The sequence below is a fragment of the Cupressus sempervirens genome, chromosome 3, assembly GCF_028749045.1.
Source record: "Cupressus sempervirens isolate cs-2001-9-10 chromosome 3, ASM2874904v1, whole genome shotgun sequence".
In the NCBI taxonomy this organism is placed as follows: domain Eukaryota; kingdom Viridiplantae; phylum Streptophyta; class Pinopsida; order Cupressales; family Cupressaceae; genus Cupressus; species Cupressus sempervirens.
Genome location: NC_143120.1, coordinates 39439418 through 39583596, shown reverse-complemented (window position 1 = coordinate 39583596; position 144179 = coordinate 39439418). Strand labels below are relative to the sequence as shown.

Below are 144179 nucleotides of genomic sequence, written 5' to 3'. Positions count from 1 at the left end.
ATCATTGCTTTGCAAGACAAGATCATTCCATGTGTCCTTTTTTTATGACATTACTTCTACACTCAAATTCCATGTGTCATTTTTTGGTTCATCGACATTGCTACCTCATCAACCACCTAAATGCCACGTCATCCAACTTCTTGTTAGGTTCCTGCACTTACCACCCCATGTGTCATCATCTCATTTCATCGATATGCTCTATCATCAATCTCATGATGAAGTAATATTGAGCCACATGGAACCTCTATCTTTGTCACTACCACAGGTCATCTTTGCACTTTATCTTACTTCTTACACCAAGCTATTGCGAACAAGTACAATTTTGCCTCCTACCCAACTTATCCAATTGGTCTCCTCAAAATTTGTGTCAGGTGTCAATTCATCATTTTCTATTAAAATTTTGTCACATTGACATTATTTTGGGCCCACATTCAAATCATGCATCTTGTCATAAAGAATGGGCCAATTGCTTGAGGCTCATAGGAAACATGAGGAAGATCGAAGGAATGAGGTGCTATAGAAGGAAGAAGTTGACGGTGTATATGAGCAATGTTAGTATGCTAATAGAAACCAAATTTAAATAAAGCTTCTACAAACTAAACAAAATTCATAAACTTAAAGATAGACTAAGATGAACTCTCAATTGAGAATATGAGCCATTAATGGACTCTCTCAATGAGAAGCTCTCTTGTTGAGTGGCTTTGTCTAAATAGATAGGATGTATGCTCAAGCTTATGCTTCAAAAAGGGCTTCAAATGGAGTTGGAATTTGGATGTGAGTGTATGGTTTTGATGTAAAATGGCTTCTCAAAATGGCATTATGACTTTACTTCATGGATTGTGTTATTTTGCAAAGGGGAAGGATCCAATTTATAGGCAAGAGGCTTGAGGGATTGAGGGCTAAGATACAAGGATGGGAAAAAGCTTATGGAGGGCTCAGATTGCATGAGAGGAGAGCACATGGATTGTGCTTCCTTATAGCGAATAAAGGAGTGACACGTGTCACATGAGGATGGAGGAAAGGGGAAGGATGAGTCAACAAAGGAGGCTCAAGGGATAAAATCTTCATAAAGACCCTCATAATGACTTGTAAGAGCAATAAAAGGGCTTGTAAGAGTCATTTATGACCTAGTGGACTTCATAAAGTTTTATGGTTGAGATATTTTGAGGGTGATGAGAGAAATTTTGAATTGGACTTGATTAGGAAGGTTTTAAGCTTGTTTAGGCTTGTGCAAATGATTAGAGGATGGATTAGGATGGCTTAGGATTAGCTTAGGGATAGGCAAGTGGATGGCATTTAATGAGGGTGGGTGAAGGAGGAGATATTTGTTAACTTTGGCTTGGGTTAGTAAGTCTTAACCCATGTTTAGGGAATGTGACATGGTTAGGAGGGGATTAGGATTAGGTTTAAAGACATCTTCTAGAAGAGTCTAGACTTTGGATGAGGATAAAGACTTTCTAGAATAGTCTAGAATTTCCTAGGGTGAGGATGAAGACTTTCTAGAAGAGTCTAGAACTTCTTAGGATGAGGATAAATTAGATTTTTAAGAAATAAATAAATTTTTATTTATTTCAAGGGTTTGGGTTGAGGAGATATTTATTAAAACTTTTTTAATAAACATGAGGATTAATATTTAATTTTAATTAAATATTTTGAGTTGGGGTTAGGGGTAGGAAATGATGAGATTAGCCTTTAATCGAAATTAAAGAAGGATTAGAAGATTTTGGAAGAGGTTATTGGTCATAAGAAAATTGGCCAAGTTTTGGGCAAAAAATAAATTTTTTATTTATTTTAGGATTTTTGGTCAATTTATTAATTAAAAAATTAATAAATAAGGAAATAATGTTTAAATAAGATTTAAACATTTTTGGGAGGGATTCCTTAATTAAATATTTTTAATTAAGATAAAGGGATTTAATGGCATAAAAATTAATTAATTAATAAATGATGATGTCATCAGGACTTTTTCAGAAAATAAAAATACCTTATTTTCTAAAGGTTTTTAGGTGTCTACAGACGGTATGCTAGCTAGATTAGTTCAGGATAGGATCCAAATCACAAAAGATCTCAGTAAGGACCTCAAGAAGTTCACACCTCCTACCTTTAATGGTAAGACTTTAGGAGAGGAGGTGGAAGCTTGGATAGCTACTATGGAAAAGTATTTTCATGTTTGTAAAATCTAGAGCAGTATGGGCTACTTTTCAACTAGTTGGTGAAGCGGCAACATGGTGGGAAAATCTTATGGCTGAGAAGAAGTTACAACATAGTGAGATATCATGGGAGGATTTCCTACATCTTTTCCATAAGCAATGGTTTCCTCAGCTTTTTTATGACAAGGAGGCATCTTAGTTCTATAAGTTAATTCAGGGAATGATGTCAATCACGTAGTATCATGAACAATTTTTCCATCTAGTTAAGTATGTTCCTCAATATCAAAATGATAAAAATTTTAAGGACTCACAAGTTTTCATAGGGTTGTGTCTTGAGATTTATAATAAGGTAGAAATGCATGAACTAGAGTCTATGGACTATGCACTTAGGAAGGCTCTAAAATAGGAATAGAGGTTGAAAGATTCAGCTCTAATAAAAGGTTTCAATAATCAAACTTTCAAGAGGAAATCAGGGTAACAAGTAGCAATTTGGTCAATAGAAGATGAATAACATGAAGGGAAAGGGCCAAGAGGAATCACAAAAGATACATAATAGGAATTTCCAAGAACAAAATAGGGGAAGAGGTGGAAATAACAACAAGAACAACAATGGTAACAATAATAGGAATGATAAATCAGTAGCACAAACAGGACCTCATGATGGTTATCTTATATGTGGAGGTGATCATTATGTGGCTAGATGTCCTCAATGAACTACATCTAGAAATGGACTGAAAGTATAACATCAAATTCATGCAACTGTGGACCATAGGCAAGCAGAGTTTCAGGCAGCTCCTTTGTAGTTGACAAGGTAAGATTTACAATTGTGAAGTTTATATTTTGATTGATACTAGTGCTACAAAGTCTTTTCTAGATCCTAGTGTAGTATCTAGACTTCCAATTAGAGTTGGTTATATGGATAACCCTTGGTTAGTTGAGTATGGAAACTAGGTAGAGCGATGAGTAGAGCAATGTATATCATGTAGTGAGTTAGAACTTCTAACTTTTCACACACAATTCAATTTATATGTACCTCCACTTGGGTCATACGATGTTATTCCTAGAATTAATTGGCTCACTGAACATAAGGCAGTAGTAAATTGCAAGGATAAGTTTGTAGAATTCTTGGATGACTTTTGGAATCTAGTAGTGGCGAACAGGGTTAAGAGGTCAATAGTATTAAGGCATATTTCAGCTATGTAGTTGAAGAAGGCTAAGAGGAAAGGATGTCAACTTTATGTTGCACATGTGAAGGATCTTGAAGATCCTATACCTTACATAGATGATTACCCAATATTGCAGGAATTTCAAGATGTTTTTGTTGAGGATTTACCCAAGCTACCTCTTAAGAGAGAGTTTGATTTCTCTATAGACATCAAGCCAAGTGTAGAGCCTCAATCCAAGGCACACTACAAGATGACCACCATCAAGATGTACAAGCTTAAGGTACATTTGCAAGAATTACTAGACAATGGATTTATACGTCTAAGTGTGTCACCATGGGGAGAACTTGTGATTTTTGAAAAGAATAATGTTGGCACCTTGCACCTATGTATTGATTATAGGATATTCAACAAAGTAACCATAAAGAATAGATAATTGCTACCTTAAATAGATGAGCTTTTTGGTCAAATGAAGGGAGCAAAGGTGTTTTCTAAGATTGACCTATGGTTTGGATATCATCAACTCTAGATTAAGGATGAAGACACAGCTAAGACTACTTTCAAGACATGGTATGTGCACTATGAATTTGTTTTGTTTCCCTTTGGTCTTAAAAATGCACCTACAACATTCATGAACTTAATGAACATCATGTTTCATGATTGTTTGGATAAGTTTGTTGAAAAATTCATTGATGGTATTCTAATTTATTCAGAGACTATGGAGGAGCATGCAGAACACTTGTGCATTTTTTTTAGCATCTTTGAGATAGGAAGTTGTATGCAAAGCTAACCAAGTGCACTTTTTATTAGGTAAAAGCACAAACCTATGTCACCCTTTTGTAAAGGAAAAGGCTAACAAAAGTATAACTGTTCACCTTCAATGATATAAAATTAGTATTATTATTTGGATTTTGTAAATGAAGTAAACTAATGAAGTGCGTAGAAATTGAAAAACTTTTGGATTATAATTTTTAATAATTATTTGGAATAAGAATTGATATATTTTCATAATTTTTATAGATAATTTTTTTAGTTGATTTTGGATAGAAATACTCAAATTTAGTTGTTCTGATAAGTCAGCCTGAAAGGTGACACATATTTTTACTTTTACCCTATTAGAAATAAATTCACTATCTTGGACACAACATCACCACTAATTGATTTTCAATAGATCCTTCCAAGATTATGGCTATTCTTGAATGGTCGGTTCCATAGAATGTGAGTGAAATTAGGAGCTTCATGGGTTTGGCAATCTACTATTAGAAATTCGTAGAAGGATTTTCAAAAATTGAAACACCTCTTACCTCATGATAAGGGAAGGGAAAGAGATATGTATGAACTAATGAATGTGAGAGGGCTTTTCAATTATTGAAATGAAAACTCACCTCTACTCCTATTCTAGTGATTCCCAATCATAACAAATATTTCACCATGATTATTGATGCTTTTGGTGATGGTTTAGGTGGAGTTTTAATGCAAGAAGGTAGAGTTGTAGCTTATGAGTCTTGAAAGCTAAAGCAACATGAGGTTAATTATGTGCCTCATGATCTTGAGTTGGCTATAATTGTTCGTGCTTTAAATACATGGAGGCATTATTTGATTGGTAAACCTATTAAGATGAAAATGGATCACATGAGTTTGAGATATATCTTTACTCAATCGAATTTGAATGCCAGATCGATGTGTTGGCTTGAATTCTTTAGTGAGTATGATTTCAGTATTGAGTACATAAAGGGTAAATAAAATAAGGTAGTTGATGCTCTCAGTAGGAGAAGGCATATCTTTTCTATATCTACTTCCAGAACATGACTGAGAGAGCATATTATAGAGAGTCTTGCAAATGATGACCATTATGAGATGGTTAAAACAACATTGCACACTGATCCATCTAATCACCATTTTGACAAATACAATTTTGACATAGAGGGTCTTTCGAGATATCAGGGACCTATGTATATTCTGAACCATACAGGTTTGAGGAAAATTGTGATGGAGGAAATGCATAGTACTCATTATTTGGGTCATCTTGGAGTAACTAAGATGGTTGTCAATATGAGGCCACTTTACTTTTGGCCAAGGCTAAAGCTTAATGTGACCGCTTTTGTTGCCTAGTGTTTAGAATGCCAGTGAATCAAGGTTGAGCATATTCATTTGATAGGATTGTTGTATCCCCATGGCATACTGAAATACAAATGGAAAGTTATTTCCATGGATTTTATATAGGGTCTACCTATGACTAGGTGGAGATATGATGTTATCTTAGTTGTGGTCAATAAGTTCACCAAAGTTGGACATTTTATGCCTAGAAGTTTGAAGGATGGATCATTAGCTTTGGCCAAGAAGTTTGTGCAAGAGGCATTCAAGTTACATGGTGTACCTAAGACTATCATTTCTGATAGGGATACAAGAATGACATCAAGGTTTTTGAAGACCTTGAATGCTTCATTTGGGGATACAATTAAATTTCAGCACTTCTTATCATCCACAAACTGATGGTTAGATGGAGATGGTAAATCAAGTTGTAGAGGATTTACTCTATGTGTATTGCATGGATCATCAATATAAATGGGAGGAAAACCATCCTTTGGTTGAGTTTGTGTAAAATAATTATTTTCATGCATCTCTTGGAATGGATCCTTTTGAGGAACTTTATGGGCATAAATGTCGCACGCCTATTAATTGGGATAGAGTGGAGGAAGAATTGTGATTGGTCCTGAGATGCTCAAAGAGATGGAAGAATGTATGATTATGATTTGTGCTTGCCTGAAAGAAGTTTTAGATAGGCAGAAGAGCTATGTGGATAGGAAATGTACTTTTAGGCGGTTTCAGGTGGGGGACAAGGTGTTCTTGCATGTGCATCAGCACAAGAGTTCAATCTCTTTCGAAAAGTCTTATAAGCTTGCATCGAGATGTTTTGGACTATTTGGTGTTTTGGAGGTCATAAATCATGTGGCTTATTGGCTTTCTCTACCACCAACTTTGGCCCATATCTGTAATGTATTTCAACTTTCTTTGTTGAAGTCATATTATCTTGATGTGTCTCATATTCTTGATTGGCGTGCCTTGCAGGCTCAAGATCCAAGGGTAGTATAGGCACTACCTACCCACCTCATGGATGAGTGCACTATTTGAGTGTGTGACATGGATTTTTTCTAGCATAAGGTCCAATGGGGCCAATTCTTTGTTGACATTGTTATGTGGGAGGATGTTGATGGTATGTATTAGTCCTTTCCACATCTTTTTGCATAGATTAGAACTTGTATCTGCTATTGTATTTTATTTCATGTTATGATGATCTTTTGGATATTGATGGACATTGAGTTGATGTCTCTTCCTAGTGGAGAGAAATGTGATAACTCAATTTTGGACTTATTGTCTTTTAGGATTTAGTATGTGTTCGACTCTTTTGACTTAGACTATATCTGACTATGTTATGACTCGACTTAAGTCAGATACATTTTACACTTTGATCAGACCTTATTAGTTAATGTTATTAGATGGATGATTTTAACTTATTAATTATTATCATGATGTAGTTTTATATTCAATTATATGAGTCACTGACATGATGGTTATTGGATTGGTTATATTTGCATGCTTATTTCTTTTGGTAGATTATGTAATGATTGATTTTAAATCAAGTTCAGATTTATGTTTATATAAATGATGAATGTTCAAATTCATGTTATTAAATGTTGTTGAAATCATGAATTTTGATAAGAGATACACTATTTAATGATGTTATTTTTTCTATCCTAAAGATGACAATATTGACTCAATGGGTGATGTTAATTTTGTGAGTGTGCATGTATTGAAGGCAGAAGAGTGGCTGAGGTAGAGATGTTTAGCCCCTAGTAGGGTTGGTATGGGATTGACTGGTGTATGCACAAACACACACCTAATTTTTTTTTTTTTGATTAAAGTCATTTGTTTTAATTTTACATCTATTTTGATTATATGATTTGTTACATGTATAGAGTAATGGACAAAATAAGTAGATTTGAAAAATTGTCTTTTTGAAACATTATAATTTATATTTTAAAATAATAATAATTCTTTACTTTTCTATTAGTAATTAACATGGTCAAATTTGAATTTATAGTTGTTAGTTGAGGAATTTATTGGTATTTAATAGAACTAAGAATGAGTAATTTCTACATAAACCAAACTGGAGTCACATTCCTTCATCAATGTCAATTGAATTTAATGATAAAGACTTTTTATTTGCTCTCCATAACATCAGTTACAAAAGGAGGGAACCAAAAGGAATGAGGAACAAGTTCTTAAAGAGAAGAAGAACTTACTAATCGACAGAGGAAAAAAGAGGAGTTTAGAATTAAAAGAAAATTTGATTGAAAATAGGATTTGAGAGGAATAGTGAGTATTCCAGGGGAGAGTTTGTAGAAATTTTACTAGTTGTTGGGAGAATCCAAAGACTTCACAGAGAAAATCAATGAACTTGTTTCCATTGGAGTGTCTTATATGATTGTTTGCATAAATAATTTCTATATGATGTTTACTTAATATACCTCAAAACAAACTATGCCTATAAGAGCAGCAGAAGAGTTTGTTATCAGATACCATGTGGGAATATTAAATAGTAGTTATTTAGGATGTGATGGTGCTTTGTATAAATTTTCATTTTAGAGAAATACATGTCTGTTAAAGCCAGTTTGGAGAACAATTTCATGTGGTTGTAGCTATCAAATTTACCCACTTTTATAGTTTTAATCTTGTTATTTTTCCATGTTGGACTAACCTAGGATAACCATATGACCCAAATCCTATGCTATTGAATGTGGTTTTATCTTTTTATTGGTAGGAAGCTAAGGTTTGGAAAGGAAATCAATCCAAGAAAATGTAGTCTTCTTCTGAAAACATCTCCAATATGTATTTCATGTAGAGCTGAGGAATGCATGCCATGAATCACTAGTTTTAGGTAGCAACTTCTAATTTGGAAATCACTTATTTTTAGGATGAGCCCTTTAACCAGCATATGCGATGTGTAAACAAGTTTCAAAATTCATAGTTTATCCATCATTTCTAGATTGAGTGAGAAAATAATATAAAATATTCAACGTTTTCCTCATTTTCATATAGCATCAAACATATTATTAAAAAGGTTAAATTCAAAATTACCTACATAGATGTGTCTCTATTAAAACTTTTTCAGCTGAGGAAAAACTAGTGGATATACTCTAGAAACCAATTCTTTTGCAAAATCCAATTAAACTTGAAATCGTTGCCTATTTGTTGATCAAAACTGCATATAAATCATTAGTCCTTAAATAAATAAATAAATTAGTGTCTCACAACTAATATTTGTTCTAGTTTAGTTTTCTCTATTTGCATTATAGTCTGTGGATCATTCCATGGCTTAGGTCTGCGATAAGCCAAAATGGGGATGAAATACATTACATTAAAAAAAAATTGTAGTTTTTGAGTGACTCTGATTTGTAAATGATTAGTGAGTCTTGTGGTTTCAGCGATGCCAGTCTCTTTTTAGTAAATTAATTAACTTTTATTTTATTATAAAAATTCAAACTAAACTTGACATTCTTTGTCTGTCCCAATCAATGGAGATACTCTGTGTTGGTAGATTTTATCAACTAGAAATTACTCTGAGTTTTCTTAAAAGTTTAGTCCTTACTCTTCCAAATCTCACCATGTGTCCACTATGAGGTACATTTCTTCTTGAATCAAGCCTTTGGGAAAAGTGCTTTGGTGAATAAGACCATATTTTGAAATGTTGGCATTAGATTCATTATTGCCATTTTTTAATAATTAAAAATTGGTTAACAAAATAAGGTTAGATTAAAAAAACTATAAAATATTTATAATGTGGCCATTGCAAAAAATCTCTTTAAAAAAAAAATAGTCAAAGTAAGAGACTCTAATAATATCTATTTACAATTTATCAATTTCCAATTCAGATGACAAAAGAGTGAGATGAGAACCTAGGTAATTTTGCTAATAAATCTTCTTTAATTGAAACTTAACTCTGGATGATTTAAAATATAAGGATAGTGATGTTTTAAATTTTTACTTCTTATCCTTAGAATTGTGTTGAAATGGAGGGTGTTTAATTTGGGTTAAAAGGGGATGGTAGTTGAAAAGGAAAGCTTATAATGTTTCTTCTCTTTACTACTTGCCAATCTTTCACAATTATGTCGGTTCATGAAGCTTGGCCAAGCTTGGTAAAACAATTATGCATATGTTTGAAATGAAAGGTTAATTATCTATTATCCCTCTTCCACATCCTTGTGTATTTTTTCTACTAGGTAAATGTGTAACTAAAATTAGGGACAGTTTGGTTGCACCAGATCTGTCTGATTCAATTGTGTTGAGTTGCTAGCCTTTTTGTGCTAGGGTAGGATATTTCTTATTAATCGAAGATATTTCTTATTAATCAAAGAACCTCATGGAGCTAACTACTCCATGGTTGGGCAATAAAAGTGTCTGGACCACTAGTCTGTCTCATGATAGAAGATGGAAAGTGTTTTGATGGCTTGGAGAAAGGACTACATGTGGATGGACTCATAGGTCCAATGGCATGATTTATCAATGGTTTATATGTTGATTTATATTTTGCATTTTATTGACATATTCATGTTATTTTATGTTCGGTGTGTAGGTCAACATGTGTTTGATGTGTTTTATTATGTCTTTAGTTTAATAGGGATTCTGATATGTGGTCGGCAATGTATCAACTTTTGATTAGCAACATCTTGTGTGCATTTATGTAATGTTGACATGATGATCTTGTATGATCCTAGTTTTTTATTCGACTTAATGTCATTATGTATGTTTCCAATGATTTTTTGAATCTTTTTGCAAATGTATCATTGTCTTGACTTTTCGTGTTTATTGGTAAGTTTTTCTTAGGTGGCATTGTTGAGAGAATTTGGTTCTTATAATATGCAAGCTCTCTACTTCATACATAGGCTTTCTATATTCTCTCCTCACAAACACCCATGCATCTACATAAAATTATATGTCACCACTTTGGCATGTTACCCCTACTCAAAATGATGTTTTTCTTACTTGTATATGCATCAGGATGAGGAGATTCATCTGATATTTGTAATGAAAGTTATTTCAAAATCATTTTTGGTCTATGGGTTTTCATGTGCATTGTAACTCTGAAGATACCAACACCATGTCTAATCAAAATAATTGTGCTTTATACCACTTTGCATTGATTTCCCTTGGATTATATATTGGAGGAAAAATGAAACAACTGACTTGATTTTTGGTGAATCCTTCAACCATTGGTGACTCATAACACATTATCTCATGATGCGAGTTCACATTTGTAGTTTGTTAGAGAAACTAATATTGAAGCAAATTCCACAAGTTGAGTCTTGCAATCTGTGTTCAAGACCATCCTTTATTATTCACTATGTATCTATTGTCACAAAAGTTTGCACCCTTGTCCAAAGTTTGTGAAACATGGAAACAACCTCCAAGCTGTGGGACTTGAACTATGAGGTTGAGTCTCTGGAGAAGGTCGGCTTCCTTCACTATCAAGATGCACCTAACTACTCTTGGAGAGGAAAAGGGATAGGGAATGCATGAAAGAAAATCTTCCTATTCTAACCTAAGGGGGTGATGCACCAAAATAGAGTGGTCAAACCAATCTCTGCCCATACATGCACACTTGAACCATCATGACACCAAAAGATATACACATCCAAACTTATTTTGATCTAACAATCACATGTAGATAAGAAAACCCAAATAAATGACACAAGGAAGAAGAGAATTCACTTACATATCATTCATAGGTCAAATAGATATGGTCATGCAAAATTGCAGATATTCACAATAAACCAATGAGAGGAAAATAGGTCTTGCACAATACATCAATGGCTAGAGGAGATAGGGTAGAATTTCATATAGGTTCAAAGGCAAAGGGAATTTATAGTGAATTTGCAAACCAATATCAGAGAAAATAGAGAAGATCAAGCTTAGCTCTCTCATCCTAATGATGGATCATGTAGTATGATCTAAAACATTGATGCTAATAAACTTACACACAAGCTCACCAAAAGCATAAATAAGAAAAAATAGAGAAGAGTCAACCCCTACAAAGATTACAAAAGCTACCTTTTATAGCTCAGGCATAACTGAGATATTTTTTCCCTAAACTAAACTCAACAAGTACTATTTAAGATTGTGGAGGAGAATCATGAAGATTAGGAGAAAATTTGATCTTGGCATGGATTCAAATACAATAAAATCTAATCTTTTATCAAAACAAAGCCCTAAGAAGATGGAATGATGCTATTTAAGTCACTTTGACCAAGTAGATGGATAAATTAGAGGTGATGGAGTGTTTTCCTTCATTCATTAGGCATGGTATTAATTGGAAAGTGGTTGGAAATGATCATGAAGATTGGATTGTGTAGAAAACCATCTCTTTTTCCCCATTTCTAGCTTATGAATAAACAAAATCAGCAGGTCAACCCAGTCATGCAATTAGAATATGCTACGTGGGTCAATATTCTTTTATTTTTCTGCCACCTCGTGAAGTTTGCATGTGTTTGACCATAAAACTTACTAACTGTGCCAACTTCCAACTTAACTGCAATGTCACATAATGGTCAACTTTAACTGTGACTACCTTACTAGGCCTTTTGAGACAAATCACAAGATCTTACTATGTTGCTATGATTAAAGGTCTATTATTTTCCCATAGTGACAAAGTGAGAGACATTGATCTTCCTCTATCTGATGGCCTCAAAGGTTCACCCAACCTATCAGTGCGCTAACCAATAGAAACATGACCCTTTACCAACCTATCTAACACTGACCAACCACCCCACATCCCACAAAAGGAATGGACCCACCTGCCACATGGAAAATCACCACTTGGTTTCTATAACTAAAGATCGAGCAACTTTTCAAAGCGACAAAAGTGACCACCCTTGATCTATTTGCATCAAACGATAGAAGGTAGAACACAGAACACATGGCCCATGACCTTGGCATGTAAGAGGCTCAACTAATGAAGATCCCACCATATGCCAATGTACTCTGATAGCTCATCCACCCTATTTGCAGTGACTTACTAAAGAACCTATACCCACGTGCCACGCATCACTCAAGCATAAGATCAGAACCAAGCAAATTTCCCTTTACAATCTCACAGAATCTAACAACTTCATAATATCTTATGTCTTCACTTTTGGCCTTATAATCCTACTATATCCTCAATCTTATGATACCCTAATCTTACAATTTTGGCATAGCATCTTTAAACCTTTTCTTTCACTTTGTGATCTCTCGACCACATCATAGCATCATAAACCTTTCTTTCTCCTCTCTCGATCTTACGACTTTAGCAATCTTACGACTTCTTAGTTCTACAATATTGGCATAACATCACAAACCTTCTATTTTTCATCTCTGACTCTATTCCATATCATAACATTGGAGGACCTTACCTTTCACTTTACGATATTATGATGTCCTTTGATATCATTATGATCTCACAATGAACCCCCTTGTCGTAGCATCTTACCTTTACAATTCAGGCTCCCTGATCTTATGACCATCATAACATCATAGGCCATTGACTTTTGGCTCCTAACCTTATGATATTATATTCCATGATATTTAAATATAAAAAGTATGGGAAGTGGTCATTTATCTTTTGACTTCAAATGTGGTGAATTTGGCAAGAAGGCAAATTTGGCCAACAATTCTGGTGAATCAGAGGCGATGCAATCTGACTATGCATAGACCAGTGACCTGAAGCATCCATTCAACCATAAAGTCATAAAAATGCAAAAATCTACCTAGAAAAACCCTAAAAATTGCAGAAAACATACCCAGGAAATCTCAAAACTACCTCTCTATGACTAGAACCAGGAACCAAAAATCTTCTGCAACCTGTGCAAAACATATGTGCTCGTGCACTTCTTGGAAAGGAAGAAAACTATTCTAATATGTACAAAAAAACCTTTAACCTACCCTAAAGGCAAGGTTTAAGGTGAATCCCATTGATTGGAATTTGGAGAACTTCACCATCAAGCCTGGATAGCTGAAAAGTGTTGGCCTCTTTGTAGTTGGTGATAACATATGGGCCACTCCACATAGCATCAAATTTGGAGTGCTTCACCAATTTTTTCCTATCTGCATCCCATTTTAATACCAAATCACCTTCTCTAAAGATTCTTACCCTAGCCTTCCTATCAAAACTCTTTTTTGCCTGTTGCTAATGTTTTTTTAGGGTTTGCATGGCCTATTTCCTTTTCTCTTCTAGTTCCATTAGTTTTACTATTCTTACTATCATGGAATCATTTTCCATTAGCTCCAACTGATGAGCTAGTTCTAGGGATGGAAACTCTAATGAAATTGGAAGCCTTACTTCCCTGCCATATGCTAACATAAAGGGTATTTCTTATGGCCCTCTTAGGTGTTATCCTATCAGCCCATAGTGTTGTCCTCAACCTTTGATTCCAATGTCTCTGATTGTCCTCTATTGTCCTTTTCATAATCCTAATTAGGTTTTTGTTGGAAGACTCAACCAATCCATTGCCTTGAGGGTAGTAGTTTGAGAATGTGCTCAAGTAGATATTATGATCCACTACCCATGCACAAATCTAAGCTCATACAAAATATTCTACATTATCTAAAATAATGGTTGAAGGGGCACCAAACTTGGTCATGATTCCATCAAGGAATCCAATAACAGAAGATTCAGTGGCATCCTTTAATGTTATTTATTCTTTCCATCTGGTAAAGTAATATGTTGAAACAAGCTTGGTTCAAAACCTTTTAAATCATCATATGTCCAAGAAAATATATCATTAAATTCTTGACATAGATGAATGAAATTTTCTTGCTCAATTTTAGAACATACCTTTCCCATGTTTAAGGATTTTCCATCAATAACCACCACCGGTGTATAATCATCTTTGTCAGCAACTAGGTTCATGCTTCTATCTCTTACTTGGTCATTAGGATTGAAGACACTCTCTAAGGTAATGAGACCCTTAGGCAATTTGTTGGAACTGAGATTAATGAGCTGATCACCATACTGATTGTGCAACCTAGATTGGTTCCTCTCTGAGAATTCTACCTCATTCTACAAGAAACTTACAATTTGTGCATCAAATTCAAATACTTGCCAATTGGTATTTGTTAGGGATAGCAAGCCTTACTACCATTTTAATCTATTGATTCTTTTTAGCTTCAAGGTTCTTGGAGATATCACAAGATTCACCTATTGTTGCAAGTCTATCAGCATGTCTATTTTCTTTTCTAGGAATGCTCTGAATATTAAATGCATTGAAACTTTCAAGAAATTCCCATACTCTATGTTTATAAGACTTGAGCAAGTCATTCTTAGTGATATTCTGGTTTCTCACTTGATTAACCACCAAATCACTATCTCCATATACACTCAAAGTTTGAATTTCTCTTTTTTGAGCAAGTAGGAGGCCCTGAATCAAGGATTCATACTCAACCACATTATTGGTACAACTAAACTGGAGTCTAAAAGAGAAGTAGTACCTTACTTGTGCAAGAGAAATCAACATCACACCCACCCCTGATTCATTCTTATTTCTTGATCCATCAAAATACATACTCCATATCCCACTCATATCTTTGGTTTTCATAAGGTTAGGGACAAGAGCATCCTTTTTTGACACACAGTATGTACCTATATGCCTAAAATGTGGGCACACTACTATGGGTCATTATATCCAAGATTTCTCAAAAGTGAGGTCTCGAATGGTGACTCATAGCTCTCTATTCATGGAGTGCAAGGGTTTGCAATGGAGGCCCTTAGTTTGACCCAGTTCATGCCCATGCAAATACACCATGAAATGAGAGATTCAAAGAGGAAAAGCAAGAGTGCTAGTCTCCATGATCATCAAATATTTATGAAAATGAAGATGCAAGCTAATCTAAATGATAACAATGCAAAACAAAGCAAGATCTAATCTATGAAAGCAAATATGACTCTAAAATAATATGCAAATGCAATGATAAAAGCCCATAATGAAAGCCATGGGTGCAAGAGAGAATGAGACAAGAAGATAGAAGTTCCCCGCAAAAGCTTTAGCATTCAAAACTCCTTCAAAATTTGCTCTCCAATCCTACAGCATAACAATAGCATAATCATGGTTATCCAAATGAGGAGGGGGCTCTCCCTTATAAAGAAGATTGGACGATCTAGATTGAGAGGAAAAAGAATTAATCAAGGGTGGAGAAATAATGATCCATGTGAAATAAGGATCCACCAATGAGAAAAGAGGAGTGGTTGAGAAGAAAGTGGAAAGATAAGTCCCACTTAGAAATATGTGCATTGAAGTGTAGCAAAATTAAATAAAAGAATTTATTTTATTTCCTTTTTCATCAAAAGAGATATTTAAGTGGGATTTTCATTTAATTAAAAGGGAGCAAGTTCTTTTAATTAAATAGGAGATATTTAATTAAATTAAAAGAGGGGTTTTTCTCTTAATTAATTAAATGTGGATGAATTATTTAATTAAAAGAGAGGTTTTCTTTTAATTAAATGGGGACTTATTTTATTTAATTAAAAGAGGAGATTTTCTTTTAATTAAATAAAACTTAGGATAAAATGATCAACCTTAGAAAAATAGAATAATTGAATTTGATCAAGAAAATTGATTTGAATTGTTTTAATAAAATATTTCAAACCATTGATTCAAGAAATTTGATAAATTGATAAATTGAATAATGGGGGCCCATAGTCTAGGCGACCATTTTAGGGTGCATACATTACCAAAACCTAGCTCAAGGGTTTCTGATATTGGATCAAATTGATATGCATTAGCCCATTCATCTAAGAGAAAATTAGGTATCTCTGCTAGAGAAGTGGCAAGCTCATTCACTATGTCATTCTCATTCATTTCTAGGATAGTACAATTCATATTGATGAGATTAGGGGTGTAGGGTTCAATATGATGGAGGGCTAGAGGCTCTACTCTAATTGAAGCCTTGGCCCCATATCTTGTTCTAAAAAACATATATGACCAATTATATTATATGTAACCACCTATTTGGGCAGTGCAATCTCTTGATAGACAAATCAAAAAATGTGGCTTGACTTTAGCAATGGATATATCTTGAGTCATAGTACAACCAGGGCATGCATGTAGGGCCATTTCCACATTCCTAAGGATCCCTATAGTCTTGAAAGCACTACCATCCAACTGTAGTACATCCCTAACAATGGGTTCATATGTTATTTCTAAAGCATCAACAATACACCTAGGCATCACTGAACTACTAGCCTCTGAATCAATCATGCAATTATGGACTAGCTTATCCCTTATAATTAGAAAAATATAAAATGGAGGAGCTATAACATTTTTACTTATTTCTACCTCCTTTGATTGTTGTACTAGGCTTGCAGCACTTTCCATGCTAGGTGGTTGATCCTTTGGTTCAATACTTTCCAACTCTTGTTGCAGCAACTTCTTTTGCATGGGTATAGTAGCAACAATATCCCACATGGAGATATTCACATTTTTCTTCTTCATCTATTATACCACAATAAATGAGGTATTAGGTACTTTGGTAGAAACCTTGGGAACTGCATGTGTAGGAGGTTGAGTTGGAATGATTTGGGGGTCATTTACATCTATTTTGCTATTATTTTGTGTTTGTTGATGAGGAGCATTAGCTCAATCATCTATTGCAAATACAATTTGGTTTATTTGTCATATTTTTAAAAAGTCATGAGGCTTAGCAAGCTATTATTAAAAAGAAATTTTGGATGGTTGGTTCTTCTTCCTTATGTGCCCTAACCTAGACTCCAGAAGCCATTCATGATGAAATTCTTGCTCTTTCAGCCCTTGTTGGATTATTGTAAAAAATGTCCCTTCCTTTCTTGGAGATTCCTACTCCCTCTTCTTGAACCTTTAGGGAAGCTCATAAGAATGGATGACACCACTAGGTTGGTTCCTCACATGAATGCTAGAGCCTTGATTGCACTCCAGTTGGGCACAGAAATCTCTGCTTCTTTGGAAATAACCTTGGTGATGATCTCTTTTCCTGTCTTGTCGAGGTTTTGGGAGGGTTCAATGCTTGCTTCCTCTGTAAAAATGAAGGGCATCTCAGGAAGGGCTACCTGATTCTTTCTAGGAAGGCTCCTCCTAGAACTCAAACTAATTCCCCCCTACATCTTCATCCCTTCCCAAAGCTCCCCTTCCTCCTCTGTCCATAAACTTGTCATCTAATGATTCTACTATTCTTGTTGATTCGCAAGCCCTCCCAACAATTATTTTCTTCTCAACTTATCTTAAATCTTGACCCTCTAGATGGCTTCCAAACTATGGCTAAGAAAAAGTGTCAAAAGAAGAATGATCTTCAATCCTAAAACCCTGATCTTAGGGCTTCTCTTGTGTCTACTCCATTGGCCATTATGCTGGCTCTGGACTCCACTCCCTGACTACCAAAGATTAAACCATTTGAAAGTATAAAGGATATGGCTTCACCCCACAGCTTCACCTAGAAAGTTTTTAGAGAAATTGATGATGACTACACCTTTGAAATTATACCTACCGCCTCCTCCACTCGACATCATGTCTTCAACGTGACTCCCACTATCTCGCCATCTTGCACTGAAAACCCTCTATCCAAAACTGATGACATGGAAGTCCTAATGTAATATGGGTCTAATAATGAAGGCTTGGATGAAAAATCTACTCTCTCCCTCTCAAAAAAAAGCCCATGGCTATACAGCCACGAAAATGCACTTCCTTTACATTGCTTTTTCTAACTTTTTAAAAAATTAAATAAGTCCTCTCCTTCGTATGGAAGTGCATTTTTGTGGCTATATAGACGTTGCCTCAAAAAAAGGGGTTGACCCCTAGGCTCCAAAAATTAAAATACTAATGGCAAGAATGACAATTCTTTTGCTAACTCAATTATCAAGTTCATCATGAACTACATCTCTTGGAATGTGAGGGGTCTTGAATCCATGGATAGGAAGCATGTTGTTAAGTGTTTCTTACTCTTTTAATCATATGGATTTTCTTATGTTGTAAGAGCTAAAAGCCACTGATTTTATTCTTGAAAGTAACCTGAACTTTATTTGGAAGGATGCAATTAAGCTCCACTCCAACTACAATAGAGGCAAAGGGGGTGTGGGCCTCCTTATTGGACCTAAATGGGCTCCTTACATTTTGGACAAAGGGGTATCTCCCTACAATAGGGCAATCTGGGCTACCCTATCTCTTTTGGTATCTGTTCCATGTATGCTTCCAATGACTACAAAGAGCGGTTGAACCTCTAGGACTAGCTCTCTGAGCTTCCCAATATCTCCTAGATCCTTGGGGGGGATTTTAACATGATTGAAGATCAAGAAGATAAAGTTTTTGGTCTCCCTTTCACCTAGAAGGATATAGAGAAACTTCTTTGGAATAGTTTGAAGTTTTCTAAGACCTTATTTGACCCCCTATCTGGAAACTTTGATAATCATAGTGACATTTGGCATACTTGGTATAATTTTCAATAAAACCCCTCTAGAATTTATGCCAAAATTAATAGATTCTATGCCAATAAAAACTCTTATTTCCTCCCTAATGATTATGGGAATATGGTCATAGTTTCACCTACCTCTCTTTACAACCACTATCTCATATCTACTCGTATTAGGTTTAATGATGCCCCTATTATTCATAAGGCTGCTAACCCAAGATTTATTCTTAATAATTCTCTCTTGTTGGATGAAGATGTTCTTGTTTCCATTCAACTTATTTGAATAATTAACCAAAAAAATCATCTCTCTCTTTCTCCTATTGACCTTTAGAATCATAATATATCTGCCTAGCGTAACCTCCTTAAGACCATTGGTCAAAAGAAAGCCTTCTACTAAAACTAATGTCCAATCTCATCCCCAAGATATCAATTATTATTCTCAAGTTGCTTAGGCTAGGAACAACCTCAGGCACCATCAAAAAAACAAGATCAAGGGAGCCAAGATCAGATCTTGGGCTCATTGGATCCAAAATGGTGACAGAGGCACTAAATTCTTTTTTAATCTTCTTAAAAAAAAATAAGTCAATGAATCTATCAATAGAATCCTTGTGGACAACCAAGAAATCACCTAGGAGGAAGGGATAAAACATGCTTTTGTCAACTTTTATAGTACGATATTTGCTTCAGAAGACTTTATTGATATTAAAACACTCTGACATGGATATAAAAGGCTTATCTCTAACATTATATCCAACCAAGCTAGTAATCTTCTTAACCAACATATCTCTCTTGATGAAATTGAAAAGGCTATTAAAACTATGAAGAATGACAAGGCCCCTGGCCTTGATGGTCTTTATAGCAAATTTTATAAATATAACTTGGACTTGATTTGTAAACATCTTTATGATTTATACTCTGATGCATATGACAAAGGCACTCTTGGTTGGCTCATTAATAGAGGTATTATTAAACTTATCCCCAAGGAGGGAGATAAGGCCCTCCTAAAAAATTGGAGATCTATCACCCTCCTTAATGTCTCCTAGAAAAGCTTTGCTAAGATTATGGCTTTGAGGCTTGAATAAATTTTGCCCAAATTTATCAATTCTACTCAAACCAGCTTCATCAAAGGTAGATATATCCTTGAAAACCTGACTACTAGCTAGGAAGCCATGGAATGGTCCAAACTCTCAAATCAAAACTCTTCTATGTTGCTCCTTGATTTTGAAAAGGCTTATGATTGTATGGGACTTCATCCACATGATGCTTGAAGCCTTTGGCTCTCCCCCCCACCTCCTATTCTATAACTTTATTAAAATCCTTCTCAAAGATGCCTCAACTCAGGTTGACATCAATGGGTCCATTTTTGCCCCCTTTTCCTCTTGGTATATCTATTAGAAAAGGCTATCCCCTAGCCCCTTCCCTCTTTTTCATAGCTTCTAATGCCCTTTTGTACATTCTTAAGGATAATTCCCTCTTCCCTACCATTAAAGGCATAACCCTACCCAATAACGTTGATCTTATTAACTGCTAGTTTGCTAATGATACTTCTTTATTCTTTGATATCAATGAGGCTAATTTTGATGCCCTCCAAACTAAGCTAGATGCCTTTTGCTCCATCTCTAGTTCCTATATCTCTCAAACTAAGTCCATCTGCCTCAACTGGTTCGATCAACCCCCTCACTGGTTTGTTAAGTTTTTCTTGGGGAGGACCTCAAAAAATTGTGTGTTACCTTGGTATCCCCTTTTCATTTGAGCATTACCTTAAAGATATGTGGAGATGGGTTAAGAATAAGATCTTTAAGAAGCTTTATAAGTGGCACAACAAATCCCTCTCCCTTGTTGGCAGAGTCCAAGTTTTTCAAAAAATTCTTTCCTCCTACAATGTCTACTATTCTTCTACCTGGATGTTCAATAATTATCAAGTTTATGAAAGTCAAAAGACCATTAGAAACTTTCTTTGGTTTGATGGTGAAGGTACCAAAAAACATCATTATGTTAAGTGGGATTGGTGCCAAATCGACAAGCTCCTTAGGGGGTTGGGAATAAAAGATCTTTAAGAAGCTTGATAAGTGGCACAACAAATCCCTCTCCCTTGTTGGCAGAGTCCAACTTTTTCAAAAAATTCTCTCCTCCTACAGTGTCTACTATTTTTCTGCCTGGATGTTCAATAATTATCAAGTTTATGAGAGTCAAAAGACCATTAGAAACTTTCTTTGGTCTGATGGTAAAGGTACCAAAAAATATCATTATGTTAAGTGGGATTGGTGCCAAACTGACAAGCTCCTTAGGGGGTTGGGCCTAAAAGATCTTAGAACCCAAAGGGCTACCTTAGCCACCAAATGGATTTTTCACTCTTTAGAGGATGAAGAACCTTGGAAGGTCTTTGTTAGATGCAATATTGAAAGAGGGATCCCTAAAAAAGCTAGATCTTGGAAGAACATACCCTTCTGTGATATCATTGAGGGTGACTTCCATGTTCTTTTTCAAGGGTCCTCGGTCTTTAAGACTATTTGGAAAAGCTTGGGAGCATACCAAAAAAATTATAACCAAAAGAACCTTCTTTGATCAAAATCTCCTCTATGGTGAAAGATCCATTTGGTGGAATTTGCATCTTGTTGGGAAACCCCTCGCCCTCTCCCAAGGCTGCTCTGCCAAACACTGGAATAGTTTGGGAATTTCTCATTTCATCTCTCTTTGAGAATGACAAACTCATCAGTTGGGAGGATATTAGCTCTAAATATAATATCCCTTCTTCTCAAAAGAAAGCTTGTAACATGATTGTCAAAGCTAGTAAAAAGATTTCTCAAAATGAAATGGTTGAATGGTACCATTGTGGAAAAACGTAAAGCTAAAAATATTTATAACATTATTGTTGATAACTCTAGTATTATTAATCATCTCAATAGAATCCAGTACTCTAACCTTGATGGAAACATTTGGAAAAAGCATCTTGATGGACTTTGGAAGCCTTCTATCAAGACAAAAATTAAGTGTTTTAAATGGTTGTTGCTTCTCGACAGACTACCTATAAAAAAGGATCATAACAATAATTCTATATGCATTTTTTGTGGGAGACTGGAAACCAACAGGCACATTTTCTTTGATTTTACTTTTGCCAAAAGCATCTACCGCATGTTTGGTATTTATTACCCTATGGTTGTTACTACTTTTAAAATTGTTACTAGTTTCATTGATAATGTTAAGAAGGATAATGAATGTTTTTTGGCATATGCTTTCCTCTAACATTCTTTGGCAAATCTTTTAAAGAAAGAATGAAGAAAGGTATCAAGACTCCCTTAGATCTCTTTCTAATTTTTTTTTGAAAACTCACATACTTTAAAATCTCCTCCTAGGTGAACGTGAACATGACCTTGGATTTGAATGAACTTAGAAGGTTCCTTCAAGCTGGGCATGCTACCATGTTTGTGTATGAGCTAAAAGATGGTTATGATTGGAGGAAGCATATTGATAACTTCGCTAACATTGAAGAAACTCTGAAAAAGCTCACCAAAGAGATCAATATTAGTAAGAATAACACTGACCAACAAATTGCTATTCTGCGACAAATCCATGATAAGAAAAACATTGTTTGGATGGAAGGCCCTAGGGGCTAGACGGCTTGGCTTGATGACAATAATGATGCTCTTGCTTACGATTTTACTTTCTATGCTATCTAATTAACTCTCAAACTCTTTGTGGTCTCATGAGGATGAGGTTGGGCCTCTCCCACTTGAACTCTTACTACTCATTTTTTTGATTTGTGATATCCTTATAGTTTTTATATATATATATATATATATATATATATATATATATATATATATATATATATATATATATATATATATATATATATATATATATATATATATATATATATATATATATATATATATATATATATATATATATATATATATATATATATATATATAGTAAAAATCATATGAAATAAAAAATAATAGAAAATATTGTAGATATCAAAAAATTATCAATATTTTAATGGACATAATTATATAAAACATATATGAGTTAGTATCTAATAAATCACTTCTTTCAACTTATATAAGTTACTATATAATAAATCACTTCCTTCAAATTTTACCACTTTACTCATGTTAACTAATTTAAAAAAAATTAAATGAAAGTAAATGATAAATTCTAAAATGGACTATTTTAACTAATTAAAAATGTAAAATGTTTTTACTTGAATCTATGCAATATTTACTTCTTTTTCTTGTTGATAACTATTTAAATTGTTCATAACATAATTAGGTTTATAATCTACAATTATTATTAACATTACAATATCACTTTTCAACTTTGAATAATGACAATATCATTCATCTTAAATTACTTCTTATTGTATTTGGCATAGGCTATACTATTAGATCCAAAAAAATTACTTTTACCATTACTTTTCACTTTTAAAAAATATACATGTGAGTTTATTAAATTTTTTAATCATTTAAATTAATTTATTACAATTTGAGTGACTAATACATTTGGGTCTTATAGGAGCAGATTTCTAGGAAACATTGCCCTATTGTGAGCCAATTCTCTAGGATGCATTATTATAAGATTTTCTTTTCTTCTAAAACTATATAGTTTTTCTTACATGAATTATGCATTACTAGTAATATTGACACACTAACAATATAGACTTTTAGATAGTTATGTTCTATAACTAAATCTTTCAATATTTCATGTGTAAATACGTGTATTGCAACCATTCTTTAAAAATTGTGTTTAAAATATTCTACCACTTGTGGTTTGTAATGTGGGGTCTTGGATATTTAATAATGATATAGCATATGAAATATTTAAGAAAGATACAACCTCTATAACCATCATAAAAAAAGATAGGTATATACCTATATGCATGTATAGACACATGCACATTCACATACATATCAACTTGTATCAAACTCTATCTTAATTTATATTTTTATATTTAAATTTTCATCCTATTTACACGTAAATTTTTTTTTTTTTTAATCAAAATATATTCCACTCACTAAAGTACATAAATAATTTGAATACTATTATACATTACATCTATATTAATTATTATTTGAATAATTATCTATGATTTTTAAATTCTATTATTTACATTATTGATATTTTTGAAAATCTAATTTCCTATCGACACATCGTTGCATGCACAAAAGCATGTGATGCTAGTTATTTATATATATTGAAGGTATTGTGGGGACTTATGTCATATGGTGAAAACAAATATTCATTTATAACTTATGTCAAATGAATTTTTTGTAAGAAATGTAACATAACAAGAGTGATTGGTGAATATGTGATCTATGAAGAAAAACTTGTAAGTTTGACCTGGAGAAGAGGCAAGGGCTATTAAACATGTATGATTGTTTTGATATTTGAAAAATATTTAGAATAGAAAAAAATTTATTAATACATATGCCAATCACTTATATCACACATGTCAATAACTTATATCACACAAATAACAATGTTGATAAATATAAAAACTAAGAATTAATTAGATATAAATGGCATTTCAACTTTTTAATTAGAATAAATAGAAAGTTTTAAAAATATAATTAAAAGCGAAAAAGAATATAAAATATTTTTAATAAATCAAAATATGTAACTTATATAATCACACATATTCCCAATAAACATATATGTATATTTGATAACTATAAATACATTCTTATTAAATAATATTTTTTTTAGAAAAATTCTAATCACCTATAAATATTTAAGTGAAAACTATATAATAAAATTATTGTCTAACCTTGGAGGGCATGTAATGTGTGATCGTATAGGCAGTCCAACCTATCAACTAGAAGTTTGGTTTTACAAAGCGAAGGTAGTAGTAATCCTCCATATCATACTCATCATGGTCCTACTATTTTAAGTCCTAGTGACCCCATCTCTCACAACCTATAAATGTTGGCCAATAAAAAATGATAATATCTTCAAGTCTAAACAATAATCCTAGCAAGTTATGAAGTTAAATACCACCAACCCTCAAATATCAAGAAAGGAAGAATAAGTCCAAATAAACTAAGGAAAGTTTTATATTTACCAATTCAAGTCAACAAGTGAAGGACAAGTTTGTAACCATGGATACACCTTAGTATCTTGACTTAATAATGTATTGAAAAGAAAAGTTTGAAAATTGTAAGGAAAATAATAAATTTAAATTCTTTTATTCATATCACAAAGCATATTAGATTCAAATCTACATTATCTATTTATTTGTAGTAAAACTAAATGCTATTATTTTCAATATATTGTCCATATTTAATTGTTACAAATATTTAACAAATACCCTTAATTTATATTTATTAAATCTAAATTAATTATATGGTTATATATTTTATATGCTTTGATTAGCTAAGATTCAGTCTTAAGAAACTTTATTATTTATATATATTGAAGGTATTGTGGGGACTTACGTCATATTGGTGAAAACAAGTATTCATTAATAACTTATGTCAAATGTATTTTTTGTAAGAAATGTACCATAACAAGAGTAATTGGTGAATATGAGACTATAAAGAAAAACTTGTAAGTTTGACCTCGAGAAGAGGCAAGGACTATTAAACATGTATGATTATTTTGATTTTTAAAAATATATTTAGAATACAAAAAATATATGAATACATATGCCAATCACTTATATCACACATGTCAATAACTTATATCACACAAATAACAATGTTAACAAATATAAAAACTAAGAATTAATTATAAATAAATAACATTTCAACTTTTTTAATTAGCATAAATAGAGAGTTTTAAAAATATAATTAAAAGCAAAAAAGAATATAAATATTTTTGATAGATATATAATTATACATATTCCCAATAAACATACATGTATATTTGATAACTATAATTACATTCTTATTAAAAAATATTTATATTAAACCTATAAATATTTAATTTGGAACTATATAATAAAATTGGTAGTGCTCTCAAGCTCACAAGATTCATTCCAAAAACAAAACGATTTGTATAGTCTAATCACCGATGCTTTGGCATTGAATGACTCACTACTATAGGATAGGGTAAAGTTAAGTCACGTCATCCTTTGCCCTCCAATAAACTCTAATTTGTAAAAGTTTAAGCTTTTCCCTCTTCCTTTTGTAAATAAAGTATTGGACGACTTGCTTTCAAGCATTGATAATACCTAATAGTGGTGGTCGCCATCATTAAGTGTTGAAGTTCGGTAGTAATTTGCTTAAGTTTGATTCTCATATGTATTACGGACTATGGAGTTTAATTTGTGGCCGACAAGAATGCATTAAGGTCAATATATTCCCTCACAAGTTCCTTAGTGGACATACGCGGAATAAAGAGTCTCCCTCAATCATGCCTTTAAAATGCCCCTCCAAAATTAATTAATAGATTTAAAAAAGTTTAATACAAATCATAGATCAAATCAAAAAATCTAAAATCAATACAAATCATAAATCAAATCAAAAAATTTAAAATCAATACAAATCATAAATCAAATCAAAATTAATTTTAATCATGAAAATAAATTGTTAGTTCTTACTTTATCTATAAAAGAGGGAACTTATATTCCCTGTTGCACTTAATTAATTTTTTTATAACCATAGTTATGCATTTCTAAAGTTCAAAAATAGATTTATTTTTAAATTATTTTGTATATATTATTTCTATTTTTTAATTGGGTCTTTTTAATTTTATGAGGGGTTAAATTAATTTTTCAACTCAAAAATAAGAATAAAAATATCTAGAAGATTATAATTGAATTTTCTTCTTTTTGTAAGACTGGTGAACTTTCCTTCTTTCTAGAAGACTATTAATAAATTTCCATAAATATTTCCAAGTTTTATTGTCCTTTTGTTTTTTGTCACTTGACATTCTAGGAGGTTTAAGTTTGTTTCATAACTTTGAATCTATGTTATATGAAAGCTTTGAATCTATGTTATTTGAAACATGCAAAGAACAATGAACCTTATACACGAAGCCATGGGTTAACTGCGGACCGAAAAATAGCAAATTTGTCAGGGAACAATTCAGAAAGTTCTTAATATAGGCAACTTGGAGCGCACCACTTTTTGGAAGGCACCACAACAGAGGTAAAGGGGGGTGGTGGCTTCCACTAAATTGCCCACCCGTGCCAAGTGTGCAAGGGTGTATTCATTCGATAGGTTGTCAACTGCCTCTTACAACAAGTGCTCCCCTTTTTTCTATTAAATTTCAGATATGAGGACAAATTTGACTCTAAAATTTCCTTTTAAACTACTCTGTTACATCGTTGTCCCTTTCAAAATGTGCTACAACAACTCAAATTTGGGAAATTTATGAGAGAAATATTTTTATTATGAAATTGGCAATTGTTGTGAATTCCTATTCTCATTATTTCACTCGTGACAATTTTTTTTCTTATTTGAATTGTCAGATAAATCTCTTGAATTTTTTTTAAAATTTTTTTTTTAGCAAAAGTGGATGAACCACTAAATATGTTAATTTTAAATAAAATCTTATTCAAAAGAGCTCAACCGGGAAAGAATCTGTAAGAAAACCTAGCATCATCACTCATAATAAATATTATCAACATTTGTAACTTTTTATATCGACAATTAACTGTTCAATCTTACAATTCGATGAATTTCTTTCCTCTCAAATTTTTAAAATATGAACAATTATAGATACCTTCATCACATTTCAACAACTTTTTAAGCATATTTCAAAACTTCAAAAAATTATAACGAATCCATTATTACTCCTAAAAAACTTTGCATTCATCCCCATGTGAAGTCACCCTATCTTCTATCAAACTCAACCCACACACTGGAGATTGTGAAGTTGTTTCCTCCCCAGACCTACATACCAAATCTACGGAGACCCCAAGCATCCAACGTTGATTATTCACACCCGAATGTAGCAATTTCTAGTCTATTCCAACAGCCACCTTGCCAGTTGATGTCAAAGCCTCGTGATCATTAACACCATAATTTTCTTGTAGTCCTTGCATAAAAACTTGAGTATCTGTATGCATCCAAGGAGAGACCCCTGCCACCACCTTGAGTTTTAGTTATTAGTTGTAGTGAAACTTCATATACATAGGAAGAAAGTGTTAATGTTTCATTATTAATGCATAGAACTAAAAATCAAAATATACTCATACCTAGAATATAAAGAAAAAACCCTTATGAGTTGGTTTATGGTCATGTGAAGAGCAACAAAGAGATAATAGAGGAATGTTCTCATTAGGTGGACTAAATATTAGCATAAGTGGTCAAAATTAGTAGATAAAATATCCAAATAAGCTCATCCAACCCTCAAGACCCTTCCACGGTGGTGGTAGAGACAAAGCTAGGTGGCTTTCTAAAAAAAAAAAGTCTATACTAAACAATCCAGTCGGCTTTCCATTTCCAACATGAGAATCATCACCATCCTATCTAGTAAATCGATCCAAATCTATGAACTAATTGTATGGTCAATCAAATGGAAGTCTCGAGACTCTACAAGTTGAAACCAATTTATATTTATTAAAAGATTTGATAGTCTTCCGAGATATGCTTTATGAAAACACCCTTCACCTCTAGATGCATCAAGTGCTTAGGGAGTTTCAAATGGCTCTGCCACCGACAAATACACTTCTCAAAACTCAAATTCTCTTATTTTTCTTTATAAGGCATTTCTTAAGATATTTTTTTTATTGGTTTAAAATTATTCAAATCTATTTCATTTGAAAATGTTATATTTATGCTTTCCATATTTTTTCTTTTTGAAATTTAAAGAATATTTATTACATGTTATATTTAATTAAAATATATATAACTTAATAATCAATCATACTATTTGAAGCTCTGCTAGGGTTTGTACGGTCTGTATCTGAGCCCTTTCTGCATTACTACTTGTCATTCTGCATTTAGTGCAGGATTTTATTTTAGCTTATAATGGCCTTGGCCCTTTCCGGCCCAGAAGTTACTATTGGTGTTGGAGTTCGTATTGCATGCGATAATGGCCTCGCTGAGCAAACACCTATGCAAATTTGTGCCCAAGGTATTTCACGAGGTAATTCCTCTCTTGACTTGGTTTTGAATATTTTTGCTTTTGAATCTGCTTGCCAATGGCTAGAAACCCAAACCCTTATTGGGTATTTTGTGGGTCGCACTCCATCTAAAAGCACGTTGCATGAATGGGTATCCATATCCTGGTCTCCCCAGGGGGTTCGTCTTGAAGGGATTCAAAACCTCACCAAGGGTTTTTTCTTGTTTCGTTTTGGTAACCCCTCCTAGGATGAGAGTATTTTTAGCCATGGGTTGTGGATAGTTCGCTCGTCTCTACTCATTTTCCAGAGATGGTCTCAAGACTTCTACATCTCAGATGACTACAAACTTAGGGTTCCAATTTGGGTAGAGTTCCCTGGGTTGCCCATCCCTTGCTAGTCTTTTCTCACTAAAATTGCCCAAACTGTGGGCAAAGTCATTTGCGTGGAATCAGACAAATTTTTTAATGCCAGTCCTCAGGAGAGGGTCTATGTTGAGGTCAACCTTTCTAGGGACCTTAAAGAGACTATGAAAATTCAGATTGGTGCTACCACCTTTTCTCAAAAGGTTCTTTACTTGAATCTCTTGAATACTTATTTTTGTTGTCAATCTGCGAGTCACATGATTAAGGATTGTCCTCTTCTTGAGCACAATCACTCTCCAGTGCAGGAACCAAAGCCAGTTTTGGCTATTAAAAAAGATGAGTGGACAATGGTTGTCAAGAAAGGCAAGGGCACTGCTAAGCCAAACCTTGTTTCTCAAGAACCTAGCCGACCCAGTTCCAGTGTGGCGCCTCTTGTGCCCTTGGCACCAGAGGCTCCTCTAGGTGTGTCACCACCACCCATTTTAAACCCTGCATCGTAGGGGACAACTAAGCCAGAGGTATGAGCTACCTGGGTTTGAGCGGCTTAAGCAACTTCTATGATTTTTTCTTCATTTCCCCGTCGCTAGAAAGTATTATGTTCGTGATACCAAGAATAGGCTTGGCAATATATATGTTCTGTGTTTGCAAGAAGTTAAAGTCTTTGGGTTCCTTCTCAACTCAGCTATGGTGTTAGTTTTGTAGGAGTTGATGAAATCCAACTCCGCAGTCGCCAAGATCACCTACATGCAAATAGCTTGCTGAAGAGAAACCGAAAGAGCAAGAGCATGAAGCAAACAATGCAAGAGGAAATATTTCACACTAGGAAAATGAGCTTGCTATGTGAATCGAATTATTTACAATGAGAGAGAGACCGTTTAAAAGGCCTCATGGAAGCTTGTAGAACAAGCTGGAAGGAGGTAGAGGACAAAAATGACAACTCAGCACATATCCTCAAAAGGTGGAATATGCTAAAAAAGGAGAAAACTCCCGAGTTGTCAACAACAACCACTACATGCATTAAATACTAAATATGCATTAACCTAAGTAAGCTTAAGTAATAGAATAAATAATTAATAATTAATTATTTACTCTAACACCCCCCCTTAAGTGCAACTTAGGGAAATGCCTTAAGCTCACAAAACTAAGATGAAATGCAAAATGGGTCCCGGCAACGAGGCCATGTTAGGTACCCATGTACAATGCAACCTCTGTAAAACGGAGAAAGAGGGAAAACCCTGTGGGAAAAACCCTCCTCCAAAAAGAGGTAAAAACAACATGCTAAAAAAAACATGAAGTGAAGGAAGGAAGGCCTCAACCAATCCCCCCAAGGACAACTTCCGCCAGAAATGTTTCAAGAGACTCTCTCAAAACCATAAGTACAACCAGCCCCCCCATGAGAATAGACACTAAGCCCCCCCCATAATGATGGAGCTCCTGTAGAAATGATCGAACCAATGAAATTCCAATTCGGAAGGAACAAAGGCACGTAACAAGGAAATCCCTGCGCGAGAGGAGCAATTGGAAAGCCTAGCTGATGTCCAGAAGAGAATGTATGAGGAACCGAAACGGGAATTCCCAAGGCAGGTGTGATGACATTGTCATGAATGTCCATTGAAGTATCTGCAACAAGTGTACCTGGAGTCTCAATAAATGAAGCTGGAAGATCAGGTAGATCGGAAGGAGAATCTTGTAGAGAGGAAAAGCCCTCATCTGGTTGTGGTGTGGCAGTCAAAATAGGGATCTCAAGAACAATACAAAGGTTCAAGTGTCCTGACTGCACCACACGATGCTCCTGCGAAGGAGATGGTGGACCAAAGTGTGAGAAGGTATAGAGATGAGTGGAAGGATCAACTGCCCCTGTAGCAATAAGATCTCCTGTAGCACGATCTCGAATGAAGACTGAATCAGCAGTGAACTCAACTGTCTTCCCTGATCCACTGCGTGTAATCTGAGAAATTGAGAGAAGGTTGGCAGACAAAGATGGAACATACAATACATCATTGAATATACCATCTTGGATGTGAACTGAACCTTTCCCACAGACTGGTAATGCAGTGTTATTCCCCATGAGAATGTGAGGAATAGGAGAATCCTCAAGAGTGGAGAAGACACCTTGAGAAGATGTCATATGGTGAGAAGCACCTGAATCCAGTATCCAAGGAACCTGTGAAGAAGATGCAATAGAAGCCTGTAATGCATGACCCTTTCCAAGATCTGATGTAGATGTTGAAGAGGTGGAAGAAGCCTGAAAAGAAGACCCTTGTGAGGTAGAAGAGGATGGAGAGGAAATAGTGCTCTTCTAAAGGAGAGCGTGCAAATCAGGAATCTGTTTCTCATAGCCATCACATCTCTTCTGAAAACAACGTGCCTCATCATGAGATCCTTTCCCACAATAGGAACAGGTAGGAGTTGCGGTCTTCTTTTTCTCCTTCTTGTTAGAAGATGATGAACTAGTAGAAGAGGGATCTGATAGCTGCTTCAACTTTTGTTCCTGTGTAACCTTGGAAAGCAATACCTGTGACTGAGAACTTGAAAGTGAATCCATTTGAGTAATCTTCGATTGTTCACGGGTTAACCGATTACAAAATATCTCAAATGAAGGCATCCTATGTCTATCACCCAAGGCATCCATAGTGGAGTAGAAAGTGGAAGAGAAGATCTGATACTGTCCCTTTAACTTTGAGAGTACCAAAAAGATACACTCATCATCTGTTTTGTTCTTCCCACATCCCTGCAAAAGTGTACGTAGAGATTTGAACTTCATCAAGAAGTCCTCAATGGTGGGAAAGTGATCAGGTGTCAAAGAAGTCAATTCTGCATCTAGCTGAAGTGCCCGAAACTCATTTACTTGTCCAAACAAAGTCTGAAATTTTAGCCAATAAGCCCGTGGAGTAGTCAAACCATCCAAGTGAAACAACAAGCTGTCTGAAATGTTGAGTGCAATAAGCCCCATGGCTTCATCCATCTTGTTCCTGTGTTGTAGAATCTCAAAAGGTCGTTGGAGATTAGGCTGATGCTCATCCAAACAAGACCATAGACCTCTTGACATTAGAAGTCTAGTCATTTGTGCCTTCCATGTGTGGTAGTTGTGTGGTGTGAGATGGGATATAGATGGATCCGCCATTGGAAGTAGAAGGGTCTTAACTGAAGTAAATTACAGAAAAGAAAGATACCCCCCCGCAAACGTACGAAAATATCTCCCAAATACCACAAAAAAAACAACTAAGGAAAGCAAAAAATTGGAAAGGAACCTGGATTTGTTGATGCAGAAAAAGCCTCTACTTTGACACAAACAATGGAAGCTCAAACGAACTCAAAATCATGCGAAACTAGCACCAATGTGTCCGTCTCTGAGTCAGCTTTCCGACGCTTCTTTTGGATCGGAAAAAGACCTCTGTATGCTCAAGTTATAGCCAAAAAACCGACTGCTGCTCCAAAAATACACTTGCAGGAAAATTACAGACACCTGCATAAATTTGACGGCCGTATGCCCGTCACAGACCTGTCGCCGGAAAAAAAATCCGATACCGGCAAGGTGATGTCATATGCCTGAAAAGTGACGTTAGCCCACCGGGATATGACGTCAGCAGAAGCCACGTGGCGGTCGGTGGTTGGAGAGGCCGCAGGGCGGCGGAGCAGTGGAAACCGCCGGTGGCGGTGGCGCCCGGGAGGAAAACCCGGCGGCGCCGCTGTCTGCGGTGGTGGAGGCGCTGCGCCCGGGCGGCGGACAGGAGGAGGCCGGGCAGCGGCGGAGCCGGGAGGAGCCGCGGCAGAGCGCGGGTGGCGCTGCCTGCTGCGGCCGCTGCGGGCGGTGCGCGGGTGGCGCTGCGGCGGCCCCGCGGTGGCGCGGCGGCGGCGCCCGAAAAATATTTTTTTAAAAAAAAATTCGCGTTGCGTCCGTACGATCCGTACGGCAGCGAACCCGGGATCCTCAAAAAATTGCCAAAATTGCCCTGTCTCCAAAAACGAAAAGCTTTATATGAATCCTGACTGCAAACGGCCTTCCGGATCCAATGGTGATGCCCGTTTGGGCTGAAAGTGCTCCAAAAATTTGCTCTAGCCCTGATTTGAAGAAAAAATGCACAAACAGACTAGGGTTTGTGACTTCGAATCACGGCTTCACAAATCCGTCAAACAAGAAGCAGCAGGGAGGCTCTGATACCATGTAGGAGTTGATGAAATCCAACTCCGCAGTCGCCAAGATCACCTACATGCAAATAGCTTGCTGAAGAGAAACCGAAAGAGCAAGAGCATGAAGCAAACAATGCAAGAGGAAATATTTCACACTAGGAAAATGAGCTTGCTATGTGAATCGAATTATTTACAATGAGAGAGAGACCGTTTAAAAGGCCTCATGGAAGCTTGTAGAACAAGCTGGAAGGAGGTAGAGGACAAAAATGACAACTCAGCACATATCCTCAAAAGGTGGAATATGCTAAAAAAGGAGAAAACTCCCGAGTTGTCAACAACAACCACTACATGCATTAAATACTAAATATGCATTAACCTAAGTAAGCTTAAGTAATAGAATAAATAATTAATAATTAATTATTTACTCTAACAAGTTTTTCTTCTCAACATGAAGTTGGTCAAGGTGGTGTAGTCACTCTCCTCTCCCCTTGGCTTTCTCCTTTTGTTATTTCTCATGGTTCTAACCCCATGCAGAGAGTAGTTTGGATTTTTTTGTCTTTTCAAAATCATTATTTTGGCATTGTCAATATCTATTCTTCTAATGATGCGATTGAGCGCTCACACTTGTGGAGGTGGCTAGTTGATTCTTTGCCACCTACCACCTAGTTATTTTGTGGGAATTTTAATATGGTTGAGCTAGTTGTTGATAAAGTGGGCCTTCTACCTTTTTGATGGTCAGTTGGTGAGCGAGAAGCCTAGTTCTACATGCGAAACAAGTTGGGTCTTTTTAATCCCAATGTTCATCATCAGACTAATGGCATCTAGTACACATCGTCCAACTTTTGAGAGGGAGCTAACAAGGTCCTTAAAAGGTTGGACCATGCTATGGTTTTTGCTCAGTCCTTTTTTTTCTTTTTCTCAATGAGTCTGCTACCTATCACTCCACTCCCTAACGTGACTCTTTCGGACCATTTTCCCATCCACTTCTCCATTACCTGGCATTCTACCCCTCCTCATAATTGTAAAACTCAATTTTACCTTAATACTTTTGTGTTGTCCCATCCGCCCACCATCACCCATATTTTAAAAACTTGGAACCTTGAACCTAGGCCCTGCTCATCCTCTAGGTGGATACAGTGGTGGAATGTCACCATCACCCATACTACGAGATTTCTTCACATTTATGGGAGGTAATTGGCTACGTACTACAAGAGATCCTATGAGGCCACTATAAAAGATCTTTGTGCGGCCACTGAAGCTCTTGCCATGAATCTATTTGATACGGATCTCTAGGTTTAGCTTGCCAACCTTCACCATTAGAAACAAGTTGCAGACAATTATGTTCCCTAGGGATCTCAACTCAAAGCTCGTCTTCACTGGCTAGAGTTTGGTGATCAAGCTTCCAAGGAATTTTTTAATGTGTCGAGGGCACGCCACTCTGTGGTGTGGACCAAGAGCATTCAAGAGGGTCAACATACCCTTTGTGATCTTCCTAATATTCTTCAAGCCTTTTTTCACCACTATGAAAAAATTTTCACAGCTCAAGGTCCCTCGACGGCCAGGGACCAAGCCTTGCAAGCTTGTTTGGCTATCACACCTAAAAAACTCGCTCTAGAACAATATGCATTATGTGAGCAGAAGCTCACTCTGGAGGACCTCAAGGAAGCTATCTTCTCCATGGCAGATGATAAGGTCCCTGGTTGTGATGGCTTCCCTTGTGAATTTTACAAAGCATTTTGGGATGAGATTGGTCCAGACTTGCATAAGGTTTATATCGAGGCATACAATTCCTGTCCTCTAGGTAATCTTATTAATAAAGGGAATACTAAGCTCATACCTAAGGTGGGGGACCCTGAAGACATCTACAATTGGAGGCCCATCACATTGTTGAATGTTTCCTATAAGATCATTGCCAAGGCTCTCTCACTCAAAATCTATCATCTTCTTCCTCAAATCATTCGCCCTGAACAAACTAGTTTTACCAAGTCCCATTATATCTTGGATAATATAATTGATGTGTTGGAATTGATGGAATGGGCTTGTCATTCCAAGCAATAGGCCATCTTTCTCAAAATTGATTTTACTAAAGTTTATGATAGGATTGAGTGGCCTTTCATTCTGGCCATGCTTTAGGCTCTTGGGTTTGGCCTTACTTTTTTGTAGTCAATCCAAATGCTCTTTGGAGATGCCTCTGCTTTCATGTCCATTAATGGCCATCAGTCTCAAGCATTTGTGCTTTATCATTCAATTCACCAAGGCTTCCCATTGGCGCCCTCATTATATGTCTTGGCAACAGAAGGTTTTGGGTATTTGCTCGCAAATGCCATCTCCTAAAGAAGGGTCTGAGGTATTTCCCTTCCAAATTCCCCTGACTAGCTTGTGAATGGTCATTTTGCAAATGACTCTTTCCTCACTCTCATTGAGGATGAAGAGAATGTTGCCTCTCTTTTGCAATGTCTTGACACATTCTGTCTTGCTTCAAGGTTTGCCATTTAGTGGCACAAAACCCTTTGTTACAGACAGTCTTACCTTCCTCGTCCTACTTGGCTTGAGCAATACCAATGGAAATGGGTTCAAAATGGGGAAGTTTTTTGTTTTTTGGGTATCCCCTTTGCATTCCAAGTCTCAGTTGTTGAGCTCCGAGATTTGGTTCTTGCCAGAATAGAGAAGAAGCTGGAGTATTGGATCACCAAACCTCTCTCACTTGCAAAAAAATTCTAGATTTGTTCCAAAGTGCTAGCTGCCACTGATGTTTATTATTCTTCCTATTGGGCTCTGTCAAAGGTCTCGTACCTCAAACTTGAAGGCCTTTTACATGACTTCCTTTGGGTGTCAGATGCTTCTCACCAGGGCTTTAATAGAGTTGCCTAGGATTTCTATTGTCTTCCCAAGGAGTCTGGTGGTCTTGGCTTATTGTCCACCCAAAAGCAAGATACTACTTTATGTGCCAAATGGGTGATTCAAGCTCTTTCTAGCAATGAAGCCTAGAAGATTATGTTAAGGCATTGCATTTCTTCAAGCTTTCTAGTTCATCGGCTAGCCTGGAAGGGGATTAGGTTTCAAACCCATATGATTACCCCTGAACCTATTCAAATTCAGGGTACTTTTGTTGCCAAGAGTATTTGGAAAGCCTAGGAAGCAATTAAGCCCTAGCTTTGCTAGGTTGGCAATGGATTCAGAGATGGGCTCTCCTTGAACCAACATAATCTCTAGTGGTCACCTTTATTTTCTATACAAGGTGTTCCCCTAGCTAAGGTGCATGGGGCTAGAGCTTTGCATTTTTTAAAATGTTGCATAAGGACCCCTAAAGATCTTTTCTCCAAAGTTACTATGAGCTTGTGGTCATGGGAAGACATGCGAGTACAATTATGTCTCACTCGTCTAGATCAAAAAAACTTTTGATCTTCTAGTTTCTACGGTGCCTTCACATTTGTTACACAAAGTGGGCATTCTATCTTCTCACCCTTGGTGGAAAGATTGGAAGTGGTATCCAGACACTCTGGTAACTAGCTATAAACCTAGGCAGGGTTACTGATGGTCGGTTCCTCACCTGCCCACGGTTGATGTTCTCAACCAACATTGGCATTTGCAATCTTTGCATCACACTTGGAGCCATAGGTTCTCCACTATGTGGCATGCCATTACTGAATCCAAAATTGTGCACTTTGCCTAGTGTATTCTTTTGTAGGGCTTGCCTTTGGGCTCCTGGTTGCGACATCTAGGATTTCCTGACCCTCGTTGCCCTTTTTATGGTCAAACAAAGTCCCTTTTGCACATTTTTTGGTTCTGTAGATGGGCTCAGTGTTGCTAGCAATGGATCCATGATCTCTTTTGCCCCTTATGCCCGTAACCTTTTTCTTAGCATATGGTTCTTCTAGGTGATAATATGTTGATTCCCTTCAAATATGCCCCAGATATGGCATGCTTTTAGATTGGAGATCTTATTTACCATTTGGAAAGATCGCAATGCAATCTTTTATGCTCACAACACACTTGAATTAATGTAGCTATGTACTCTAAAGCATATATTTATAATAATGTCATGTTGTAGATTCAAGTATAGACGAATAAAGTGGCTCTAGAGGTGACACACTTATAGGAGCTTTTGGCTCATTGGGGAAATGCCACCTGTACAGTTGCTTGTATTCGAGAATCGTACTCCTCCTCGTGGTCACTGTCGATGACATAGCAGTTTTGCTCATCGCTCGCACATGCCTCGCTCTCAATAGTAATACTCTCCTAGCGGTGGTGCTTTTGGTCGGTGCCACATATCTAGAGGTTCCAGTGGGGTGGACCCACAATAATGGGTTACACTTTTTTGCCTAAACTGACACTGAACTATGAATTTTCAAGAAAACTTTCACATTCAGATGCAAATTGCCATTTAACGGTAAGGAATTTGAAGATGAAGTAAACTAGAGTCCTTTAGGATTTTCTATGTAGATTCTAAATATTTTTTTAAATATTTTTTTTAATTGATTTGATTGAATTAATTTTTCTCCCAAGAAAATTGCTATGTTATCAAAAATCTGATTTTTAAAAAGCGACATTGTTTTTGACACACATAACTTTTTTTCTACAATAGATATCAATATAATTCTTTCAAATTTAGTTTTTTAACATCCATACCAAAACCGCAAAGGTGATTTGATGTCTTTATCATTAGTATTTCATATTTTATCAGAGTTTAAAGTTGACCTAACACTAATTTGGACATACATGGCTTTTGACACATGTAACTTATTATATATTTATCCAATTTCAAATTTATTTTTTTTGATTGAAAGAGGACTCAAATACAAAGACCGTAGTTATTTTTTCAGAATTTTTATTCTCTTATTTACTATTTTTCCATGAGCATTCAATATATAGGTTTATTTTTTATAATGAACCTCTGTTCAATTAATGTAAAAAAATGTATACTAAAAAAATTCAAAATTTATCAAATCCATATTCATTAGAAAGCTCATTCTAAGTACTTGAGTCATGGAAAATGACATGTCTTTAGTGCTCCATCTGAACCTAGAAATTGAGCCTAGAAGCCATGAAAACAACTAAGAATGTTATAGGCTTTGTAAAAGCCATCTACTTTACTAGTTTCGATAGAAACTAACTTTCTATCGAAACTTTTTTAATACTTTCGATAGAAACTATTTTTAGTTAGTTTCTATCGAAACTAATAAGGCCGAGTTTTCATGTAAAAAATAGTTTCGATAGAAACTAAATAGTTTCTATAGAAACTATTTTTTAGTTTCTATAGAAACTAAATAGTTTCTATATAAATTAAAAAATAGTTTCTATAGAAACTATTTAGTTTCTATCGAAACTATTTAGGTTAAATTTTTTTTGCATAGTTAGTTTCGATCAAAACTACCATCAAAAGTAGTTTCGATAGAAACTTTTATAGTTTCTATCGAAACTAGATGATTACATTCTATCAAAAGTTTTTCGGCAAAAAATCTGAATTTCGCGATTTTGGAGGAATTTCTTCCTCCAAAAAAGTGTAACCCACTATTGTGGGTTCACCCAGTGATTGACACTGCTCGGCCTTGCCTCCTTGGAGGTCTAGTTTAGGGTGGTCCCTAATGGCTCCTCCTGCTGCTCCTACTACTGGTTGGCCCTCTACTCACCCAGACCCCAAGTGGGTGTTTCCCCAACTAGATTTAGCCATCTCTCCTCCTAGGCCTGAGGGAGAGAAAGATGAAGATAATGTTGTTGCTACGGATGATGGTTGGGCTCCCCCTGAGCCATCTACTCTCCCCACTTTTGGGTGGGGTTCTAATGAAAAGGATCCTCCCTTCTTGGCTGGCATTGCATTGGGAGCTTGAGGATTTCTTTCTTTTTTATTATTTTCTACAATTTTTTTGATCAATAGCTAATTTCTGGCTAGTGGCCATATGAACTCGCAGGGTGATCCTATATCCCCCGGCCTCTTTTTTGTGAATATGTAACTTTATTGTATTTTTTTTTATATAATGAAGGGACCATTCATAAAAAAAAAATCATACTATTTTAAATTGTAACCATGTTATTTTTCATTTATCATGTGTGTAATCTATATGCTTTTTAAAATATTATTCCACAGAAAAAATCTAAAATTTTGTCTTGATCTCTTTTCTTTTAAAAATTCAAAATATTATCTTGTATATTTTATGTTTTTCAACTTTGAAAGCTATTTTAATCATTTATAAAAATTTGCATTGGCTGAAGAATTATTGATCAAATGGTTTGATATTTGTGACATTTTTTTAGTAAATTACTAGGGGGTGGTGCCCTTATATTGATTCAGAAAAAAAATTTACACACATAGATACATCAACAGTAAGAGAGGAGCCAAAGCCTCATAAGTCCCAAATAGAAGAGACCATAAAGACAAACAATCATGGACCATCAACCAACCTATGGAAAAAAGAAATGTGCAGCCTCTATGAGAACACAAAGAAAAAAAATCCAACCAACCCAACTAGTGCATAGAATAGAGACCTCCAGAGCCAAGTAGAACAAGGAAATAGAAGAGGGAGACCACAATCAAAGGATCCACCACAAAAGATAGGGACTTCCCAGTGCATCACAAGTAAGGGAGCAACTTGAGCCAACCAAAGGAAATCGTCAAAGAATGATCCAAGAAACAAGCATCAAAAGAGAACACATGTAAGATGCACCAAATAAACACCTAGATGCATCGAGTCTTAGGGGCCCTTAGGCCCCTAACTAAGAGATTCATAAGCTAGTGAGGGAGTGGGGGTTGGATCCCCTTTGATCTTGTGTGGTGGGATAGATGGAGACTAGATCCATAGCTTGGGCATCCTCAATGTGTTTCTTCTTGTTGGCCTTCCTATTAGTTCGTTTATGAATGGGATATATTCTTTAAAAAAGAGCACCATACTATGAAATTATTTGAGGTTCAATAATGCAAAGCTCATCCACAAGAGGATCCTAATCAGGATCCTCCTTTGAAAAGACCATCTTCTTGGCAAGCACGAGTGAGGAGGGCTCAAACAACTTGGAAGGAGAAAGAGAGAGAAATAATAGGATCAACAAATAACATAGGCAAGGAGTCAATCGAAGCACATAAACCATTGAGAACAAGTAACAGACATGAAATACTATCCAACATAACATCTATAGTGGATGAGCCAGCCAATGTCAAAGCATCATCTACAACAACCATAGTAGCAGGTAATATAATAGGTGATATGGTATTTGTGATATTTTCCAAAATGGGGCTTGCTCTATTCTCCAAATTAAGGCCATGTGAATTTCTAATGTTCCCAAGGTATGGAGAGACCAAAATTCTATACTTAGTTATGTTTGACAAAGAAGGCAGCGACTGCTTGATGTTTGTATAGAAGGAGGTCATATGGTACAATGGTGTTTGTATGGTAATTTCTTGGATGGAGGAGTACAAAGAGAGGTGGATGGAGGTAGGAGTACAAGGGAATGGAGGGGAAGTATAGAGGGAGCTAGCAAGGTGGATGGAGGAAGGAATACCAAGGGATGGAGGGGGAGTACAGAGGGATGGAGGGAGGAGTACGGAGAGAGGTGGATGGAGGTAGGAGTATGGAGAGATGGAGTACAAAGGGATGGATGGAGGAGTACAGAGAGAGGTGGAGGGAGGGAGGAGTATGGAGAGAGGAGTATAAAGGGATGTGGATGGAGGGAGTACAAAGGGATAGAGGGAGGAGTACAGAGGAATACACAAGGTAGTGTATAGAATTTGGAAAGAGAATACAAACTCATATGCAAATAATATTAGAACACAATTCCATCAAATCAATGCCAAGCATGAATAGATATTAAATATTGATATTATCCATAACACGATGCTCCAATTTGCTAGATCCGAGCAAAGAATTACGAGCGACAGAATAGGGTGAGGATTGGATCCCACCGAAACTGGAAAGCCAAGTAGGGAAGATCTTTCACTTTCAAAATGGTGAACAATATAGAACTCCAATAGGAATTTGGAGTATAAAGAAAATAATCCAAATCACATACCTAAAACAACCTACAAGAAGGCCTTATAAAGGGCTTTAGGGAAGCTTCCTAAAGGATTACAAAAATGTTGATAGGCCAACAAGTTACACAAAAATAAACTAAAATAAAGAGTAGGCCCAAGAGATTAAAAAACATTGATTTTTGACCACATAAAAAATTATTATTATTTAATAATATTGGGGACATCACAATCCTTCTTGCCCAAAAATTCTTATTCCTCAAGCAATTGCAAACTTGGATGCTCTAGAATTTTCTCACTTTCCTAGGTGGCATCCTGAACTAAAAGATCCTTCTAATGCACAAGAAACTCCTTAATGGTATGAAACCTGAGCCTCCTCTATCGGACATCTATGATATCAACTAGTTCTAGAGTTAGTTTTCCCTCTTCATCAATGTGAGAAAATTCCTTTGACAGTGTGATGCATTGTCCAATAGACTTCTTCAAACATGATACGTGAAAAACATTGGATTCAACTTCCTTCAGGCAACTCCAATTCATAGGCAACTTCTCCTACCCTTTGAACCACTCTATACAATCTATAGAAGCTGGATTTTAGTTTCTCCTTGCTAAACAACTTTAGGGAGGATTGTCTATATGGTTGAAGCCGAAGGTATACTAGATCACCCACCTCAAAACTTCTCTTAATTTGATGTTGGGATTTCAAACATATTCTGTTGGTTTTGAGCCCTTTGTAGATTTTCCATGAGAGATCTCATGACATCTAAACTCTCTTGTAGCCAATCTTTAGCCCTCAATGTGCGATTATCACCCATTGCCAAAACCATGAATAATGAAGGTTCATAACCATATAATGCTTTGAATGGTGGCATGCCTATCAAAATGTGATAGGTAGTGTTCTAAAAATGCTCACCAAAATATAACCAATGCACCCATGCCTTCTACTATGTTGAAACATAGTTCTTTAGATAGCTCTCCAACCATTTGTTCACAACCTTTGTCTATCCATTTGAGTGTGGATGGTAGCTTGTACTTGGTGACAATTATGTTCCCACTATCCTTAATAACTCCATCCAAAAAGTGTTGAGGAAATGACTATCTCTATCAGTTACTATATTCTGTGGGAGACCAAAAACCTCGCAGAAGAAGAAATCGACCACTAGAGATGCTTGTAATCTAGTGGAAATGGAAAAGAAATGTGCATACTTGGTCAAACAATCAACAATGACAAAAATACAATCCTTCCCCTGAACTTTGGGTAGACCAATGATGAAATCCATTGAAATACTTTCCCACTTTTGATTAGGGATTGACAATGATTAGAGAAGTTTTGCAAGTAGGGTGTGCTCAGATTTGTTTTACTGGCAGGCAGAGCATTCCCATACATACTACAAGATGTCATTCTTGAGGCCCTTCCATTCAAAACGTTCCCAAATTAAATTGTAGGTTTTTAGTTATCCACAGTATCCAACCAAGGGTGAATCGTGCATCTCCTTTAAAATTCTTTCCTTCATTTTGGACTTGGGTACCAGATAGATCCTACCCTTGTAGTAGATGATATCATCTACCACCTCATACCTATCATCTTGTACTTGACCATCCATCAACTAGTGAGAAAATGTGTTCTTGGAGTATTCAACCAATAGCTTTTCCTTCTAGTCTGCTAAAATTTGAGACAAAGAGCATATTGCAGGCCTTCTTGACAGAGCAATAGTCACTGCAGATGATTGGGTGGCTCCAACTGATACTCCATCTGTTGAAGTTGCAATTCTAGTCCTCTTCTTACTCGTACAGGTCCACTCCACCCACTTATCTATCCTCTTGATAATTCCTCACATGAGAACCTCCATTGTATTGATGACTAGCTCTAAAGGTGTGATAGATGGGATAGGTGTGCTTTTGATCTTCTCATAAGATGTGGGGTGCATGTAGGCTTCATCATTTGCAAAATAAAAAATATCCACTAAATCATTATATAACTTTATTTCCTCAATATTTATCCATGACCAAAATCTTTCTTGAGTTTGGAACTCATTGAGACACCTGGACTAGAAATCTTCAATATTCAGAAAATGCCTATAGGCATATCCCAATTTCAAATTATCCTTCACAAAATTCACTAGATCATATTGAGGCCTGAGCACCTCATAGTCTAACAACTTGATCTTGCTTTCAAATCTCTTTACTAGGTTCCGAGCATCTGATCTAGAGGCACATGAATATGGGCCTACCACAATAGGGAATGGAGTCTTGACAATCTTCTTAGCATTTGAACACAAGGTGTTCACCTACAAGGTTTGTTGACATAATTTGACTAGAGCTACCTTGTCCTCTGGATATCTAGGCAATCTTTTTGGAAATCCATCATAGGCTCCTATTCGCAAATAGGAGAAGCTCAGGAACTGGATGAATGAGCATCTAAACTAGATTATAGCCAAAATTTCCTCGGGTGAGAATCTCCTCTCAAGACATCCTTGCAATTCCTAACACAACCTCATTGTAAAGACATCATTGACAACAATGTATTCCTCGTAGATTCTATGTAGTTCTAGATGTAGATAAAAGTCATAGACTTTGGTGTGCTCATCGTAATTTGGAATGCTAGGAGAAGCTCGAGAACTAGATGAATGAGCATCCAAACTAGCTTATAGCCAAAATTGCTTTAGGTGAGAATCTTCTCTCAAGACACCCTTGCAATTCCTGACACAACCTCATTGTAAAGACATCATTGATAACAATGTACTCCTCATAGCTTCTATTCAATTATAATGTGGGTAAAAGTCATAGACTTTGGTGCACTCATCGTAATTTGAAATGCTAGGGAGACCTGGCCACACATGGTGTGTTGCCAAAGCATAGACTAAATACGAGGACATATAAAATTTCTTGAGTCCTCTAGAAGAATTCAACCATGAAGCGAGCTCATCACAAATGATTTGTTCCCAATCAATCTTCATATCCTCAGCACTGATTTCTTTTATTAGGAAGAAGTCGTGCTTGATGAATTCCAAAATCTCCTCTTTTCCCTTCAGTCTCAAGAGGAGTGCAAGAATATCCATAGTCTCTCACTTTATATTTGTGCCAAACAAAGTTTTTGGCATTTTTCTCTTCTTCAAGTGGGCATTCTAGAACTAGGTCCTCTACATGTCCTCTTGTTTGAGGGTCTTTTTCTCATTAAACATGGATGCGGAGGACCCAAAATCAATTTTGAATACTACTCTTGTGTAGGGATGCCAAATGTTGACTGCATCAATGCCTTGTTAATCAACAAGAGAACATACTGATCTAGAAACAAAATCTTTTTTTTTTTTGGATTGTATCTCCAAATGCACTCCACTAATTTTGGTGCATGAGCTACCATTGGAAAGCCAACTGCTTCTACCAATCCACTCTCTTTGAGTTTTAGAGTGATTGGGTGAATGGGTTGGGAATTTAGCCTTCTATGTAAATCAACCAAATTGTATAACTTGAAGGATGTATCTGTAAGATCTTTTAAATTAGTCTCCAAGTCAATTAATCTTTCATAACCAGTAGCTCTGGTTGACATTCATTATGATTGCATAGGATGCAGTTCTTGATAAATAGTCATTAAATAAACTTGTAGAAACCAATTGCTTGCAAATCTGACGAAACAACTTTAGGGAATTAGAACATTGACACCACATGAATGAAATTAAGTTTGGCCAATGATTATAATGACCAAAATTGTATTTAATTCCTTATGTAATGGCTATTTAAACTTTTTTTTTATTTGTACATAAAACATTAAGTTCTCGAAAGCACTCTTACTTTACTTAAAGTAAAGTGATATGACTAAGAGTGATAAACATCATAAAAATTTACTTTGCAGGAAGTGCCTCACTTAACTTCAGAATCTAGAATGAAGATATTCTTAACAATATTCATATATGCGAGAGAGAAAGAAACACTTAGCTTTTCAGCAATGTTATTTTTCTTTTATTTAGAATTGTAGCATGAGGAGTAATTCTTTTGCTAGCTTGTGCACTATGTTCTTCCACTTTCCTCCTAACGCATCTAACACTGATTTTCCTTCATAATGGTTTCACATCTCCAACACTAACTTCTCCGGAAGTATCTTTTGGGCATCTTTGAAGGATATCCAAATTTTAGGGTAACTTGACTTTCCATTCTCAAAACCTATAGAAAAGAAGCCTGTTTTGTTACCCTTGGATGGAAAATTTCTTTTTCAACAACAATTTTTGAGTTGAGGCACAAGAAATAGTTTTCAATTCTTTAACTTTGATTTGAAGGGCTTGAAAAAAGATCTCGAGCATGCCTTACTAGTTATGAGCCTTCAAATCATCATGCTCACACTATTTGATTATCTGAACAGGGATTTGGCTCATGATCACAAGGCTTTGGAAATAGAACAAAATGGATCTGTTTCCATGAATATGCAACATTAAAACCATAAAAAACCATAAACTCACATTCCTTAGCAATATTTGATCTTATCTCCACAAATTAGAAAGAGAAACACCCTGGCCTTTATCCATAGCATCGTAAGTCCTTGGGCATTTGGCCAAGGCATATTCATAGCCCCTTTAATCACTTTCCATGGCTCCAACCTTTGGATTTACAGTTGGTGTAGTTCACTTGATGAGAGAATCAACTCGGGAGCTCAAATTTGTAAGATATTCAATGTTAGGGAAAGATTACAGACAATAAGGTGTGGAACACTTACCTTTTATTAGGAGGATGCAAGATCACACCTCAACCATGCCTAAATCACCTAATCCCTGTGTGCACCAGAAAAATAGGAAACCCACATAGAAAGATTGGGTAAATGTATTGCAAAGCGAGACTCAGAAAACAAAATGAGTAGAGTACTTCGGGAAAGATGAGAAGTAAGTAACCTAAAACAAACTTAAACACCTCTCACTCAATTGGAAAGACATTTACTTGAACCAATGACCGAAAGCTTTAATGGGGTAAGACTAAAACTTGGCAACAATATGACAACAAACTCTCCCTCTTTGACTTCTTATCCCAAAGAAAAAAATCATGTAGTTTCCATGTACCTGATGTACATATTCATATGCAATCTGCTATGATAATATTGCATCAACTTGTCTGATCTTCAACATGCTTGGTTGATGGATCACTAAAATCTGATTAGTGAGCCTCAAATAGGGGAATGACCCCTAGCTTAGCTCTTAGATACAAAAATGCATCCTTAGGTAATGGCTTGGTGACTATGTCTGCAATCTACTCTTTTGTATTCACATATTCCAATCTCACTTCCTTATCTTGCACCAATTCTCTCAAGAAATGATATTTTATTGCAATATGCTTGGCTTTGGTATTCATCACTGGATTCTTTGATATGTTGATTGTACTGGTGTTATCACAGAACATAACAATTGGGGGGTCAAACCACAAACCTGTGTCACCCTTATGTGAAGGAAAAGGCTAACAAAAGTGCAACAGTTCACCTTCAATGATATAAAACTGGTATTATTATTTAGAATTTGAACTCGATTCCCACAATTTGTGACTTGAGTTCCTTTTCTGCTAGCTACAACTTGAGTTGCACTAACTATTGTTTGGTTTCCTCTATATAAGCTAGAAAACATGTATATTTATTGAAGTCCAAGTAAAACAAATTACTTTTTATTTGATTACTAGTCCCAACTGGATTTCCATTTCCACCTAGCAGCTTGGCTTTCCTATTCATGAATTCTACCTTGAATCTAATGTTATTCAATTGTACCACACTAAGAAGATTATGCTTTAGACCTTCAACCCAATAAGCATTTTCACATCTGAGATCATTGGTTAGTGCAATACAATTTTTTCCCTTCACGTAACAAGGTTCATCATTTCCAAATCTAACACTCCCACCATCATAGTGTTCCAAGTGCTCAAATTTAGATTGATCACCAATCATGTGATAATAACAACCACTATCAATAATCCATGTATCATTCTTACTAACATGAGAAATGAGGGCCATCTTATCATTTTCATCATCAGATTCATCCTTAACAACAATGTAGACCATTTCATCTTCTTCACTACTATCATAATATTTAGCCATGGAACAAGATTTCTTACCTTTATCCTTGTAGTCTTTGTAGCTTTTGAAATCCTTCTTGCCTTTGTACTTTTCATTCTTCTTTTCTTCTTTGCCTTCTTTGTTTGGGCACCTTGTAGCAATGCAACCAATTTCTTCACAAGAAAAGTAGATCAAAGGAATTTTTCTTTTGTACTTTCCTTTGACTTTGGGAAACCTTCTTGCAAGTAATGCTTCAATGACTTCAAGATCATCATCAGAACCATCTTCATCTTCATTGTCAAAATTTTTTCTTTTAGACTTTGCAACTTTCTTCTTGAATGATAAATTGGCTTGAAATGTAGACTCAAGGTTACTGGAGTTCAAAACATAATTATCAAAATGATCTAACTCAAATGATGTCAACCTTCCCACTAGTGCATCCAAAGTAATATCATTCTTAGGATCACAACTCATTTCTTGAATAGCTATCACTCTAATTGCATAAATAGGAAGAAGTGCTCTGAGTACCTGGCTTACCACTGTTACATCATCAAAATTTTTACCCAAGGCTCTGATTGCACACACACTAGCTTTGATTCTTTCACTGCAATGTGCAATGTTATCATCTTCTTTCATCTTCATCTAATCAAACTAACCTCTATTACTTTATGTCTCAAATCTCCTTACATTATCATCACCTCCATAGATATCCTTCAATTTATTCACATTTCATGAGTAGTACCATAGTCTTTGACTTCATCAAATTCAACATGGTTGAGAGTGGAAGCAATGTTAATCATCATTATGTTATGGTTCTTTGTTTATGCAATTTGTTCAACAATCAAAGTTCCAATTGGTGCCACATATTTGTTCTCCAAATATTTCAAGCCTATGTCACCAATGGTTTCCAAATGGAGCTTCATAAGTTCTTGGAAGTTATCTCTGTTCATCTTACGAATCCCCCTTCTGTAAGACATCTTGATCTTTAGCTTAGGTCCTTGAATCCTTCTCTTCAAGCACCAAAAGCTCTTATACCAATTGTTGAAAATATAAGAGGAGTAATTGAGAGGGGAGGGGTGAATCAACCACCAAAAAAACAAATCCAAGACTCCTTAAGATGTCAATAAAATTCAAAACCAAACTCTACTGAAACTGAAATACTGTTGTAACTCAGTTAACACAGGAGCACTCGATTAACACTAAGAATTATTGTCACTTAGTAAATACTGAAATAATTGCTTCTTAAGATGTTTAGTGTGGTTAACCTTAATTAACTTTTTTTACAAAATCATAAAACAAATAACATGAACACAAGAGACACCACCATTTAACATGGAAACCCAATTTGGAAAAAACCACCAACTACAACTAGTTACTATTTTTCACTCTTTTGAAGTGACCCTTGTTAGGAGCCAACCCTATCAAAGGTTACAAAACATACTATTAGGTGTGACCCTATTAAAGGATTTAGTTCACCCTATTAGGAGTGGCCTTGTTAGAGGTCTTTAGACACTTCAATCTAGAAATGCCACCTTGTTAGAGGATTTGGCAAGTAGTTGTTAAGCTAACTCTATTAGGAGATTTGATTCACTACTACAATTATTAGAGAGTAACAATGATATGACCTGATTGTTGATGCAATTGTATTTTCTGATTTTAAATCTCTATTCTAGCTTGAATACTTGATCCTCCTTGATTAGAATGTTCTTTGCAGCTTGGTCAACTCAGATACTATGATATCCTTCTAATTGGCTTCCTTGATTTATCTTTTCAATCCCATGCTTCTTCTCCCATTCAATCCTCAACTTGACCTTATAATTATATCTTTTACCTTGTCAAGTCGGCTTGAATATAATTTCAAACAAATAAAATTCATTCGATGAGTCTTCTTGAACTAACCAACAAAACTGATACGGGAAAATCCTTTGTTAACTGACCCAACTCAGTCAACACTAACTCAGAAATGACTTTCCTTCAGACTTCCTTTGGTGACCGAGTGAGATCAGTTAACACTTGTTCCATGCCAACTTTTCTTTGGTAGCCCAGTGAGCTCATTTAACACTAGTTCCATCCAAACTTTCCTTAGGTCACCGAGTGAGCTTGGTGACCGAGTGAGCTTAGTAGACACCCACTCTGAACTTGGTTAACATTGAAACACTCATCATACGCTGGAACTTCCTTTGACTCCCGAGTGAGCTCAGCATACATTGATTTCTTGAGATATACTTTACATTTGTATAACATCAAAGACAACATACAATTGCATGATTGTATCCAACAAGATGATGATGCTTTATAGGCTTTTGCAAATATAAAGAAAGCAATAAAAGAAGCCCCAGTTCTCAAGGCCCTAGATTTCAAGAAACCTTTTCAAATATTCTCCTTTGCATTATATCATACAATTACTGCAGTCATGCTCCAGAAAAATGAAGGAGGACATGAACAACCAATTACTTTTTTTAGTAGAAGTATGCAAAGCTCAAAGCTGAATTATGATATCAATGAAAAATAAGCTTATGCTTTGGTAAAAGCAATTAAAGCTTTCAAGTTATATTTGTTAAGTGTTGATGTAATAGAATATGTCCCCAATGTTGTAGTCAAAGATATTTATAGAAAAAAAGAGACTAGAGGATGGAGATTTTGATGAATTAATCAAACCTAGGAGTTCAATATCAACATTCAAATAACCAAATTAGCGAGAGGTCAAGGATTAGCCAAACTCGTGGTTGATTCTAACTTGGAAGCAACACAAATAAATCAAGTGGAAGAAGAGAACTCTAAATTAAGCATTGAATGATGTCCTTGGTACACTGATATTGTATATTACTTGAGGCATATGAATAGTCATGAGGGTTTGAATGAGTCATAAAAGAACTATAAAGTCACAGGCAAAAAATATATCCTCATCCAAGGAGATCTTTATCGGAAAAATGAAGATGGTATATTACATTTTTGCCTAGATATTTATCAAGAAGCTATAATTTTAAAAGAGTTGCATGAAGAGGCCTGTGGAGGACATTTTTCTACCAAGACAACTACTCACAAGATTCTATGAGCAAGATATTACTGGACATATATTTGCAGGGACTATTGTGCTTATATTAGAAAATGTGTGGCATGCTAGATTTTTATAGGAGAATTGAAATATAATGGAGCTTTTCCTCTCAAAGCCTTGCAAGAAGAAGAACCATTCTAGATGTGGTGAATTGACTTTATAGGGGAGATCAATAATAAATCAAGCAATGAGCATAGCTAGATTTTAGTTACTGCATATTATTTTTCTAAATGGGTAGAAGTTATACCAACTAGATGCTCCACTAGCATGGTTGTTATATAATGAACAACATAATGACCAAATTTGGAGTTCCTCTTGACTTTCCATGAATTCAATACCATAGAGCACTTAATGCACATTCTATAGTTGATCTAATCTTATCTTCTTTGATTGAAAAGAGAAGATTCAATTTACATTCTGAACAACAAGGGACTGTGGATTTAAGTAGCACTAGCCATGATTTGATCTTTTCCTTGATCAGTATAAAAAATTACCAAGGGAATCTGTTGGGTGATCAGGAGATCATCAACAATTTTAATGATTTGTTTCATTCTTCCAATTCCAATTTTCATGAATCGAACACAAAAGATGAATCTTCCCATTCATCTTCCAAGTGAAGCAAACAAGACTAGCTAGTTTTTGAGAACCTAATTTTGAAAAACAAATCCAAATTTTAACAAATTCATGATATGAATCAAAACCTAGTTTTGCTAATTTTGCAAAGTAAGCAGGGCCTTATAGTAATGGGAAAACCCCTACCTTTGTTAGGTCATTCTAGAAGAAAGTGCATATGATCTCCATTACATATTATGCAAAAAAAACTTATTTCTTCTAATCATTCACAATCAAATATCTTGTTTGTGAGTAATGTTAGTTGCACCATTGAGCCATGGTACACGTTTCTAATTGGAAGGACTTTTGTAATTTTTCTTGTGTTATTCTAAGATCATTTTCCTTCCCCTACATGTTAAACTCTTGGGATATCATTTATGGAATTCAAACTTGACTTAGAAGTTGTAGCAATTTTGAATTTATGTTTTGTTGATGTTAGTTTTGACATTCATATCCAAGTGTTTTAATGGCCAATACAAATCTACAAGATCACATCATGAAAATCTCAAATGTTTTTTGAGAGATGTTATTTTATGATTGCACATTGTATGATTATTTTTTAAATGGTAATAGCTTAATAGAAAGACACTTTATTTATGAGTACTTGAGGATGGTGGTTCGATTCCATCATATTTTCATCTTAGGTGTCCCTCAACAAATTCCTACTAATTGGAAGGAAGCATGTAGATTATAATTAAAACCGTAAGTCATTTTAATATTACTCTAAAATAAGGCAAGAGCCTACAACACATCAATAAATTGCAATCCTTTCATCAGGGAGGTCTTGGGTTTGAATCTACTCGCTATTAAAAAACACAATCATAATTAATCTTAATAATAATAAATAAATTATTAATGAATAATCAAGGCTTCGACCAATTACCTATCAAAAATAATATTACTCTAAAATAGTTTTCCACATCATCTATACATTTCTTATCCAAGTGAATCACTCTTACAATCACATTAAAATACAATTCAAAGTATGTGTAAGGAACAAATAATATGTTCTCACTAATTTACAATCATTCTCAATGTTAATCATGAATGGTATTGAAGTGCCTAACATGATAAATTACCTAAAAAACCTACAAGTATGACTCCAAAGACTATTTCTTACTCCCAGACTACAAAAGAGAGTTGGGAGAAATACAAGAGTATGCCTACATTTAACATATTGTTTGCAAGGTTGTAATTTTATAAGAAGATTTTAGTAATTGCTTAGCCATTAAAAAATATTATTGGGTTTAATATAAGTATTTAAATAAGATAAAGAAAGGATACAATTAGGGACCTTACAAATATCAAAACTTATATTCTCTAGTTTTCAATAAAAGATATTCTCACATTTTATTTTTTCCAACTTTCTTATAAGTTATCGATGATAACAAATGATTGTTGGATTTCTTTATGAAACTTTTATGGATTGTTTATAATATAATACACATAGTTTTAATTTGTGAAGTTATGATTTTTTTTCATAATTTCTCAAACTTAAATACTAATTGATGCAATCATACATAAGAGAAGGCATGCACAATAACAACAAAAGAAAATAAACTCCATGATTGAGCCAATGAAGTTACTACCTTTGTTGACAAATGAGCACCATTACACAAAATAAAGCCATGAGCAAGTGAAGGGTAGAGGCATGATCAAACACAAAATAAAAATTCTAGCCAGTTTATCAAACTAGGCACTAATGTAAAAATAAAGTTGAGCATTTAAGGTGAAATATGGGTATTATTGATGTTAAAATTACTAAAGACAGAAATTGAGTATCATTGACATTATTAAAGGTAAAGATCTCAGCAAAAGATTTATTTCACACAATGTCATCTTCCATATTTATGTGTGACATGTATAACAAGATAATAAGATAATATTACATTTAGAATAAGAGTATGAAGCAAACATTGATAACACTATTCAAAGAATTTGAAGGCAGTAAATTTATCTGGATTTGTATTACTTGAAGTAGTGAGACTGGATTCATGATATTGAATAAAGAATTTAAATATTTAAGATTTTCAAAAATTTGTTGGGCAATCCATGAATCTAAGAAGATGTCCTCAACTAGCAATCAGGAAGTTCCATGGGACAAATTTCTTTGAGGCCTTTTGACAAATAGTTGACATGCCTTAGCTATGCTTCCATATTTTTGTACATTTTGAAATTATAGCACTGTATGAAAGAATTCTTTGAGACATTCTGTTAATCATTTCATGTGCTTATCAAAGCTTCCACATTTTGCATAAATATCAACTAGGGTAATTGCATAGCTACAACATCAAAAAAATTTTATTTTTAGTAAGTATCGCATGGTCGATGTCCATGCCCTATTATAAAGCTTTCAATTTAGTATAGGCTAGGAGGATGGGAGAAAATGTTGTGGATTCTAGGCTTATGAAGACCTTGTTCTAAATGTATTCTATGCATACCGTGCAACCATAGCATTCCATGCCACCACATTCTTTTGAGGTATCTACTCAAACAGTTCACATTCCATGTAAATGCTTTCACATTTTGCTTACATGTCTATTATAGTATTTACCCTTGTAAGGTTTGACAACAGTCACCTTATTTTATGCTTGTACAATGTTTGAAAGGCACTACAAAATTGACTCTCATAAAGAAAGAAAGGGCCTCTAAATAGCTCACAGAAAATCGAGAAAGAACGAAAGTCTTGGCACCTAAAATATTCCATGGAAGCAACGACTTCAATGATAGTGCCAATTTTCTTTAATGCCCATTCCATCAAACACATTCAAAATTCTAAGCGAGAACTTCTAAAATTCAAATGTATGTTAACAACAACTATTATTTAGAACAAATGAATGGTATGGAGCAAAAGAAACGAAGGAAAGAAAAAATCTGATAACAGAAGTGATGTGAACAGAAAATGTCAGATCAAGGGCTAAGAGTGGGCCCAACCACTGAAGCGTCAATGCTTCGAGTGTGTCGATTAAGCTCGACCTACTAACAATAGGAGGAGAAATATCATATTGGGAGGAATATTCATCATCAATCTATGAAGAGGCATCGAAAGAAAAATTGAAAGCCAGTACAATCACATGATCACCATTAGCATTCTTCTACCAAGTGGTAGTGCCTTTGTGACTCAAAAAAAAAATATTGGTGCTCAAGTGACCAGTAGAGAAGCACCAATGACATTGAAAAGGTTCAAATACTCATAATCCATCAACTGAGTCCATGACCTATCTCTAATCATGAGAAATACATCCAAATGAAGAGGTGTGGAGATACAAATATCAATCAAAACACATACAAGAGTAGAAATACCAATAGACGAAGCAATAACATCAACAACCTTCAATAAGTGATTGATAGATTTATTAGTGGAATCGAAACAATAATTCTCCCTAAAATAAAGGGGAAGATTGGGAAGAAAACCCCACATTAGATGCATACTAAATGGTTCAATAAGAATGTAAAAAGAGATTGTCCATGGTTTGACTGAGAGAGAGTGCACACTCGAAGCCCATCGTTTGCTCAATACCAAATCATGGTCAAGAAAAGAAACAAAAGAAGCAATACAAATTTATTTTACACAAGGGAAAAGCTCAACATTACTAGCACCTAAGGGCTTCCAAGAATCCATCACCCATATGAAGATCTATTAAATAAGGCCAAAGACCAACAAGTCTATACGTTAACCTACAATATTGGTAGAAGTCCACATTATCCACCACATCATGACCATGAAGCAACTTAAGGAAGGTCGTCACACAAGCAAGAGGATGATATTTCTCCCCAGGATGAAGTGTAGTAGTAGATTTGGGAACATGAGAAAATATTTGTGAATCAACAATATAAAGAGGCTTTGGTGGGGGGACCTCAACACCCACAACACTATAAGGCTCAAAAGTAGATCTACTAAAAGAATGCTCAACGAGTTCACCTATGTAGTAGCATCACCAAGAAGGGTCACCTTCAAAACCTCAGGAACCAACAACTTGGATCTCATGATGTGTGTAGTAACATCCACATTAAAGAGCCTAGTTCCTAACAAAAGTCGCAAAAACCACCACATACACTAGAGGAGACAGAAATGAAATCATCGTAGACGCATTGAAAAATCATATAACTAAGAGTCGTTTTGTAAAATGGAACCATTTAAAAGTTATAACATAAAATGTTAAAATTCAAACATATTATTGTTTTATAATATTGCTATTTTTGTATATTAGTATAAGATAATCAAACAAATTAAATTTTGAAGGAAATCCAGACTGAAAATTATATTTAAACAAAATTTCCCTAATTATCAATAAAACTAAATCAATTTAAAATTGAATAGAAACAAATACTTATAATTATGTAAAATACATTACACTATTTTGTATTTTCATGTTTTAAGGACCAAGTATGTTAGGTAGGTAGCATGAATGTTCTAAAAGCTTAAGATGCTGCAACTTTCGGAAAAGAGAAAATACCTTGGAAATGTTCCACCTGCCCATTATTGGATATGAGTTGCCTGGCATCCTTCCCGCCACTAACAACTCCGTTCCAACGGGAATCACATAACCGGATTCATGATACTAAACCGTAAAAACAGATACACAGCTCACAGAAGAATTTACAGCACATGTAGAAAATTCACCTTGCAGATTCTTCCTCGTACGGACGACTAATCACAGGCGCGAGATAAGTAATTACAAGAAAAAAAAAGCCCTAAAATTTGAGGGAATAAGCGAAAAACCTGAAAAGACAGATCTGGTGAGGGCCCATGAAAGCACGGGAATCAACAATGATATCAATCCCAGCACAAACGCGTGGTGGAGTTTGAATGTCCAGACGCGTTTCCAGAAAATGCTAAACCAGACAAAAAAGAATCGGTCCCATTATGTTAAGCACCGTGGGTCGGGAATTCCAAGGGTGTAAGTTTGATGATTTGGTTTGTCAGTGGTAAGTAAAATTTTGTTGTTGTTGGCGACAATGAGAAAATCACACAGTGCTAGTGTTTGCAGGTGCACTTGGGCATGCCTGCTCTTGCTAGCCCTCACAGTCTTCTTCTTCTTCCAGCAAAGTGCGGACCAAAATGCTCTTCAATCGGATGATTCCGAGCTCAATTCGGAGGATCTCAATCCAGAGCTCCTCAATTCAAAGGATTTCAATTCGGAGCTTCCCAAATCAGAGGATTCCAATTCTGAGCATCTCAATTCGGAGGATCCCAATTCGGAGGATCTCAATTCTTCGGCCCGATCGAAGAAGCTGGAGATCTGGAAGGAAGGGGAAGAGAAAGAAGAACAGCAGCAGGGGGATGAGATTCTTCAGCTGCCGAGAGATGCGGACCAGGACGATGACGATTGTGAAGGGAGGAGGATGTACATTTACGATTTGCCCGCAGAATTCAACAGCCAGATCCTCAAACTCTGCGATTTGTACGAATCGTGGACCAATTTCTGCGAGCATTTGAAGAACGAGGGTTTCGGCCCCAAAACCCACCGGCGCTCAAGGAGCTGGTACAAAACCGACGTTTACATGCTCGAGCTCATCTTCCATGCCCGAGCTCGGCGCTACGATTGCAGGGTAATGGCCCCCTTGGAGGCAGATTTCTTCTGCATTCCATACTACACTGGCCTTGACGCTCTCCGGTACTTGTACGGGCCCGATGTGAACAGGAGCTCAGAGCATGGAATCCGGATCGTGCAGTGGCTCGGGGAATCATTTGAAGGATCGTTTTGGCGGAGAAATGGTGGATCTGATCACTTTGTGGCCATGGGTCGAGCCGCGTGGGATTTCAACCGCTCGCCGTGGCGGATCGAAGGGTGGGGAACGAGCATTCTGGAGCTTCCGGCCATGATGAATGTGACCAGTCTCGTGTTCGAATCCCGCCCCCTTTCCTGGCAAGAACAGGCCATTCCTTATCCGACGGCCTTTCATCCCGCCGGCTCGCAGAGTTTGAAGCTCTGGACGAGCCGTGTGAGGCGATCTCCGCGCCCTTTTCTCTTCGCCTTTGCTGGCGGTGGCGGAACAGGGGTTTCCCCCAACGTAAGGCGGAGCATAAGAACCGAATGCTCAAATTTTTCCTCGCCATTAATGGCCGCTTCAGGGAGCTCTGGGTGTTTGTTCATTGGGTGTGATGATGGGCGGTGTGACAGCGAGCCAGGGTATGTGATGAGAGCCATGATGAAGGCCAATTTCTGCCTTCAGCCGCCCGGAGACACGCCGACCAGAAGGGCTACTTTTGATGGGATTGTTGCGGGGTGTATCCCTGTTTTCTTCGAGAAACAGGCGGCTTATACGCAATATACCTGGCATTTACCCGCTGATCCCAAGGAGTATTCTGTTTTCATCAACAAGGACGATGTGGTTTTTGGGGGACTGAGAATTGGGGACGTCTTGGCGAACATTTCCCTGGCGAAGATTGTGAGAATGAGGGAGAAGGTTATCGAGCTGATTCCCAGGGTTGTTTATCGGAGACCAGAGGCTGTCGATGTGGGATTTAAGGATGCTTTTGATGTCGCCATTGACGGCGTTTTGCAGAGGATTAAGAACCAGAAAAAGGGGTGAACAATGGTTGCTTCAAGTGCGGGATTACTGTAAGCCAGTGCTTCTGTGAATTTTTATTTTTCTTCATTCGTTTTTTTGGGGCGTTAGGGGAGGGATTTTATCTATTCTTCTGATTAATAAGCAATAACAGATCGATGCAAAGAACCGAACCTTTTTCTTCACTGTGTTTTGAATTGAAATTTTCTGTACATAAATGTAATTTTTCGGCAGACTGCTGTCTGGCACTCCTGTTTTCATGGTAGGAAATAGGAAAAAGGACTAATCTTTTTACAAGATATATAAAAAGGCGAGAACAGAGAGGTATCTGCCTCATCTGCTTCTGGTAGTCAGAAAATGAGAATAGGAAACTGTTAAAGCGTTTCCAGAAATGTGATCAATAAGACTAAAATACTGTAGATTTGAAATGAACTTACATGATTTTCGCACTTGGTTTGAATAATTTTTTAATGCAAGTTGTGCAAGTTTATGTTATGATCTCATCAGAGTAAATTGAATTTAAAATTCTTTCTACGACCTTGGTCGGTCAGGATATCTGTTCTATTCGCTGATTCAAATCTATGATTTTCCCCGTTGACGCTTCAGACTTGTGATTAACCTACTGAAATTGAGCCATAATTTACGTGCCTTTTCTGTCTGTTTCTTCCCGACTTCCCTGTATTTAATCCAGAGGTTTGATGAGACATTAATGCTGCTTTCTTCCCTTCATTGTCGCTCACAAATTTGTGCTCATTCAAACCTCTTTCACCTGCCAAGAAGTCAGGATTTCTCATCTTGTTTCATGTGAGAGTCTTACATCTAACAAGACTTCACATCTCACTAAACAGCCATGTAGTGAGTATCTCCTAATTTCGCCAACTTCACTTAATTATATATTTTTCAGTCAGAGTTAATTAATTAATTAATTAATTTACATTATTATTAAGTTATTATATTTATATAATTTAATATATTTAATTGGTTTCCTCATCTATTTATAATCATTATTTGATTTTTAACTTCATGGAAATACTACCCTTCACTTACATATTAGGAAAATATTTAAGAATAATGAAACAAACTCAGTTAGTTATATCTTTTTCAATCAAAATTATTCAATTTATTTATACTTTGTATTCTTATATTTAATTATATATTTATACAATTAGATATATTTAATTGGTTACCTCATCTATTTTTTAATAATTGTTTGACTTTCTTCAACTTAATGAAATTGCCATCTTTCAATTGGATTTATCTATTGGATAGGATGTACTACAAATCTTTCTCAATTATTGAACTTAATAAATAGTATATGTGAGTCTAGGGACTATATCTATAGGATATACAATATGAAAATAATAATATTATAAGGGACAATCTAAAAATAAATGTTGCTCAGTAATCAAGGGTTGAAATTTGAATTGTTGTAATTCATGGCAACAAAGGTTAGTCTTTGGTAGGTTCTATGTCAACGTGGAAATGAACAAATCTCTTCCAAACTTCATTGTTTTGGAGTCCAAGCATCATAGTTTAACTCAATCCCCACTTTATGAAAATGTGATTATTTTTGCCAAAATTGTTCTTAACTAGGACATATTATAATGAAATGTAAAAGAACCCAAATCACGCTAGATGGGTTGAACAAAGATGTTTGGTGTTGGAAATATAAGAGGAGTAACTGAGAGGGGAGGGTTGAATTAATTACCACAAAAATGTAACCTAGATCCCTTAGATATCAATACAAATCAAAAGATATCAATACAAATCAAAACTTAGTGTAAACAAAACTCTACAGTAACTTGGCAAATACATAGGCACTCAGCTTACACTAACAAATGCTAATGTTCGATAAACACTGAAATAACTCGACAAAAGCTTATCATGAAAATCTTAAGATATTATTTGTGATTGATCTTACTTTAACTTAGTTGCAAACACATAAAAGAGATAACATGAACACAATTGACACCAGGATTTAACATGAAAACCCAATTTGAGAAAAGTCACCAATTGTAACTAGGTACTAACTTTCACTCTTCTGAAGTGAGCCTTGTTAGGAGCCAACCCTGTTAAAGGTTACAAAACACACTGTTAAGTGTAACCCTGTTAGAGGATTTAATCACCCTGTTAGGAGTGACCTTGTTATAGGTCTTTAAACAATTCAATAGAAATGCAACCTTGTTAGAGGATTTACAAATAGTTGTTAAGCTAACTCTCTTAAGAGATTTAGATCATTGCTACAATGGTTAGAAAGTAACAATGAGATGACCTAATTTTTGATGCAACTGAATTGCCGATTACAGATCTCAATTCTAGCTTATATATTTGATCCTTCCTGATTGAATGTATCTTTGCATCTCAACAAGGATATTCTATTTATTTTTCTAATTCGCTTCCTCTAAGCATCATCAAATCTTCAATTATGTTCCACACATTCAATCCTCAACTTGACCTTGTATTTATATCTTAAACATTATCAAGTCGACTTGAATATAACTTAGAATAATTAATATTCATCGCCTTAGTTGGCTAGAATGAACAATTAAATCAATTGAACTCAATATGCGAAAACAAAAAATTCCTTCCTTAGCCGACCATGCTCAATAGACACTAACTCAGAAACGATTTTCCCATGTTAACCAAGTGAACTTTATTAACATTGCATATTTACAAAGTTTCTTTAGTAACCAAGTGAGCTCAATTAACACTGGTTCCATCTAACATTTTCTTCATTAACCGAGTTAGCTTGGTTAACACTCAACTTCTACAAACTTTTATTTGTCGCTCGAGTGAACTCAGTAGACATTGTCTTCTGAACTAGAAAAACTTTGAAATGCTTGACAAACACAAGAAATTGTCTTCAATGTCCAAGTGAGATCGACATACACTGACTAACAATGATATGACATTTTGTGTAACACCAAAGACAATACACAATTAATCAATTGTTTCAAACAATCTTCCTCCTTGGCATTGATGGAAACACATGTTATAATACAATGAAAAACTTAGAGCAAGAATAAAGTAAGGAACATATCCTTAGTTTCATTTTGATTCTCATCCATAAGAACTCAACTCCCTCTATCAGTGTGAACTCCCTCTACCTTTAGTTTCTCCCTCTATTAGCAAAACTCTACCTTCAACATCTTCTTCTGATAGCAAACTCTCCCTCTTTGATATTAGACCAAGTTCTTTTGCATTGACATCGTTAAACAATTTTTTTTTATAATATGATAGTCAAACTCTCCCTCTTTGACATCTCATGCCAAAGACAATATTTAGTAAATATCAATTTACCTCATGTACTGATTCATTTGGAATATGCCCTTGTCAATATTACATCAACTAATTGATCTTCAACATGCTCTGGTTGATGCATCACTAAACTTCTTTTAGTGAGCTTCAGATAGGGAAATGACCCCTAACTTACCTCTTAGATACAGAAATGCATCTTTAGGTAATGGTTTAGTAAATATATCTGCAATTTGTCCTTTAGTATTCACATATTCCAATCTTACCTCTTTATCTTGTACCAATTCTCTCAAAAAATGATATTTTATAGCAATGTATTTTGATTTGGTATGCATCACTAGATTCTTTGATATATTAATTGGATTGGTCTTATCACAGAAGATAACCACTAGATCATTGATTTCTATCTTCATACCTCCCAACATTTGCTTGAACCAAACAACATTTGAACAATTAACTGTTGTTGCCACATATTCTATCTTTGTTGTGAACTAAGAAATAAAATTATGTTTCTTGCTTGTCCAAGACACTAGTCTTTTACCAAGAACAAATGCTCCACCACTGATGCTCTTCTTATCATCAACACTTCCTGCCTAATCAACATCTGTGAATGCTTTGAAATCCAAATTGCCTCCTTTTTTGTACCATAAACCATAGTCTTCAGTACCCTTCAAATATTTCATGATTCTTTTGATTGCCATGATGTGATTTTCTTTGGGATTTGCTGAGTATCTTGCCACCATACCAACTGCTAATGTAATATGAGGCCTTGTATGCACTACATATTGCAATTTTTCAATGATTGATATGTATGTGGTCTGATGTACCTCCTTGGAACCATCATTTTTGGAAAGCTTATGTCTAGTTGACATAGGAGTTCCAACTGGTTTTAAATCTTCCATTCCAAATTTCTTTAGTATCTCCTTGATATATTTAGATTGAGTAATGTAGATACCATCTTTCTTCTAATGGATCTGCAATCCAACAAAGAATTTTATCTCTCCAAACATAGACATCTCAAATTATGTACTCATTTCTTCCGAAGATGCCTTGCACAAGCCATCATTTCATGTAAATAAAGTGTCATTTACAAATATTTCTGCTAACACAATCTTCTTGTCTGGTGCTTCTTTGATATACAGATTGATCTTTGGTGGCAGTGCTTATTTCGTCTCTCTCTCTCTCTCTCTGAGCTTGGATCCCTACTCCTTGCTGAGGTGGTTCTTGCTCGCTTCTTCTTTTAGTTTTGTTCTTGTTCTTTCTTAGACATTGTTTGCTGTTCTCCTATTTGTTTCTTTCATGGTTATAAGTTCTCAGTCCCATAGACCTCTGGTGGTCTTTCGTTGGACATTAATACATTTATCTTATCTTATCATTCATTCTTTGAAAAACTCCAAATTTTTCTTTTAGATACATTACATTCACCAATTCTAGAATAATAATCAACAAAAAAATGAAAAACTTATCTCCACTGTAACTCTCTATTCCAATAGGTCTACATAAGTCTGTATGTACAAGCTCCAAGACTTCTTTGAAATGATAGTTCTTGTTTTTGAAACTAGTTTTTCCCATCTTACCAATTTAACAATTTTTCCAAAGACCCATATTGGGTTTCCTCAAGATAGGAATACCTCTTACTTTTCTATTTTTGGTTATCTTGACCAGATTATCAAAGTTTACATAACATAATCTTTTGTGCTATAACCGGCTTTCTTCTACTTGAGCAATAAAACATGAACTTTCACTAAGATCTAGATAGAATAGATTACCTTTTGTTTGTTTTCCAGATCCAACTAGATTTCCTTTTCCATCCAACAGTTTGGTCTTTCCATTCATGAATTCTACCTTGAACCAAATTTTATTCAACTGTGCCACACTCAATAGATTATGCTTTAGTCCTTCAACCCAATAAGCATTGCCACATCTAAGTTCATTGGTTAATGAGGTACACCATTTTCCCTTTATGAAACAAGGTTCATTGTTTCCAAATCTCACACTACCACCATCATAATGTTCCATGTGTTCGAACTTTGTTTTGTCTCTAGTCATATGATTGAGAAGCCACTGTCAATAATCCATGTATCATTTTTCCTAACATGAGATATACGTGTCATTTTATCTCCTTCATCATCAAATTCATCTTTTACAACAATATATACCATTTCATCTTCACTGTTATCAGAATCTTTAGCCATAAAACAAGATTTCCTACTTTTGTCTTTGTAGTTTTTGAATTTTTTCTTTCCTTTGAACTTATTGCTTTTCTTTTCATCTTTTTCTTCTCTGTTTGGGAACCTTGCAGCAATGTGACCAACTTCTTCACAAGAAAAATAGATTAGAGGAATCTTATCTTTGTATTTTTCTCTACCTTTAGAATATTTTCTTGCAAGTAGGGCTTCAACAACTTCAAGATCAATGTGTGAACTTTCTTCCTCTTCTTCACTTTCTGATTGATTGGCTCTTGATTTCTTACCCTTTTTTCTTGAGTGAAAGCTTGGCTTCAAATACATATTCAATACCTTTGGAGCTAGGGACATAGTTATCATAGTTATCCAACTCAAAAGTTGTCAATCTTCCAACTAGAGCATCCAAAGTTATATTGCTATTTGGATCACATCTCATTTCTTGAATAGAAGACACTCTAATTGCATAGATAGGAAAAAGGGTTTTGAGTACCTTGCTTAAAACTATTTTGTCATCAATGTTTTCTCCAGATGCTTTGATTGCATTCACACTTGCTTTAATTCGTTCAACATATTTTGCAATGTTTTCATCTTCTTTCATCTTCATCTGATCATATTGTCCTCTGAGACTTTTGGTTTTAGCTCTTCTTACATTATCATCTCCTCCATAGACGTCTTTCAGTTTGATCCACATATCATAAGCTGTAGTGAAACTTTTGACTTCATCAAATTCAACATAATTGAGAGAAGAAGCAATGTTAATCACCATGATGTTATGATTTTTCTTTTCAACAATTTTTTCAACTGATAATGTTCCAGTAGGAGTCATGTATTCACTATTGAGATATTTACAACTTGAATCACTGATAGTTGCCAAATGTAACCTCATAAGTCCTTGTCATGCTGCAAAGTTGTCTCGGTTCAACATGAGAATCTCTCTTTAATAAGACATCCTGATCTTTAGCTTCAGTGCTTGAAACCTTCTCTGCAAGCACCAAAAGCTCTGATACCAATTGTTGGAAATATAAGAGTAACTAAGAGGGAAGGGGTGAATCAATTGCCACAAAAATGTAACCTAGATCCCTTAGATGTTAATACAAATCACAACCCAGTGTAAACAAAACTTTGTAGTAACTCAGCAAATACACAGGCCCTTTGTTTACACTAACAAATGTTGAAGCTCAGTAAACATTGAAATAACTTGACAAAAGCTTATCATGAAAATCTTAAGATATTATTTGTGATTGATCTTACCTTAACTTGGTTGCAAATGCATAAAAGAAATAACATGAACACAATTGACACCAAGATTTAACATGGAAACCCAAATTGGAAAAAATCACCAATTGCAACTAGTTACTAATTTTCACTCTTCTGAAGTGAGCCTTGTTAGGAGCCAACCCTATTAAAGGTTACAAAAAAAATTGTTAGGTGTGACCCTATTAGATGATTTAATCACCCTGTTAGGAGTATCCTTGTTAGAGGTCTTTAGACAATTCAATAGAAATGCCACCTTGTTAGAGGATTTACAAATAGATGTTAAGCTAACTGTGTTAAGAGATTTAGATCATCGCTAAAATGGTTAGAGAGTAACAATGAGATGACCTGATTTCTGATGCAACTAAATTGTTGATTACAAATATCAGTTTTGGCTTTTATACTTGATCCTTTCTGATCGAATCTATCTTTGCATCTCAACAAGGATATTTTTCTTATCCTTCTAATTCGCTTCCTCTAAGAATCATCAAATCTTCAATTTTGTTCCACAAATTCAATCCTCAACTTGACCTTGTATTTATATCTTACACATTATCAAGTCAACTTGAATATAACTTAGAATAATTAATATTCATCTCCTCAGTCAGCTAGAACCAACAATTAAATCAATTGAACTCAATATGACAAAACAAGAAAATCCTTTGTTAGCTGACCATTCTCAGTAGATATTGACTCAGAAATAATTTTCCCAGTTAACACAACATATTCAAAAAGTTCCTTTGGAAACCAAGTGAGCTCAGTTAACACTGGTTCCATCCAACATTTTCTTCATTAACCGAGTGATCTTGATTAACACTCAACTTCTGCAAACTTTCCTTTCTCGCCCGAGTGAACTCGATAGACACTATCTTCTGAATTAGGAAAACTCCAGAATGCTCGACAGACATAGCAAACTGTCTTCAATGCCCGAGTGAGCTTGGCATATACTGACTGGAAATGATATGACATTTTGTGTAATATCAAAGACATTACACAATTAATCAATTGTTTCCAATAGAGGGGACTCGAACCTTCAACAACCATTCACTTCATAGTGATCCTAACCCAAAAGTGGGAAAAAGAAGTTAATTTGGAAGATGAAAAGGGAGAAGAGAATCATCCCCCATTGGAGTGATAGGTCACTCAAGAAGTATATTTAAAAAAGTTTGAAACAAAGGGGAAAGAGATCCATTTTCCCTTTGAAGGTCTAGTTATGCAGGAATTTGATTAAATGGAGATAGATACTGGTCACAAGAAGATGTGCTTATAGATGCCTACCAACATGGAATTCCTTCTAAGGAGGGGTGCATTCTAGGAGCATTAGAGAAGGATGCACAAATAGTATAACCAAGAGTTAAAAAGGGACTTATCAATCTACAATGAGGTTATCATTAGATCATCGATCAAATTTTCCAAGCAAACAAGTGAGAGCAAGGAAAATCACTAGTAATAGGGGGATGACCCTTGAGACAACTTCAAAAAAAGTTAAATGAGAGTAATCATATGAAACATGAGGGGCTTAAACAACCCTTAGAAGCAATATGTGTTGAAGGATTTCATTTCAAAAAATTAAAATGAGATCTTGTTGTTGCAAGAAGTGAAAAAAATGGAGGATACTTCCAAGTTGTTAACTAAATTTGGTCAGGCTCCTCATTTTCCATCAATAAAGTTAATGGTGAATTAGGAAGGATTGGAACAATGTGATATCCTTACAAGTTCGGGGGGAGTATTATCTCATGTTCTCAAAACTCATTGACTTCTTACATGGAACTTAGGAATGCAGTTTGACACTTGACACCTAATTTTCAGTTTGGAAAAGAATGAGATGTTTGTGGGGGGGATATCAAATATTGCACTTGGGTCTCTTGGATGGTGGTAACCTGGACTTTAACACTATCATGTTCCCTTCTGAAATGAGGGGTGGTACTATAGATCACTCTGAAAGCATGTCAGAGTTTGCTAAGTTTATTAATATGAGTTGACTCCTTGATATTGAATTATTTGATCACATCTTTACACAGAGAAACTTGGTTCTTTACACTATTAGTCTTGGTTCTTGATCTCAACTAGCTAGGACATTGGGCTTAATGTATCAGTTATAAACCTCCCATGAATAGTGTATGCCCACTGTCTACTACTCCTTTTGTGGATTTGTAACCCTCTTAAAGTCCCCCTACCTTTTAGATACAAATTTATGTGGTCTTTACACCTAAATTTCAAAATTTAATTCAAAACTAGTGGAGTACTCAAGTACAAGGGACAACAATGTTTAGGGTCACATAGAAACTAAAGATTATCAAGGAGGGTGACAATATTATCCATATTAGTCTTGGTTCTTGATCTCAACTAGCTAGGACATTGGGCTTAATGTATCAGTTATAAACCTCCCATGAATAGTGTATGACCACTGTCTACTACTCCTTTTGTGGATTTGTAACCCTCTTAAAGTCCCCCTACCTTTTAGATACAAATTTATGTGGTCTTTACACCTAAATTTCAAAATTTAATTCAAAACTAGTGGATTACTCAAGTACAAGGGACAACAATGTTTAGGGTCACATAGAAACTAAAGATTATCAAGGAGGGTGACAATATTATCCATATTAGTCTTGGTTCTTGATCTCAACTAGCTAGGACATTGGGCTTAATGTATCAGTTATAAACCTCCCATGAATAGTGTATGACCACTGTCTACTACTCCTTTTGTGGATTTGTAACCCTCTTAAAGACCCCCTACCTTTTAGATACAAATTTATGTGGTCTTTACACCTAAATTTCAAAATTTAATTCAAAACTAGTGGAGTACTCAAGTACAAGGGACAACAATGTTTAGGGTCACATAGAAACTAAAGATTATCAAGGACAAGTTTAGAAAGTGGAATAAGACCACCTTTGAGGATATGTTTAATTAGAAAAAAGATATCCCATTAAAACTAATAGATACTTGAGATAAGATGGAAACAAGAGACATGTCACCAAATATCTATAATGAAGAGAAAACTCTCAGAGCAAGGTGGAAAGAGATCATGGTAAGAGAAAATAATTCTCTCATGTTTGATGTCTACAGGAGGGGAGCAATGTGTATGTTTTATTTCATAAGTCTACCAAAAAACACATAAGGACAAATAGAATCCAAGAGTTACTTTATGATTTTAATCAAATGGTATTAGATGACCTTAAGATAGGTGAGCTACATGTGAACCACTTTTGCATAGTCTATAAGGACAAGGAGGTAAGATGCAGTGTTGTGGATGATAAGTTTTTATAATGCTTACCTACTTTAATTACAATTTTTGGCAATAACCAAATTCTTTCTCTGGTAATTGGAGAAGTTAAAATTGCTACTTTTTAATGGGAGCTTACAAGGTCTTGAGTCCAAGTGGATTTCCCCTTGCTATCTATTTGGAAATTGTTAAATATGATGTCACCATGGTTATAAAATCCTTTTTAAGAACTAGAAAATTGTTGAAGTCTCTAAACCACAAAAGTATATTGCTCTTGTTCCCAAAAATCAAGAGTTGAGAAATGTTGTTGATTTCATACCAATCAATTTATTCAACACTCTTAATAAGATCTCCAAAATCTACATAAATAGGGTCAAACTTCCCCTCAATTCCTAGATTAATAATAATCAAAAGGTACTTGTGTCAATGTATGAGGTTATACATTCAATTGACAAGAATAATATCCTAGGTATGACATTAGAACTTGACATTTGCAATGTTTATTGTAGAGTTAGAAAAAGCTTTCTATACAAAAATTTTCTTAAGATGTTATTCAATTCTAGAGTGGTAAACATTCTAAAGACTTTTATTGAAGAACTCAAGTATATGGTTATGTTCAATGGATTTCCAAGAGCCTTCTTTCAAGCTCAAAGGGGGCTTGGGAAAGGGGATCCTCTACTCCATACATATTCATCTTGTTGGTAGAAGTCCAGGGAAGGAACTTTCTAAAGTTGATTGATACCGGGGCTATGTGGGGTATTAAAATTACTTCCATAATCCCCGCCAAAGTAGTTCAATAGTTTGTAGATGATACTAAATTATTTTTGGTATAGCTTTGATGGTGTGTTTGATCTAAAATGTCAACACCCATAATTGGCGACTCTAAGACCTATTAGACCCCATTTTGGTTATTTTGAGGTTTGAATGTTTTTTAAGCTTGATCCTCTAAGCCTATATTTTCTTCTTCCATAATATATCACAATCCTTTAGACCTGAGCGTAATCCAAGAAAACATGCCTAGACTAGACCGACAAAGTTAGCCCCGTTCTAGACTAGGTGGACCAACTCATGTTAGCATAACTGATGTTCCAATGTAGGTGATGTTCAATGTTTTTATGATATAGATTCAATTCCATGATGATCAATTATTATGTTGTCATTGATGTCAACTATTGACCTAGAGTTCCTAGTATTGTTTCCAATCATAAACATGATCAATATGGTATTGTTGTGATTTATAGGGCTTGTAATCCTTATGAGAGAATTGAGAATGTCTCTAAAGTCCCATGGCGTTACCACTATTGTTGAAGTAAAGAAAGGTATGATTGGGTGAATCTTGACAGTGCATTTTCTAGAACAGTTAGTGATAAGTGATAGATGATTTAATTGGTTTGTCAAATATTCAATGAGTTAAGTGGAGCAATCACAAGTTATGGTAATCAACATAGTTTAGATGATATTGTTATGACCATAGTTCACTAGTGTGATTAGTGTGAAGGATAGGTGATCGAAAAATCAATGACAGAGTTGTCAAACATGATAAAGTGTTTTGTGTTCTTGAGTGACAATTAGTGAATTGATGATCAATGATCGATGATCAGTGTTGAGGTTGTGATGGATTTAGTTGAGTCAAACATGATCTAGTGATGTGTCTTAATGTTTGGAGGTGATAATTTGGCATCAAATGTATTGATGATAGTGTATCAAGAAGATTCTAAAGGAAACATGTGTTTGACCTCTTGACACAAAATTCTATGTAAATTAGTGTATTAGTTCATAAGTTCTTGAAAATGTGTTTCCTGGTTTGATATTTTTCCTATGGTGTGTTGGATCTAATCAAGATATTTGAAACTCATATCAATTTCAAATTTAGGGCTTAATTAAGGCAGTGGACTTTAAGGCCCAATATATACTGGTTAAAACTAAATAGTTTTTGTTATTGATTATGGTTGGACAAGTGCAATAGAAGGGTAAAAGTTGCGATCAAGCTAGTGTAGAATTGAGTGTGTTGTGAAAAGTGTTTGAGATTCAACGGATCTAATAAAGCAGAGGTAGTTCTATTCCACATATCATTATTTTTTTGTTCTCTAATAGTTTTAACAGTAGAATCCCTTAATTGGGGTAAATCCTAATAGGTCCTTTATTGTAAATCCTTTAATAGGGTGACACTTTGATTAGTGTTTTATAATCATTTAGCTAGGCTACTCCTAACAGGGTAAATATCCTAATAGGTTTAGAGGTAAAAACCTTAACTAGGTTGCACCTAACAATATCTTTGTAAACTCTTAATAGGGTAAGCTCCTTACAAAGGGTAGTTCAAAAGAGTTCACAAATTGTAATTTCTTATCCTCGCCACAATTTTCACCTAAATTAGTTTTCTGTGATACCAAATCTCTATCTATCTTGTGGATGTATTTACGTGTTTGAAGTTTTTATTTTATTTTGTTAAGTTGTTCTTGTGATATGGGTTTAAAGCTTGCAAATTTTTTAAATTAATTGATTACTTATTTAGCTACCACCCCCCCTTCCCCCATAATTTAATCCCTTAGGACTAATATATCAACATTGTCCTGGGTTTTTGTGCTTAATTTGGCTTTGAGCCCACTATGAGGATTTTCTTCCTTGATCTTTTATTATAATTGACCCTAGAAATATTGAATCCCAAAATTAGTATAAAATTAAATAAACTTATCTTATTTTGACATAAGAACAAGATACAAGTAATATCGTTGCGTGAGTTATGTTTAGGATACTCAAAAAGTTGTATTTTGATGCTACTTTTGAATTGATGGGTTTTCACCATATGTTTCCATCAATGCCAAAGGGAGACATTGTGGAATGTGGGAGATTGTTAATAATTTTTATTTTTTTTTGTAGATTTTTTGTTGACATGATGATACAATCATAGGTTTTGTCATTAATGTTAAAATATCTTCTGTAGTTGCAAGACAAATTCGGATTTCAAATGTTGTGGGCTATTATTTAGTGCACTACGAATAGTGTACAGGAGTCCTTAGTATGCAAGAATGGGTTTTTTTTTAAGGACGATTGTAGAACTTATGTCTATTTTCATTTATTCTTATGTTTTTATTTGAGTGAGTCATAGTTAATTTGGTGAAGAGTAGTTATAGATCAGTGATAGAGAACTATGCCATACGTAGTTGCAGTATTTTGGGTTAACATGATTGTGAGATGGACTTAAGCTTTGCATGCTTCGATGATGTTATAATACTTGGTTATGCACGTAACTTTGGATTTGTGGGTCATTTGGTTCCTTTTTTGTAAGGTGTGGAATACCATGATATATGTGTGATCCTTGATGTTGGATATCATAGCATAGTTGAAGGAGTGCCATATGCATTAGGAAGAGGCATGAGTGAAATCTGTTGTCATTCCTGGTGGACTTCAATGAAACTATAAAGGAAATTGAGTTGTCGATCAATCAGTTCAATAGAGGTGGATTTAACCTTTACTCTATTGGATAATGAGTTTCTTGAAGGTGGGGCTAACCTTCTCCTTAGGGAAGTGTGCTTATTCAGTGAGCCTTTTGTTCTTATCAACTCCTAACATGGTTGTGAATATTTTATCAAGGTGATAGGAAGAGTCTAGGGCAGTGTAGGTAGATGGTTCCTACTCCTTAAAAAACCCTACTTACAGAAAAGTTAACCCTAATCACTTAGAGACAACTTGCCATAGACCAACCCACCCATTTAAGTCTTGCATACTAGTTTGTAGCTTCTTCCTAGGCCTCCCTAATGACTCAACTTATCTTGCAAGGGTTGGATGCTCTTCCTAAGTTGTCTTGGATTTCTTTCCATCAATCTTTCACATTCCATTCAATAGCTTCCTATACGATCTCTTCAAACTAGAAGAAATTACCTTTTAGGCATAGTAGCCCCAATTAGCCCTCCTAATGGACTAATTCTAGATTTGTGCAAATCTCTCCTAAAAAAGGTCCCAAACTAACTCCAGATTAGGATAACCTTTTCAGAGTCCTTCAAGAATCCTAAAGTCTTAGGTTCCCAACTTACACTAGATGCCCTAACGAGGGTTTGTTAGGGTTTTTAGCATTTTATACCAGTCTGAAGTAGAATTGTCTTTTCTCCCATAATAGAGACTTCCATCACTTCTTGTTAGGATAAACCACAGATAGAAATAAAAACTACATGAAAATATAACCAATAACAAAAAAATAATAGATCACACAAAAATGAACACAAGGCACCAAGATTTAATGTGGTTCACCCAATCCCTGGGCTACGTCCACCAAACAGCAAGTTCGATCTTATTACAATCTAGTGATTACAACCTAATTATAATCCGTAATCCCTTATAGCTCAATACCACCGCAAGAACCAATTTCGCATCACAACATGATGAAAAAATACCCAACCCTAAACCCTTTTATACAAGTATTAAATCACTTTAGGGTTATAACATGTCGGCCATAATTAGCCATAACTTTAGTGGAAAATCTACGAATGACGAATAATACCAAAAAAATTTCTACGAATGGAAAATAGTACCAAATTTTTTTTTTCGAGCCGATGCCCTGAACCCCACCAATTATAAAGTATGTATAGTACTTTCCTGATTAGTCACCACAATCTAACACTTCTCCTTATACCGATAGTATCTTTACTCTATGCTCTCTCCATCCACTACACCTATTCCATAAAAATTGATTCTCCCTTGCAAGACTTTCCTTGTTTCAACTTCTAGTCAAGAACAACCCAATCTCACCTAGGGCTTCCAAGGAAAGGCCTTGGACTTGTGCTACCTGCTCCATCTTTCTTATGTTACAAAGAACAATTTTTCTACTATCATTTCTCAAGGTTTTAGAGAATTCCAACCATGGGGAATGCTGGTAGACATATTTTGTAAAGTCTGCCATAGTACTGGCTAGCAAACAAGTAGCTCACAAAAAACGTTTATTGTAGACACAAAAAAATTGACAGGAACTTTAAACCAAAGAAAAAATAAATTAACCAAGATGTAGGAACCAAAAAAAAACACCAGAAGACTAGACCAATCACTCTGTAATCAAATCCGTTCTCTTTATTCAAAATAGTTAGCACTTTTCACAAATTCTTTTGAATCTGTACTCCTCAAAACTTTCAATTGTTGAAATCTGATTTAAAAGATCATTGACTAAGAAAGATTATTATGAGGGAGATTGTTATGTGTTTCAATCATTATTTTGTCACTAATGTTAAACCTACTATTTGCTGGTAAGACAATTGCTTATAGATTCAACTACTATCACTTAGTTGATTGATGAAGAGGATTTGATCAATAAGATGTAACAACAACACCTAGAGGAAAGGTTGAGTTATGCTTATGTAATGAAGTAAAAGGATCAGTTAGGACAGTGGTAACATGATGCAATGATAGTCTACTTAAGGTTACAAATGTTTTCTACACTAAGAAATTTTAGAAGAACAAGTTAAAAAAAGTTGTCTGCCAAGCTTGACCGAGTGGACAGTAGGTGCTGAGCAAAGTTAAGTGCAAGCCGAGTAGAAAGTTAGTTGGAGCCAAGTAAATGCAAATTCTAGTGGATGCCAAGTAACACAGTTGATTCCAAGTAAATTTTAGTCGATGCCAAGTGATTTCATATAGGATGCTGAGTCACATAGTGTGTGTTGAACATTAGAAAATTAATAATGTCAAGCTGTTGCATTATTTCAAAAATTGTGGATTTCATGAATCTGAGATGACAAGTTTATTTTCTTGAATTTTTTGAATTAGGTGGAAGATAAGGATGATGAGTTGGTGGCACAGAATTCTAGGTAAACCATTTTGAGGCAAATTCAAAGTGGATTCTAGAGGAAGTCTCTAGAATAGATATGGAATATGGGGTAAATACATTATATCCTACCTAACCCGTCTAAACCCTAATTTAAATGATGAAGAATGAGCAAAAAAATATCTTAATTTTCTATTGATAGGAATGTCTGGTCATGAAGCAAGGTTGTCATGTGTGAGAACCTAAGAGAGACAAGGAGTCATAGGGTTTTGCTTCATCAAGTGACCTAAGAGGAGAGTCTGCAATGACATGTTAAACAAAAAGGCTTAAGGAGATAGATGCTTGAAGGGTGAATAAGCTATTAGAGCTACAAAGTATGAAGGCCAAGTAGAATGGAGGACTAAACAAAGATCTATAATCTGCAAGTGAAGTTGTAAGTTGTATCAGATCAAAGCTCTACTATTACTCTCTAACAATTGTATCAGTCTAGGGTAAATCCTTTGGATTAATGTTGACCTAATAGTAATTTGTAAATCCTTTAACAAGGTGGCATTCCAAGTGAATGGCCTAAAGTCCTCTAACAAGACTCACTTCTAATAGGGTGATTGAAATCCTTTAATAGGGTCACATTTAATAGTGTGTATTGTAACCTTTAACAGGGCTGGCCTTTCACAGGGCATTACTTTAGAAGAGTGAAAAAGGAGTAGCATGTTACTGGTGATTTTTCTCAAATTGGATTTCCATGTAAATCATTGTGTTATGTGCGTTTATGGATCTATTATGTTTCATGCTTTACATTTTTGCAAATTGATTTGACAATAAGCTGCAAGTTTTGATTGATTACACAATCTTATGGATGTATGCATAAGTATAAATGTTTTATGGGTTTACTAAACTGTGAAAAGTTTTATTTGTACATCTGGACCTTGGATAACTGATTCACTCCCCCCTCTTAGTTATTCTAAAGTAATTCCAACAATTGGTATCAAAACCATCTACTTAAGAGGACTAGTTTGAAGGTACTAGAAGCACAAAGATCAAAATGTCAAAAAGACATGTACCCAAGCTCAACAGAGATAACTTTCATGCATGGTAAATTTTGATGAAGCTACAACTTGGAGGAATTGGAGATCATGCACAAACTACCATTAAAGTGGAACATGTTGATCGAGCAGGAGCCCTAACTGCTGAGGATATGAAGAAAAAGAAAGAGCATAATCAGGCGATGTTAGAGATTGCCTCTACCCTAAGCTATGCCAAATTTGATGATATCAAAGGCTGTGACATTGCAAAGAAAATGTGGGATGCCCTAACCACTATCTATGGAGGAGACAAGAATGTACAAAGAGCCAGATTTGAGAGTCTTAGAGGTAAGTTTGATGACATGAGAATGGAAGAAGGTGAGAATATTGCTCAATATGTTGCTAGGGTAAAAGAAGTTGTGAGTGCAAAAAAAGGTGCTATTGGTCAAATAGATGACAATACTATGGTAAGTAAAGTCTTGAGAACATTACTACCTATTTATGCTATTAGAGTTTCTACAATTCAAGAATTGAGATGTATTCCAGGAAATGATCTAACCCTTGAAGTTTTGGTAGGTAGACTCACTGCTTTTGAGCTATCTAACTTTGATAATTACAAACCTGAAAGTCTTGAATCTGCTTTCAAAGCCAAGCTATTATTGAAGGACTCTGAAGAGCCCAAGTAGAAGAAGAAGAAAAGAAAGATAAATTATGTGTCTAGTGACAGTGATACAAATGAAGAAGATGTTGAACAATTGGAAGCACTACTGGCAAGAAGATTCCACAGAGGTAAAGATAAGTTCAAAGGTAAGTTACCCATCATTTGTTTCAATTACAATGAAGTTGGTCATATTGCTACAAGATGGACACAGAAGAAGAATTACAGAGGTTGTGACAAGTACAAAAATAGAAGAGAAGATGACAACAGAGATTACAATGACAAAGACAAGAAGTCATGCTACATTGCTGAAGAAGAAGGCAAGGATGAATTTGATGAAAATGATGATGAAGTGGTGTATGTTGCAATGAAGGACAAATCTAATAAAGATGAGGCAACTACACTTGTGACTTGTGTGAACAAAAATGATAGGTGGATCATTAACAATAGATGCTCACATCATATGATTGGAGACAAAAGTAAGTTCATTAACTTAAACTATCATGAAGGAAATAGTGTAAGATTTGGTAATAATGCACCATGTTTGATAAAAGGAAAAGGTTCTATCAAACTCATAGACAAGATTTCATGTGACAATGCTTACTATGTTGAAGGATTAAATTATAATTTGTTGAGTGTGTCACAATTGAATGATTTAGGATATAAGGTTAAATTTGAAAACAAGATTGCTAATCTATATGATCTTGATAGAAAACTGATTGGAAAAGGTGATCAAACTAGAAGTAATCTATTCTATCTAGATATAGAGGATGTTACTTGTCTTGTTCTAAGATTTAATGATGTATGGATATGACACAAGAGGTTATGTCATGTTAATTTTGATAACTTGGTTAGTATCAGTAACATGAAGAAAGATAGAGGTTTGCCTAAGTTGAAGAAACTTGACAATATAATGTGCAAACAATGTCAGTTAGGCAAAATGACAAAAAGTCAAGTTTTAAGAGTAAAACTTATACCTCTAAAGAAATATTTGAGATTGTTCATACTGACTTGTGTGGACCAATTGATGTGAAAAGCTACAAAGGAGATAAGTAAATAATGTTGTTTGTTGATGATTATTCTAAAATGATGACAATTATGTTTCTGAAATAGAAATATGATGCTTTTCAAATGTTTAAGTGGTACTTGGTAAGAGTTGAGAAAGAAACGGGTAAAAGTATGAAATTTTTGAGATCAGATAGAGGAGGAGAATTCACATCAAATGAGTTTGAGATGTTTTGTAATGACAGAGGAATCAAAAGACAAACATTTGCACCTAGGACCCAGACATTTGCACCTAGGACCCCTCCACAAAATGGTATTGCTGAAAGAAGAAATAGGTCTATAATGGATTGTGCTAGAACACTCATGATGGAGAAGAATGATGCTTTGAAATACTAGAGAGTAGTTGGAAATACAACTATCTATACTTTTGAATTGTGTGCAAGTGAAGAAAGGTACTCATTCTACACCTTTTGAACTATGGTATGGACACTTACCCAATGTGAAATACTTTAGGGTATTTGGAAGAAAATGTTACATTCTTAAAGATGTTACGAATTGAAAGCTTGATGCAAAAAGTGAGGAAGGTATATTCCTTGGTTACTCCACAAGAAGTAAATCTTATAAGTGTTTGAATACTAACACTAACAAAGTTGTGGAAAGTGCAAATGTGAACTTTGATGAATATACAAAAGTACATGAGGCTGAACCTATGAAATAATCAAAAGAATACTAATCATTTGTATACTTTTATGAAGGAATGCTTGCTTAAGAAGATGCTGCAAGTCAAGTTGGAAACCAATAACAAGTTTTAGTGACAACTGAGTCACATACTATAAATCTCAAATTACATTCAGGAACTGAGCCACATTCAGATGCTGAGTTATAGAATGAAGTGAATGCACATTTTGATTTTGAGATCAACACACATGAGAGAGATGCTAAGATACCTGATAGAGATACACATAATGATTTAGAAGTTGAAAGAAAAAATGAAGGATCAAAAGTTGAGCCAAGATTGTCAAAATATGTCAAGAGACATCATCTGGTAGAACAAATCATTGGAAACAAAGATGGTAGGCCAATGACAAGAAATAAATTGAGAAGTGAGTCATGTTTGTTAAGCATGAAGGAACCTAAAATAGTAAAAGATGCATTAGAAGATGATGACTAGTACAAGGCCATGGAAGAAGAAATTAAATAGATATAGAAGAACAAAACATGGAGTCTAGTTCCTAGACTAGAAGACAAAAATGTGATTGGTACCAAGTGGGTATTTAGAAATGAGCTAGATGAGAATGGTGAAGTGACAAGAAACAAAGCAAGATTATTTTGCAAGGGATATGCACAAGAAGAAGGAATTGAATATGGAGAGACATTTTCCCCTATTGCTAGAATGAAAGGAGTGAGAACTCTACTTTCTTACTCTGCATACAAAAGTTTCAAAGTTTATCAGATGGATGTCAAATTTGCATTTCTGAATGGCATACTAGAAGAAGAAAAAGTTTACATAGAACAACTAGAAGGTTTTGTTGATGTTAACAATAAGAACATAGTATGTAGACTACACAAAGCTATATATGGTTTGAAACAAGCACCAAGAGCATGGTATGAGAGACTTCATACTTATCTTGTGAAGATTGGATTTGAAAGGACTGATGATAATAAAAATCTGTACATGAAGATAGAGAAAGACAAAGGTATTTTGTTATCCGAAATATTTGTTGATGATATCATATTTGGAGGTCAAGATGCTTTATGTAAGGACTTTGCAAATTAGATGAAGCAAGAATTTGAAATGTCTATGTTTGGAGAGATCAATTTTTTTGTGGGATCGCAAGTATATCAGATGAAGTATGGTATACACATCACTCAGTCAAAGTATGTTAGAGAGATATTGAAGACATTTGGACCAGAGGATTCCAATCTAGTAAGTACACCTATGGTGACAACACACAAGCTATCAAAGAATGATGATTTAGCTAAGGTGAACCAAAAATTATATAGGTCTATGATTGGAAAATTGCAATATATAGTACATAGTAGACTTGACATTGTATTATTTGTAGGGATAGTTGCAAGATTCTCTTCTAATCCTAGGGAGAATCATTTAATGGCTGTGAAGAGAATAATGAGATATCTTAAAGGAACAAAAGAGTTTGGTCTATACTATAAGAAGAATGAAAAGTTTGAATTGAGAGCCTACACTGATGCTGATTGGGTTGGAAACATTGATGACAGAAAGAGCACCAGTGGAGGAGCATTTTTCTTAGGTAAAAGACTAGTTACATGGACTAGTAAGAAACATAGTTCTACTTCCCAATCTATGACTGAAGCAGAATATGTTGCTGCTGCTATCAATTGCACAAATATTGTATGGATCAAACAACTACTAAAAGGAATGAAGGAAGAAATCACAGAACCAGTGATACTTTATTGTGATAATACAAGTGCTATCAATATATCAAAAAATCCAGTGATGCATACTAAGACAAAGCACATTGCAATCAAGTATCATTACATGAGAGAACTAGTTCAAGATAAAGAGGTGAAGATGGAATATGTTAACACAAAGGAGGAAATTGCTGATATCTTTACAAAAGCATTACCTAAGGATGCTTATGAGTATCTAAGAGGTAAATTAGGGGTAATACCCCTATCAAAGGATATATAAGAAATAAGAGGACAACCCTACATCAAACAAGTTGATTGTCAAATATTACAAGTTAATGCAGAGGATCTTATATTAGGAGCTACCTAAAGTATTCACAAAGCTAAAATTTCTAACTAGTCACGATTAAGGTGATAGAGGGAGAACATGGAGAAATTGAAGAAACTACAAAAGCCTATATCTACATATCTTAAAGATGACAAGTTTTTAGTATATGTCTTTGGCATCGTTTTCAAAGAGGGAGAATGTAAAGAAAAAGGATCAATAGGGAGAAAGTAAAGTAAACTGATCATCATATGAGGGAGAAAGTGAAAGTCCTAAACTAATCTGCTGATTGGAGAGGGAGAAAGTTGTAAAAGTTGAGAGTTTTGATGATCAAAAGATAAAGAAGAATGTAAGAATGAGGGTGATCTACTTAGTAAGAGGGAGTTTTTGGAAGAGTTTTTTTTTTGTAACCTAATCAGAAGATGGAAGTTGCTGATAGAGGGAGAAATTCTAATACAAGTTTTTTTTTCCAGTATTGTCTTACTATTTTAACTAAATTAGTTTGGTTAAACAAAGATGTTCATCATTTGATTAACTTGGTTGATCAATTTGGTTTGCCATCAATGCCAAAGAAGGAGATTGTTGAAATCTGATTGAAAAGATCATTGACTAAGAAAGACTGTTATGAGGGATATTGTTATGTGTTTCAATCATTGTTTTGCTATTGATGTCAAACCTACTATTTGTTGGTAAGACAGTTGCTTATAGATTCAACGACTATCACTTAGTTGATTGATGAAGAGGATTTGATCAATAAGATGTAACAACAACACCTAGAGGAAAGGTTGAGTTATGCTTATGTAATGAAGTACAAGGATCAATTAAGATAGTGGTAACATGATGCATTGATAATCTGCTTAAGATTACAAGTGTTGGCTACACTAAGAAAGTTCAGAAGAACAAGTTAAACAAAGTTTTTCTTCCAAGCTTGACTTAGTGGACAGTAGGTGCTAAGAAAAGTTAAGTGCAAACCAAGCAGAAAGTCAATTGAAGTCAAGTAAATGCAAATTCTAGTGGATTTCGAGTAAGATAGTTGAAGGATGCCGAGTAACACAGTGTGTTCCCAACATCAAAAGATTGATAATGCCAAGCTGTTGCATTATTCCAAAGATCATGGATTCGATGAATCTAAGCAGACAAGTTTGTTTTCTTGGATTTTGTGAACCAAGTGGAAGATAAGGATGATGAGATGGTTGCACATAATTCTAGGTAAACCATTTTGAGGAAAATTCAAAGTGGATGTTGGAGGAAGTCTCTAGAATAGATATGGAATATGGGGTAGATACATTGTATCCCACCTAACCCATCTAAACCCTAATTTGAATGATGGAGAATGAGTGGCAAAATATCTTAATTCCCTATTTATAGGAATGTCTAGTCATAAAGCAAGGTTGTCATGTGCAAGAACCTAAGGGAGACAAGAATTCATAGGGTTTTGCTTCATCAAGTAACCTAAGAGAAGAGTCTATAATGGCATGTTAAGCAAGAAGGCTTAAGGAGATATATGCTTGAAGGGTGAACAAGCTATCAGAGCTACAAAGTATGAATGCCAAGCAGAATGGAGGACTAAATAGAGATTTGTAATCTACAAGTGAAGTTGTAAGTTGTATCAGATCAAAGCTCTATGGTTACTCTCTAAAAATTGTATTAGTATAGGGTAAATCCTTTGGATTAAGGTGAACCTAATAGTCATTTTTAAATCTTTTAATAGGGTGGCATTCCAAGTGAATGTCTTAAAGTCCTCTAATAAGGCTAACTTCTAATAGGGTGATTGAAATCTTTTAACAGGGTCACATTTAACAATGTGTATTGTAACCTTTAATAAGGTTAGCCTTTCACAGGGCATCACTTCAAAAGAGCAAAAAAGGAGTAGCATGTTACTAGTGGTTTTTCCCAAATTGGGTTTTCATGTAAATCATTGTGTTATGTGTGTTTATGAATCTATTATGTTTCATGCTTTACATTTCTGCAAATTGATTTTATAGTAAGCTGCAAGTTTTGAGTGATTGCATAATCTTATGGATGTATGCATAAGTATAAATGTTTTATGGGTTCACTAAGCTGTGAAAAGTGTTATTTGTACATCTGGACCTTGGATAATTGATTACCCAACACATCCCTCCCCCCCCCCCCCCTCTCTAAGTTATCCTAAACTAATTTCAACACTAACCTATAAAATAGTGACTTGGAGGGCTTTAACATCCCATTATCCAACTAACTAAACCAAATCCTACTCATTGGTAACATCCTTGTCCCTTCTAATCACTTTTAGAACTTCTTAAACAAGAAAATTGCTAAATTGCTAAATTGTCAATGTGCAATTTTTGCAAAATTGACATTTTTTACATTTTTACACTTTAGACTTTATGAGAGTACACATTATGAATCCAAATCAACCATTAAAGTTATTTAGACCATGTTTAGGTAATTTCCATTCCTAACTAAACTCTTACACTTAACTAGTCCTCTAAGACAACTTTTGGCACTTTTGGACCTAATTGACAACATTTTGTCAATGCAACATGTTAACACCAAGTTGCCTATAATGTACTTCATTATTTCTTTACATGCACAAGGACCTCAAAACTAAGGACCTAATTATTCCAAAGTCTTTCCAAGACTCTTATTTCATTGCTAACTACCTATCCTAGGTGCTCATGTACCATTCTCCTCTAATGAGCCAAAAGTCATTCTAGGACTTTAAGAGGGAATTAGAGAAGGATCAATGCCCTACTTCTTGAAGTCTCCTTCTAGAACCCAAGTGGCTTCACTATCTAGTTTTCCAACCCATTTCACAAGATGCTTCATGTATATTTTGTTCATAGTCACCTTATCTACCTTAGAGCTCAATATCTTCTCAGCTTGTGATTGGCTTGTAGATGGCTTGGGAAAGGTATCTACAAGGTCTTGAAAGTATGTATCCCCTATTGGAATGGAAGGTGGAATGGGACCCTTGTAGGATACTAAATTTGAAACATTAAAAGTAGCGGATAAGCCCATATCTGCAGGTAGATCGACTTGATATGAATTGGCTCCATACTTGGGCAGAATCTTTCATGGGCCCACCTTCCTCATCTGTAACTTGTGATATTCTTCTTTGGACAACCTGTGCTTGTTAAGGTGAACCATGACATAGTCTCCAACTATAAATTGAACATCTCTCTTCCTTGTATCTGCCAATTGCTTCATCTTCACTATATTTTGCTCCAAAGTTTTCTTTACTGCATCATGAACTTCTTTCATAGAGAGAAAAAAGTCTTCAACTACTCCACTGACCTCTACACCTTCCTTCATGTCCCTTAGTTTAAGAATATCTCTAGGATACAATCCATAAACCACTTCATAAGGACTTTTCCCAGTAGTCTTGTTTACAATATCATTGTAGGCATACTCCATTTGTGCAATAATGTGATCCCAACTCTAAACATACTCCTTGATCAAGCATCTCAAGATGTTTCCTAGGCTCCTATTAACCACCTCTGTCTGTCCATCTATTTGAGGATGGTAGGAAAATCCAAAGGATAGGTTTATACCTAACTTGTACCATAGAGTCTTCCAAAAATGATTCATAAACTTGGTGTCTCTATCAGACACAATACTGAGAGGAAGTCCATGGATCCTTACTACTTCCCTAAAGAATAGATTTGCAATGGAACATGCATCATGAGTGGTTTTACATGGAACAAAGTGGGCCATTTTGTTGAACCTGTCAACAATTACATAGATACTATTAAAACCCTACTTGGTTTTAGGAAATCCCACCATAAAGTCCATGCTTAGACATTCCCAAGGTCTTTGGAGAATAGGCAATGGTTGGTATAGTCCTTCATTAGTGGCAACTCCCTTGGCTTTTTGACAAACCATGCAACTTTCCACATATATTTTCACATCTCTGCTCGAGGTAGGCTAGTAATAAAACCTCTTAACCAGATCCATTGTCTTGTGCACTTCAAAATGACCATTTAAAGCCCCATTGTGCTTCTCTTGGATCATATTGTCTCTGATGGATCCCTTTGGGACACATAGTTGATTGCCTTTGAACAAGAGTCCTTCCCATAAGGTAAAATCAAAAAACTCATGATGGAAATGGTTAGTGTAATTAGTAAAAACATGATATGGCTTGGAAAAGTTTGGATCATTAGGGTATAGCTATTTGAAGCTCTCAATTCCCACACTCCTAATATGTACCTCTTCAATAGTTAGCAACCTATGGCTAAGTGCATCTATAACTTTTTTTACACTGCCTTTTTAATGCTTTATAATGAATGTATAGGCTTAAATATACTCCGCTCACTTCATATGTTTGTGACTTAGTTTATCTTGGGAATTTAGAAAGCTTAAAGCCTAATTGTCTAAATAAACAACAAATTATTTAGGCATTAGGTAGTGCCTCCATTTCTTGAAGGCTTAGACCAAGGCATACATCTCAAGGTCATAGGAAGAATACTTCCTCTTTACTTCATTCAATGTTTCACTATGAAATGCAATTGGCTTACCCTCTTGGCTAAGATAGCTCCAATGGCAAGATTACTAGCATCATATTCAACAGTTAACAATTTCTCAAAGCTAGACAAGACCAAGATTGGTTGAGTGGCAATATGTTGTTTTAGTCATTCAAAATTCCTAGTAGTAGTCCACTTGAACTTGGCTCTAATCCCACCTTTAATGGTTTCCAACAAGGGTGCATATATATGACTGAATTGCTTAATGAAATTTCTATAAAATTGTGCTAAGCCATAGAAGCTCCTTACCTCTGAGGCAATCTTGGGTGTTGGCCAACTAAGTGTTGCCTCCACCTTGCTAGGATCCATCTTGAGTTGTCCTTGTAAGATGACAAAACACAAGTAGACCAATTCTTCCTTCATAAAATCACACTTTTCCAAATTTATGGTTAGCTTGGCATCAAACAACCTTTGTAAAACAAGACTCAAATGTCTTAAGTGTTATTCCTTAAAGCTACTAAAAATCAAGATATCATCAAGATAAATGACAATAAACTTATCCAAATAATCGACAAAAACTTCATTCACGAGCCTCGTGAATGTGGAGGGGCTATTTGGAAAACCAAAGGGCATTACTAGCCACTCATACAACCCTTCATTAGTCTTAAAAGTTGTCTTCCACTCATCTCCCTCCTTAATTTTATTTGATGATATCCACTCTTTAAGTCAATTTTGGTGAAGTACCTTGCATTTCCCAAGCAATCAAGTAAATCTTCAATTCTTGGGATTGGAAATCTATAACTAATTATTATCTTATTGATTGCCCTTGAATATGTACACATTCTCCAAGTACCTCCCTTCTTTGACACTAGAACAGTTGGCACTGCACATGGGCTCACACTCTTCCTTATCAACCCATGATCTAGAAATTCTTGCACTTTCTTGGCTATCTCCTCATGTTGACTAGGTGTCATCTTATATGCTACTTTATTAGGCAAGGTTTTTCTAGGGATGAAATCTATCTAATGAATAATAGCCCTCTTAGGTGGAAATGTTAGTTTCCTATCACTTACAATATCTTCAAAATGATCCAATAGATTTTGCACTTCCTTAGGCAACTGTGATCTGACTGTGATTTGTGCATTCTGAGGTTTGAGAATGATGGCATTCCCTGTTCCCTCTCCTTCCTTCATAGTGTTGAGGAATTCTTTCTCTCCTACCATTAGGACATTAGGTCCCACCAGTTGTGTGCCTTCTCCCTCTAACAAGGACTGAATGGTATAAGACTCCTCTCCTTTCTTGAACTTGTAAACATTTTTCCTACCATCATATTGAGGTTCCCTACCATATTGCCATGACCTCCCTAAAAGGAGATGACATTCATCCATGGGTAGTATATCATAGAGAACTATGTCCTTATACCTACCAATATTGAAGTTAACCCATGCTTGTTCGTTTACCTCTACATGATGACCCTTATTTAGCCATGTGATTCTATAAGGATTGGCATGAGTAAGTCTTCTTAGTTTTAGTTTTACTACTACTTCCCCTGAAACTATGTTATCAATAGACCCAGAGTCAATGATAACTTTACATACCTTGTTTTGCACCTTGCACTTGACCCTAAAGAGTGCTCTTCTTTGTCTTGTATCCTCCTTCATGGGTTCCCTAATAAGTGTCCATCTGAATCTAATGTGAGATCACCTGCCTTCTTGCTTCCACTGTCTTCTTGAACATACCACCTTTCTTTCTTCTAAGGTAGAAGTCTTCTCTGGACATCTATATAAGGGATGCCCTAGTTGGTTACAATTGTAACACTTCATTGTGGTAAAGTATGAGGGACCTCTACCTTGACTGCTATTTATGCCCCTAAAACTACCATTACCTCTGCCTCCTTGATTGAATCCACCACTTGGAATTATTGAGCCACTTTGTTCATTTGGCTTACTATCCCCTTGGGGTCTAGTGGTTTGGCCTCTTCCACCCCCAAAATTTCCTCTTTGATTGCTCTACTCTCTACCTTTGCCTCTATTTCTATTGTTGAAGTCTTGCAACTTCTCCTCTACCTTAAATGCTAGTTGGTAACAATTCTGCACTATATTAGGAGTCCATAACTAAATTTCCTCTTGGATGTTCCACCTCAATCCATTAACATACCTTGCAATTTTAATGCTTTCAACCTCTTGCACTTTGGATCTTAGTCAAAGTTTCTGAAACTCCTTAATATAACTTGCCATGTCATTATCTCTTTGTTTGAGATTCTACCTTTTTGTGTGCAACTACACCTCAAATTCTTCTAGAAGGTAGGTTTGTTGAATCTGACTCACCATACTCTTCCAATTTGCATAGGGTTTCTTTCCCTCTTTCACTCTTTCATCTTGATTGAATTTCCACCATGTTAGAGCTGCTCCTCTCATCCTTTCTTTTGCTACCTTCACCTTTTGGGCTTTTGTCACATTTTCACTCTCAAAGTATTCTTCCATGTCTTCCAACCATTCTAGGACATGCTTAGTATCCAAAATTTCACTAAAAAGTGGCACTCCTTCCAAGGCCTATTGATTTAGTTCCTTGATTGCATTAAGAAATGGTTCTTCAAATATTTCAAGATCAAGTGTGGGTGCCTCATCTTCTTCAGACACTTGTTGCTTCTGCCTGCTCTTGCTGGGTGACCTTGTTGGTCACTGCCTCAATCTTGTGAATTGTTCTCTCAAGAATTGATTTCAAAGCTATTATATTTGCTTTCAACTATAGTTTTTCCTCATCCTATTCTTGAAACTTCTTAGCCAACTTTGCATTTGTTACCATGGTGGATCTTATGGATGATTCCCCTTCACCATCAGACATACACTTAGAACTCCCAAAATCAAAGGTACTCTGATACCAATTTGAAAGGAAGAGTCTAGGGTAGTGTAGGTAGATGTTTCCCACTCCTTAAAAAACCCTACTTACACAAAAGTTAACCCTAATCACTTAGAGACAACTTGCCATAGACCAACCTACACATTTAAGGCTTGCATACTAGTTTGTAGCTTCTTCCTAGGCCTCCCTAATGACTCAAATTATATTGCAAGGGTTGGAGGTTCTTCCTAGAGTGTCTTTGATTTCTTTCCATCCATCTTTCACATTCCATTCAATAGCTTCCTATACGATCTCTTCAAATTAGAAGAAATTTATTTTTAGGCCTAGTAGCCCCAATTAGCCCTCCTAATGGACTAATTCTAGATTTTTGCAAAAATCTCCCAAACAAGGTCCCAAACTACCTCTAGATCAGGATACCTTTTTCAGAGTCCTTCAAGAATCCAAAGGTCTTAAGTTCCCAAATTACTCTAGATGCCCGAACCCAATTCTTGAGGGTTTCCTAGGGTTTTCAGCATTTTATACCAGTCTGAAGTAGATTTTCCTTTTCTCCCATACTAGAGACTTCCCTCACTTCTCCTTACACCTATATTAGATTTAATCTATTCTCTTTCCATCCACTACACCCATTCCATCAAAATTTATTCTCCCTTGCAAGAAAGTTTCCTTCCTTGTTTCAACTTCTAGCCAAGAACAACCTAGTCTTTCCTAGGGCTTGCAAGGATTAGCCTTGGAATTGTACTTCCTTCTCCATCCTTCCTATGTTACAAAGACCAATGTTTCTACTAGAATTTATCAAGGTTTCAGAGAATTCCAACCATGGGGAATGCTGGTAGACACCATTTTGTAAAGTTTGCTCGAGTACTGGCCAACAAATGGGCAATTTCCAAAAATATTTATTGCAGACACAAACATATTGACAAAAACTTCAAACCAAAGAAAAAAGAAAGTAACCAAGATTTAGGAACCGAAACTAAACACTAGAAGACTAGATCAATCACTCTACAATCAAATCCATTCTCTTTATTCAAAATTGCCAGAACTTTTGACAAATTCTTTTGCATCCATACTCCTCAAAACTTCCAACCCGTACAATGGTGACTTGGAGTGATTTAACATCCAATTATCCAACTAAATAAACCAAATCCTAATATTTGGTAACCTCCTTGTTCCTTCTAACCACTTTTGCAACTTCTTAAACAAGAAAATTGCAAAATTACAAAATTGCCAATGTGCAATTTTTGCAAAATTGATAATTTTTCCATTTTTACACTTTAGACTTTATGAGACTACACATTATGAATCCAAATAAACCATAGAATTCATTTAGACCATTTTTTATGTCATTTACATACCTAACTACCCTCTTACACTTAACTAGCCCTCCAAGACAACTTGTTGCACTTGTGGACCTAATTGACAACATTTTGCCAATGAAACATGTTAACACCAAGTTGCCTATAATGCACTTCATTATTTCTTTACTTGCACAAGGATGTCAAAATTAAGGACTTAATTACTCCTAAGTCTTTCCAAGATTCTTATTTTATTTCTAAATACCTATCCTAGGTGCTCCTGCACCACAAGGGCTTATTCGTTTAAGAGGGACTTGTCCTTTAACAAGGACAACATACTAAATGCATTGTATAAACTCCTAATAGGATCAGATCCTTTAACATAGATACTTATATAGTATTAATTGATATTGTGGGTATTATCCCCATTGAATTTTTCTCCCTTAACATGGTTTTCCTTGAGAAAAAAAATTCTTGTGTTTATGGTGTTGGCTTTCTTGTTGTTGTGCATCGTCATATTATTGATTGGTTATCAGTTTAATAAGTTTAAATTTGAGAGTTATTACTCATAATTGATTCACCACCCCTACCCCTCCCCCACCCACATCCACCTCTCAGTTGTGAGGTGTGGACTTTGGTTATTAACAAGATATTACTATCAGTAATACCTTTTTTTTAAACCTCTCTTTAATATATGCCTATCAAGGTGACACAATGCGAGGCAAGATAATCCCCATTGGAGATGTCCTAGCCCCCAAAAAATAACCACATAGTGGAAACAAAAAAACCAAAATGAGATCTGATACCAAGCACAACTCTTTATTTATAAAATAACTGGTTATATGCAAAGTGTCGTGGTGTAAGGCCTTCCTGGTTACAAACAAATACAAAGAAAGTAATGATTATGCAAGATCACTCAAGATCCAACCCAAAACCTAGCTAGTCCAGATCCACACTCTGGTAGAAACCTCCAAGGAAGATCTAAACTTGTGCTCACAAGCCCACCAAGAAATCTCCTTGTTTCCCAAGCATCAACTACTAGCCCTTCTCAAATTTTACCCAAGATCTATGTGTAAACTGCCTCACATTCGATGCTCTGTCCACATATTTAGGTAACCTTCACTCACTCAGCTACTCCATCTTCTCCATGTTGGATACCAAACTAAATAGTGACTCAATACCCCCTACTTATACCCAACTAAACCATGGGTTGGCTTAGTATGATTACAAATTAAATAAACCTTTACATTAAATGTTCATTTAAGCCACAAGTTGACTTACAACAAAAATTATTACATCCATATTAAATGCCAAGGTCATATCACACTAGAAATCAAACACAAACACTTCAAGAAAATGTAAAATAAAGACATGATCGAACATCAAAAAACCACTTTTGAGTATCAACTACTCCACCAAGCATAACCAAGCACCTTCATTGACTGAGCTACTCAGTCAAGACAACAACCAAACCATGTAGTATAAATTGAGCTCCCCATTGTATGTTGAGTTCTACTCCTTTGGTTACTAAGTCCCTTCATTGACTCAGCTACTTGGTCAATATTGCAAACAAGCATCACTGAGCTCCCAGTGTATGTTGAGTGCCTTCAATGACCGAGCACCTCTAGGATTGTTGAGCACCTTTTCTTTGAACGAGTGGCACTCCAAGTACTCCCCAAAGCAACTATCGAGCATTCCTCCAAGACCTCTAAATTAGTCACCAAGAAAACCCATGATCCTCTTGCATCATAAGTCTTGTATATCAAGCTTTGAGACCTCTCTTCAATCCATACTGTGTCTTCTTCAACTTCCAAACCATGTCAAGATCATCTAATAGCTTGAAATGTTTTGTTTTCTCCATCTACACTTCTTATGTCTCTCAATTATAGAATCAATTTTTACATCGATATGATAAACCTTTAATTTCTTTTGAGATGCAAAATTTAGAAACATCTTGATTTCCTCCATTCTTGTCACATGAACATAAGTCTCTTTTGTTGGTCTAATTTTTCACACTGCAGGGAAATTCTAAAATTTGGGTGAAAAATCATTAAGTCATTGTGTTATGCAAATTAGGGTTTCGTTCCTTATATTTTTCAAATTTTTAGGTTGCCCTAGTCTTGCTCTAGTTCATCTGTTGTTTGAATTCTATTAAATTCTCAAGGTTTGTCGTCAACATAGCCATTAAAATACCCTAAGTGTGTAAAAACCCTAGGTCTCTTTTCAAATTTTCAAAAGGGTTTGTAAAGCACTTAATATTTTCCCTTTACGGTTTTATGGTGTAGGGTATCATGTAAGAATGAAGTACCATCTTGCTCATGTTTTTGTGATTGCATTTTATCATGGCTTTGCGTAGTAGTAGAAAAATTCATTTTGAGGTTCCCCGATCATATGATTGATCCGTGGGCAAAGAAGCATAAAGGATTTTGTGCTTTGGAAATGGTCTTATGGCTTTATGGTGATAAGATGAGCGGAGGAGCAAAAGGAGTTTGAAAAGGTATTCCCAGTCATACGTTAAAGTATTAAGCATATGAGCATAAAAGGTTTTAAAGGAGATGTATCATGTCACTTTACAGGATTATGATTAAATAATTGAGCGGAGGAACAGAAAGGTATTGAGTTTTGATTGACGCACCTATGTTCTAATGAATTGCATAAGAGTGTAATACACCAACATGGCATAAAAGGATGGTTTATGAGAAGGCATAAAGTTTTTTATGGGTCTACGTGTAAAAGGCACTCATAAGAATGAAAGTGAGGTTCAGTTTTGTTTACGCGCCTTCACTTCTTAGACTTGCGGATAACTGTAAAGCCATGTTATAACAATAATCGTGCTAAGTGGGACCTGTTGAGTTGTTAGATGGGTCTTTATGGGAGTGAATCAAGTGGTGACACATCATACATATTAGATGGGCCCGACCTACTTGGCAGATGACTTAAGTTCTTCATTTTGCATGTGCTTAAAATCAACGATGATGGTCTTTTCTATTTTTCTGAGATTCAATCTGGATCATTGATAAGTGAAAGGTGAAATTTCTCATTACGCCTTTAAAATTGCATTGTAAGCATATGAATGAAGAACTTTTTCTTTTCCTTCTCTGTGGTTACGAGTTAAGTCTAAGTGTATAAGCGTAAAAGAATAGATAAAGGAATGAAGACAAGGCTTTACGCTTCTATGAGAAAGGAGAAATGCAAGAACAAGATGCCATTTGTAAAGACTTTTTGATGTTACAAGGTTAAGAGAACTTGTATAGGTGTAAAGAAGAAATAAAGAAAAGATAAGAGGCATTATAGATCCATGGGTAAAGCCTTAATCGTATGACCAGAGGATAGGTATGAAAAGTGTTATGATGTCTTGAGTAATGAAGTGAGTGTAGTAGTGTAAAGAATTTTTTTAAGGTTTAGTGTAAAGGGTAAAGTGAAGGATGTAGCAAAAGGCTTTGCACTTATATGAGGAAGGTTTGAGGCATAAGAAAAAAGGTACCTATTGAGGAAGCTTGAGATTCTACAGTGTAAGGGGCTACATAAGAGCGTAAAGGAGACTTCGATACATTGCCAGAGAAATCCTAATGCTTCTATGCTTGGGATGTTTTGAAGTGTCACTGGATGACTGTAAAGGTTCACCAAGGGTGTTTCTGGGGTTATGAAGATTGAAAAATTTGGACTCAACGTAAGAGCAGAAGACTAGAATTTGAAAAGAAAGCTATTGAGGTGTCATGCCAATTCAAAAAAAAGGACAAATTCAACATGGCCAAGTAAAATAAAACATTGAAAAGGACATCAAGATCAAATTTCACAGTTGAGATTCCTTTTTGTTAGCCTACGAGGAACCAAAAGCTCTTCAATCTGACAGTGCAACTAAGAAAAATATTATGATGAATGTACTAAACCATATAATAAGTATTCTGAAGAGAATATCTCAAGATGCTTATAGTGCATTCATCAATCTACAATCTATAGAATAGGTATGCAAGGATTCAATAGGATGGCTTGATCCAATCTTCCAAATAGGGACCATGTATGGAATTCTTTGACAGATTAATACCATTGTTGGCAAAAAAGCCAGATCTGTCAGATTAATTTTTTGTTGTAAAAGAAGGCATGGACAAAGTGAAAGATCTGTTGCAATTTTTCATAGGAAAATTGGAAACAATACAGAATAAGATGAAAGTGTTAACAAGTGGCTTCCATTATTTAATTCTTTATGTCCTTGATTCTAATAATAAAGTAAAGTATTTGAATGAATGATCTAATTCTTTTGACCATATTATAGACTTGCCATAGGTGGCATCCATTTTCCAAGGTGATATTGATGAATGTGTTTTCAATGAACTAATTGATACCCAATTCAAGATTGAAACTAAAATGAATAGGTTTAGTACAGAGGGGAAAGTGATCACTGATGCTAGGTGGTAGAAATATGTTGGTGAACTAGCAACAACCAAGACATATAAATGGCCCACCAAGAGAGAAGTCATTGTCTGGGAAGCAATCACAGAGATAAAAGCCTTACCAATAGGGAGCAGTTAGAGAAAAAGACAAAGTTAAAGATTTAATGCTCCAACTATTTTTTGTTGTTTCTTTTTGAATTAAGGTGTCCAAGATTTTTTGAAAATGGTTGTACTACTTATAAAAAAAGGACACCTATCAATCACAATTTCCCTTTGCTTGTTGCAACTCATGTTATATAAATAAGTTTTCAAGGCATTGTGGTTGTTCAAAAATTTTGTATGTTTTCAATTGTCAAGAAAGTAAAGTCGGCTTAGTCATGTGTAGTTGTTTTTGAGTTTATTTCTAGTTATGTACTTTTCTAATGACAAATAGAAATGATAGAATCATTATGAATTCATGGGTTTTTCATTAAGTTCCTATTGGTTATTGCATTAGTCAGAAAAAAAGATAATACAAAAGGGTATTTACATTAGATCTGTGTCACCATTTTTCTATCTCCATTTCATGAGTTTATTAATTTTGAGATCATTTGAATAAAGTTCATTTGATTGAATGCAGTTTGGATGGGTTGTATATTGGATATATTGTTGCTTTTAATTCAATGAATTATATAAATGCTTCAGTAAATCAGTAGAATTCATGAGTTTATGAAAAGGATATCTCATAAGAATGGAAATAGGTGATTACAGTTGATAAATTCAATTACAAGTTAATTGAATAGGATCTCTTTCCAATATTTGACTCTTTTCTCCCAACGGATAAGGTACTAGCCATATAAATCAAAGATGGTTGAGAGAAAATTTTGCTTCTATATGTTAGAATAATTATAAATTCAACGTCATTTTCATTTCATTTTGTTCAAGGTTATAATGTTGGTCACCACTCGTTTACATTTAATTTTTGAGTCTTAGGTAGTTGCTATTTCTAGGAATACTTGTAAGCTCTAGGAGAATTTTGACTAGATCTACTTATGAGAGATGCATATAAACTTGAAAGCATTAAGGAAATTGGTAAACTGTGTATGTGCCTAAGGATAGAAGATGAGAATCAGAATGAAACTAAGATATTTTTCATACAACAATTTGCATTAGAATCATCCCTAGGTATACCCACCTTGGTTTTCCAGAGCCTAAAGAGTAGGAAACCATCCTTGGTTTTGTTGAAGTTGGGTCTAAATGGTTTACTTATGTAATTGATTATAGGAATTGGCTAATCCTTAGGTTATATGAGTTTTATCATTTTGGTATTGAGCATTTTGTTGTTTAGTAGTTTCAAACACCAACAAAATGGTGACTCTACTAGGGAAATAATACTTTAGATGTCATAAATTAGTATATCATTTAAGATCTGTATTTCCCTTGGGTAGAGTCTGAGGTAGGTGTTTTCATAAGAATTTTTTTTTGGTCTCGAGGGTTATTTGCATTTTGTCTGTGATTATTAGTGAAAGAATTGTGATCTATTCAAAAGCTTTTCCCATTCTGATAGGGTGGGTGGTGACTCACAAGGTAATAACCAATCTCATTATCTTGAAGTTTGTTGTCTCAAAATCATGGAAAATACAAGGAACACACAGGAAAATGTGAGGAAAAATCGAGGAATCAAATTACAAATTGATCTCCCTCCTAGGGGAAGATAGAATTGGGCTGTGAAAAGATCTCAGATGCATAAAAAAGATAATCCCCAAGAGAAAGAAAAAGGGGAGAGAATGTTCATTTTTTTGTTGTGGAAAGGGAATCATCTTGCCAAAGTTATAGATCCCATCCTGGACTGTTTGGTGATGACATTTTTAGCACACCCAAAGTAATATGCCAAGAAACTATAGAGCTATACAATACACCTAGTCTAGACAAAAGGAATAGCAACAATATTTTTCAAAAAAGTACGAACCCTTTCTTATCTGACTATTCTCAAGGACTAGGACCAAAGCATTTAGATCCTAAGAGTTTCAATGATGAAAAAACTACTACTTCTGAGTTTACTATCCTAGATCCTAATGAGATTGAGGTCTTGAGAATGCAGCTTGCTGAGAAAGAGGCCATAAATAAAAAATTGTAAAAGGAAAGAGAGGAAAAGATTACAAAAGCCTTTTAATAAAAGCATACATTACTTGGGAGAATTGCTACCCTAAAGAAGAAAAATGAAATAGTAGCTAATGCATGGAAACCAGAGATTATAGGTCAAGTTGAACAACTTAAAATACAAGAACAAAAGTTGTTGGAAACTCAAAATATGAACCTAGAAGGACCTGTAATACAAAAGATTAAAAACTATAGTGCTCTAGAAGCCAACAACAACAAAGAAAAAGATATAGGGCATGCTATTGAGGCTAAAGATAAGGGGAAACAGAAGGAGATTGGTGTTAAGATTAATGAACAATCAAAGATTGTTCAGATCCATGATTCCATGTCACTTTCTAATATTAAGCTAGAGAAGAAAAGGAAAGAAAATGATACTTTGGTTAAGAGATTGAAAATTGCAAAAAATGAAGCAACCATAGCTAAGATAAACAACAAGATTAAATTCTTGGAGAATGCTAGGAGGAAATCTACAGTTATGCCCAAAGATGATGGTGGATCTAATGATGCAAATCAAAATACTACTAAGGTACCTGTTCCTTTCTTATCCTCATTTTCACATAAAGTAGATCTTAAAAAATCTATTGGTGATGCTAGCACTAGTAATACTATGGGTAACACTAGGAAAGATATTGATCATCATCCTAAGATTGATTTACAAAGAAGACCTATCCAATTAAAAGGTTATAGGAAAATATGTTTTGATGGAATCCCTAGTTACCCTAACTCCATCCCACAAGAAATAAGGAAAAGGTTGCCTAAATTTGCTGGGGACAATGCTATCGCTTGTGAAGACCATTTGAGGAGTTTTCTTGGTATCATGAGTGATTATGAGGTTGAGGTTGAGGATGTTATTATGAAATTGTTTGTTCAATCATTAACTAAAGATGCTAGAGAATGGTTCAAAAGACTTCCTAAATTATCAATTGTTGATTGGAAGGATATTGAGTACTGCTTCAAAGAGCAATATGGTGATAAACATAATCAAAGCCATATCCTAAGTGAATTCAATAATATTAAGAGGTCACCTAATGAATCTGTCACTAAATTTAATAATAGGTTCCAAAAAAGAATGTATAAGCTCATGCAAGTCATGAGAGTTGATGACAAGATCTATTTGACTACTTATTTGAATGCTTTTGATCGAAAAATTGCATACCAACTTAGGGATAAAGAACCTAGGACCTTGAGAGATGCTTTCAAAATTGATATAAATGTGGAAAACAATTTGAGAATATTAGGAAGGCTAGAAAATAAAAGAGATGACCCCATATTTTTTGGAAATAAGGGAAATAGAAAGGAGGATAACAAGGGTGGAGGTGGAAAAAAGAAAGAGCCTAGTGAGATAAGTCAAGTTATAAATGCTATAAAGAATCTAAATATCCCTACGGTAAAAAATGATAGGAATCCCACTAAAACTAGGACCCCTTATCAATCGAATTTCAATAGACAAAATAGGTTGAAAAAATTCCCTTATACTACCACCTGGAAAGATGGTCAGTCTAATGTCCCTCCCCCCAAGAATACCAAAAATAAGGTCACCTCTAATCCCTTACCTAAAAACTTTGTAAATTTAGTAGATGATCCTAAATTCACTACTGAACCTATATGCTGCTTTGTGTTTCAATTACCCCATGCTCCTGAATCTTGTGCAGTAGCCTTGTCTTTCCCTGGAAATCAGAATGTAGTAGAAAAATGTAAAGAACATGAAGAAAATAATGAGGATGTAGGGTGTAACATGTTTGAGTCACACTATGATTATTTTTATTGTGAGGGTTATGACAGAGATGTAAATGAGTAAAGAAAGTTCCAGAATAAAGTGCAATAGCAAGTAATCTCTGATGAGAGTGATGCTGAAGATAATGTGTGTAATATGGTAAGTTCCAAAGAATAGGTCACATTAAGGAAGACCACTAGGGAAGAGATTGATCAAATGACTACAAACATGATAGCTCAAGTAAAAATTAGAAATATGGCTCAAAAGGAGGGTAATGACAAGGTGGCTAGTATGTTTATAAAGGGAGTTAACACTAAAAAAGGGGAAGCTATGAAGCCTAAAGAAATCCCTGCTAAGAAGGTTAAAATTACAAATAAAAAATGGGAACCAAAGAAGGAGAATAATTTCAAGGCTTGTGAGTTTCTAAATAATACTCCAAAGAAGTCAGATGAGAAGGTACCAAAAGCAATCACTACATGTGACAATAATTACCAAGGTGTTGTAAATACTTTTGATAAACATCATGATAAAAGGAGTGTTGTTATTGACAACCCATTAGATTCTTCTATAGATATGACTACAATGTTATCAAAAATCACAGTCAAGGTCCCCTTGTCTGAATTATTAAGGATCCTTGAACATAGAAATAAAGCTTTAGCATGGTTGGGAAATACTGGTATAAATGTGAAACATGAGTGTAATGAAAATCATAGTCACAAGGAAAGCAGTAAAGAAAAGGTAAAGGACAATGAAGCTGAAGTAGTTGTGTCTCAAAATCCTCAGATGTTTTTGGATAATTCTATAAATCAATGTTTGGAAAATGTTGAGCCATTTTTCTTAAGTATTTTAGTAAATGGTAAAACATAAAAAAATTGCATGATTGACTTTGGTGCTTCCAATACTATGATGCCTTTTGAAATAATGAAGGAATTAGGTTTGAAGGTAGATACTACTCAAGGGAGATGTTGTGCTATGGATAAAAGAGAAGTGACAATCATAAGTACTATTAATTCTTTACCATATAGACTAACAGCCTATCTTGACAAAGAACTTATATGAGTGTATTAGTTGTTGACATCCCACCTTAGTATGACATATTGTTATCTAGAAAATAGAGTGCTACCATGGGAGGGAATCTACAATGTGACTTATCATTTGCTACTTTTAACATTGAGGGGAATTTGATAATAGTAAATAGGGAGCCTAAAAGTGTATACATGATAGAAGAAGATGTAGAGGACAATATGATAAATTTTGTGGATATAGATATTAATGCATTTTGAGCTGAGGTTTTGACTTTGAAGAAATCCAAGCATAAGTCTTAGATGGAAGTAGAAGTTGACACAAAGATAGACAAAGGTGATTTATGGACCATGTTTTCTGATGGTGCATGTTGCAAGGATGGATTTAGTGCAAGCATTTTGTTGATATCTCCAATAGGGGTAACATACAAATGTTTCTTTACTTTAAGTTTCCCATGTACCAATAATATAACAGAGTATGAGGCTTTACTATTAGGCCTTAGACTAGCTCATAAGCATGCGATAAAATGTTTACATGTTATAGGAGACTTTGAATTGGTTGTATCCCAAGTAAGAAATGCTTATGTGTCAAAGAAAAAAAGATTAAAGCAATATAGAAATGTTGTATGGGATATGATTGAATGTTTTGATGCATTTAGGATAATTTGGAAAGATAGGACTAATAATAAGATGGTATACTTACTAGCAAATATAGCAATAAAGCCTAATGATATCACATTTGCTGGTGTGTCTAAAATTGAGATTCAAACTAGGCCCTCTATCCTTGATAATGTTTAGAATTGACAAGTATTCGAAGATGATAAGGATATTTTAAGATTTTTGAATTGTGAGAATATGTTGTCAGGACAATAAATTGATTATGCAACCTATATAGATAAAATAAATGGAAAAGATACTATTTTTGGGTAGGAAGTTGTGCAATTGAAGACAAACAAAATCCCAAAGGGTCTAGTTGTTTTAGAAACTATTTTTGACAACCAAGGTAGGTCACAAATGAATATTAGTGAATATAATGCTAAAGATCTAGAGGAGGTAAATTTGGGAACTGAGGAAACACAAAAAAAGGTATACATTGGTAAGAGATTGCCTCCTAAAATTAGGAAAGAACTGATAGACCTTATAAGGTAGTATAGACATGTGTTTGCATGGTCATATGATGACCTAAAAGCCTATAGGGAAAATCTATTTCAGCATGAGATCCCTTTGAAATCAGATGCTAAACCTTTTATGCAGAAACAAAGGCCAATAAATCCAACTTTGGCTCCCAAAATGCAAGAGGAACTAATCAAATTAAGAGATGCAAAAATCATAAAGCTTATCAGATATTCTTCTTGGGTATCCAATTTAGTTCATGTTAGGAAGAAGAATGGAGACACAAGGTTATGTGTTGACTTTAGGAATCTTAATATATCTTCATTAAGGAATAATTATGGGTTGCCAAATTGGGAAGCTATGTTGCAAAGGGTCATTGGTTATGAGCTTATGTCTATGATGGATGGATTTTTAGGTTAAATCAAGTGATTGTTAAAGAATCAGAACAATTCAAGATTGCTTTTACTACTCCAGGGGTACTTATGTTTTTGTTAGGATGCCTTTTAGGCTTACTAATGCCAGGGCTTTTTCTGATATTATTGATAAATTTTTGGTTGTGTATCAGGATGACCTCACCTCTTATTCCAAGGATGAGAATGATCATTGCATGCATTTGGAAAAGGTATTTATCAGAGCCGTTAAGTATGGTATATCTTTAAATTTGAGGAAATGTAATTTTGGTGTTATTGAAGGAAAGTTGTTAGGACATCTAGTTGGTAAGCATGGAGTGAGGATTGACCCTAAAAGGGTAGAAGCAATAGACAAGATTAAGAAACCTAAAAGTGTTAAGGGAATTCAGTCATTTTTTGGACAGATCAACTTTCTTAGAAGATTTGTGACTAACTTTTCAGATATTAGTAGGCCTATATCAAGGATGTTAAAGAAAGTGTTTGAGATGAAATGGGAAGGTGAACCTAGTATTGCATTCTAGAAGATCAAGCAAGCTATTAAAGATGCCCCAATTCTTAGAGAACCTAATTATGATAAACCAATGCATATATTTTATTTTACCTCATTTCACACTGTTGCTGCAATATTATTATAGAAAAATGAGGAAGGTGTTATAATTCTTTAGAATAATTGAGAGAGGGGGAGGGCGGTGAATCAGTTATCCAAGGTCCAAATGCCCTAATAATACTTTTTCTTCAAATTCTTAATGGCACATAAATCAAATTATCATGCATGCAATTGATCATTAAACAATCATGAAAAGTAAACATGCATCACACCATAACACTAAGAATTTGATAACCCAGAAACCCTCTAGGAATAAGAAGGTAAAACTGGAGTGGGGATGATACCCACAAAATAACTGCACATTTAATTTCAACCACTTTTGATGGTCTGCCCTATTAAAAGCCTGCCCTGTTAAAGGCTACAACACATTGTTAAATGTGACCTTGTTAGAGGATTTCACCATACTATTAGAAATGGGTCTGGTCAAAGGACTTTGGAACATTCACTTGGAATGTCACCCTGTTAAAGGATTTACATCATGGCTATTAAACCAACCTAAGTCTATAGGATTTATTTAAACTATTACAATTGCTAGAGAGTAACAATAATGGCTTTTGATCTGATACAACTTACAACATATCTTGCAGATTACAGATCACACTTCAGTTCAATCCTTTGCTTGGCTTTGATCACTTCAGCTCTGAAAGCTTGTCATCTCAAGCTTCGTCACCTTGAGTCTTTTTACTCATCATACCAATGCAATCATATCTATGGTCACCTATCGAAATAGAGTATCTGTGCTCTCTTCCACCTTAGCACCTTCTTCAGCACTTCATGCTTTCATGCTTGACCATCTCTACTTTGCTTTGTGACCTTATGACTCCTTAAATAGAAATCTGGGATACCTTTCCTGCTCGATTTTCCCTTTCCAACTTTAGGGTTTCAATAGATTAGGTAGGATACAATGTATCTATCCCATATCTTGCTCTCATCTAGAAACTTCATCTAGAATCCAATTGTTTTTGCCAAAAATATTTTACATAGTGTTTTGTGCCACCAACTCATCATTCTTATCTTCTATCTGATTCAATAAATTCTAGAGAACTACCATGTCGGCTCAGATATGGCGAATCTTCAATTTTCAAAATCATGCAGCAACTCGACATTATTGATTTACTGATGCTCGGCTCCTTCTGTGTTACTCGGCGCTTATATCTTGCTTGACACCTGTAATTTTCACTTGGCACCTATTTCTTGCTCGACACCTAAAGACTACTCAGCACTTGAAAATCACTCGGCACTTGATCTTCACTCGGCACATGAAGATCACTCAACACACACTAAGTTGAACTTGTTCGGCTTCAACTGAGAATCTGTTCGACACTAACTAGAACTTAGCTAATCCTTACATCATGTGTCTTAGTGTGTCCATCCTTTGTGTCTTAGAGTATGCCATCAATACACTATTTCATCAATGGCTTAGCTGATCCTTGTACTTCATTACAACATCATAACTTCAACCTTTCTCTAGGTGCTCTGGTTACATCTTATTGATTGCCACCTCCTTGTCAATCAACCAACTTATAGTATTTGGATCACTAAAACAATTGTCATTCCTTCATGAGCTTTTCAATCATTTCCAACAATCTCCCTCTTTGGCATTGATGGAAAACCAAACTGATCAATTAATCAACTTAGTTACCACCAAAATTATATACATTTTTTGCTACTTTCTGCTTCCTTCTTGATTGTTGCATCCTTTACTACGGATCTCATATATTTCCATATCTTTATCTTTTAGTTTCTCATAAATCTCCCTCTTATATATATATATATATATATATATATATATATATATATATATATATATATATCCTTTTTACTTTGTATTGATTAGTTTTCTACGTATATCTCCCTCTTTGACATAAATGCCAAAGATGTAGCATCTTTAACATGCGAAATATAATTTTTACATCTCATGTTTTCTCCCTCTGTCACCATGCTTCTGACTGATTTGGAGTTCCTACTCCTGCTGTCATCCTCTGCATCATTCTTCTGATATTTCAATGATTTGTTCCTATTGATGCAAGGCAACTTCTTTGTTGTTTTAAACTACTTGAGTTAAGGGCATTACCCACAAATTGCTTCTAAGATATTCATAAGCATCCTTGGGCAATGGTTTGGTGAAGATATCTATAGTTTGTTCCTTTGTGTGAATGTACTCCATCTTCACTTGTTTGCCTTCTACTAATTCTCTGACATAGTGATACTTGATTGTAATATGCTTGGTTTTTGCATGCATTACTGGATTCTTAGATATGTTTATAGCACTTGTATTATCACAATAAAATATCATAGGTTCGGTTACCTCTTCTTTCATTCCTTTCAATAGATGTGTGAGCCACACAATGTTTGTACAATTGACTGCTACTGCCACATATTCTAATTCTACAATGGACTGAGATGTGCATGTTTGTTTCTTGCTAGTCCAAGTAGCTAGTCTTTTACCTAAACATAATGCTCCTCCACTTGTGCTTTTCTTATCATCAATGTTGCCTCCCCAATCTGCATCTATGTACACATTGAGCTCAAACTTTTTATTCTTTTTATAATAGAGGCCAACATAATCAGTTCCTTTGAGATACCTCATTATTCTTTTTACTGCTATGAGATGATTTTTTTTAGGATTAGCAGAGAATCTAGCCACTATTCCAACTCCTAATGCTATGTCTGGTCTACTAAGTACAACATATTATAGTTTTTGAATCATGGATTTGTACATTGTTTGATTGACTTTAGTTGATACATCATTTTTGGATAGCTTATGTCCTATTGCCATTGGTGTGCTGACTGGTTTGGAGTCTTCCAATCCGAATATTTTAAGTATCTCTTTGATGTACTTTGATTGTGTCATAGATATACCATGTTTTAGTTGATGTACTTGCAAACGAACAAAAATTTGATCTCTCCAAACATAGACATCTGAAACTCATGTTTCATTTTGTCAGCAAAACTTTTGCAAAGCACTTCCTTTCCTCCAAACACTATGTCATCCATAAAGATTTCAGATACAATAATATCCTTACCTTCTTTTGATTTGATGTACATGTTCCTGTTATCATCAGTTCTTTCAAATCCTATTTGCACTAGATACTTGTGAAGTCTCTCATACCATGCTCTAGGTGCATTTTTTAGACCATAGAGTGCTTTATGTAGTTTACAAACCATATCCCTGTTGTTCTTATCAACAAATCCCTCTAGTTGTTCAATATAGACTTCCTCTTCCAATATTCCATTCAAAAACGTAGACCTTACATCCATCTGATAGACTTAAAAACCTTTATATGCAGCATATGCATGTAAAGTTCTTACTCCTTCCATTCTAGCAACAAGGGAAAATGTTTTCCCATAGTCTAATCCTTCTTCTTGAGCATAACCCTTACATACTAGTCTAACTTTGTTTGTAGTAATCTCACCATTCTCATCTAGCTTGTTTCTAAATACCCACTTGGTACCAATCACATTCTTGTCAACAGGTCTGGGAACCAAACTCCAACTTTTATTCTTCTTTATTTGATCAATCTCTTCTTCCATAGCTTTATACCAGTCACCATCTTGTAATGCATCATACACTGTTTTAGGTTCAAATTTTCTTAACAAACATGATTCATTTCTTATTCTATTCCTTGTCATTGGTCTTGCATCTTTGTCACCAATTATCTGTTCAATAGGGTGATGTTTCTTTACATATTTGGATAATCTTGGTTCTGTCCTTGTTTCCATTTTTTATCTTTCAGATTCAAGGTCACTATGCACTTCGTTGCTAGTTAGTTCTACATCTCTTTCATGTGTACTAATTTCAGCGCCAAAATGTGTATTTGCTTCATTCTGTAACTCAGCTTTTCAATGCAGCTTGACATTTACTGGTTGTGACTCGGCTGAAATTGAAATTTGTTGTTGAATCTCAATTTGATTGATAGCATCCTCGTCAACAGACATTCCTTCATAAGAATACATAAAGGTTCTGTAGTCATCCATTCTCTTTGGTTTTTCAATTTGGACATCTGTATGCTCATCAAAGTTTACATTTGCACTTTTAACAATTTTTTCAGTGTTAGTATTTAAACATTTATATGCTTTACTTCTAGTGGAGTAACTAAGGAATATGCCTTCATCACTTTTTGCATCAAATTTTTCATTTCTAGCATCTTTAAAGATAAAGCATTTCCAACCAAATACTTTGAAATGCTTTACATTGGGTGAGTGACCATACCATAATTCAAAAGGTGTTGCACTTGTACCTTTCTTGACTTGTACTCAGTTTAGTGTATGAATATCCACACTTGAAGCTTCTCTCCAATATTTTATAGCAACAAACTTTTCCATCATTAATGTTTTGGCAAAGTCAATCACAGATCTATTTCTTCTCTCAGCAATTCCATTTTGTGGGGGAGTTCTAGGCACTGATGTTTGTCTCTTGATTCCTTTGTCATTGCAAAATGTGTCAAATTCATTTGATGTGAATTCACCACCTCTTTTTGATCTCAGAAATTTCAAACTTTTTCCTATTTCTTTTTCAACTCTAGCCACATACCACCTAAACATTTGAAAAGCATCAAATTTTTTCTTTATGAACATAACAGTCATCATCCTGGAATAGTCATCAACAAACAACATTATATATTTATCTCCTTTGTAGCTTTGTACTTCTATTGGACCACATAAGTCAGCATGGACAAACTCAAATATTTTTTTAGATGTATAGTTTTTACTCTTGAAACTTGACTTGGTCATCTTTCCTAGCTGACATTGTTTGCACATGATATTGTCAGGCTTCTTCAGTTTAGGTAAACCTCTAACTTTCTTCATTTTACTGATATTGATCAGATTATCAAAGTTGACATGACATAGCCTTCTATGCCATAACCACACATCATCAAATTTTGCAACAAGACAAGAAGCATTTTCCATATCAAGATAAAATAGATTACTTCTTGTTTGATCTCCTTTTCCTATCAATTTACCATCAGTATCATAGAGTTTTGCAATTTTATTTTCAAATTCTACTTTGCACCCTACATTGCCTAACTATGAGACACTTAGCAAATTGTAGTTTAGTCCTTCAACATAGTATGCATTATCACATGAAATTTTCTTTGTAAGCTTAATAGAACCTTTTCCTTTGATTTGACATGGAGCATCATTACCAAATCTAACACTATTTCCATCATACTGAATAAAGTTAACAAACTTACTTTTGTCTCCTGTCATGTGATGTGAGCATCCACGGTCTATGATCCATCTGTCATTGTTGTTCATACATGTTACCAGAGCTATAGGCTCTTCTTCATCAGATTGGTCCTTCATGGCCACATAAATGACTTCATCATCATTATCATCAAAATCTTCGGCAATATAGCACTTCTTGTCTTTGTCTTTGTAATCTCTCTTATTATCTTCTCTTCTATGTTTGTACTTGTTGCCTTCCTTGTATTCCTTTTTCTATGTACACCTTGCAGCAATATGTCCTACTTCATTGCAATTGAAACAAATGATAGACAACTTACCTTTGAATTTTTCGTTGCCTCTGTGGAATCTTCTAGTTAGTAATGCTTCTAATTGTTCCACATCTTCCTCATTAGTGCTACTATCATTGGATACATATTTCATCTTTCTTCCCTTCTTTGATTTCACCTGTTCAACATCTTTCAGTGATAGTTTGGCCTTGAAAGAAGATTCAACATTCTCAGGTCTGTAGTTATCAAAGTTAGATAACTCAAATGCGGTGAGTCTACCTACTATACCTTCAAAACTTAGATTGTTTCTTGGCACATATCTTAGCTCTTGTATAGCTGATACTCTAATAGCATAGATAGGGAGCAAGGTTCTTAAGAACTTACTATTAACAGTATCATCATCTAATTGACCACTCAAACATCTTATTGCACTTACCAATTTATTCTAGCGGCATACTGACCAACATTCTCACTTTTCTCCATTTTCATATCATCCAACTTTCCTCTGAGGCTTTCTCTTTTTTCCCTTTGGACATTTTGATCTCCTCCATAAATGTCTAATAGGGCTTTCCACATCTTGAATGCAGTGTCACATCCTTTGATATCATCGAATTCAACATAGTTGAGTGCAAAGGCAATTTCCAGCATTGCCTTATTGTGTTCCTATTTGTTTTTCAAATCTTTTACAGTAAGAGTACCAGTTGGATCAACATGTTTAGTAACAATTGAATTTTGCACATAATCTCCTATGGATCCAAGATGTAGCTTCATCAAGCTTTTCCATTCAACAAAGTTGTCTTTGTTGAGCTTGGGAACTTCTCTCTTAGGCATTTTGATCTTTTTTGCTTCTAGTCCCTTTAGACTAAATCAACAACAATGCTCTGATACCAATTGTTATAATTCTTTAGAATAATTGAGAGGGGGGGAATGGGGTTGAATTAGTTATCCAAGGTCCAAATACCCTAATAATACTTTTTCTTCAAATCCTTAATGGCACATAACCAAAATTATAATGCATGCAATCGATCATTAAACAATCATGAAAAGTAAACATGCATCACACCATAACACTAAGAATTTGATAACCCAGAAACCCTCCAAGAATAAGAAGGTAAAACTAGAGTGGGGATGATACCCACAAAATAACTGTGCAATTGATTTCAACCACTTCTGATGGTCTGCCTTGTTAAAAGCCTGCCCTGTTAAAGGCTACAACACATTGTTAAATGTGACCTTGTTAGAGGATTTCACATACTGTTAGGAATGGGGCTGGTCAAAGGACTTTGGAACATTCACTTGGAATGTCACCCTGTTAAAGGATTTACATCATGGCTATTAAACCAACCTAAGTCCATAGGATTTATTTAAACTGTTACAATTTCTAGAGAGTAATAATAATGGCTTTTGATCTGATACAACTTACAACATATCTTGCAGATTACAGATCACACTTCAGTTCAATCCTTTGCTTGGCTTTCATCACTTCAGCTCTGAAAGCTTGTCATCTTAAGCTTCGTCACCTTGAGTATTTTTACTCTTCATAAATGCAATCATATCTATGGTCACCTATCAAAATAGAGTATCTATGCTCTCTTCCACCTTAGCACCTTCTTCAACACTTCATGCTTTCATGCTTGACCATCTCTACTTTGCTTCGTGACCTTATGACTCCTTAAATAGAAATCTGGGATACCTTTCCTGCTCGATTTTCTCTCTCCAACTTTAGAGTTTTAATATATTAGGTAGGATACAATGTATCTATCCCATATCTTGCTCTTATCTAGAAATTTCGTCTAGAATCTAATTATTTTTGCCAAAAATGTTTTACATAGTGTTCTATGCCACCAGCTCATCATTCTTATCTTCTATTTGATTCACAAAATTCTACATAACTACCATGTCGGCTCAGATTTGGCGAATCTTCAATTTTCAAAATAAATGCAGCAACTCGACATTATTGATTTACTGATGCTCGACTTCTTGTATGTTACTTGTTGCTTGTATCTTTCTCAGCACTTGTATCTTCACTCAGCACCTATTTCTTGCTTCGCACCTGAAGACTTCTTGGCACTTGAAAATCACTCGACACTTGATCTTCACTTGGCACTTGATCTTCACTCAACACCTAAAGATCACTTGGCACACACTAAGTTGAACTTTTTTGGCTTCAACTAAGAATCTTTTTGGCACTAACCATAACTTAGTTAATCCTTACATCATGTGTCTTAGTGTGTCCATCCTCTGTGTCTTAGAGTATGTCATCAATACACTATTTCATCAATGACTTAGTTGATCCTTATACTTCATTACAACATCATAACTTCAACCTTTCTCTAGGTACTCTGGTTACATCTTATTGATTGCCACCTCCTTGTCAATTGAAAACAACTTATAGTATTTGGATCACTAAAACAATTGTCATTCCTGCAAGTAGCAAGTTTGACACCAATGACAAAACAATGATTGAAAACATTCCTTACTAGTTCCATTCCTTCCTCATTCATGAGCTTTTCAATAATTTCCAACAATCTCCCTCTTTGGCATTGATGGCAAACCAAACTGATGAATTGATCAACTTAGTTACCACCAAAATTATATATATTTTCTGCTACTTTCTGCTTCCTTCTTGACTGTTGCATCCTTTACTGCTGATCTCATATATCTCCATATCTTTATCTTTCAGTTTCTCATAAATCTCCCTCTTATATATATATATATATATATATATCTCCCTCTTACTTTGTATTAATCAGTTTTCTGCATATATCTCCCTCTTTGACATAAATGCCAATGATGTAGCATCTTTAGTTCATGTGAAATATAAGCTTTGCATTTCATGTTTTCTCCCTCTGTCACCATGCTTGTGACTGATTTGGAGTTCTTGCTCCTACTATCATCCTCTGCATTATTCTTCTGATATTTCAATGATTTGTTCCTGTTGATGCAGGGCAGTTTCTTTGTTGTTTTAAACTACTTGAGTTAGGGGCATTACCCCCAACTTTCCTCTAAGATATTCATAAGCATCCTTGAGAAATGGTTTGGTGAAGATATTTGCAGTTTGTTCCTTTGTGTGAATCTACGCCATCTTCACTTATTTTTGTTTTACTAATTCTCTAACATAGTGATACTTGATTGCAATATGCTTGGCTTTTGCATGCATTACTGGATTCTTGGATATGTTTATAGCACTTGTATTATCACAATACAATATCATAGGTTGGGTTACCTCTTCTTTCATTCCTTTCAATAAATGTGTGAGCCACACAATGTTTGTACAATTAACTGCTGCTACCACATATTCTGATTCTGCAGTGGATTGAGATGTGCATGTTTATTTTTGGCTAGTCCAAGTAACTAGTCTTTTACCTAAAAATAATGCTCCTCCACTTTTTCTTTTCCTGTCATCAATGTTGCCTCCCCAATCTGGATTTGTGTATGCATTGAGCTCAAACTTTTGATTATTTTTATAATAGAGGCCAAAATCATCAGTTCATTTGAGATACCTCATTATTCTTTTTACTACTATGAGATGATTTTTTTTAGGATTAGCAGAGAATCTAGCCACTATGCCAACTGCTAATGCTATGTCTGGTCTGCTATGTACAACATATTATAGTTTTCCAATCATGGATCTATATATTGTTTGATTGACTTCAGCTGATACATCATTTTTGGATAGCTTATGTCCTATTGCCATTGGTGTGCTGACTGGTTTTGAGTCTTTCGATCTAAATGTTTTAAGTATCTTTTTGATGTACTTTGATTATGTCATAAATATACCATATTTTAGTTGATGTACTTGCAAATAAACAAAAAATTTGATCTCTCCAAACATAGACATTTGAAACTCATGTTTCATTTTGTCAGAAAAACTTTTGCAAAGCACTTCTTTTCCTCCAAAAACTATGTCATCCACAAAGATTTTAGATACAATAATATCCTTACCTTCTTTTGATTTGATTTACAAGTTGTTTTTATCATCAATTCTTTCAAATCGTATTTGCACTAGATACTTGTGAAGTCTCTCATACCATGCTCTAGGTGCTTGATTCAAACCATAGAGTGCTTTATGTAGTTTATAAACCATATCCCTATTGTTCTTATCAACAAATCCCTCTAGTTGTTCAATATAGACTTCCTCTTCCAATATAATATTTAGAAAAATAGACTTTACATCCATTTGATAGACTTTAAAACCTTTATATGCAGCATATGCAAGTAAAGTTCTTACTGCTTCCATTCTAGCAACATGGGCAAATGTTTCTCCATAGTCTAATCCTTCTTATTGAGCATAACCCTTACATACTAGTCTGGCTTTTTTTGTAGTAATCTCACCATTCTCATCTAGCTTGTTTCTGAATACCCACTATGGGAACCAAACTCCAAGTTTTATTCTTCTTTATTTGATCAATGTCTTCTTCCATAGCTTTATACCAGTCACCATCTTGTAATGCATCATACACTGTTTTAGGTTCAAATTTGCTTAACATACATGATTCATTTATCAGTCTATTCCTTGTCATTGGTCTTGCATTTTTGTCACCAATTATCTATTTAGCAGGGTGATGTTTCTTTACATATTTGGATAATCTTGGTTCTGTCCTTGTTTCCATGTTTGATCTTTCAGATTCAGCGTCACTATGCACTTTGTTGTCAAGTAGTTCTACATCTCTTTCATGTGTACTAACTTCAGAGCCAGAATGTGTATTTCCTTCATTCTACAAGTTGGCTTTTGAATGTAGCTCGACATTTACTAGTTGTGACTCGGCTGAAACTGAAACTTGCTGTTGAATCCCAATTTGATTGATAGCATCCTTGTCAATAAGCATTCCTTCATAAGAATACATAAAGGTTCTGTAGTCATCCATTCTCTTTGGTTTTTCAATTTGGACATCTGTATGCTCATCAAAGTTTACATTTGCACTTTCCACAATTTTGTCAGTGTTAGTATTTAAACACTTATTGTAATGAACCTTCTTGGGGACCATTATTTATTTACGACTTTTCATTATTTGTCTCCCTTTTTTATCACAATTCCCAGAACTATCATTGACATTATAAGCCTTTATCTCATAGTCATTGTCATCTGTAGCTTCTGTGCTATAACTAATATGACTGTCGTCACTAACTGCAGGCACACAAATCTCCCTCTGACCAGTTAAAGCTAACTCAGTTGTGGCTAAAGCTTCTAGAGTATGAAGATCAGCAATACCCAAAGCCAAAGCCATCTCAATGTAGTGTTCTTCCCATTCATATAATATCTTCTCCTCTACCTGTAACTGGGTCTTGTCCACATGCATGGGAATCCTCCCTTTTGATCATTGTTAATTGATGCTAAATTGATTGTGCTTCAGTTCGATGCCTCGCTTTAGTTCATTGCGCAAGTTATATACACCATAGTGATGATGAGTCACGTCACCCCATCTTAACTATGGTTATGAATTTAAACATAGATTATTACTTGGAAGATAAGGATTATATTTAATCTAGATTCCACATTTAACATTTGAAGAAGTGTATGTTTTGTATTATTGCCGACTAATATGATTCCCAAATTTTAATCATATTGTGTCTCATTATTGATGGAAGTCAATTAAATGTATCAATAATAATATTATTTAAATAAATATTATATGATTGTCAATTTATATCATTTTTGGTTGTTTAGTAATTTATTGATTACTATATATTAGAAATTTGAATTGTATTACTTTTTCATTATATAATAATAATTATATATCAATATTATATAATAATGCTTGATGCACTACTATTAATATTTATATATTCAATATTTATTTAATATTAGTGTACATAATTTATTAATAATATTATTGTTATTATTATGTGTACAATTGATATCCATGAATCTTGATTACCTTACTAATATTATCAATCTTTTATTTATTATATTTTAATCCTATTATCACATTATGATTATAATGTAATATCATACTGTATGATAATAACATTATTATTATTATTATTTTTATTAATAATGATTTGACCTTTAATATTACCTTATTACCTTAGTAACGTATTAATTTTATATTAATAATATATTATTATTTATTGTTTAATAATATATTATACCATTAATAATATATTATAACATTAAGAAATAATATATTTATTTATTCAAAATAATTTACTTATATTACCCAAATTAGGGGACATGACACTTATATGCTTTACTTCTAGTGGAGTAACCAAGGAATATGCCTTCATCACTTTTTGCATCAAATTTTCCATTTCTAGCATCTTTAAGGATAAAGCATTTGCAACCAAATACTTTGAAATGTTTTACATTGGGTGAGTGACCATACCATAATTCAAAAGCTGTTGCACTTGTACCTTTCTTGACTTGTACTCGATTCAGTGTATGAACAGCCACACTTACAACTTCTCTCCAATATTTTAGAGCAACGGGCTTTTCCATCATTAATGTTTTGGTACAATCAATCACAGATCTATTTCTTCTCTCAGTAATTCCATTTTGTGGGGGAGTTCTAGGGGTTGATGTTTGTCTCTTGATTCCTTTGTCATTGCAAAATGTCTCAAATTCATTTGATGTGAATTCACCACCTCTGTCTGATCTCAGGCATTTCAAAATTTTTCTTATTTCTTTTCAACTCTAGCCACATACCACTTAAACATTTGAAAAGCATCAAATTTTTGCTTTATGAACATAATAGTCATCATCCTGGAATAGTCATCAACAACAACATTATATATTTATCTCTTTTGTAGCTTTGTACTTCTATTGGACCACATAAGTCAGCATGGACTAACTCAAGTATTTCTTTAGATGTATAGTTTTTACTCTTGAAACTTGACTTGGTCATCTTTCCTAGCTAACATTGTTTGCACATGATATTGTCAGGCTTCTTCAGTTTAGGTAAACTTCTGACTTTCTTCATTTTATTTATATTGACTAGATTATCAAAGTTGACATGACATAGCCTTCTATGCTATAACCACACATCATCAAATTCTATAACAAGACAAGAAGCATTTTCCATATCAAGATAAAATAGATTACTTCTTGTTTGATCTCCTTTTCCTATCAATTTACCATCAGTATCATAGATTTTTGCAGTTTAATTTCCAAATTCTACTTTGCACCCTACATTGCCTAATTGTGAGACACTTAGCAAATTGTAGTTTAGTTCTTCAACACAGTATGCATTATCACATAAAATTTTCTCTATAAGCTTAATGGAACATTTTCTTTTGATTTGACATGGAGCATCATTAACAAATGTAACACTATTTCCATCATACTAAGTAAAGTTAACAAACTTACTTTTGTCTCCTGTCATGTGATGTGAGCATCCACTGTCTATGATCCATCTGTCATTCTTGTTCATACATGTTAACATAGCTATAGGCTCTTCTTCATCAGATTGGTCCTTCATGGCCACATAAATGACTTCATCATCATTATCATCAGAATCTTTAGCAATTTAACACTTCTTGCCTTTGTCTTTTTAATCTCTCTTATTATCTTCTCTTCTATGTTTGTACTTGTTGCCTTCCTTGTATTCCTTTTTCTATGTAGACCTTGCAGCAATATGTCCTACTTCATTGCAATTGAAACAAATGATAGGCAGCTTACCTTTGAATTTTCTTTTGCCTCTGTGGAATCTTCTAGCTAGTAATGCTTCCACTGGATACATATTCCATCTTTCTTCCCTTCTTTGATTTCACCTGTTCAGCATCTTTCAGTGATAGTTTGGCCTTGAAAGAAGATTCAACATTCTCAGGTCTGTAGTTGTCAAAGTTAAATAACTCAAATGCGGTGAGTTTACCCACTATACCTTCAAAACTTAGATTGTTTCTTGGCATACATCTTATCTCTTGTATAGCTGATACTCTAATAGCATAGATAGGGATCAAGGTTCTTAAGAACTTAGTATTAACAGTATCATCATCTAATTGACCACTCAAACATCTCATTACACTTACCACTTCCTTTATTCTAGCAGCATACTGACCAACATTCTCACTTTCCTCCATTTTCATATCATCAAAATTTCCTCTGAGGCTTTCTCTTTTTTCTCTTTGGACATTTTGATCTCCTCCATAAATATATGATAGGGCTTTCCACATCTTGAATGCAGTGTCACATCCTTTGATATCATCAAATTCAGCATAGTTGAGTGCAGAGGCAATCTCAAGCATTGTCTTATTGTGTTCCTATTTGTTTTTCAAATCTTCTATAGTAATAGTACCGGTTGGATCAACATTTTCAGTAACAATTGAATTTTGGGCATAATCTCCTATGGATCCAAGATGTAGCTTCATCAAGCTTTGCCATGCAACAAAGTTGTCTTTGTTGAGCTTGGGAACTTCTCTCTTAGGCATTTTGATCTTTTTCGCTTCTAGTCCCTTTAAACTAAATCAGTAGCAATGCTCTGAAACCAATTGTTATAATTGTTTAGAATAACTGAGTGGGGGGGGGGGGGGGGGGGGGGGGGGGGGGGTGAATCAGTTATCCAAGGTGCAAATGCCCTAATAATACTTTTTCTTCAAATCCTTAATGGCACATAACTGAAATTATCATGCATGTAATTGATCATTAAACAATCATGAAAAGTAAACATGCATCACACCATAACACTAAGAATTTGATAACCCAGAAACCCTCCAAGAATAAGAAGGTAAAATTGGAGTGGGGATGATACCCACAAAATAACTATGCAAGTGATTTCAACCACTTCTGATGGTTTGCCTTGTTAAAAGCCTGCTCTGTTAAAGGCTACAACACATTGTTAAATGTGACCTTGTGAGAGGATTTCACCATACTGTTAGGAATGGGCCTGGTCAAAGGACTTTGAAACATTCACTTGGAATGTCACCCTGTTAAAGGATTTACATCATGGCTATTAAACCAACCTAAGTCCATATGATTTATTTAAACTGTTACAATTGCTAGAGAGTAACAATAATGGCTTTTGATCTGATACAACTTACAACATATCTTGCAGATTACAGATCACACTTTAGTTCAATCCTTTGCTTGGCTTTGATCACTTCAGCTCTGAAAGTTTTTCATCTCAAGCTTCATCACCTTGAGTCTTTTTACTTGTCATACCAATACAATCATATCTATGGTCACCTATCGAAACAAAGTATATGTGCTCTCTTCCACCTTAGAACCTTCTTCAACACTTCATGCTTTCATGCTTGACCATCTCTACTTTTCTTCGTGACCTTATGATTCCTTAAATAAAAACCTTGGATACCTTTCTTGCTTGATTTTCCCTCTCCAACTTTAGGGTTTCAATAGATTAGGTAGGATACAATGTATCTATTCAATATCTTGCTCTTATCTAGAAACTTCATTTAGAATCCAATTATTTTTGCCAAAAATGTTTTACATAGTTTTCTATGCCACCAGCTCATCATTCTTAACTTCTATCTAATTCAAAAAATTCTAGATAACTACCATGTCGGCTCAGATCTAACAAATCTTCAATTTTCAAAATAATGCAGCAACTCAACATTATTGATTTACTCATGCTCGACTTCTTCTGTGTTACTCAACACTTGTATCTTTCTCGGTACCTTTATCTTCACTCGACACCTGAAGACTACTCGACACTTGAAAATCACTTGGCACTTGATCTTCACTCGGGACTTGATCTTCCCTTAACACCTGAAGATCACTCTGCAGACACTAAGTTGAACTTGTTCAGCTTCAACTGAGAATCTGTTTGACACTAACTAGAACTTAGTTAATCCTTATATCATGTGTCTTAGTGTGTCCATCCTCTGTGTCTTAGAGTATGTCATCAATACACTATTTCATCAACGACTTAGCTGATCCTTATACTTCATTACAAAATCATAACTTCAACATTTCCCTAGGTACTTTGGTTACATCTTATTGATTTCCACCTCCTTGTCAATTAACCAACTTATAGTATTTGGATCACTAAAACAATTGTCATTCCTGTAAGTAGCAAGTTTGACATCAATGACAAAACAATGATTGAAAACATTCTTTACTGCTACATCCTTCATTGTTGATATCATATATCTCCATATCTTTATCTTTTAGTTTCTCATAAATCTCCCTCTTATATATATATATATATATATATATATATATATATATATATATATATATATATATATATATATATATATATATATATATATATATATATATATATATATCCCTCTTACTTTTTATTGATCAATTTTGTGCATATATCTCCCTCTTTGACATAAATGCCAAAAATGTAGCATCTTTAACATGTGAAATATAAGCTTTGCATCTCATGTTTTCTCCCTCTGTCACCATGCTTGTGACTAATTTGGAGTTCCTGCTCCTGCTGTCATCCTCTGCATCATTCTTCTGATATTTCAATTATTTGTTCCTGTTGATGCAGGGTAGCTTTGTTGTTTTAAACTGCTTGAGTTAGGGGCATTACCTCCAACTTGCCTCTAAGATATTCATAAGCATCCTTGGGCAATGGTTTGGTGAAGATATCTACAGTTTGTTCCTTTGTGTGAATGTACTCCATCTTCACTTGTTTGTCTTCTACTAATTCTCTAACATAGTGATACTTGATTGCAATATGCTTGATTTTTGCATGCATTACTAGATTCTTGGATATGTTTATAGCACTTTTATTATCACAATACAATATCATAGGTTTGGTTATCTCTTCTTTCATTCCTTTCAATAGATGTGTGAGCCACACAATGTTTGTGTAATTGACTGCTGCTGCCACATATTTTGATTCTGCAGTGGTCTGAGATGTGCATGTTTGTTTCTTGCTAGTCCAAGTAACTAGTCTTTTACCTAAAAATAATGCTCCTCCACTTGTGCTTTTCCTATCATCAATGTTGCCTCCCCAATCTGCATCTGTGTATGCATTGAGCTTAAACTTTTCATTCTTTTTATAATAGAGACCAAAATCATCAGTTCCTTTGAGATACCTCATTATTCTTTTTACTGCTATGAGATTATTTTCTTTAGGATTAGTAGAGAATCTAGCCACTATTCCAACTGCTAATGCTATGTCTAGTCTTCTATGTACAACATATTGTAGTTTTTCAATCATGGATTTGTACATTGTTTGATTGACTTCAGCTGATACATCATTTTTGGATAGCTTATGTCCTATTGCCATTGGTATGCCAACTGGTTTGGAGTCTTCCAATCCAAATGTTTTAAGTATCTCTTTGATGTACTTTGATTGTGTCATAAATATTCCATGTTTTAGTTGATGTATTTGCAAACCAACAAAAAATTTGATCTCTCCAAACATAGACATCTGAAACTCATGTTTCATTTTTTCAGCAAAACTTTTGCAAAGCACTTCCTTTCCTCCAAACACCATGTCATCCAGAAAGATTTCAGATACAATAATATCCTTACCTTCTTTTGATTTGATGTACATGTTGCTGTTATCATCAATTCTTTGAAATCCTATTTGCACTTGATACTTGTGAAGTCTCTCATACCATGCTCTAGGTGCTTGTTTCAGACCATAGAGTGCTTTATGTAGTTTACAAACCATATCCCTATTGTTCTTATCAACAAATCCCTCTGGTTGTTCAATATAGACTTCCTCTTCCAATATGCCATTCATAAAAGTAGACTTTACATCCATTTGATAGACTTTAAAACCTTTTGTTGGTGTAAATACGTACTTTACTATTAACACTTACTTAAGTTTACTTAGGTTAATGCATTATTTAATTATATTGCATTATCTTATTATTTTTATTTATGAGACACTTAGGAATTTGTGCAACCTTGTGAGTTGTCATGTTGACAACACAGGAGTATGCACCTCTATTTGAGCACATGGAGTCTACAACACTATTTTACATGTCCCACCCTTGTAGACTTATCTTCACATCACCGCACTTACTTCTGTGCTTAATGGAGGATAATCTATATTTGGTGGACATGTGCTCAGTTGTATGACACATCATGGTGCTAAATTCTATGTATTCTAGAAGCTCTCATGAGGCCTTTATATTCATGCACTCTTAGTGTACTCTGAGTATCAAGTATTGAATACATTGTTATTCTGATCATACTCTCTCCATTTTTGGTCTACTGTGTGCTTATGTTTGAGTTCTTAGTTCTTGGGTGAATTTTTTCCTTAGGAAAATTCTTACACCTTTATATGTAGCATATGCAAGTAAGTTCTTACTCCTTCCATTCTAGCAATAGGGGCAAATGTTTCTCCATAGTCTAATCCTTCTTCTTGAGCATAACTCTTACATACTAGTCTTGCTTTGTTTGTAGTAATCTCACCATTCTCATCTAGCTTATTTCTAAATACCCACTTGGTACCAATCACATTCTTGTCAACTAGTCTGTGAACCAAACTCCTAGTTTTATTCTTCTTTATTTGATCAATCTCTTCTTCCATAGCTTTATACCAGTCACCATCTTGTAATGCATCATACACTGTTTTAGGTTCAAATTTTCTTAATAGACATGTTTCATTTCTTAGTCTATTCCTTGTCATTGGTCTTGCATCTTTGCCACCAATTATCTGTTCAGCAGGGTGATGTTTCTTTACATATTTGGATAATCTTGGTTCTGTCCTTGTTTCTATGTTTGATCTTTCATATTCAGGGTCACTATGCACTTCGTTGTCAGGTAGTTCTACATCTCTTTCATGTGTACTAACTTCAGAGCCAGAATGTGTATTTCCTTCATTCTGCAACTTGGCTTCTGAATGTAGCTTGACATTTACTGGTTATGACTCGGCTGAAACTGAAACTTGCTGTTGAATCCCAATTTGATTGATATCATCCTTGTCAACAGACATTCCTTCATAAGAGTACATAAAGGTTCTGTAGTCATCCATTCTCTTTGGTTTTTCAATTTGGACATCTGTATGCTCATCAAAGTTTACATTTGCACTTTCGACAATTTTTTCAGTGTTAGTATTTAAACACTTATATGCTTTACTTATAGTGGAGTAACCAAGGAATATGTCTTCATCACTTTTTGCATCAAATTTTTCATTTCTAGCATCTTTAAGGATAAAGCATTTGCAACCAAATACTTTGAAATGCTTTGCATTGGGTGAGTGACCATACCATAATTCAAAAGGTGTTTCACTTGTACCTTTCTTGACTTGTACTCAGTTCAATGTATGAATAGCCACACTTACAGCTTCTCTCTAATATTTTAGAGCAACATTCTTTTACATCATTAATGTTTTGGCATAGTCAATCATAGATCTATTTTTTCTCTTAGCAATTCCATATTGTGGGAGAGTTCTTGGGGCTGATGTTTGTCTCTTGATTCCTTTGTCATTGCAAAATGTCTCAAATTCATTTTGATGTGAATTCACCACCTCTTTCTGATCTCAGGCATTTCAAACTTTTTCCTGTTTCTTTTTCAACTCTAGGCACATACCACTTAAACATTTAAAAAGCATCAAATTTTTGCTTTATGAATATAACAGTCATCATCTTGGAATAGTCATCAACAAACAACATTATATATTTATCTCCTTTGTAGCTTTGTACTTCTATTGGACCACATAAGTTAGTATGGACCAACTCAAGTATTTCTTTAGATGTATAGTTTTTACTCTCGAAACTTGACTTCGTCATCTTTCCTAGATGACAATAGTTTTAGGTTTCCTTGTGCTTTTTTGCATTTTGTATATTTTGTAAATCTCTGTTGTAGATGCTCAAAAATGGTTTGCATCTACGATTTCATCACTTTTTCATACTAATTTTTCCCATTTTCTCATTCTACTAATTCTGATCTTTTGGCCAGATTGACCATATTTCGTCATTTGTATCCTCTTTCACATCAATTTCATATCAACTCAGAATCATATCAAATCAACTCAAAACCATTTCAAATCAACTCAGAATCACCCCAAATCAACCCAGAATCACTTGAAATCAATCCTAATCAGCCCAGAGCATATAAAACATCCCAAATCAATCATCATTTATCCAACTCCTAGGTATTGTTGTGGCTTTCAGTGCCTTGGAGACCTATCAACCTATCAATCTTATCAATCTGACCTTGGTACTGTCACGACTCTCAGTGCTAGGTCAAACTATCATTCATGTCATCCAATCTTTGACATTGTTGAGGCTTTCAATGTCAGATCATGACATCATCAACCATTTTAATAACATTGACAGTGTTCGTTGATGTTATTATGATCAAACCTTTTTCAATCAATTTCAATCCTGTAGCATTTACAATGTCGGTTAAATGTTACATATCAACCAATTCATGTCATGTGTCCTTGGAATGTTATCAATTTTGATCTATCAATCAATTTGACCATGGATTTGGTCTCCCTTTCATCATTTTATTCCATATCCATCATCATTACATTTTTATCAAAGGATACAGTCACATTCATTTAATCAATTTGGCCAATCATCTGCTAATTTTCTCTATAGGATTAAATAACCCATAATTTAATCCTATTCTTTCTAATTATTCTTCCTAATTATCATCCTCAATTAATTAATTTTATTAATTAATTAATTCATTATCTGCAAACCATAGAAATGTACAATTTCCTAAGTTCCATTTTCCATCATTAATTCCATTTTCTACTAATTCTTATTTTGTGGAATAAGAGGATTTTAAATTTGAATATTCCATGAAATATTACATCATCATGACACTTGGATGTGACACCTCGTGGATTATCTTTCGAAACTTGGCTAAGACTTGTCGTAATCAAATATTCTTATCTCTTATGCATGTCCCTATTTGGCTTATTTGTCATAGATTCTTGGCTTTAAGTGGGTTGAGGTGTCTTATGATGTGTCATAGACTCTCTTCCACATTTAGCCAAGTTCAACTTTCATGTGTCATAAAATCTCACAATTGGCATATTTTGTCATATGCGTCATGGATTCTCAAAGGAATCTCTTGCCACGTCGCATATCTATGGGTGACAAATCCAATGCTCTCACCTTGAGTGTTGATTATAAAATGGACACTCTTTCTCTCATTTTCGGTCCTTGAACCCTTGGGTCCTTGAATCTTAACGCTTAAGTCTTGAAAATCCAAATTCTTGAGTCTTTGAGTATCCACTTCTTTGCATTTACACTTCTTGCTCTCACACTAAAATCACACTTCTAGTATTCTCATGGCATTATCCATATCATAGGCTTTTTCTTCAATCTTGTGTGCACTATAGGAAACTTTGGAGCTACAATCATTTGGAGAAGAAAGAAGGACATGGGAGCTACAAATGAAAAAGGGGGTTTCTATTGCTTTCTTTATTAGTTTGGCTTTCATGGTAGACTAGTGGGTGCTAATGTATGATTATTGAGTTTTTTGATTTGCTCATAGTATGTTATGCATTTTAACCCATTTTCTGGTCCTACACCTGTAAATATCTCTGTATAGTTTGGTTCCCTATTCTATTGTCCTCTTCTGTGCTCTCTGAAGAAGTTGTCATTCATGTACCAAGTATGTGGTCTGCTCTTCCATAGATTCTGAATTCTCTTATAGATTCAAGTAGTCTATCATCCCCAGACAGAGCCACTATTGGTCTAATTTTTCACAATCCAGAGAAATTCTAAAATTTTGGTGACACATTATTTAAGTCATTGTATTATGTAGATTAGAGTTTTTTTCTTTATATTTTTCAAATTTTTAGGTTTCCCTAATCTTTCCCTAGTTCATATGTTGTTTGAATTATATTAAATTCTCAAAGTTTGTCATCAACACAACTATAAAATACACTAAGCGTGTAAAAACCCTAGGTCTCTTTTCAAATTTCCAAAAGGGATTGTAAATTGCTTAAGTTTTTCCCTTTACAATCTTACAGTGTAGGGTATTACGTAAGAATGAAGTACCATCTTGCTCATGTTTCTGTGGTCATATTTTATCATGCAGCATAAAGGCATAAAGGGGTTCATGTTTTATGGGGGTATGTTTTTTTCTTTGCGTAGTAGTGGAATAGTTCATTTTGAGGTTCCCTGATTATACGATTAATCCATGGACAAAGAAGCATAAAGGCTTTTGTGCTTTGGAAATGGTCTTACAACTCTACAGTGATAAGATGAGCGGAGGAGCAAAAGGAGTTTGAAAAGGTATTCCCAATCATACGTTAAAGTATTAAGTGTATGAGCATAAAAAGTTTTAAAAGAGACGTGTCATGTCACTTTATAGGATTACAAGTAAACAGTTGAGAAGAGGGGTGGAAAGGTATTGATTTTTGATCTATGCACCTACATTCTAATGAATGGTGTAAGAGCGTAATACCCCAGCATGGCATAAAAAGATGGTTTATGAGAAGGCATAAAGTGTTTTATGGGTCTATGTGTAAAAGGAACTCATAAGAATGAAAGTGAGGTTCAGTTTTGTTTATGTGCCTTCACTTCTTAGACTTGCAAATAATTGTAAAGCCATGTTATAATAATAATCGTGCTAAGTGGGACCTATTGAGTTGTTAAATGGGCCTTGATGTGAGCGAATCAAATGGTGACACATCATACATATCAGATGATCCCAACCTGCATGGTAGATGACTTAAGTTCTTCATTTTGCATGTGCTTAAAATCAATGGTGATGGTCTTTTCTATTTTTCTGAGATTCAATCTGGATCATTGATAAGTGAAAGGTGAAATTTCTCATTACGCCTTTATGATTGCATGGTAACCATATGAATGAAGAACTATTTATTTTCCTTCTCTGTGGTTACAAGTTAAGTCTGAGCGTATAAGCGTAAAAGCATAGATAAAGGAATGAAGACAAGGCTTTACACTTCTATGAGAGAGGAGAAATGTAAGAGCAAGATGTCATTTGTAAAGGCTTTCTGATGTTACGAGGTTAAGAAAACTTGTATAGGTGTAAAGAAGAAATAAAGAAAAGATAAGAGGCATTACGATGCCACGGGTAAAGCCTTAAGTGTACGACCAGAGGATAGGTATGAAAAGTGTTATGATGTCCTTGTAGACACTTAAAATCATCCCAAAAGACTATATTAATTTATTTAAGATTTCCCTTGACACTATAATTAATTACTTATTGATTAATTATAAATGTCATATTCTTCTACCTATTTAATTAAATTTATTTAATTAAAAAGGTTCATTTTCCAAAGGTATTAAAATTTAATCTAAATACCTCCAGCCTTAATGTGTTAAATTTATTTAATACATGATCCTCCATAAATCCCTCTTTTAAATAAATTTTATTTATTTAAATCTCTCCATCTCATTAATTCCTCTAAACCTATGATTAAGTTAAATCTTATTTAATTTAATCTTAAAAGCCTAGCCTACAACCTATCACTTTCATCTTTCTAAGCCTATCCACCCTTTAATCCCACTTAATTACCTTAATCATCTTGCTAATCCCTTCTTAAGCCTAAGTGTGTGCTCAGACATGTGTGAGATTGCTCCCTCTTGCAAGCTTTTTTCCCCATTCTTCTCTCCAAGTTTGCTCACACATGTGTAAGCAAATTTTGGAATGTTGACCACTTGTATGGCTTGCTTATGTGTCTCCTTGTGGCACTATGTGATGCCACATAGATGCCACCTCACCCAGGGTCTCCCTCAAGCCTATAAATAGAGCCCTTGTCTCAAACATTTTCATCTCCCATAATTGCATTGTTATCATGCTAGTTTGAGTTTTGGGTTTCATAGTAGAGCTTTCATAGTGATTTCTAGGTTGCATACTAACTCCTGGTAGCTGGTTTTTAGATTGTATTTGCATTATTAGTTTAGTTTTCTTATGCATTTGCATCTCCATTTCACTTGCATGTTAGTGTAGCTTGCATATTGATTTAGTTTCTTTTGTTGCATTTCACATCTCCATCCTTGAATGCCTTCAAACATGGCTTCTTCCATGGCCATTGTTTGAGGTGTTTTTCATTTCATATAGCATAGGTTTATGGTTTCATCACTCAGATTTGCACATTTACCATTCAAGAGATCCAATCACATAGTTGTGTTTGAGAGAGCACACCAAACATACCTCCAATCTTAACACACCAACAAGGCCTCTTATGAGTGCCTTTGTTGAGCTGTTTGAGATTGCTTGAAGATTTGGTTTGTTGGTTGCTATGAGTTGCAAAACTCAAGCAAGCATTGGTTAGTTCTTTTATCTTGATAAGTACTTGATGCATATGTGATTTAAACTAATGTTTGTTTGTTGATTCATACTCCCAATAGGTTACTTTCTTTAGCATATATTTTGTCACACTTGGTGGGACCTATGTTCCTATTTTCATCTCAAAAATCTGTCAAGGATTTGCAATCTGTCGTAGAAAACTTCGCATTGTCATCTGCATCAAATGCAGTGTCCTCTACATTCTGTCGTCTCCATAGAACATCTGCACATTTCAACATCTCTATGTCATTTAGCCACTTTGCACTTTGGGACATAGTTCTAGTATCTACATAGATTATTCTGTCATCTACATTGGGGGTGGGTTTTAAAATTTCAAAAAGTCAATCTGTCATCTGTGTGTAATATTTTTTTGTTTGCAATCTTCATATTGTCATCTACATTATGTCCTAAGTGTCCTTTTGTTGTCTATGTTTTAGCATTTCTAAGCTTCAACTATCATTTGTGCTTGACAAACATTACCACCTAACTACAAACTATACATTTTTGTCTTCTATTGTCTACATAGTTCATCTTCTACAAGTTATGGCGTCTACTTATTTCAATGTCTCTACATTTTGTCGTCTGCACCTGAGATCTATCATTTGTGCTTTTTGACAAAATTGTGGAACTTTGAAGCATTATTATTTGCTAACTAGTGGTTTGTAGGGATTGCTAACAAATTTTCGTGCAAGAAACATATCTTGAAACACTTAAAACAAACCAATAGTGATTTTTATCACTAAGGAAATTTCTAGTAATTTTTATAACTATAAGATTAAAGGTTAATTAACCTGCATATTATAACCATTTGTTCTTTGAATGAATGTTACAAATTAATGAGTAATCTCCAAACACACTCTTGAGTGCCTAATTTTTTTTTCATCCAATCTTGAATGCCTTAAAGGAATTTACTCATATTTCATTGGAATGGATGTTTAGGTAGAAAACTCAATCTTGAATGACCTTAAGGAATGAATCATCTTTTCATTAGAATGTATGTTTAGGCTAGAAAATATTTGGAATTGGTGCTTAAAATGAATTCATACACTCTTGAATACCTTAATAAAATTGACATGAATGTTTAGGCTAGCAAACATTTGGAATTGGTGCTTAAAATGAATTCACATACTCTTGAATGCCTTAAAGGAAATTGATTTCATTTTTTAGCATTTTGTTTATGCACACGCATGATTTACCTTCTTGTTGATGAATTCGCGCTTTTATTTATGTCGATGACAATTTGAAGTTGGAAAGAAAATTGTATGCTTTAGACACATGTGTCTTCAAGTAGATTACAAAACCTAAAACTTCATTGGGAAAGAACACGTGCCTTTTAAACCCCAAGGCTACTTACGTATTCTCTCCCCTCTCACCTTCGGGTGATCTTGGGTGTACAAGAAATAAGTAGTCTTATTTATTTTTCTTAGGAGGCTTGCTTGGGGATTTCATAACCCCTTGGGATGACCTCAACTCTAGTGTTCTAGTAGAGTATAAGGATCAGGAGGTGAATCAAAAGACACCTCTCTTGGAAGCGAAATCTTGTCACTCTTGGCTAAGCCCCAAAGAACTTTATACCTTTGAGAAGTGAAGGAGGAGATTTGGGTTACCATCTCCCCCTGGCTATGTGGCATTATTTCCTTTTATCTACAGATTTGGCCCTCACGTACCTTGCATATATCGAGGATGCCCTTTTAGATAAGACTTATATATCCTAGTTGTAGCCTTGTTAGGATTGTTGGCATGTTCTGCGTGCCTATTTTTTTAAACATTCAAAACCAATACCAAATATCAAACAAGTGCAAAACGAGTGAAATTGTGAACTAAACTTTAGTGAGAGAAACAATGGTTATTTTCAAAAGTCTTATATTGGTGTAATATTGGAAATTGGTTGAGTCTAGTTTGTGCTTGAAATTGAGTCTTGTTTTGTTCCTGTCATGACCGAAAAAGTCAAATATAAAAAGAAAAAATTTTCCAAACCATTTGTCTACAAGGAAAGGAAAAACCTAGCACATGGTGACAAACAACTCTGATATGCTATCAAAGACATCCAAAAGGAAGAAGCTAAAAAAGACTGCTATGATAGAATTGAGTACAATGCAAAACTTCAAAATTGGTCTACCTTCCTAGGAGTAAACCCTAGGTTTTTGTTTCCAGTGAGTGAGGATTGAGTTAACTGTATAAGTGACCACCACACCTACATTTTCCACATTTCTAGTCTTCCATTTACAAATTTCTCTAAAGAACTTGATTATTTGAACCTAAAGACTTTGGCATAAGAACACCTTCCAAGATCACAACACGAGAGCTTTTATCCACAAGCAAACACCTATCACTTATTTGGGATCACAAGTCCATTTCCAAATAGTGAGTAATCACACTTTATTTGCTAAACCAATGTCTTTTGTTTACATCTAGGTTCATTGCCTAAGGTTCAATAGTTCTCTCCCACATTTCCCTCTTTCTTCCATAGTCTTCCACACATTGGTTTGGTCACTATTGTATGGTAGATACACGATCCGGTAGATTCACATTTAATCCCATGTCTCATTTATTGGACTCATTAAGACAAAAAGAGATGGAGAATCCTTTCCCTCCACATGTAACATCATTAGGGGGAGGATTTCCCTCTAGTTCAAACTTTGGCATGCCTAGCCTAACATCCACACAAGAACTAGAAGATCCTTTTTGCAAGACAACTTTAGGAAATGATGATGAGGAAGTATACCAAGACGAAAACCCTATTGACAAAAAAAATATCCCTAACGATGTCAGAACATTATTTACAGATCCATACAATGTTGAAATGATGGAAAAATCTATTAGGGCAAACAAAACTAAGATCTTCCTCAACTTGGTTAAAGATGGTGTTAATGTCCCTATAAGCTTTGATGAAACCACCTTGTTTATATAGATTACAAAGGGTGCTACCAAATACAAACCAAGCATCTAACCAAGGACCAATAGTGACAACTAGTGCTACATCTACATCAAGTGGCACCACACAAAAAACATTCCAATTAAGTGTGGAACATATTCAACAAATCATTAGTGCCATACCCAACACCACTGTGCCTACTAGTATCCTGTAGTCCACCTTAATAGGTCCAACTATAGGATGCTTAAGCATTGGAAAAATGTCTACTCAATAGATGGAAATTCTGACACAACCAATGTATTTTACTTATTCGCAAATTCCAACAAGTATGGTTAGAAAATTTGTGCTAATTCCAACAACTGCATATCAATACATTGGCCAAAGTGGAGCACTTCCACCACCTCATAATACATTTGGAACTCCTTATAGCTTGGAAGGTGGATTTACAAATACTCAACAATCATAAGTGCAACCAAATCAAGATTTAGTCCAGCAATTGCATGAAATTTGAAATTTGGTACATAGCATGACTAACAAAGGGGTGAAAGATTTCTCTTTTGAGGGAGTTTGTCCCTTTCCATTTGATAGATCTATTAGTATGGTACCATTCCCACCAAACTTTGAGATTTCAAAATTTGACAAATATACAGGAGAAACATGTCCTATCACACATCTCAAAAAATTCTCAGTGTTGTGTCAAGAAGTAGCCTATAATGAAGATTATCTTAAGAGGCTCTTCACATGAAGTCTTGGAGACCCCACACTAGAATGGCTAATGAACTTACCCAAGGGTTCCATTACTTCTTTCAATGACCTAATAGTAAATTTTGTAGCACAATACTCTTACAACATTGAACACCATGCCTCACTAAGTGATTTGTGCAACACAAAACAACAAAATGGTGAAACATTTGCCAACTTTCTACAATGGTGGAGACATCTTGCTAACTGCATGCCCTACAAAATTGAGGATTCCCACCTTGTGGACATATTTATCAAAAACTTGATACCAGAGATGTCTTCTCACATGAAGATGCCTAGCCCTAGCAATTTTGCTACATTAGTCAAGCGGGGCAAAAGTATTGAAAATGGGCTTTTAGACAAAGGTACCATCAAACATTATAGCTCATCATCCTCAAAAAATGACACAAACAAAAATAGCAAACCTAAATTTTGGTCCAAGAATAAAGGTGTCACACATAATGGTGTCACTGATGTTAAAAATGTGCAAAACCTTCAAGGAGGAAACAAAAACAACTATCGAAACTGAAACGACAACAATTTGAACAATGACAATCAACAATCTCGCAATCAAACACAATTTTACTCTCGCAACAACAACAATTACAACCATGACTATGACCTCAATAGAAAGTTCACTAACTTTTGTGAACCTTTGGAAGCCATATTTCAAAAATTGTTGGATCAATTTGTTGGTATTTCCTAATACATGACCCTTTGATGAGAACCAACCCAAATAAAAATGGTACAAGGAAAATGAATATTGCAAATACCACCGCATCAAAGGACATGACACAAACAAGTGTATAAAACTCAAAGTCTTCATCCAAAATCTTGTCGATGATGGAGAAATTGAGGTAGAATGAGGACCATCCTCTAAAAATGCTAAGTTGAAGATATTTAAAAAACCATTTCTTGATCACAACAATGACAATAACAACAATGGAAACAACAATATGAACAATGCAAATAGAGCTTTCACATCAAATGATTTACCTATTGACTATTCTACTAACCACATATTGGGGTTTGACTCCTTGTGTGATAAAATAGAAACCAATGATATATGTGGATTTGACTCCATGTGTGGTCACATTGAAGAGGTAGACACTCATGTGAATACCCTTTCCCTACAAGCAGCCAATTATGATGCAACTACTTCATGGGGAAGACTTACTTTGCAAGTTGCCACTCCCAATCACACTAATCCATCAGTTTCACATGCGCTTGCTACACCTTCCACTTCACAGAGGCCCACTTCTCGCTATGATGTGTTGTCCCAATTAGGTAAGACTCCTGCACAAATATCCATTCTTGACCTCCTCACCACATCACCCATCCATACGAAAATTTTGGAGAAGGCTCTTTTAGAATCTCATGTTCCTGAAATTATTAATGCCTCCCAATTTATCGCCATGATTGGAAACCTTCCCACACAAAAACACCTTGTCTTCATAGATAAAGATTTTCAAAGTCCCAATCCCCATCATAATTTGTCACTCCATGTTGAAGTCCTTATACAATGATATAAGATTAAAAGAGTCCTTATAGATAATGGATCTTGTCTAAACCTATGTACATTGAAGATGATTCATTTCTTGGGACTTCCAGAAGACCTCCTAGATATCAATAAAAGGATAACAATCAAAGCCTATGATGAAAGGGAAAGAGAATCAAAAGGAGTTATCATGTTGCCACTAAAGGTTGGACCAGCCATCATAAATACTAAATGCCATGTCCTAGACTTGGATTTTCCATATAACATTTTTCTTGGCAGACCTTAGATACATACACTAAAGGTTGTTCCATCTACCTATCATCAATGCTTGAAATTTCCTCACCAAGGAAGAGAGGTCACAATTCCAAGGGATCCCACACCTTTTGCCTTTTGTAAAAGATTGGAAGGTGCACCAACAAATTTTTGTCCAATCAGTGAGTTTTCCAAAGTAATACCTAAGCCTCTCACAATAACATAATCACCTTCCACAATAGTGCTAGAGATAGCCAATAATGATTCCAATTCCCAGAAAGGAAAAGAAAAGGTGGAAGATACTAAGGTCAATACTATAGGAGAGAAGGTTACTTTTACTGATTTAGGAATGGGAGAGTATAAGTTTGAAAATGCCTTGTGTGTTGGACAACTACCACTCTCCCCTCGTTCCTTTGGAAAACCTTCACAATTATCACCTCATGCCAACAAAGAGACCGTGCATATCAAAAAGACCACATTTGAGCATTGGGGTTCACTTAGTGATGAGCATATGGAATCTAATATTCTAGATTGGCTATATTATGATGGAAAAGATGAACTTGTGGAGTTCCCCAAGGATAAGTATGTGAAGGCCCCTCCCATTATCAAAAACATGGGATATCATGATATCATCCTTGGACCTAAATAAGATAGAATGAGACAACCCCTAGAAGCTAATAGCTATCCCAAAGGACATGGTTTGGGTTCCATTAAACCTAAGGTATCTTTTACTCACAACTATTGTATGGTTGAGTTTGATTCTGAGACTGATGAGGAGGAATTATTTGAAATACCCTTCCAATACATTGAGGATGACCTAGACACCTATTTCCATGCCATTACCATAGCTAACCTTTCATCCACCGACCTACCTCTCACCAACCTTGACATGATAGACTGGGACCTTTAGGACACACCACCAACTCTCAGTATTTGTAAGTCTAATGAGGTAGTGATGGCACTCTTTGGCCTTAAGAATCTCCAAGATTATGAACATGAGATCCAATACAATGAGGAAGCCTACTTTGGTAGCCAAATCAACTCTCTTAGTTGCAAAAGTGAAAAAGAAAATAAAAATGGAAAAATAAAAGAAACATCCTTTAGTGAAAACTCTTCTAGGGAACTTTTGGATGAAGAAAAAGATAAAATAAAGGACACATCTTCTAGTGAAAACCTCTTAGAGGTGATAGAAGAGGGAGATATTGACTTTCCATTTAGATCTTTACCACTAGAAAAGTCATCTATTTTGAATGAGGACACAATTCTAGTTAACTTGGGTACATAGTATAATCCACAAATCACCTACATTGTAGCTACCCTAAGTCCTAAATAGAAAAAGGCTATGACTAAATTCTTGAGAAAGGGTAAGATCAATTTTTCATGGACCTATAGCGATATGCCTAGTTTAGACATAGATTTGATTGTGCATCAATTGATAGTAGATCCCAAGATTAAACCAGTGAAACAAAATTTGTGTAAGATGCATCCTAAGGTAGCATTGTTGGTCAAAGTAGAGTTGCAGAAAATGTTAGAAGAAAAATTCATTCACCCTATTAATTATCCCGAGTGGGTCTAAAACATTGTTCCTATAGGTAAAGTATTTGGGGGCATCCGTGTTTGTTTATATTTTTGAGATTTAAACCTTGCATGTCCTAAGGATGATTTTACACTTCCTAACATAGACATCATAGTGGATTTGACTACTGGACATGAGATGTTGTCTTTGATGGATGGTTTCTTTGGTTATAATCAAATCAAAATTAAAGAAGAAGATCAACATAAAACTTACCACCCCATCGCGAACCTTTTTTTATCAAGTCATGCCTTTTGGCTTGAAGAATGCCAACACCACTTATCAATGCACAATGACTACAATATTTCATGATCTTTTACATGTCATAATGGAGGACTATGTTGATGACATCCTAGGAATATAAAAGACACATGAGTCCCACATTGTTGTACTCACTACCATTTTTGAGAGATTGGAGAAATATAAAGTGTGCCTAAATCCTAAGAAATGTGTGTTTGTGGTCAAATTAGGCAAGTTGTTAGGCTACATTGTGTTAAGAATGGGTATTGAGGTAGATCCCGCTAAAGTCAAAGCCATCATGGAAATGCCTCCACCTACCACATTAAAACAACTCTACAGTTTTCAAGGAAAGTTACAGTCCATCAGACGATTTGTGGCCCAGTTAGCAGATAAGGTCCATCCACTTCAACATTTACTTTGCAAAGGAAACAAGTTTGAATGGGGTTTTCTATGCCAAAAATCATTTGAAAAAATTAAGACATACTTGGCTAATCCTCCAATCCTAGTCCCTCTAGTTGTAGGACAACCATTGATTCTATATATTTTAGCTACTATAGTCACCTTAGGATTAATTTTGGCACAACTAAATGACAATGGGAATGAGAAAGCTATATACTACCTCAATCAAACATTAGTTGGTTATGAGTTGAACTACACTACTATTGAGAGAGCGTGTTTGGCAGCAATCTTTTGCACACAGAAGTTATGCCATTATATGCTTAATCATACTAAGCATCTCATTGCCAAGATAGACCCACTAAAATATTTTCTATTAAAAGCCTCCCTTACTGGTCAAGCTGCAAAATGGGTCTTGATTTTGAGCGAGTTTGACATTATTTATAAAGAATGCAAGGCCATTAGGGACAAGTAATTGCAGATCAGCTTGCTAAAGCTCCTCTTCCAGGAGACCATCCCATAGTAGCAAATTTTCTAGATGATAATATTATGAATGTCACCCCGACTACACCATGGAAACTATTTTTTGATGGTTCATTCACACAAAAGGGATCGAGGGCAGGAGTTTTGTTTGTTACACCGCAAGAAGATCTCATTCCTAAGTCTTATAAGATATCATTCCCTTGCACAAACAATATAGTTTAGTATGAAGGATTGGTCACAAGGATGTGTCAAGCTATCAAATGGAATATCAAAAGCCTTCTTGTCTTTGGAGACTCACAATTGGTCATTAAACAAGTTACAAATGAATACCACACTAAGGATTATAAATTGTTGCCATATTGCAACATAGTTGAGGATCTTAAACAACATTTCATAGAGCTAGTTTTTTAGTAGATCCCAAGAGCTAATAACAAAGTAGCAGATGCCATGGCTACTATTGCCTCCATGATTTCCATGCCAGAATATAGTCCCAAATGTGATTTTCTTGTTGAGAATCTTTTTACTCCTGCTTATGAGCAAACTAATTCAGAGTTGGTGTGTGAGATTGTTGATCATGAGTCTCCATGGTATGCCAACATTTTTGCCTATTTACATCACAAAACCATTCCCATAACCCTCACCCCAAATCAAAGCAAAACCTTCACCCATCGCACAGCTTGATATACCATCCTAGGTGACACACTTTTTCGAAAACATTTTGATGGAACCCTCCTTTGATGTCTCAATTCAAATGAATCCAGAATGACATTAGAAGAGGTCTACTAAGGGATTTGTGTTCCCATTCTAGTGGCCTTATGTTAGCAAAAAAGCTTCTTAGAACTGGTTATTATTGGCCTACTATGGAAGCAGATGCATATCATTTTGTGAAGAGATGTGTTCCTTGTCAAAAGCATGGCAATTTGATACACGCTCCCGCCCAAGACCTCCAAACCACCATCACTCCATGGCCCTTTTCCCACTCGAGATCCAATCTTGTTGGTCAAGTATACCCAAATTCCTCAAATGGCCACAAGTATATTATTGCCGCCACTGAATACTTCACAAAGTGGGTCGAGGCTATTCCATTAGCCTATACCACCAAAAAACAAATTTTGAAGTTCATCCTGAACTAAATTATTTTCCATTTCAGTATACCTCAAGATATTATGACTGATAATGGAACCCCTTTTAAAAATCAGGAAGTTGCCACATTGTGTAGAAAATTCAGAATCACCCAACATTTTTCCACCAAATACTACCCCCAAGGAAATGGCCAAGTTGAAGCTACTAATAAAACCATTTTTAAAATCCTAAAGAAAGCCATTGATACAACTAGCCATGATTGGAACCTCCATCTAGCTCCCACCCTTTGGGCCTATTGTACCTCCATCTGTACCCCCACATGAGCCACTCCATTTTCCCTTGTTTATGATTATTAGGCTGTCTTACCCATCAAAATTGAGCTCCCTTCCCTCAGAATCTTTCTCAAGAATTTGATGTCCGAAGAAGAATATAGACTTGCTCACTTGCAAGAGCTATAACTCCTTGATGAGAGATGACTTAATGCCCTAAACCACCTCTGCATGTATCAAAATCACATGTAGCTTTAGTATCACAAAAAGGTCAAGCCACGGGAATTTGAGGTGGGTGACTTAGTTTTGCAGCATAACATGAAGAATCTCTAGTCTATAAAAAGAAAGGAAAGTTTGAGGCTATTTGGCTTGGTCTGTTTATCGTTACAACCAAATATGGCTCTAGAGCATATCAGATAACCACTCCAAAGGGAGATCCACTCCCTGAGCCTATAAATATCCAACATCTCAAGTGGTTCTATGCTTGAGTTTTGTAGTTCCTGTACACTATTCTTATAGCCCTGCAAAAATCCAAAAATTAATTTTTTTTTGAAAAATCCAAAAAAAAATTCATAAAATGTTCTTGAAAAAAGCCTAAAAAGAAGAAAAAGTTTCTAAAAAAAGCATTTTGGTCCATTCTCTATAAGGCTTGTTTCCCTCCACTCCACCATTCCATTTCCTTCGTGCAAAGTCTTATCTAGCTTATGATTTTCATGCATCCAATAAAAGACCTCTTGTCTATGAGGCTTCATTTCACCTCCATCTTTTGAAAGACCTCTTGTCCACAAGGCAATTTTTTTGTCACGCATTTGTTCCAATCCCATCACACTGAGCTTTTTTCCACAATAGGACTTAATCAAAATCACTTTGAGACCTAATGATTTGAGGAACTTGTTCTTTTCATAGCATTTGCCAAAAAACAAACAACTAATTTACGATACTTGATGTCACACAAAACAAACTTTCATAGGATGCATCCTTCCTATTGGAGGTATTACTACATTCATGTCTAGACCTAAGGTTCTTGGCAGGAACTTTGGACTGAATGACTACTTGGTCATGAGGTCTCTTTTTGGTTGATTTCATTTTGTGTGTTAGTGGAAGCCATTTATGGTGCACCTTGATCTTTCATATTTTGACCATACCTGAATGCCTCTCATTAACTACACATGTTGTTTGTGGTATGATCTATTTTTGGGGCTTTACTACATATTTGTCAGTTTTAAGTTATGTTAATGCATTGCACACTTGGGGCAACGAGTTAGTACATATTCCACCAAAGATCCCTAAAAAGACTTTGGGTGTACCTAGACCTCTCTAGCTTGTATATGACATTTGGTCCATCATGACTATGTAAACTACACCTATTGTTCTAAAGTCTCTAATCTACGCAAGGGAGTCATGTCATTTATGCTTCTATAGCATATCATACATAAACTCATTTGCAAAATCAAAATAAGGTGTGCTCTTTCATATAAACACAATTGAATCTCTTGATATCATGTAGTTAGGGTTCATGTAGTATAGGGTGTCATTTAGCCATGCTTGAGACAAGGGTTCTATTTATTTCCCCTCCCTCCTATGCTACGCTACTTGGTTTCTATGAGTGACAAGTTTTGACAGATCATTATTCATTAGGTTCATTCATTTTACATTTTTATTTTAGGTTGCATTCATTAGTGTTCATTAGGCATTTTTTTCATTTAGTTAGTTTACATCATTAATTCATTTACATACATCCATGTTAGCACATGCATCTAGGGGCATATACATCATAAAAAATCTCATAAATACATCCATACATGTAAAATAAAGCAATGCATACATGTCATAATTGCTAGCAAACCTACATCATTCACATGTTAGGCATCATATACATATATATACATCATAAGAAACATCACATCACACATATCTTGCATCACAAGCATCAGTATCCATATCATAGATATCATATGCATCACATAATCCATATACACTTAGGGCCATCGAATCATCTCATGTATATATCAAAAAATAATGTTTGTATAGTCTGTATACACAATCATGTAGTATCATGTAGTACAAATGCATCATCAAAAACTCGTTGCATCTGCACATATCTATAAAAAATTGATCACTGTAAAAAGTCAAGCCACTAGCTATGAGGGCCCAACCCCACCTATATCCCCCCCTGAGATCAATGAGGCGAGGTCTCTACTATCCCATGGACTACTCTGATCTAGATCTACCCCCTGAGATCAATGAGCTAGCAACCCTCTCAAAATCTAGCTATCATTGATCGTCAGGCACGACCTCATGATATAACAATCTATAATAGGTTGCCTCCTGAATGGCATGTGCCTCTATTTGGCTGGATGAGATCACCTCCTACATGACTATAACAGCTGCCCTAGGCTGTAGGATCTATCTTGCTATGTTCCTCTACCTACAGTATCCGTCCAACTACAGCTGATGGGTAGCCCACTCTGCTCATAATGAGGCCATCTACCCTTAGAGTCTCTCTAGCTCTACTAGCTCCTTGAAATCTACATGGATCTCTACACCTATAAAATCCCTGACATATATTTCTGCCTATAGGGCTGCTAAGGCCTCCTGTGCACTATCTCCTATAGCCCTTTGAACCTGCAACTCTGCTTGTATGGCTGTCATGGCCTGCTCTAGGCTATCCGCTCATGCTTGCTGCACCAGTGCCACCCACTATAACCAGGCTAGCTCTATACAGAGGCTATCCTACTCAACCCTCACCATGTCCAAGTCCTCTACTAGCCCCTATCCCTTTCCACTTGTTGGAACTTGTACCTATAACTATAGTTGTGGCCCCTATCCTGGTTCTTGTAGTGGTGCCTCTATTGGTACCTATGCTGGTACTAGCCTTGGACCTCTCCTCGCTCAGGCTCTATGCCCTCATAGTCCCTCTTGTGCCCCCTATGTCAGTGGTGGCATCATGACTGCCTACCCACCATCCCCTACTCCATCCCCCTCCCTATGTACCTACTCCACTAGTGGTCATGCCCTAGGCACTATTAGTCTCATGGGCTGATGAGCGGCATACAATTGTGCATGTGCAGCTATCATGCCTACATCCCCTTGATCCTGCCCATGTACCTAGGGCACTAGATGCATCAGTAATCATGAGCTCTGTGCTAAGTGTAGTGTAGTCTCATGAACCCAGAGTTTTCCATACTCCCATGATACAACAGGGTACACAAACCTGTCTAGAATGACATCTTGCACTCTCCCAAACTACCATCATACCCTCAAAGGCATATAACGCATCACCATGTGAACAAAGTGTCCAATGGTCTAGTAGTTAGTCTATGTAAAATAGAGATACATCTGGTCCCTTGAGTCATCCTCTCTACCTACCACCAAAGCTATACCCCACTACTCTACCCCATCATAACGAGTCCAATTGAACATGATAATCTCATAGAGACATTGCTACCAAAATCCCACAGACTTGGTGGAGGTGTACTAGATTGAAGGGCCAATATTTATAGGAAAATGGCTCGCTAGGATGTCTAGTCTCCTACCCAGTAATTAGTCATGTGACTCTGATATGCTCCTAGGACCAACCATCAGTAGAGTCAGCCCTTGTCCCATAGTCCTCTATGTTTGATAAGCACACATGTGCAGATCATGATATAACTCTACCAGAATGGTCTAGCCCTAGTAGTAGACTTCTCTGTCCTCCTATAGAAGGTTGCTGAACACCTATGCCTAGCCAATAGGAAAGCAATGCTCAGCATAGTCTGGTAGCATATGCTAGATTAGAGATGCTAGATATACCACCAATTGGGGTAATCTCTACTCCAAAGCTCCTCTCCACGATAGCCATGATCTCTAAATTGGTAGTCTCTATCGTCACCATCCAAAGCACTCTTGTAGATATGGGTTTGAGCCCTCTAACACATACTCTAGGTAGGTCCCCTAGATGGGCACTTGTAGAATCCACCACACATCTAGCAGTGTGACCATCACCTCTCTTGTAGGTAGATGGAAGCTCCCTGTCGGTGTATGCCATCGCTCGATGAGAGCTAATAGTTGTGCTAAATGTGCCCTTAGGTTTGGCTACTCGTGAACATGCTCCAACTAGCATAGCCAAATATGTCCCCAGTTTACATCGATCAACCTCTCTTGTAGTACCATGATCGATAGATAATTCTCCCTTGATCTAAACAACACTATCTCCTCCTATAGCATAGACATGTAGAGGGTTAGTTTCTTTAACCTAAGTTGTCCCTAGAATGGGGCATCAAACCTTGTCCTCCACCAATTTATCCTAATCAACACAGATGCTAATCAGTGCAGACATCAATAAGCGTAGACATTGATCAGTGCAGACATTGATTTGCAAAGACATTGATCAACGTAGATGACAACCTTTTGTCATCTACAGAGATGATGCAGAGATATTGTTGTCTCCATTTCTCATCTACCCCCTTTTTTCATCTATGAAGATGACAGGTTGATTCCTATCATCTTTGCGGACCCCATTCCCCACTTTGTCATCTGCAAAGATGACATGATAGAGTCTATCATCTCTACGGATGACATGATCATCTTTTTGTCATCTATGCAGAGGACAAGGTGGAGACTATCATCTCCATCATGATCATCATTTTTTCACCTATTTTAGGGTACAATAAATGCCCCTACCCTAGCCTAACCTACTAAAATGAAAAAGAGGATTAAATGACTTACTAATGGGCCCATCTTGACTACTCGCTGGTACTCTCGAACATGCTCACCAAGTTGAAAATGATCAATAGGGTCCATCTCTGCTCTGGATGCTCTAATCTTTAGGTGTGCAAATGACCTTCTTTGAGCCCCTTGGAGGCTTATATAGGCCCTCCAAGACCCCATTTTGAGCCTGTGCCTTCCCTAAGCCATGTCTGCCCCCTTTTTGCCTGCAAGTCATGCAATGTCTTCATTTATTTATTTTTTCTCCCTTTTCCTTTCTTCCAAAGACCTTTTCACGAAAATTACCCAAAATTTATGTTTTATGCAATTTTCATAAGGGGGCACCCTCCTCCTCTACCATCGCTCCTAGGACTCCTACCTTCTATGGGGCAACCTATATTTATTTTTACTTTGATATGATGTCATCTCGATACCAAATCAAAGAGGGGAAAAATGTAGACGAATAAAATCATCCCAAAAGACTATATTAATTTATGTAATATTGTCCTTGACATTATAGTTAATTACTTACTGATTAATTATAAATGTCATATTCTTCTACCTATTTAATTAAATAGGTTCGTTTTCCTAAGGTATTAAAATTAAATTTAAATACCTCTAGCCTTAATGTGCTAAATTTATTTAATACATGATCCTCCATAAATCCCCCTTTTAAATAAATTCTATTTATTTAAATCCTTCCATCTCATTAATTCCTCTAAATCTATGGTTAAATTAAATCTTATTTAATTTAATCTTAAAAGCCTAGCCTACAACCTATCACTTTCATCCTTCTAAGCCTATCTACCCTTTAATCCCACTTAATTACCTTAATCATCTTGCTAATCCCTTCTTAAGCCTAAGTGTGTGCACACACGTGTGAGATCACTCCCTCTTGCAAGCTTTGTCCCCCACCCTTCTCTCCAAGTTTGCTCACACATGTGTGAGAAAATTTGAAATGTTGGACCACTTGCATGGCTTTCTTATGTGTCTCCTTATGGCACTATGTGATGCCACCTCACCCAAGGTCTCCCTCAAGCCTATAAATAGAGCCCTTGTCTCAAGCATTTTCATCGCCCATAATTGCATTGTTATCATGCTAGTTTGAGTTTTGGGTTTTCATAGTAGAGATTTCATAGTGATTTCTAAGTTGCATACTAACTCTTGGTAGTTGGTTTTTAGATTATATTTGCATTACTAGTCTAGTTTGCTTATGCATTTGCATCTCCATTTCACTTGCATGTTAGTGTACCTTGCATATTGATTTAGTTTCTTTTGTTGCATTTCACATCTCCATCCTTGAATACCTTCAAACATTGCTTCTTCCATAGCCATTGTTTGAGGTGTTCTTCATTTCATATAGCATAGGTTCAGGGTTTCATCACTCACATTTGCACATTCACCATTCAAGAGATTCAATCGCATAGTTTTGTTTGGAAGAGCACACCAAACATACCTCCAATCTTAACACACCAAGAAGGCCTCTTATGAGTTGTTTGAGGTTGCTTGAGGATTTGGTTTGTTGGTTGCTATGAGTTGCAAAACTCAAGCAAGCATTGGTTAGTTCTTTTATCTTGATAAGTACTTGATGCATATGTGATTTAAACTAATGCCTATTTGTTGATTCATACTCCCAACATGTCACTTTCTTTAGCATATAGTCTCGAGTAATGAAGTGAGCATAGTAGCATAAATTGTTTTTTAAAGGTTTTTGGTGATATGTGTGCATATGAGCATAAAGGGTAAACTATAGGATGTAGCAAAAGGCTTTACACTTATATGAGGAAGGTTTGAGGTGTAAGAATGGAGGTACCTATTGAGGAGGCTTGAGATTCTACGATGTAAGAGGTTGCGTAAGAGCGTAAAGGAGACTCCAATATATTGCCAGAGAAACCCTAATGCTTCTACACTTGGGATGTTCTGAAGTATCACCGAACGAACATAAAGGTTCCCCAAGGGTGTTTTTGGGGTTATGAAGATAGAAAAATTTGGACTTAGCATAAGAGCAAAAGACCAAAATTTGAAAAGAAAGCTACTAAAGTGTCATGCCAATTTTTTAAAAATGACAAATTCACCATGGTCAAGTAAAATAAAACATTGAAAAGGACATCAGGATCAAATTTCACGGTTGATATTCCTTGCTATTAGCCTACGAGGGTGGTATTAAAAGCTCGTGCATGTAGAATTAATTAAAAAGCTGGTAGACTATATGATTAAAACATAAATATTTGATTGAATGTCTAGAATATTTCCATTCTAAAGAATTTGTGTTCTTGCTCTGAAAATTTTATCCAAGCATCCATAGCCTTGTGATTTCTATGTTACTATGCAAGACTTTAAAGTATAATTGCAAAGAGGATGGCTGACAAGGAGGTCAAGGAGGTGCCTACAGAAGAGATAGAGGTTGAAGATGAGGGTGATGATTTTGTAGAAGTCACACCTGAAGGAAAAACGAAGAAGGTTGCTATCAAAACTGAGAAAAAGTCAAGGGTTAGGAAACCAAACAAACATGCTAAAGATTGGCTAAAAATTCTTCTAGGGTCATCGAACACCATTTCAGCAAATGATCACATCTTCAAAGACCCTTACTTCCTGGTCAGGGATGCAAAATGCCCTAGAATTGATGGTTTTATTCTATTTTTATATTTCTACCAGAACATAATAGAAAACGTGCTTGTCTATAACCCATGAAACAGGAACATGGCAAAGTTTATTTTCCTAGAAGTGTTTGTTGATGTGGACCTATTGAAAGCACTGATAAATTCCTACAATCCAGTCACCAGGACATTCCAAAGGCATAATGGAAACTTTTTCTCCACATTGGATAGAACTTCTTTCATAAAAGCTTTTGGATTAGAAGTGTAGATGGATATGCCTACAGGCATTGAAGATTTGCAAAGGAAATTTGGGAGCACTAAGACCTATTTTTTGAACAATGTTATGCTGCCCCACATCCATTATAATGTGAAAAATGCAAGGCTAATTCTAAAGAAGGTGGGGGATCATTTTCCCTTGAGCAGATTCAAGAATTATTTCAAGAACATAGTATATGGGTTACACAAAGTGTTGGGAAGTGATGGTGTAAAGGTTTGTGTCTATGGTTTCCTATTCCTGATGGCATGTGACATACAAGACCCCTTCCACCATAAAGAATATGATTATGTGGCCTTTATCATAGAAAACATGCACAATCAAATTATCAATGCAAAAAGGGTAGAAATGAAAAATTTCAAGTTCCACCATTATTCATTGCTGATGCACCTAATCTTATATTACAACATTGGTTACATCAGCTAGGACTTCATTGATTAGACTTTTGATGAATTTGGGGAGTTACCTGTGCAACTCTAGACTCACATTTGGGATAAGAATTTCCACTATTCAAATGCACTTATGTTTTTTAATTTGTTTAGTTCTGTTATTATGAGGCAGTTGGACCATACCTTCTTTAGGGCACCAAATCTTTTAAAAAAAATTCTTAGACCTTCATTCTTAGATGAGAAAACCAAACTAGATCATAACTAGGGGGAAATATTTTTGTTTAAGGAGTGCACATTGATGACAATATATGCATGCCCACTCCCTCCTCACATTCTACCCAAATATCTACCCCCTAGATTGGCCATTATTGAACTATTTTGGTAGTTTTTACTGATGAATAAAGAAATGATCCCTCCTTCTCTACACAAGCCCACATTTGTTTGTAGAACATTTAAGGTAGGGGATTTTGAAATAGGAAAAAATGCATATGAGGAGTTGAGTGAGTACCTAGGCTAGTACAAATTTTCTACTGGGCCTTATAGGATTTATGACCCTAAAAACTATATTACCAATGAGGTTAAAGCCATTAGGGGATACAACCTACCTCCAAGCAAGCCAATCCCTATGGAGGATTTAATTTCTAACATAGTGGCAATAGGGGAGGTTGATGAGCTATTAAAGAAGTATGGTGAAATAAGGAAGGTAGAGGAGGCCTTGAGAAGGACCAACCTTTACTTTAATTGTTTTTACACAGAGATTCCCCACCCAGGCAACCTAAGAAAGATGGTAGAAAATTTTGAACACATCATGTCTCAAATACCACATGAGCAAGAGGGAGAGAAAGCCACTGTAAACAAATAATCCCCTAATCTAGATGTATAGTTGGAGGTTGATTTGGAGGAGGAGCAACCATCAACTTCAACATGGGTGCCAAAGGCCAATAAAAGGTAGAAAACAATGCACATCCCAGAGAGGGTTGTAAGTAGAACCTTACAAGTGATACTAGGGATTGATGAGTATTTTTATGATATTAGGCAAAATTATTTACATCAAAGGGCTATAGAGGCAGGAAAAGCCTCTAGTTATCTCCAAATTGCAGCATCAAGATTGGATGACAGGTTCATCCAATCTAAAAAGTTTATGGAAGATGATTATTTCATCAAATAATTAGAATTTAAAAGCTTTCTTTATTAAATAAAATAGAATGATATCACATTGAGCCTCGTGCAAGGAGAGGATCCAGAAAAGAACAAATAGTTAGTTGAAAAACTGTGAGCTTATGATCCCAAGAGTGAGACAATGACCCCTGTAGAAGCTAGGGAGTTGGTGCATAGGAGTGGTATGATTTGGATACCACATTGGGATATTGAGAGGGCTTTTTTCTTGATCAAATGAGAAGATAAGACAATTCCATTAGTTATGAGGCTAGTAGGAGTGAGGGACTAAAGAGGGGGTCAAGATTTAACATAGACAAGAAAAGGCTAGCAGTGTGGAGTGTTGCCCCTGACACCAAAAATCCCAGAATGATGGATATATAGGAAACTACATAGGTCAACATGATTGTGTGGACATTAGAAAATACTACTGGGAAAGAAATCTCTAGCCTAGTCAAACACTTTGCACTCATGAATGAGGTAAAGGTAGATGAAATTGAGGATAGGCTAGCTAATGTATACAATGAATGTCTAGATATTAGAAGATTGTATGAAGAGGAGCTCAAGATGATGTATACAATGAATGCCTAGATATTAGAAGATTGTATGAAGAGGAGCTCAAGATGAGCTATGTACAGAAATAGAGAATAGAAGAGTTGGAGGGGAAAATCCATAACTTAGAAGTAGAAGTAGCATCCCTCAAAGAGAAACTCAAGGCTGTTACACAGGTAGAATATGCAACCTAGGCAGGTAGAAGAAGAAAGGCACATTGTAGAATTAGAGACCCAAACAGAGGAGATACCTATGGGGGTAATAGTGCCAGTGCCTATGGTAAATGTGGAAATAGAAGCTCCTTAATCTTATAGTGCAACTAAGAAAAATGTTATGATGAATGTACTAAGCCATAGAATAAGCATTCTAAAGCGAATATATCAAGATACCTATAGTGCATTCACCAATCTACAATTTGTAGAACAAGTATGCAAGGATTCAATAGGATGGCTTGATCCAATCTTCCAACAATGGGGACCATATATGCAATTCTTTGACAGATTGATACCATTGTTAGCAAAAAAGTCAGATCCGCCAGATAAAGTTATTGTTGTAAAAGAAGGCATGGACAAAGTGAAAGATCTATTGCAATTTTTCACAAGGAAACTAGCAGCAATATAGAATAAGATGAATGTATTAACAAGTGGCTTCCATTCTTTAATTCTTTTTGTCCTTGATTCTAATAATAAAGTAAAGGATTTCAATGAATGATCTAATTCTTTTGACCATATTCTAGACTTACCACAGGTTGCATCCATTTTCCAAGGTGATATTGATTAATGTGTTTTCAATGAACTAATTAATACCCTATTCAAGATTGAAATTGAAATGAATAGGTTTACTAAAGAGGGTAAAGAGATCACTAATGCTTGGTGGAAATTTTTTTTTGGTGAACTAGAAACAACCAAGACATGCGAATGGCCCACCAAGAGAGAAGTCATTGTCTGGGAAGCAATCACAGAGATAAAAGCCTTACCAATAGGGAATAGTTAGAGAAAAAGACAAAGTTAAAGATTTTATGCTCTAGCTATCATCTGCAACTATTTTTTGTTGTTTCTTTTTGAATTAAGGTGTCAAGGATTTTTTGAAAATGGTTGTTCTACTTATAAAAAAAAGGACACCTATCAATCACAATTTCCCTTTGCTTGTTGCAACTCATGTTATATAAATGAGTTTTCAAGGCACTGTGATGGTCCAAAATTTTTGTATGTTTTCAATTTTCAAGAAAGTACAAATGGTTCAGTCATGTGTAGTTGTTTTTGAGTTTATTTCTAGTTATGTACTTTTTTGATGACAAATAGAAATGACAGAATTAGTATGAATTCATGGGATTTTCATTGAGTTTCTATTGGTTATTGTATTAGTCAACAAAAAAGATAATACAAAAGGGTATTTACATTAGATCCGTGTCACCATTTTTTTGTCTCCATTTCATGAGTTTATTAATTTTGAGATCATTTGAATAAGGTTCATTTGATTGAATGCAATCTGGATGGGTTGTATATTGGCTATATTGTTTCTTTTAATTCAATGAATTATATAAATACTTCAGTAAATTAGTTGAATTCATGAGTTTATGAAAAAGATATCTCATAAGAATGGAAATAGGTGATTACAGTTGATAAATTCAATTACAAGTTAATTGAATAGGACCTCCTGCCTCTAGTTGAATCTTTGCTCCCAATGGATAAGGTAATAGTCATATAAATCAGGGATGGTTGAGCGTAAATTATGCTTCTATGTGTCAAAAAAATCCTAAGTAGTTAAAAAGGGGGTTTACCTTTCTTTAAATTTTGAATATCTTTTTAAAAAGGGTTTTATTTGTTTGCTAAAAGTGAGGCTTTAAAAAAATCTAATACCCTATGTTTTTTCATATTTTTATTTTAATTCTCCCCTTTTCATGAATGTTCATCATAACAGAGCCTTTTATAGTTCTTTATCCTTGGTGGACACACATTTATGATTGTATTTTGGCCCTCAAATCATATTTGAATCAACGATTGATGCCTTTTCACTAAAGGATGTGCGAGGCTTTTAATCACTGCGAGAGTGCAACCTTTTGACATGTGTTCGATGGGGCCCTCAAGAGCAATAGATGAAAGGTTTTTTGGACCATTGCATCCTATCCAGATCAAGGGTAGTCACTTTGTTGCTATACCAAGATGTGAGATCTTTACACATTGCAACTGTTGGAAACTTATAATTGGAACAATTTTTTTTTTTCCATTGATGTCAAATCTAGTGATAAGACATATTGCTACCTAATCTAAATTCCAAATCTATTTTATTAATGGAGAGGATTTGAGAAGTTTCTCATAACAAAAGCACCTAGAGAAAAGGTTGAGTTATGAAAGTGAAGTTACAATGGATATTTGATTAGTTAGAATTTGATAAAGAAAAGTGATTGTTTATATCAAGGAAGTTGAGCTAAGCTAAGAAATAGAATAAATGGCTAAGGAATGTTGAGTGATGCTAGTGTCAACCAAGACATAGTTAGTGATGAGAAAATCTAGTATTGACCAAGTGTTAGTATCAACTAATCAAGTTCGTTGATGCTGAGCCTAAAGATTTACAGTGACCGAGTAATTTAATGATGACTAAGTAACAAAATTTAGAAAATTTTGAGTAATAATGTAGAGAATGAATTTGAGGAAATCATGAGGTCTAGTCAATGAAGTTGATTTCTTCAAAGATGTTAGTTGTATTGAAGATAAGATTGACGTGTTGGATCATTAAATTCAAGGTGAGGATTAGGTAAAGACCTAACAGACATATTCTAGAGAATTTTCTTGAGGATGATGAAGAAGATGGGTAGATATAATGAATCATGTTGAACTTGATCGTAAACCCTAAGATCTACGGTGATCATGGAAAATTATAAAGAAAGAATTTCCTATTTAAAGAGGTACATAGCCAAGAAAAATATGGAGTGTGGTGCATATGAGAAAGACATACAGACAGAGGTGGACCAGAGGCATGCAAGGGTGAACACAAGAGTGTGTGAGTGAATTCAAAGCTCAAGGAGATAGCTTGCACAGATGTTGTTGATATTGATAAGTGAATCTAAGC

General features: G+C 35.2%; 1 protein-coding gene across 4 annotated transcripts; it reads left to right on the top strand.

Moving 5' to 3' along the window:
• The first annotated feature begins 55675 nt into the window (after positions 1–55675).
• LOC149564681 (Exostosin family protein) lies at positions 55676–142356 on the top strand. Of its 4 annotated transcripts, none has more exons than XM_089818229.1 (3): positions 55676–55830; positions 55921–57495; positions 142009–142356. In XM_089818229.1, the coding sequence occupies exons 1-2, from the start codon at positions 55763–55765 to the stop codon at positions 57464–57466; spliced, it is 1614 nt and encodes a 537-aa protein (XP_089674355.1). In that variant the 5' UTR covers positions 55676–55762; the 3' UTR covers positions 57467–57495; positions 142009–142356. The 4 variants fall into 4 exon arrangements, with proteins under 4 accessions (XP_089674355.1, XP_089674354.1, XP_089674356.1 ...); XM_089818228.1 differs by lacking the exon at positions 142009–142356 and adding an exon at positions 109085–109514; XM_089818230.1 differs by lacking the exon at positions 142009–142356 and adding an exon at positions 73110–73856.
• Positions 142357–144179: the final 1823 nt, after the last annotated feature.

Excerpts from the sequence above, each read along its gene's own strand:
- LOC149564681 (XM_089818229.1), top strand. The coding sequence starts at position 55,763 with ATGCTAAACCAGACAAAAAAGAATCGGTCCCATTATGTTAAGCACCGT. Across the intron at positions 55,831-55,920 it reads GGGTCGGGAATTCCAAGGGT|GTGCACTTGGGCATGCCTGC; the intron begins GTAAGTTTGATG and ends TAGTGTTTGCAG.